Source organism: Cydia splendana, chromosome 27, assembly GCF_910591565.1.
Source record: "Cydia splendana chromosome 27, ilCydSple1.2, whole genome shotgun sequence".
NCBI classification, from domain to species: domain Eukaryota; kingdom Metazoa; phylum Arthropoda; class Insecta; order Lepidoptera; family Tortricidae; genus Cydia; species Cydia splendana.
This window is the reverse complement of record NC_085986.1, coordinates 1,913,199-2,023,137: the sequence shown is the minus strand read 5'-3', so window position 1 is coordinate 2,023,137 and position 109,939 is coordinate 1,913,199. Positions and strand designations below refer to the sequence as shown.

Genomic DNA, 109,939 nt, shown 5'->3' with positions numbered 1-109,939 from the left:
GTAGTTTCCGTCCATGCTCTAGTTTTAGACTACTTGACGGATTAGCAAATAATATATTTCATTTTTAATTTACTACTTGCGAAATATAATTTTGATATCATCATCATCATCATCTTCAGCCTACTCTCGTCCACTGCTGGACATAGGCCTCTCCTATTGCACGCCATTGAGCACTATTTGCGGCAACTCTGAACCAGCTCTTGCCAGCCGCCTTGCGAAGGTCATCGCTCCATATAGTCTGAGGGCGTCCTACGCTACGTTTGCCGATGCGCGGTCTCCACTCGAGAACTCGTCTCCCCAACGGTTATCGGTTCTACGGCTAATATGACCGGCCCACTGCCACTTCAGCTTGCTAATCCGGTGGGCTATGTCGACGACTTTAGTTCTCTGACGGATAACTTCATTTCGAATACGACCCCTCAGAGAGACTCCGAGCATAGCCCTTTCCATAGCTCGCTGAGCGACTTTGAATTTATGGACCAGTCCTGGTTTGGTCCATAATTTTGATATGTAGACAGATATATATATATTGTTTCGACATTAAGGATTGAAATCAGTCCAAATTTGTGCAGCAATGTAGGTTTATATTCAAATTTCGTCAAGTGGACGAAAACTAGCGCAATGACCCTGATAGCTAATGGGGTGGACTGTATGATGAATCGAAGATATAATGCAAACACGCAGATATTAAACAAATATTATAAATAATTTATTTAAAACAGAGCACAAGATCTTAATAGTTAGGCGGTGACAGGCAGACTGATTGACAAGCAATCATTCAAAAAGTATACAAATTAAAAGTATAAAATAGGTCGCATGCCAGCCAGTCGCCAACATACCGGACCCCCAGTGGAACACTAACCACTGGTGGCTACTGGCTGAGGTGCGGCCTCCATCAGAATTAGTTTCCGGGCCGGTCTGCGCAGCACGCCTCCTCTGGTGTGGACGTCTGCCACGCGGACCGCTCCGTCGGGTCCTAAGTAAACCTTTGCTATCCTTCCTAGTGGCCACAAACCACGAGGAAGGGTAGGATCGGCGATCAACACCACATCACCCTCGCTAAGATTTAACGCGTTGTTGTTGGGTCCCCTCGTTCGAAGCGTCGGTAAGTACTCGCGTAGCCATCGTGCCCAGAACTGATCTGCTAGGCGGAGGGTTCTCCGCCAGTCACATCGTCGGGATAGGTCTGCGTCTGTCAGCGACGTGGTCCATGGAACGACTGATGAGGAGCCGAGGATAAAATGGAATGGTGTTAGCGCCTCTGGTGCATCTGGGGAAGACGGGACGTATGTGAGTGGCCTGGAATTCACTATCGATTCAGCCTCGAGTAGGAGTGTTGACAAGACTTCTTCCTTCAGTGGTTGATTTGTTAGGCAAGATCTGAGGGCTGCTTTCACTGTCCGCACAAGCCGCTCCCAGGCACCGCCCATGAACGGGGATGCCGGTGGTATGAAGCGCCAGTCGATTTTGTGGTTAGTGGCATACTCTACGACCGAGTTGTCATGTAGGGAGCGCAGTTCGCGGGAAGAGCCAACAAAGTTAGTCCCGTTATCGGAAAATATGGTGGTGGGCGATCCTCGGCGAGCAATGAAGCGTCTGAGGCTCATTATAGCACTATCTGCAGTGAGTGAGTTTACGATTTCGAGGTGAAGCGCTCTGGTTGTGAGACACGTATATAAGGCGATGTATCGTTTCTCGCTCCGTCGATATAGCGTTACTAGGATCGGGCCAAAGTAATCGAGGCCTACGTGGGTGAATGGTCTTTTGTGGTGATCAAGACGTTCTGGTGGTAAGTTACCGGTCTGAGGTTGGATAGGTTTCGTGTTCCATCTTTTACACTTCAAGCAGGCGCTTGCTACGCTACGGATGGTTCCTCTGGCTCTTAAGATCGAATATCTTTGCCGAAGTTCATTCAAAACGAGCTCATTAAATTGGTGCGCGGCTTTGACATGTTCGTGGAGGATCAAGAGTCGTGAGATATAGTGGCGGCCGTCGAGAATCATGGGTGATTTCATCTCGTCGTTCACTTCCGGTGCGGAACTTATGCGCGTGTCTTGTCGCATGAGGCCTTCTCCATCCAGTGTAGGCGCCAATTTCTTAATCCGACTATTCTTGGGCACTGGCTTCGAAGATCGTAAGTTCGATAATTCCTCAGGGAAACTCTCTGTTTGTGCTTGACAGACCAACATCTTCTCCGCTTCTATCATGTCTGACGCTTTAGATTTAGCTTTAGACGATTTAGATTTTATTCTAGAAATTCTAGACTAGTATTTTTTTATACAATCTTTTTAATGTTTGACGATCCTTTTGTGAAATTCTTAGTGTTAAATTTGATATGTATAATAATCCAATTTTATTATGGAATAATATTAACATCAATAAATTGCTCTGATAATTAGATTAAGATTAATTACGATTCATAAGAGCTTGTTGCTAGGCCTACATGAATAAAGTATATTTTTGATTTTGATTTTTTGATTTTTGATTTTGCGTGAAGCTGGTGGGGAGACGTGGTGTTATGAATGTAGAGTTTGGAATTTGGATCTATTGGCCGAGACAGCTTAAGCCGGAATAGACGTGCGCCCTGGAGAAAACGGGCGGTGGCACGTAGTAAACGTAGCCAGGAGCTGAAACGCGTTGGATCGGGTAACGAATTCGAGAGTGGGGTGTCGAGGAGCAGAACCATCAGATTCGATTTTAACTCGGGGTCTGATGAGGTCTCTCCCTCGTCGGTGACGCGCTCGGTCGGCCAAGTGCAAGACTGTTCAACAAGGAACTGTGGACCGGTGAACCACCGATGAGTTGCGGTAAAGTCGGTTCGTTTTGGTTTTGTCGCATCGTCAGCGACGTTGAGAGAGGTAGGGATCCACCTCCAATCGGATGGATTGGTGGTTTCCAATATCTCTCCCAACCTGTGTGCCACGAAAGGTTTAAACGCACGAGCGTCACTCCGGATCCACTTTAGGACTGTGGTTGAGTCAGTCCAGAAAATAGTTGCGGAGGGCTCAAAACGGTGAGCTTGCAGAATTGTTTGCGCAAAACGCGACGCGATAAGCGCGGCTTGTAATTCTAATCTTGGGATGGAAACCGGTTTCAGGGGACAGACTCGGGCCTTACTACCGATGAGGGCTGTCGATACAGAGTCATCACTGTAAGTGAAACGCCAATAGGCGACGCAGGCGTAGGCTTGTTCGCCACCGTCGGCGATTACGTGCAGCTGGACATCGGACACGTTTGACCTGACCATGTACCAGCGAGGGATTTTTATATTGGCTGCAATCTGCAGCTGTGCAAACCAGTCTTTAGATTCGCTTACGTACATTTCAGGTAAGTCTGTGTCCCAGCCAACGCCTGCCCGCCATAATCTTTGAATCAAAATACGACCCCAGATGACGACCGGCATCAAAAAACCAAGAGGGTCATAAACTTTCATGACGTTCGATAAAAGAATGCGTTTTGTCATAGTGCCGGTCGGTATCTGGGGTACGGCACGAAACCCTAAGAAGTCTTGACGTGGGTTCCATTTAACACCCAAGACGCCGACGTCACTACTGGGAGGCAGGTAAACGTCAGAAGTTGCGTCGCTACGAAGTTCCTTCGGGACAAGAGAGAGTGCCTCTGGATGGTTAGACGTCCACGCTCGCATCTCGAAACCACAATTCTTGTGCACTGTGACAACGTCGGCGGCAAGTTGAGCTGCGTCAGCAACGTTTGTGTGGCTCCCAAGGTAGTCGTCCATATAGTGGTCCCAAAATGATAGCTAATGGGGTGGACTGTATGATGAATCGAAGATATAATGCAAACACGCAGATATTAAACAAATATTATAAATAATTTATTTAAAACAGAGCACAAGATCTTAATAGTTAGGCGGTGACAGGCAGACTGATTGACAAGCAATCATTCAAAAAGTATACAAATTAAAAGTATAAAATAGGTCGCATGCCAGCCAGTCGCCAACAGACCCTATAAGTTTTTAGGAAAGGATATTCGTTAAACAAACTAAATGATTAAACAAAAAAAATTGAAAGGTATTTTGTATTTGAAATACATTATTTTAAACACTGTAATTTGTATTTTGTATTTCAAATACCCGTCACCAAAGTAATTTGTATTTGGTATTTCAAATACTTTTAAAAATGTATTTTGTAATTTGTATTTGAAATACGTGGAAGCCAGTATTTTGCCCAACCCTGCCACAGCGAAAGGCGAAAATCGAAATTTCGTTATCTGCCTCTCTGTCGATCGAATAGGCAATAGTGATAGAGAAGGCAGAAATCGGGTTTTCGATTTTCGTGTTTCGCGGTAGGCCCTGTAAGTATGCTAGTGACGCCCTCTACTTAGAGTTTTGCGTAATATTCCCTATTATTAAACAGTGTAATTATTAAACAGTAATTGTGTCACTTAACTTCAAACTCGGGTAAATTCGACCCTCTCAGCAAATATCTACCCTATTAACTTTTCTCAATACCAAAATTGCATAATCTGACAGCTGGATTTACCCGAGTTTGAAGTTAAGCGACTTAATTGACCATTTACCCTATGCGTTCAGAATAATTAAGATACATCTAATATGTCAAATCCGAACGATCACCAAATCTTCCGTCGCATTGAATTTCGATCGGTCGATTTCGTCACTTCTCGAAAATCGGTGGAAAACGGCTAAATGCTAATTTTGAAAATACGAGCGATAGAAATTGGGAATCTAGTGGTATTGACCACTTGTTTCCAATTCTATTAGTAGAATTTAAATGCCTAGTAGTGGAGATATTATTGAACGAAATGCACGTAATCTAGCGGTCGAAATTCAAAAATCGGCCCCAGACCGTCATATATTTCGTTCCTTTTCCTGGCTTTTCCAAACTACTGAACCAAAAATTGTTTAAAGATTCCTGTGAGGTTTTTAAATATAAGGCCCTTGATCGGTGATTTCATTGTCAGGACTATCGTCAGCTGTACGAGCAGTTCTTCATCGAACACTCTTATCTGAAGAAGCCAAGAGCTGAGCTGATGGATATTAATATGCGGAGAGCGGACGTTTATGAGAAACTGAGGAAGATAGCGGAGAAGGATCAGAAGGAAAATGAGAAAAAAGCAGAGGAGGATAGGAAAGAATAAGAGAATAAAGCAGAGAAGGATCAGAAAGAATAAGAGAAAGAAGTCAGAAGATAGTGGGTGTCCTTGTGGCATATAGTAAGTAATAAATCTGTAGTAGGTAATACACGATTATTGTCATGAGAAATTTCGATACCGTAACGCACAAATTTAGTCCACAACTTACAACTATGGTGATGGTCCAAATTTAAGTTCCAGTAAAATATGTAAGTATACTTACATAATAAAGTACACATCACAAGTCTTGTTGAGCTTACTGGGGGACTAGGTCGATCTGTGTAAAAAATTGTCCTATAATATATGTCGGGAATCGTGGGCGTATCATACTATCGGCAGCACATCAGAACCTTCAATCGTGGATGACGAGGGCCTTCAATGAAATACGATGTTCAACTCACAATCTTTACTGCACAAGACTCATTACGAATCACAGCGCGCGATACGTTTCTAATCTTAAGAAAACCAGTGGATTAAACCTAAGAACCGCCACAGACGTCTGCTTCTCCCGTTCGATCTCATCGTGCTCCCTTGAAGAATGATTGACAGCATAACTTCAATTGTTCTCGACTTCAATTGTTTTGACAGCGCACTCTATGCCGCTTTGGCGGAACTGCGTCGAATGCCACTCAGATGTACGTAACACCCTAGTTTGCTCTATTTGTCAAGGTTTGCCATTCTCCGACATATATATATATATATATATATATATGTCGGAGAATGGCAAACCGACATGTATAATATAATATATATAAAATAAATTATATATATATATATGTATATATATATAATTTATTTTCAAATTTTATAGAGTATTTATGTATTACTGTGTATATCTAATCTAAGCTCCAAAATAAAATAAAATCACGACGTTAAAAACTGTACCATATAGTTATATTCTTCTTCTTCTTCTTCGTATTCTTCATTACTGAAGGTCGTGCCTGTCTTGAAATGCCTTCACCGAGGCCTCGACGAGCTGCTTCCATTTCACCCTGTCTTCGGCTTGTCTAAGGGCAGTAGTGACAGTAAGTCCTGTAATGTTCCTTACTTGATCGGACCAACGGGTGGGTGACCCTCCTCTCGGCCTCTTGCCATCCACTTTTCCACAAACAACCAGTTTCTCCAGGTTATCTGGCTGCCTTCGAGCAATATGTCCAAAATAGCCCAGGACTCGTAACAGATTGTGGAGACAGAGTTATATTATAACCCTCTTATTCATTCTTAAACGTTTACTAAAGTTGACAAGTCGATAATAATCGTTTGTCCCTTTCCGACGTATTGGTATGATGGAAAGGGACAAACGATTATTATCGGTTTACTATAGTTACCTGAGTTTACGGTAATTCTAATGTTGGAAATGAGTACACATATGAATGGGGGGAACTATTTTAAAGCATCATAAAAATAACACCTTATATCTCTTTTAATTAATGTCTGACCGAAACTGGATTTTTGTCCGAACCGAAACCGAAAGTTCGGTTTTATTCTAGTTTCGGGCTAAGCCGAACCTTTGACCGAAACTGGTTTTCAAGTAGGTTACTTTTTAAATCAACTCCAAAAAAGATGCGATAGAAGCGAAAATTTCCACTGAGAAAAAAAATCGTTTAAAACAATTGATAAAGATAAGATAAAGATAAAAAATAGTTTATTCAAGTAGGCATATTACAATGCGCTTATGAACGTCAAATAAACCTTTACCGGCTCCAACCGTACACCTCTGCCCCGAGAAGATTTAAATCCCCCCTCAATTGGAGGAGGGTATCCCAATATGGGACCGGCAACAAACTCGGCGGGACACATCTTTTCAAAACATTATTACATCTTATAATTAACATGCATTACGAGTAATTAAGAAAAATACAATTTAAATTACTATAGAATTCATGCAATTATTATACTCAGTGAGTACATAAAGTTTTATAAAATACGTAGCTCTTTCAGAAAACATATCAAATTCTTACAAAAGGAAAAGAAAATAAAATCAATAATAGAAATGAGAATACATATTATATGAATCTGACTGATTGTTATGAAATGCTTTCATACAATTTGATGTGCTTTCTTATCTGAGCTGAGTCACCTATAACTCTACACATAATACAATGCTTTTAATTGCTACTTGTCGTTATTACAGTTTCTGGTTTGGACCATGCATGTTTGTCTGTCAAGTAGTCCTCGACTCTGTAATAAGCCTTGAACATCAATGACTTTTTTAAGTAATTCTTAAGAGCTGGAAAGGGTAATCTTAAAGCATCCTCAGGTAACTTGTTATAAAAATGATATTATAGTAATGGACATCAGAATTGAAATTGCATTAACGTTTAATCGTTCAATGCTTTAAAAGTTTAAACAGTTCCATATGAGCCTATTGAACCAAGCAGTAAACTTTACTGTTTGTACGTCACCAGGCGTGGCTCACTCCGCGATTTCGTCGCTTTGCTACAGGTAGCTAAAAGTACATCCGTTCCAAACCAATTTTGGTGGCTAGCCATAAGCCGCGCGTGGCGCTGTCGCCACCTAGCGGCCATATCTGTCCTGATCGTAACAGACGCGTTTTGTTAGAGAGTGAGTCTTCTGTACCTAGTACTATTATATATTCTGTGACGTTACGTACGAACGAACGTACATTAGTTATATTGTAATAGCAGTTAATCTTAATGAAATAATTTTAATGTGTGCTCGATAGCTTATATTTTTTTCAGTGTCTGCTTTACCCAGTGTCACTGCACGTTTGGACGTTTGCACACTCGCGATTGTCACGTAAAGACAATTTGAATAATGTTTTGATAATAAAATTCTTTGGCGCATTGTTGCGAGCACGTATATTATTATTACATACATACATACATACCTACATTCATACGTTTGAATGGTCGCACTGCATTCTCACGCTTCGCGAATGTGTGATTAGACGAGTGTTTTATTTGGTTTTGTGCGTTATTTTTAGTTTGTGACATTGTTAAAAAGTCCTTGTTGAAACGTATCCTCCTTTCGTATTTGTGTGGTGGTCGAAAACCGTGGATTCAAACCTCAGTTGTGCTATATTGCTATAGAGAGTAGAAAAAGGTAATTTATACATCTTTTTCGGTGATTTTGTCTAAAAATTCAGTCAGCGACCTTATCATACCCAAAACAAGAGACTAAGGTGGAGAACACACGTTGATAGTTTTGTGGCTAAAGGCCTGCGCAAACCGGCGGAGCGCAGCGCAGATAGGGTTGCCATACGTCCGGATTTGTCCGGACATGTCCGGATTTTTGACCCGTTGTCCGGATTGCGGCCGGACTTGGCATGTGTCCGGATTTTTCGGAATGACCTTATAAAAATAAAATGCGCGCCCGGGGAGGGGGCTACGGGATCGGGCGAAGGGAAAGGGAAAAGTAGATCCACGGATCAGTACACCGCAGAGAGCAGCCGAGCGCGCCGCCGGGGCGTCGTTCAAGCTACGCCAAATCTCTGCTACAAGAAATGTCCGGATTTTTAGAGTGGATTTTTATCAGGACATTTCATTCTTCCATATGGCAACCCTAAGCGCAGATCACTTTAAAATTATCAATGTATATATCCTTCCCTATTTCAATTACATTCAGGTATAAATTTAAATGCTTTGAGACCGACCTCGGAGCATCACGGAGGATTGTTACTCCGCGGCATCGAGGAGCACGTTACAGGATACCGCGGCGGTAGGCGCCGGCATGCCGCGGCATCCCCCGGTATGCGCCGAGGCCTCCCGAGTGCGCCGGAGTAGCACCGGGACGACGGAGGAGAACTCGTGCACACTAGTCACTAATCCCTTTTGATAGAGTACACGCGGCGGCATGCCGCGGCATCCCCCGGCCTGCGCCGCAGTGATCCCAGATGCGCCGGCCGCCAGCGCCAGGCTGTGCGGGCGCTCGCGGCATGTCGGGGGATTTTACCTCGCCGGTGTGCGCTGCGCGGCGTAAATGCTCCTCGGTGATCTGCGCTGCGCTCCGCCGGTTTGCGCTGGCCTTAAGCTTTCATATGTGAATGATACTAAAATTGTGGGCTTAATACTCTATATAACTAAGACTATTATAGAGTAAAAATCGCTCTTAAATAAGTTTTTGGCAAAAATTTCATTTTTGCTACAATTTTTTGTCGCTGACTGTACTTTTCTGTCCAAGACAGCTAATACTCATCAAGACAATTCTAAAAACCCCAAACACAAGGCTGATTTGTTTTATCACAGAGTTCCTATGGCCACCTCCTGTCTCCATCATCAGACCAGCCATTGTACCATAATATTGCATTATTGTCACCCGACTTACTTACAGTGTATTTTACAAGAGCGTGTGTTGTACCAGTGTACATGTATATTTTAGGGATGTGGCACAGAAAAAAAGTACTAGCTGAATAAAATGTTCTTTTGGCTACAATGCTTCGTAAAAAAGAATAATAGTCTTTTGACAGTTTCCCACCTAAAATTCAATAAAAAAAAAGAATGTCGTTTACGATTCACGTTATTATCAGGCAGTGTTCTTACCCGAAAGGGCCCAAAATGTCACGAAACCAAGCTGATTGCATAGATTTATAAGGCATAGACAGATAGTCCCCATACGGCTAACCTGCCAAAAGTGAAGCCAAAACACGATCGATGTGTGCGTGGAACGCTCGTGTTCTACGCTCAGCAAACACACACATATATACAAAATATGTTGCCAGTATTCATTTACTTCTCTCAAAGTAGCCTCGGACAGACAGACAGACAGACATGGCGAAACTATAAGGGTTTCTAGGTGACTACGAAACCCTAAAAAGTAGTAAATGTAGAAAAAAAGGAACTTTTATTACAACAATAGGTAACTTAAAAGGTTTAGCCCTTGCCTAAACACAAAACAACTTTTAACACAGTCATTAAATGCCAGCAACCCGCCAGTCGGGTTCTCTGTTTGTAGTCTCTTTTCGCTACAAAGCGGAAAATGCACGTTATATTTTGTTATATTTTACCTTGATTTTTCGTTTTTTGTTGATTTTCAATGTTATTCTAAAATTTATTTTGTTCTTATTACGGGAGAAGGGATTTAGAAAGTAAAAAAAAGTATGATAGATATTTTACCATTTTTGTTTAGTATTCCATAAAAAGGGAAGTACGAGAAAATTTTGTTACTTATTTTTTAATGAATATTTAATACCTTTAAAATTATATTTAATGTTACGTACGAGCTTTTTCAGGCCGCGCGCGTTTCCCGAAAATGAGGCGCGGAGGTCTGTGTTCAGCGTTGAATAAAAAGTATAAATATATATCTATCTCTATTCACTATCTCCATGATAGAGTTCCGCAAGTATAGACTTTTTTATAGGGAATAATCCTCCACTTTTATAATATTAATTTTATTTCTTAAATATGAATATTTTTGAGATATTGGGGAAATAAGAAATATCTACTTTTTCCCCCTTTTTTTATTTAATACCTTTTGATATTATTTGTGTGCTAATAAACGCATCTAATACATTTTTCTAGACAACATTACGAATCTAATGAGGTATCACACGTATTTTTAGGAGTATATAGTATCTCTATTTTTCACCGTTTTCAGTTTCTCGAGTAGACTAAATCTGTTGACACTGTTAACGTAAATTCGTAAAAAGTGAACGGACAAGTGTCAGCGCTTACATCGTTCTATCCACGTACGATTAGCCTAGCTAGTTAGACTAGTCGTGTTTATTGTTGGACTGTTGGTTGTTGCGAACGCAACCTTTATTTGTATAATACAGTAACTAAACGCAGCCGTCGGGCTCGGCTAGTATTTGGAAGCTTTTTCTAAAGCACCAATAGGAGCGCTCCACATATTATGTATCGCGGCCAATTAGAGGCACCCAAATCTTAACCACTATTTTCGGACATTCAAATTATGCAAATCACTCTTTCATCAGCCTCCATACGATTACCACACCACTTTTACATTTAACCGTTTAGTCAAGGAACCCTTGTAAAACCAGTACCTATTGAAATTATAATAGTTTACTTCAAATCGAAGCTTTTTATTTGAGTCGTCGAGATCCTGACCTGCACGGCGGCTACATAGGTATATGTATATTTACCAAGTCCAGCCCCCTACTAAGTAAATAGTTACTATAGTGTAAATAACATTATTTGCGGTATTTGACGTCTGTCACTCACAACAGCAATACTACGTAAAATGTTTTGCACATCGAAATCACAAAGGAAAACAACTGCACTGCGAACGTTTACGTTCTACGTCTTTTTTTTTTAATTTTAGGGTTGGCCGGACACCACCGTTATGAATCGGTAGTCGTCTAAGTAAATCGATATGAATTTTTCATTTTTCTTTTAATAAAAATAAGGAAAAGGTGGATAATTAACTGTAAATATGGATATATTTATCGTCACTTAACAGACAACAAATTTGACACAGAAATAACATAAATAAACTTTAAAATAGATCCCCAGTTAGTTTCAATTTTGACAATGGGTGCGACCTACTCGGTCGGTGTATTAAATACACCGACCGACCGGTAGCTTGCGGGAAAACCATATAATTCTAGCTTTATTTAAATCTCAAATAAAAATTCATTATACGTCACAATTCGATACCTCAGTCTACGTGCCATCCAATCGTAATCGCTTGCTGTTACATCTCTATATACGTCAGTGTGTCAAATACCGCAAATAATGTTATTTACACTATATGATCTTTAAAACCGGGACAATTTGCTTATTTGCCGGGACACCGGGACACCATGCTGCAAACCGGGACATGTCCCGGCGTACCGGGACGTATGGCAACCCTAAACTAGGGCCGCAAAAATATGTGACACGTTCTTATTTGGAGCGCAATAAGAGCGCGTCATATATTTTTGCGACCCTAGTTGTGTAAGATACTATTGCTGATGACTGTACTATTCAGCACTATAATATTTATAATTATTAAACACTATGGAGTATTACTGCAATGTTCTGCCGCCAGAGTGCACCCAGTAAACCATAGAGTAACTTATACATACTAGGCCTTAAACAGTTTGGCAAGTTTTCACTATGACATTGATGCATCAAGGCGGTTTGTTTACGGTGGCCTACAGCGAAAGGCGAAAATCGAAATTTCGTTATCTGCCTCTCTGTCGATCGAATAGGCAATAGTGATAGAGAAGGCAGAAATCGGGTTTTCGATTTTCGTGTTTCGCGGTAGGCCCTGTAAGTATGCTAGTGACGCCCTCTACTTAGAGTTTTGCGTAATATTCCCTATTATTAAACAGTGTAATTATTAAACAGTAATTGTGTCACTTAACTTCAAACTCGGGTAAATTCGACCCACTCAGCAAATATCTACCCTATTAACTTTTCTCAATACCAAAATTGCATAATCTGACAGCTGGATTTACCCGAGTTTGAAGTTAAGCGACTTAATTGACCATTTACCCTATGCGTTCAGAATAATTAAGATACATCTAATATGTCAAACCCGAACGATCACCAAATCTTCCGTCGCATTGAATTTCGATCGCTCGATTTCGTCACTTCTCGAAAATCGGTGGAAAACGGCTAAATGCTAATTTTGAAAATACGAGCGATAGAAATTGGGAATCTAGTGGTATTGACCACTTGTTTCCAATTCTATTAGTAGAATTTAAATGCCTAGTAGTGGAGATATTATTGAACGAAATGCACGTAATCTAGCGGTCGAAATTCAAAAATCGGCCCCAGACCGTCATATATTTCGTTCCTTTTCCTGGCTTTTCCAAACTACTGAACCAAAAATTGTTTAAAGATTCCTGTGAGGTTTTTAAATATAAGGCCCTTGATCGGTGATTTCATTGTCAGGACTATCGTCAGCTGTACGAGCAGTTCTTCATCGAACACTCTTATCTGAAGAAGCCAAGAGCTGAGCTGATGGATATTAATATGCGGAGAGCGGACGTTTATGAGAAACTGAGGAAGATAGCGGAGAAGGATCAGAAGGAAAATGAGAAAAAAGCAGAGGAGGATAGGAAAGAATAAGAGAATAAAGCAGAGAAGGATCAGAAAGAATAAGAGAAAGAAGTCAGAAGATAGTGGGTGTCCTTGTGGCATATAGTAAGTAATAAATCTGTAGTAGGTAATACACGATTATTGTCATGAGAAATTTCGATACCGTAACGCACAAATTTAGTCCACAACTTACAACTATGGTGATGGTCCAAATTTAAGTTCCAGTAAAATATGTAAGTATACTTACATAATAAAGTACACATCACAAGTCTTGTTGAGCTTACTGGGGGACTAGGTCGATCTGTGTAAAAAATTGTCCTATAATATATGTCGGGAATCGTGGGCGTATCATACTATCGGCAGCACATCAGAACCTTCAATCGTGGATGACGAGGGCCTTCAATGAAATACGATGTTCAACTCACAATCTTTACTGCACAAGACTCATTACGAATCACAGCGCGCGATACGTTTCTAATCTTAAGAAAACCAGTGGATTAAACCCAAGAACCGCCACAGACGTCTGCTTCTCCCGTTCGATCTCATCGTGCTCCCTTGAAGAATGATTGACAGCATAACTTCAATTGTTCTCGACTTCAATTGTTTTGACAGCGCACTCTATGACGCCTTGGCGGAACTGCGTCGAATGCCACTCAGATGTACGTAACACCCTAGTTTGCTCTATTTGTCAAGGTTTGCCATTCTCCGATATAAAATAAATTATATATATATATATATGTATATATATATAATTTATTTTCAAATTTTATAGAGTATTTATGTATTACTGTGTATATCTAATCTAAGCTCCAAAATAAAATAAAATCACGACGTTAAAAACTGTACCATATAGTTATATTCTTCTTCTTCTTCTTCGTATTCTTCATTACTGAAGGTCGTGCCTGTCTTGAAATGCCTTCACCGAGGCCTCGACGAGCTGCTTCCATTTCACCCTGTCTTCGGCTTGTCTAAGGGCAGTAGTGACAGTAAGTCCTGTAATGTTCCTTACTTGATCGGACCAACGGGTGGGTGACCCTCCTCTCGGCCTCTTGCCATCCACTTTTCCACAAACAACCAGTTTCTCCAGGTTATCTGGCTGCCTTCGAGCAATATGTCCAAAATAGCCCAGGACTCGTAACAGATTGTGGAGACAGAGTTATATTATAACCCCCTTATTCATTCTTAAACGTTTACTAAAGTTGACAAGTCGATAATAATCGTTTGTCCCTTTCCGACGTATTGGTATGATGGAAAGGGACAAACGATTATTATCGGTTTACTATAGTTACCTGAGTTTACGGTAATTCTAATGTTGGAAATGAGTACACATATGAATGGGGGGACATATTTTAAAGCATCATAAAAATAACACCTTATCTCTCTTTTAATTAATGTCTGACCGAAACTGGATTTTTGTCCGAACCGAAACCGAAAGTTCGGTTTTATTCTAGTTTCGGGCTAAGCCGAACCTTTGACCGAAACTGGTTTTCAAGTAGGTTACTTTTTAAATCAACTCCAAAAAAGATGCGATAGAAGCGAAAATTTCCACTGAGAAAAAAAATCGTTTAAAACAATTGATAAAGATAAGATAAAGATAAAAAATAGTTTATTCAAGTAGGCATATTACAATGCGCTTATGAACGTCAAATAAACCTTTACCGGCTCCAACCGTACACCTCTGCCCCGAGAAGATTTAAATCCCCCCTCAATTGGAGGAGGGTATCCCAATATGGGACCGGCAACAAACTCGGCGGGACACATCTTTTCAAAACATTATTACATCTTATAATTAACATGCATTACGAGTAATTAAGAAAAATACAATTTAAATTACTATAGAATTCATGCAATTATTATACTCAGTGAGTACATAAAGTTTTATACAAATACGTAGCTCTTTCAGAAAACATATCAAATTCTTACAAAAGGAAAAGAAAATAAAATCAATAATAGAAATGAGAATACATATTATATGAATCTGACTGATTGTTATGAAATGCTTTCATACAATTTGATGTGCTTTCTTACCTGAGCTGAGTCACCTTTAACTCTACACATAATACAATGCTTTTAATTGCTACTTGTCGTTATTACAGTTTCTGGTTTGGACCATGCATGTTTGTCTGTCAAGTAGTCCTCGACTCTGTAATAAGCCTTGAACATCAATGACTTTTTTAAGTAATTCTTAAGAGCTGGAAAGGGTAATCTTAAAGCATCCTCAGGTAACTTGTTATAAAAATGATATTATAGTAATGGACATCAGAATTGAAATTGCATTAACGTTTAATCGTTCAATGCTTTAAAAGTTTAAACAGTTCCATATGAGCCTATTGAACCAAGCAGTAAACTTTACTGTTTGTACGTCACCAGGCGTGGCTCACTCCGCGATTTCGTCGCTTTGCTACAGGTAGCTAAAAGTACATCCGTTCCAAACCAATTTTGGTGGCTAGCCATAAGCCGCGCGTGGCGCTGTCGCCACCTAGCGGCCATATCTGTCCTGATCGTAACAGACGCGTTTTGTTAGAGAGTGAGTCTTCTGTACCTAGTACTATTATATATTCTGTGACGTTACGTACGAACGAACGTACATTAGTTATATTGTAATAGCAGTTAATCTTAATGAAATAATTTTAATGTGTGCTCGATAGCTTATATTTTTTTCAGTGTCTGCTTTACCCAGTGTCACTGCACGTTTGGACGTTTGCACACTCGCGATTGTCACGTAAAGACAATTTGAATAATGTTTTGATAATAAAATTCTTTGGCGCATTGTTGCGAGCACGTATATTATTATTACATACATACATACATACCTACATTCATACGTTTGAATGGTCGCACTGCATTCTCACGCTTCGCGAATGTGTGATTAGACGAGTGTTTTATTTGGTTTTGTGCGTTATTTTTAGTTTGTGACATTGTTAAAAAGTCCTTGTTGAAACGTATCCTCCTTTCGTATTTGTGTGGTGGTCGAAAACCGTGGATTCAAACCTCAGTTGTGCTATATTGCTATAGAGAGTAGAAAAAGGTAATTTATACATCTTTTTCGGTGATTTTGTCTAAAAATTCAGTCAGCGACCTTATCATACCCAAAACAAGAGACTAAGGTGGAGAACACACGTTGATAGTTTTGTGGCTAAAGGCCTGCGCAAACCGGCGGAGCGCAGCGCAGATAGGGTTGCCATACGTCCGGATTTGTCCGGACATGTCCGGATTTTTGACCCGTTGTCCGGATTGCGGCCGGACTTGGCATGTGTCCGGATTTTTCGGAATGACCTTATAAAAATAAAATGCGCGCCCGGGGAGGGGGCTACGGGATCGGGCGAAGGGAAAGGGAAAAGTAGATCCACGGATCAGTACACCGCAGAGAGCAGCCGAGCGCGCCGCCGGGGCGTCGTTCAAGCTACGCCAAATCTCTGCTACAAGAAATGTCCGGATTTTTAGAGTGGATTTTTATCAGGACATTTCATTCTTCCATATGGCAACCCTAAGCGCAGATCACTTTAAAATTATCAATGTATATATCCTTCCCTATTTCAATTACATTCAGGTATAAATTTAAATGCTTTGAGACCGACCTCGGAGCATCACGGAGGATTGTTACTCCGCGGCATCGAGGAGCACGTTACAGGATACCGCGGCGGTAGGCGCCGGCATGCCGCGGCATCCCCCGGTATGCGCCGAGGCCTCCCGAGTGCGCCGGAGTAGCACCGGGACGACGGAGGAGAACTCGTGCACACTAGTCACTAATCCCTTTTGATAGAGTACACGCGGCGGCATGCCGCGGCATCCCCCGGCCTGCGCCGCAGTGATCCCAGATGCGCCGGCCGCCAGCGCCAGGCTGTGCGGGCGCTCGCGGCATGTCGGGGGATTTTACCTCGCCGGTGTGCGCTGCGCGGCGTAAATGCTCCTCGGTGATCTGCGCTGCGCTCCGCCGGTTTGCGCTGGCCTTAAGCTTTCATATGTGAATGATACTAAAATTGTGGGCTTAATACTCTATATAACTAAGACTATTATAGAGTAAAAATCGCTCTTAAATAAGTTTTTGGCAAAAATTTCATTTTTGCTACAATTTTTTGTCGCTGACTGTACTTTTCTGTCCAAGACAGCTAATACTCATCAAGACAATTCTAAAAACCCCAAACACAAGGCTGATTTGTTTTATCACAGAGTTCCTATGGCCACCTCCTGTCTCCATCATCAGACCAGCCATTGTACCATAATATTGCATTATTGTCACCCGACTTACTTACAGTGTGTTTTACAAGAGCGTGTGTTGTACCAGTGTACATGTATATTTTAGGGATGTGGCACAGAAAAAAAGTACTAGCTGAATAAAAAGTTCTTTTGGCTACAATGCTTCGTAAAAAAGAATAATAGTCTTTTGACAGTTTCCCACCTAAAATTCAATAAAAAAAAAGAATGTCGTTTACGATTCACGTTATTATCAGGCAGTGTTCTTACCCGAAAGGGCCCAAAATGTCACGAAACCAAGCTGATTGCATAGATTTATAAGGCATAGACAGATAGTCCCCATACGGCTAACCTGCCAAAAGTGAAGCCAAAACACGATCGATGTGTGCGTGGAACGCTCGTGTTCTACGCTCAGCAAACACACACATATATACAAAATATGTTGCCAGTATTCATTTACTTCTCTCAAAGTAGCCTCGGACAGACAGACAGACAGACATGGCGAAACTATAAGGGTTTCTAGGTGACTACGAAACCCTAAAAAGTAGTAAATGTAGAAAAAAAGGAACTTTTATTACAACAATAGGTAACTTAAAAGGTTTAGCCCTTGTCTAAACACAAAACAACTTTTAACACAGTCATTAAATGCCAGCAACCCGCCAGTCGGGTTCTCTGTTTGTAGTCTCTTTTCGCTACAAAGCGGAAAATGCACGTTATATTTTGTTATATTTTACCTTGATTTTTCGTTTTTTGTTGATTTTCAATGTTATTCTAAAATTTATTTTGTTCTTATTACGGGAGAAGGGATTTAGAAAGTAAAAAAAAGTATGATAGATATTTTACCATTTTTGTTTAGTATTCCATAAAGAGGGAAGTACGAGAAAATTTTGTTACTTATTTTTTAATGAATATTTAATACCTTTAAAATTATATTTAATGTTACGTACGAGCTTTTTCAGGCCGCGCGCGTTTCCCGAAAATGAGGCGCGGAGGTCTGTGTTCAGCGTTGAATAAAAAGTATAAATATATATCTATCTCTATTCACTATCTCCATGATAGAGTTCCGCAAGTATAGACTTTTTTATAGGGAATAATCCTCCACTTTTATAATATTAATTTTATTTCTTAAATATGAATATTTTTGAGATATTGGGGAAATAAGAAATATCTACTTTTTCCCCCTTTTTTAATTTAATACCTTTTGATATTATTTGTGTGCTAATAAACGCATCTAATACATTTTTCTAGACAACATTACGAATCTAATGAGGTATCACACGTATTTTTAGGAGTATATAGTATCTCTATTTTTCACCGTTTTCAGTTTCTCGAGTAGACTAAATCTGTTGACACTGTTAACGTAAATTCGTAAAAAGTGAACGGACAAGTGTCAGCGCTTACATCGTTCTATCCACGTACGATTAGCCTAGCTAGTTAGACTAGTCGTGTTTATTGTTGGACTGTTGGTTGTTGCGAACGCAACCTTTATTTGTATAATACAGTAACTAAACGCAGCCGTCGGGCTCGGCTAGTATTTGGAAGCTTTTTCTAAAGCACCAATAGGAGCGCTCCACATATTATGTATCGCGGCCAATTAGAGGCACCCAAATCTTAACCACTATTTTCGGACATTCAAATTATGCAAATCACTCTTTCATCAGCCTCCATACGATTACCACACCACTTTTACATTTAACCGTTTAGTCAAGGAACCCTTGTAAAACCAGTACGGTTACCATCAGTTTGTCACTGACATAAACGCCGTCGAGAACGTAATTTACTTTCTATACATCTCGCTCGCACTCGCATATTAGTGCAAACGGGATGTATAGAAAGTAAATTACGTTCTCGACGGCGTTTATGTCAGTGACAAACTGATGGTAACCGTACTGTACCTATTGAAATTATAATAGTTTACTTCAAATCGAAGCTTTTTATTTGAGTCGTCGAGATCCTGACCTGCACGGCGGCTACATAGGTATATGTATATTTACCAAGTCCAGCCCCCTACTAAGTAAATAGTTACTATAGTGTAAATATCATTATTTGCGGTATTTGACGTCTGTCACTCACAACAGCAATACTACGTAAAATGTTTTGCACATCGAAATCACAAAGGAAAACAACTGCACTGCCATGGTCTAATAAAACATGGTCTTCCATTCCCAGAGTGACACGCGATTACGTCACAATAACATTGCCACTTTATTTCAACATAACATGTTACATGGGTACATTATACCTATGGTTAATAAGTTAAAATATTTCTTTATAATTTTATAATTTTCATTTATATGTATTTTAGCTTAAATTTTACAATAACACGTCATTTTTAATTACTCGTTAGCAATATCTTCCGATTCACGAAAGAAATTTCAGACTTTCGGGTAATTCTGTTTATACTACTGGCAACACAGGATAGCGCTGGGCACATTTGACAATTCGGATCTAGATAACTTCATGCCCTGACCGTCATCCTTGTCGAACGCGTGTTAATTGTTATTTCCTTCTCGCTCAGTGTCAGCAGTCGCCGTGTTTTCCAAACTTTTCACGTCGTAAGCTTGGTAATTAATGTGTAACTGTGAATTAGTTTTTTAAACGTTTGTCTTGTATAGATAAATAAAGTTTAATTTAATACATTAGATTTGTTTTATTTTACTATGTTTCTACATGAATAACTTAAAATTAATGCCGTTAAAATAATTTTCACCGTTGGTTAAAATTCTCCCACATTTCAAAGTTTGAGAACCTGTAAACAGCATGATGACGTAGGCGCGTGTCAGTTAGGTCATACGCGAATCTCGGAATGGAGTACCAGGCGGAGTATATTATTATACCATGTGCACTGCGAACGTTTACGTTCTACGTCTTTTTTTTTTTAATTTTAGGGTTGGCCGGACACCACCGTTATGAATCGGTAGTCGTCTAAGTAAATCGATATGAATTTTTCATTTTTCTTTTAATAAAAATAAGGAAAAGGTGGATAATTAACTGTAAATATGGATATATTTATCGTCACTTAACAGACAACAAATTTGACACAGAAATAACATAAATAAACTTTAAAATAGATCCCCAGTTAGTTTCAATTTTGACAATGGGTGCGACCTACTCGGTCGGTGTATTAAATACACCGACCGACCGGTAGCTTGCGGGAAAACCATATAATTCTAGCTTTATTTAAATCTCAAATAAAAATTCATTATACGTCACAATTCGATACCTCAGTCTACGTGCCATCCAATCGTAATCGCTTGCTGTGACAATCGATTTGCTTTAGTTACATCTCTATATACGTCAGTGTGTCAAATACCGCAAATAATGTTATTTACACTATATGATCTTTAAAACCGGGACAATTTGCTTATTTGCCGGGACACCGGGACACCATGCTGCAAACCGGGACATGTCAATGATCTCGAGTCAGGTTTGAAACAGAATACTACGTGCCTTTTGTACGCAGACGACTTAAAGCTCATGCATGGTGTCAAACAAATGGCGGATTGTGATGCGATGCAAAGAGACATCAATGCGGTTTTGCAATGGAGTATTTCGAATAAACTGCAATTCAACGTATCCAAATGTTGTGCGATGTCCTTCACTCGCTCCCCAAAGCCTTTAATTGCACAGTATGTACTTGGATCAGAAGTCATAGCCCGCGTAACAACTGTCAAAGACCTGGGTGTTACCTTTGATGTCTCTCTTACCTTTCATGAACACATAAAAGGATTAGCTGCCGATTGTTATAAGCGACTTGGTTTCGTTATCAGAAATGCGCGCGAATTTAATGATCCTAGAGCTATCAAACTGCTCTACACGGCTCTTGTGAGAAGTAAGCTTGAAGCGGCAAGTATTGTTTGGAACCCAGCTGAAAGCACATACGCCCTTCTCGTAGAAAAAGTACAAAAAACATTCCTTAGGTTCTTATATAAAAAGTTGTACACTTATTATCCATTTTTATATCCGACCAAGTACTTATTAGGATCCCTAGGTTTTAACTCCTTAGCAGTAAGGCGGAATAACAATCTCCTAGTGACAGCATGCGGAATTTTACGTGGCGATACAGACTGTCCTGAGCTGATAGGAAGAGTTGTTAGACTCGCTGTTCCATTTGTGCCCAAAAATCTCCTTAGACCGCGAATTCACAACCTTTTGGCAGTACCAACTACACGCACTGTAGCTCATAAAAACTCACCAGCTGTGCGGGCTCTAAGGCTGTTGAACTCGCTTCTGTCATGGGCACCAGAATGTGATATGTTTGCAAGTCGATGGATGATTGTGTGTCAGATGTGTCTGCGGTACTGTGAGATGATGGACGAAAGTTGATTGTGATATTTGTGATCTGATTTTCCTAAATTGTGTAAATACATTATGTATTCTGTAATCTGATGTGTACAGTGATTTGGTCTCGACTGTAATGCTGTATATTATGTTTTCAAATAAATAAATAAATAAATAAATAAATGTCCCGGCGTACCGGGACGTATGGCAACCCTAAACTAGGGCCGAAAAATATGTGACACGTTCTTATTTGGAGCGCAATAAGAGCGCGTCATATATTTTTACGGCCCTAGTTGTGTAAGATACTATTGCTGATGACTACTATTCAGCACTATAATATTTATAATTATTAAACACTATGGAGTATTACTGCAATGTTCTGCCGCCAGAGTGCACCCAGTAAACCATAGAGTAACTTATACATACTAGGCCTTAAACAGTTTGGCAAGTTTTCACTATGACATTGATGCATCAAAGCGGTTTGTTTACAGGTGGCCTACAGCGAAAGGCGAAAATCGATATTTCGTTATCTGCCTCTCTATCGATCGAATAGGCAAGAGTGATAGAGAGGCAGAAACCAGATTTTCGATTTTCGTGTTTCGCGGTAGGCCCTGTGAGTATGCTAGTGACGCCCTCTACTCAGAGTTTTGCGTAATATTCCCTATTATTAAACAGTTATTGTGTCGCTTAACTTCAAACTCGGGTACATTCGACCCTCTCAGCAAATATCTACCCTATTACCTTTTCTCAATACCAAAATTGCATAATCTGACAGATGGATTTACCCGAGTTTGAAGTTAAGCGACTTAATTGACCATTTACCCTATGCGTTCAGAATAATTAAGATACACCTAATATGTCAAACCCGAACGATCACCAAATCTTCCGTCGCATTGAATTTCGATCGCTCGATTTCGTCACTTCCCGAAAATCGGTGGAAAATGGCTAAATGCTAATTTTAAAAATACGAGCGATAGAAATTGGGAATCTAGTGGTATTGACCACTCGTTTCCAATTCTATTAGTAGAATTTAAATGCCTAATAGTGGAGATATTATTGAACGAAATGCACGAAATCGAGCGGTCGAAATTCAAAAATCGGCCCCAGAGCGTCATATGAAATATATGACGAAATATATTCCTTTTCATGGCTTTTCCAAACTACTGAACCAAAAATTGTTTAAAGATTCCTGTGAGGTTTTTAAATATAAGGCCCTTGATCGGTGATTTCATTGTCAGGACTACCGTCAGCTGTACGAGCAGTTCTTCATCGAATACTCTTATCTGAAGAAGCCAAGAGCTGAGTTGATGGATATAAATATACGGAGAGCGGACGTTTATGAGAAACTGAGGAAAATAGCGGAGAAGGAAAAAGAGCAAAAAGCAGAGAAGGATCAGCCGGCCTAGCCAAGGTTACAATCGCTATCGCTTCGACAACGAAAAGCATTATGTCTCTCTATCACTCTTCCGTATTAGTGTGACAGTGACAGTTGCGTTTCGATCGCTACGGAGCGTAAACGATGTGCATCTTGGCTACGCGGCCAGAAATAATAAGAGAAATAAGTCAGAAGATATTGGGTTTCCTTTTGCACATATGGCTGGATCGTATCGCGTGATTCGCCATCTTCGTCGCACTTATGGCTGTGTACCTGATTGATTGACATTTCCCTCTACTCACTCTTGAACAATATAGTCTACAGATCCACTGAGCGAAGTGAGCGAAATGAGAGATATATATCACCGCGAGCGAAAGGTATGAATCAATCGTTTCAACTCATTATTGAAGCGTTTTGCGCTTCTCTAATAGCCAAAATTTACCGAATGACGTGTCAATTCGTCTTTATAGCCCAAGTAACATTAGCCAACATAGGTAACATTTTTAACCAAGTCCAAAAAAGATGCGCAAAAAATGAAAAGTTCTGCTTTACCCAGATGTTGAGATTTGACACTGATGCATAGAGAAAAAAATACATAGAGTGCTCACTCCATACATCAGTTTTGGTATCAAAACGACTATTATTTTCGTAGTCTACATCTAGCATCGAGTAGCGGAATTATCAGTACTGCTACTTGACAATAGATGTCGGCGACCGAAAAGTCTAATGCTCAACAATTTTCAGCTAATAAACGAATTAACCGTAACTCTATTTTCAACTCCTTCTGCTACTAATATCAGTCGTAAATTGTTGTTCAATACTATTTTCGTGAGTCGCCACACGAGAGACATCTAGTATCGAGTAGCGGTACTGATAACTCCGCTACTCGATGCTATATGTCGACTGCGAAAATAATAGTTGTTTTGGTACCAAAACTGATGTATGGAGTGAGCACTCTATTCATACTATAGTTCTCTATGACTCATGTGAGATATTTCAGATATTCCAATGTTTGCACACTCGCAATTGTCACGTAAAGACAATTTGAATAATGTTTTAATAACAAAATTCTTTGGCGCATTGTTTCGGTGTGCGCACGTACCTATATTATATTACATTCATACGTTTGAATGGTTGCACTGCGTTCTCACGCCTCGCGAATTAGTGATTAAACGAGTGTTTTATTTAGTTTTGTTATTTTTCGTTTGTGACATTGTTGAAAAGTATTGTTGAGACGTGTTAACCTTTCATATTTGTGTGGTGGTCGAAAGCCCTGGATTCAAACCTCAGTTGTGCTGTATTGTTACAGAGGGAGCAGAAAAAGGTCATTTTTTGCATCTTTTACGGTGATTCGTCTTAAAATTCAGTCAGCGTCTAAAAATTCTGTTATCATACCCAAGACAAGAGATTAAGGTGGAGAACATTAACAGTTTTGTGACTAATCAGAATCAGAATCAGAATGCATTTATTCGTTATAACATAGGTACCTACATTGTATTGGTCTTATAGTTAAAGCATAATTGCGAACGCTATTTTTTGCCGCTAGGCATACGAATTTGTTTACCTATACTATATATATATATATAGGTATACTAAGTTCAAACATGCATAAGTCCAAGGTATAGTGCGACATAAAATAGTAGAAATTAAATAAAATGGAACTAAAAAAATTGCATACTAAATTGCTGCCATGTTTAAGGATTTTACGTCAAAAAAATGTGACAATCACGTAGGAAGTGGCGCCCTCAATGAGCTATAGAGGTTTCTCACTTATCCAGTACGGTTACCATCAGTTTGTCACTGACATAAACGCCGTCGAGAACGTAATTTACTTTCTATACATCTCGCTCGCACTCGCATATTAGTGCAAACGGGATGTATAGAAAGTAAATTACGTTCTCGACGGCGTTTACTTTCTATACATCTCGCTCGCACTCGCATATTAGTGCAAACGGGATGTATAGAAAGTAAATTACGTTCTCGACGGCGTTTACGTCAGTGACAAACTGATGGTAACCGTACAGGTCCCACTTAACCAGGTTTCACTGTACTACAATTTTTTGTCGAGCTTTCATATGTGGGTGATACTAAAATTGTGGGCTTAATACTCTATATTATTATAACCAAGACTATATAGAGCGGCGGTCGGCAACCTGCGGCCCGCGGGCCGCATGCGGCTCGTGAAACTGTCACTTGCGGCCTGCGAGCCTCTCTGGCTATGTAATATTGAGAAACGACAATGTCTGATAAAGTCATAAATATTAACAAAGTGCGGCCCGCGTCAACGCTACTAAAACTACGCAAAAAAAGGTTGCCGACCGCTGATATAGAGTAATAAATCGTTCATAAATAAGTTTTTGGCAAAAATTTCAATTGGTACAAGTTTTTGTCGCTGACTGTACTTTTCTTTCCACAGACAACTAATACACATTAAGACAATTCTAAACCCCAAACACAATTAGGCTGCGTTATGCGCACAGAGTTCCTATGGCCACCTCCTGTCTCCATCATCAGATCAGCCATTGTACCATAATATTGCATTGTCACCCGACTTACATATGAATGCAAATTGTCATCTTCACTGGGAAGTGGGTCAAATTTAACTTACAAGATTTGACCCTTACAAATATACATACATAGTTAGGTACATTACAAATTAATAAAAAGCTTGTATATAATAAAGAGTATTGTATTGTAATTATCTTGAGGGTTAGGTTTATAGAAAACTCTTATTTGCGCACTTCAATGACTGAATGCATTACAAAAAAAAAAGACACAGCGAGGCGGCATTATTACCTATTTAAGTTTTATTGACATTCAAAATCTGATTTTACAAATTGCGGCTCTCATTTCTTCCTGGGCGATAACTTGTTAAATGGTTAACCTAAGGGAATGTATCATGGAGCTTCGTAAACGTCAGCTGCCGCTCCGTTGGTGGATTAAAAGAAGCCAGTCAAGCACGTAGAAATGACATTATTATTAGTAATTTAATTTGCCAGATGAAACTTTTATTAATAACACATAATCTAAACATAAAATTAATTAAAAACTAAACTGAAATATAGGTACATATAAATTAAATATGTATGAAATAAACTACCTGCTGAAACCCGTCCCGGGCTGCCCCCGACGCAAAGGTGCCCTGATGGGCGCTCGCTGCGTTGCCGCATTGGATTGCGATGGACAGCCTTTGCATCAGATTATATCGTTTCACTGACTAATTTAAATGTTTTCAACAGGTAAACTTATACAATGATGGTCGTAAGGAAGATAGGAATAATAAATGAAGCATTTGATATTCAAGAAGACGACATTACAAATATTAACAACTGTATAGACGAATGTCTGGATGAAAATAATGCTGCAATGGAGAATATAAATGATAATAACGGGAAAAATAATAAAAGTCCAGTTGAGGATCCGAGTTTTGTTCCCCAAGCAATGGGAAAAGGGATGGAAGAAAAAGAAGAGATAAATGATAATAATGATAAATTAGATGATAAAATCCTTGATGATGATGCACAGTTACAAATTGATGAAGACATTAAGAAAGAAATCATCAGTAACGATAGTCATGGTGATAGTTATAGCGCTGAAAGTAGTACTACAAATGCAGAAAATATAAAAAGTTTTAAGGGCAATGAGAATTATGATAATTGTTTTGAAATGAACGATGGTTATTTAAGAAAAGTGAAGAAGTTTTCCGGTGTTTTTATAAGTTTACGTAAGAAAACTAAGAAGAAAGTGTGGAACAGACGATCACTTCGCGAATACAACCTGGAAAACGAAAGCAAGTGAGTGTCTTTTTACGTTTTTTTTACTCAAACAGTGTAATTTTTATTTTATTAAACTGGAAATTATAGACTAAACATCGAAATAAAATAATCGAATATACGATAATCAACAGATTATAATAATTTTAACTTTAATATTATACAACATAAATATGATAATATAATATGACTGGAATTTAATATTCAGGGGGCCTACCGCGAAAACCGAAATTCGCAAATTGCGGGGATCTCTCTCTTTTACTCTGATTAAGACGTAATTAGAGTGACAGAGAAAAATGCCCGCAATAGGGAGTATTACTGCAATGTTCTGTCGCCAGAGTGCAGCACTAATTTGTTTAGTAAACCATAGAGTAACTTATACATACTAGGCCTTAAACAGTTTTTTGACAAGTTTTCACTATGACATTGATGCACCAAGGCGGTTTGTTTCAAGTGGCCTACCGCGAAACGCAAAATCGAAATTTCTTTATCTGCCTCTCTATCGATCGAATAAGCAAGAGCGATAGAGAGGCAGGAACCGAACTTTCGACGGTCGTGTTTCACGGCAGGCCATGTGATTGACCTAGTGACGCATGATGTGTCATTGATGATGTTTGAGGTTTGTTTACTGTATGTGCTAGTGGTGCCACCTACGCAGAGCTTTGCCTAACATTCCCCACTGACAACTTCGTTCGCGGTTCTAGCTCAGTTTCATATTTTAGTAAATAGTGAAAAATAGTAAAAAAAATATTTGTTAGGGCGAGCGAAGCGAGCCCTATCACTAATCGACGAACTATGCATTCTTGTGGTACACTTTACGGAAAAACTACTGCACTGTTAGGTTTGAAATTTAACATAGTAATTTAAATTCATGCCTAGATGTGTTATCAAACATAAAAATATCATTTTATAAACCTAAAAAAATAAAATAAATTAATAACACTTTGTATTACTACTAGCGACATCTGTTGGCAAAATGATGAATTAACATTCGTGCTGATGTTAATTATTTCTTTCTCTAACAGATGGCGTTAGTAATAAATAAATAAATAAATATTGGACATTCTTATACAAATTGACTACTTAAGAAGGCTTGTGTTGTGGGTATTCAGACAATACGATACCTATGTGGTGTTTTCAAGTTCAATAATGTCGATGGCGCTTACGTCATTAACAACGATGAATACCAAAGTGGGTACAATTTTGGATTCAACCCACCTCGCTTCACTTGGTTTGATTCCCATTTTAGCACTTAAGTTTTTGTGAATACCTACTAGAACAATCAATCTTGCTGTATATTTACTGCGGAGGTCAATTTACTCGTATGTTTTGTGACGCTGACGATGTGATGATCAGTCATGTTGTGTTAGCAAACTTAAATCGGGTATTTTCAGTTCGAGATACAGTTTTGGCGCCATTCATTTATTACGTAAGACGATTTTGGGGTGGAGGGGGGTCCAACATATCTTATTTTTTCTTACAAGGGGTGGGAGGGGGTTTTCATAGTTCTTAAGTAAGATCACAAAGATGCGATATTTTTTTTAATTTCTATGAAATTATGACGTTTAAAATAATACTTCCACACTCTATGCTATCAAACACGGTGCAGAGTTAGCTTAAACGAGCTCAAGTACCTTTGTACAGGTCCAATTAAACATTCATAAAAATATATTTTTGAAAATAAATTATATTGGTGGCTGGACGGGGTCAGCCTATTCTTATTATTTCTTACATAGGGAAGGGAGGGGGTCAAAAGCTGGCAAAAATTACGTAATTAATGAATGGCGCCTTTAGTGTTACTATTGCTTGGAACTGCTAAAATTATAAATAAAGATAAGCATAATTAATACAAACTTCAGTGACTTAGGGCCGATACAGACGGAATACAACCCGACTGCAACTTGTATGGGAACTGCACGCCAATCGAAACGTCGGCGTGCAGTTCAGCAAAATGACCCAGTACCCTGGCAGTACCTAGTGGAACTCAGGTTTGGTGTAACAAAGGCACATTATGGTTTGGTCATCCGACTCGTCTTGATGAGCACTTAGGAGAGTAGTACCCAAGATAGAGCCGATGCCGAACCCTGGCAGTACCTAGTGGAGCTCGGGTTTGATGCAACATACATAGACACACGCTGTTTTGGATATCCGACTCGTCATGATGATCACTGGGTAGATCAGTACTTTCAGTACCCAAGATAGCTGATGCTGAACCCTGACAGTGCCTAATGGAGCTCGGGTTTTATACAACATAGGCACACGCTGTTTTGGTCATGCAACTCGTCTTGATGAGAACTTAGGAAAGTAGTACCCAATATAGAGCTGATGCTGAACCCTGGCTGAACCTAGTGGAACTCGATCAGGTTTGATGCAACATAGACACACGCTATTTTGGAAATCCGACTCGTCATGATGAGCACTTGGGAGAACAGTACCCAAGATAGAACTCATGCTGAACCCTGGCAGTACCTAGTGGAACTCAGGTTTGTTGCAACATAGGCACACGCTGTTTTGGCCATCCGACTCATCTTGATGAGCACTTAGGAGATTAGTACCCAAGATAGAGCTGATGCTAAACCCTGGCTGTACCTAGTGGAACTCAGGTTTGGTGCAACATAGGCACACGCTGTTTTGGTCATCTGACACGTCTTAATGAGAACTTGGAAGAGCAGTACCCAAGATAGAGCTGATGCTGGACCCTGGCTGTACCTAGTGGAACTGTGTGTGTTAGTTTATGTGCGGAGCAGCGTGATTACCGCCAGTAGGTGTCCAGACGGGATAGTTTTTCGATCAATTGTGTGGAGTGGGCGCAAAAATAAATTTAAGAACATTGGCTCGCTGACCCAACATTATGTAGGAAAGCCAGTTGGGTTCCTTACAAAAAGTACTGGGCAACCGTGTAGGATGTAAAGCCCCCTCCAGACTATGCGCGTGAATCGCGGGCGAAGCCGCGAACGCGAGTGTGGAGTCTAGTTCGCTGATATGCGAAATCGGCTCCAGACTCGCGTTCGCGGCTTCGCGCCGCGATTCGCGCACGAGTGTGGAGCGGGCTTAATGCACTTATGAAATTGTATATTACGTGTGGATGATATTGGCAATTTGATTTTGTCGTCTGGACACGTTTTTAAAGGACAAAGTAAAAGCTGTAACAGACAGGCGTACCTACCGGACAGCAACCGGTTCGGTACGTTAAGGTAGAAAACCTCCGCGAGCCCTTACAAAGCTCTGCTTTTTGCTAGTATAGGTACTATTTGGCGGTACACATGCGTCAGATATATCGGAGCGGCCAAGGCGCTCACAAATATCTGAACACGCCTCTATTGTCAAGGCGTTAGAGTGCGTGTTCAGATATTTTTGAGCACCTCGGCCGCTCCGATATATCTGATGGCGACTGTACATATGTAAATCATTTTCTGTACAAAACAATCTGCCGATTTTTGCGGGGGACGGCACGTCAAGTGTATGGTTATTTCTACATGATTTGTACGTACCTAACGTACAAATGGCCATGTCAGATAAATGTCAGTCCATACAAAAGTTTGCACAAATTGTGCAAGGTTTTCGGCAGAGGGGTAAGCTCTTAAAGGCGATTCCGGTTATTAAATGCTCTATAGTCTGTATCTTTAGGTATTTAAATAAAAGTAAACAAAAAATTTGAACATTTTCGGGTAGTTATAACATTTATTGGTTTACCGACCAAACACAAAACCTGTACTCACTGAACGACCTGACTTTAACTCATGGTATAATAATACACTCCGCCTGGTACTCCATTCCCGTCTTTTCTAGGTCACCTAACTGACACAAGGCTACGTCATCATGCGACAGCGCTATATGATAATATGTGATAGCGCTATATATAGCGGCCATGTTATTGTGACGTAGGCCTGTGTCACTCTGGGAATAGAAGACCATGTTTTATTAGACCATGACTTTAACTTACATTATTTGATCGTGTAATGTTTTCATCTACCCTCAACTGGCTGAAGGAGCCATTTGAGGGTAGATTTTGTTTACTTTTATTTAAATACCGAAAGATACAGAGTATAAAATGGGTATCAATAAATAGGGAATATTACTGCAATGTTCTGCCGCCAGAGTGCAGCACTACCGACTCTAGTAAATTCATAGACACACATACTGTGCCTTAAACTGTTTTTTTGACAATTTTTCACAGACAATAAAATATGATATTGATGCATCAAGGCGGTTTGTTAACAATTAAGGGCCTACCGGTAAACGCGAAAATCGAAATTTTGTTATCTGCCTCTTTATCGCTCGAATATGCAAGGGTGATAGAGAAGCAGAAACCGAACTTTCGATTTTCGTGTTTCAGGGTGGGTCATGTTATTGACCTAGTGACGCATGATGTGTCAATGAGGTTTGTTTACTGTATGTGCTAGTGGTGCAACCTACGCAGAGCTTTGCCTAATATTCCCTATTGTGCAAGGTTTTCGGCAGAGGGGTAAGCTTTTAAAAGCGACTCCGGTTATTAAATGCTCTAAGATTGGTATCAATATCAATAAGGACTCAATACTCAAGGATACATACACTGTTTGTGTTTGTTTGTTAGTAAACGTCACACTTATCTCGCATATGTATTTGTAATTAAACCGTTTATGTCTTTTATGAGCTATAAACGTTTTTATGATAAGTAGCTACTCATAATAGAAACTACCATTGATTTTACGATATTTTTTTAATGTACAAAAAATAACGCTACCGTCAACGAACTAGAATAACTATAAAAGTCTGACTAGAGCCCAAAAATGATCCCACGTTGTATAGTGTCGCGAGCGCCTCAACTAGGGTTTGCACGACGGATCCGAAATGTATGGGAATATCCGCGGATCCGGATCCAGATCCGGATAATTTCATACATTTCGGATCCGGATTGCAAACCCTAGCCTCAACTGTAGGTACCTACTGAGCGCGGCTTGAACACGTTAAATATTATATTGTAATAACGCGCAAGAAGCTTTACGTACTTATATTTTTATTATAGCTAATCAGAGGTTTTAGTCACCAATCACAACTTTTTTTGTAGTGGGAATAGGGTAATAGCTGCGTTCGCAGTCTATTTAACAGATAACTTTTAGTGATAGGTGTCAGTAAAGTTATAGGGACCGATTTTCGAAGTCAGAAATGTATTGAGAGCTTCGTCTATATTCTGTCGCTTCCTCTTCTTCGTTACACTCTTTACAGAGTGGTCGTGGCCATTATGTAGATTTATGAGCGCTTCAAGCGAGAGCGCTTGAGACACGTCGCCATTCCTCCCGTAGAGCTACTTTCCGTGATTGCACTGCAGTCACTTACGGTGGACGACACACTGGCTTTGATTTGGTCGGTCCATCTCATTGGCGATCTTCCTCTAGCCCTGTCACCTCCCACTCTTCCTTACACAACCAGATGTTTTATGGATCCAGACGTTCTGAGCTTCAGAGATGTTCAGAGATCCCATACAGGGATAAGTTCGCCTTTGTTTGTTGTATTTAATTCACTCTGTAACTGTATTTCTCGTGTTTTTATATCTATGTACAATAAAGTATATACATACATACGTTCTATGTAGGGTTTGCAATCCGGATCCGAAATGTATGAAATTATCCGGATCTGGATCCGGATCCGCGGATATTCCCATACATTTCGGATCCGTCGTGCAAACCCTAGTTCTATGGCTATTCCGTCTCGCCGAGACATATTGTGTCCAAAGAAGTTGAGGATCCGAGTTTTGACCGTAGAAAGCAAACGCTCCGTAGCTGGGGTGAAGTAATTCCATTTGGGGCAGGGTGAAAAAGTCGGTTCGGTGAAGTTATTAGTTTTTACAGTTTACATAAATTGAACGTACAATAACATCATTTGGATGTCATTTTGATGTCAGTTTACGTTCGAACTGACCTGTTATTCTGTGATTACAGCAAACATTCTTCTAGTAAGTTTGCTCACAAGAAAATCGCAGGGTTTATTATAGTCCGTCTAAGCGCCACTTGCACCATCCCACTAACCCGGGATTTACCGGTTAAACCGTTAACTCAGTGTCAAATTGTACTGTTAACCATGGTAACTCCAGCTTAACCCCGGGTTAGTGAATGGTGCAATGGCTAACAAATTTTGAATTTCACGCCTTTTTCTTCTGACAAAATGGATTACCAGACTATAAATATGCCTATATCATTACGCCTTATAAAACAAAGTCCCCCGCCGCGTCTGTCTGTGTGTTTGTATGTTCGCGATAAACTCAAAAACTACTTAACGGATTTTCATGCGGTTTTCACCTATCGGTAGAGTGATTCTTGAGGAAGGTTTAGGTGTATAATTTGTTAAGGTTTTGTGTAACCCGTGCGAAGCCGGGGCCGGTCGCTAGTGTTAAATGTATTTTAGTGCGGCAGTTTTTGTTTAAAGACCTTACTCTTGACAATGAGCCGTAGAAATCGTTATCTATATTGATTTATGGATTATATGTTTGTTTATTCATCGCATTTGACCTACTTCAAACAGTAGTGATTCTTAAGGTTAGAACACATTGGGTGCGAGTGCACATGCTGGAACCACGCACGCGTCACGCAAGCGGTGTGCCATCTCTAATAATGATCTGTATATTACAACGCGCACGTGCACGTCGCTGCACGCGCATCCGGTATGCACTGGGCCTTTAGGTGTAGCTAGTTCTGCGTGTAGCGTGATTTTAAAGATGAATTTTGACCGCATTTAGTCCCACTTGCACCATTCCACTAACCCGGGGTTAACTGGTCAAACCTGGAGTTACCATGGTTACCAGTACAATTTGATACTGGGTTAACGGTTTAACCGCTTAACCCCGGGTTAGTGGGATGGTGCAAGTGGCCCTTAGAGACTAAACTAAAACCTTTAAGTTATGTGTCATACCTTAACTTAACCGAACCGATAAGGGCATTTATTTGTGTGATGACACAGATATTTGTTCCTGAGCCATGGTTGTTTTCTACGAGTATGTATTTGAGTATCTATTTATATATTATATAGGTATATCGTTGTCTGAGTACCCACAACACAAGCCTTCTTGCGCTTATCGTGGAGCTTATAGTCAATTTGTGTAAAAATGTCCTATAATACTTATTTATTTATTTTATTTATAATATATTATGATTTCCTCCAGTTGAGTTATGAAAATAGGTAGGTAACATACGTTTTTGTACCTAACTCAGACGAGGATTTTTAGATCATACGATGTAATTGCACTATACATAATAGGAAACTCCATTAAGGACTCCATTAGGACGCGTCCGTGCTAGTCCGAATGGCATTCTAAAGGTGATTGCGAGCAGATATAATTGTGATATACTGGCACATTGGCTAGATCAGGCCCCAATTTCACCACTGTGACAGGTGCGACAATTGTAAAATCACTGTTGCTGACGTCACAGGCATCCATGGGCTACGGTTACTACTTACCATCGGGCGGGCCGTATTCCTGTTTGCCACCATCATTGTTTTATTAAAAAAAACTTTATTATATCGGAAAAAAACAGATATTTCTCTTGCTAAGTTTATGACAATTGTCACAAGAAACACTACAATTGTCACGAAATTCCGACATATAACTCATTACCTGTCAAGAATTACCTACAATTCTTCTAAATCTTGACAATTGTCAGAAACTTCGCAAAAGAAATATCTGTTTTTTTCCGATATAATACAGTTTTTTTTAATAATACAATGATGGTGGCAAACAGGAATACGGCCCGCCCGATGGTAAGTGGTAACCGTAGCCCATGGATGCCTGTGACGTCAGCAACAGTGATTTTACAATTGTCGCACCTGTCACCGTGGTGAAATTGGGATCAGGTCAAGCCTTTAGCGACTTACGTCAAATAGGATGGCCTGTAGGTTTTAAGAATAATTTAATTTATTTTTACTAACATAGTATTTAAGTTGGCTTAAGATTTATTTGTTTTGTAACTAACACGATATGGATGCTTTATCTGAAATAAAGAATTTGAATTTGAATTAATCCATTATATACTACAAATTTGATCACATCTGACAAAAAAATAACTACAAAACATACATTTTGTAGCCTTTTAATACATTGGAAGTACATTGGATATGTTATTTTACGCTTTTTTTTAATGATATAGGAAGCAAACGAGCAAGTTAATCGATTGATGGTAAGCGGTTACCGAGACCCATGGACACCAGCAATATTTAGAAGTAAAGATAGAGTGGTAACTCCATACATCAGTTTTCTTACCAAAACGCGCGTTATTTCGTTGTCGACATCTAACATCAAGTAGTGGAACTATCAGTACCGCTACTTGACACCAGATGTCACAAGTGTCGCTGCTGAGGAAAAATGTACTACTAAAACAATTTACAACTAATATTAGAAGCAGAAGGAGTTGAAAATAGAGTTTCGTGTAATCCGGTTATAATATTAGCTGAAAATTGTTGAGCATTAGAGTTTTTGTTCGTCGCGACATGTATTATCGACTAGCAGTATTTATATATTCCGCTACTTGACGCTAGATGTCGACTACGAAATATTGCGTGTTTTGGTAAGCAAACTTATGTATGGAGTTACCACTTTTTCTTTACTAATATTACTCTATGCTTATATCACTTATATGGTTACCTCGCATTCTTCGTAAACGCTTCATAATGCGATGTCTGTGTAGTCTGTATCTTAAACATACCTAGATAACTCTTATCGCAGGGATTCATTACGATTGCTTTATATGTGTGTTCAGTTTTCACGCATATATATACTTATAGCGTGTTATTTCAATGCACTTACTACCAATAAGATGTACATATTAGGTCCTTACCTATGAAATTGGCGTTTTTGTTCATAGATATAAGTCTGATCCTAGTTTTTTTTTTTTTACAAAAGTACATACACAATTACAATAAAACTACAATATGATTTCGCCAAACTGCTTGACAGCAATTAATTGTTATTTTTTATTGTTAAGTGTTCAGAATTAAGCCTTGAAAATAGGTCTTTTCATGTGCTGTCGGTTCGAGTATTAAAATTACATATATTTTTCTAATGGTACCAATTTTCAAGAAATGGAGATATTGAAAACATACCTTAAAGGTGTCAAAAATTACTGGAAAAATTTTGTTTGGTTTGAATTAGCCATCAAAAAAATATCCGTAAAATTAATTGTATGGAAATTCGTGTTTCGTTGAAATTCTCCGAACAAAACGCCAATTTCATAGGTAATGACCTAATAATCAGTGACGTAGGTACACTGTACACTTCAAATATTTACACTCCGATATCGAATACTAATTGCTAGCACTTATTTTTCGTCATAGGAAGTAAATCGCTGCACATTTCATCTCGCGACCTATCCAATCATAATAACTGCATAACGAAACGCATGTACCCCATACGAATATTCCAAAACATATGTCGTTTTCGTTTTAACGTATAAACAGTTATTTTATGTTACACTTGATAACGTCAATGGCGATAAAAATAACAATAAAAACATGCCAGTATCAAGCGGCGCGCCAACGCGAACGCACGCGTTTTAAAAATAAATATTAAAAATAAAACCCGTATGTGACCGTTTCGCGCCAAAAGCAAAAATAGAAGTGTTGTGATTTCGTAGGTTATTAATTATTTGACGGAAATGTTGGCGGTTGCTAGATAATCCGATTACGAGTGTATTTTAGAAATGAGAATTATCATAATCTGTGCATTGAGTGATTATTTTACATCGTTTTTGAGTTAATGGAATGTCCCCAAATCTGTTTTTAGATAGTGTGTTTATGTCGTTATGAGGAAATGAGTGTTCTCATTAAAATACATCAGTACATCAATTCATGTCCTTTTCATGAATGAAGTAGTTCATTTGTTATCTTTATTGATTACGAATAAGTAAGTATTTATTTAATCAATTTCCTAACATACAGTCGCCATCAGATATATCGGGGCGGATAAGGCGCTCACAAATATGTGAACACGCCTCTATTGTCAAGGCGTTAGAGTGCGTGTTCAGATATTTTTGAGCATCTCGGCCGCTCCGATATATCTGATGGCGACTGTACTAGGGCGTGGTATATTTTGGTTTAAACAAAATTGGAAATTAATATACAAGTATAGGTATACCTACCTATTATTTAAAGAAGTTATTTTGGAACTAATCTTTAAAAAATAATACAAGGTTTATTTACAAATATGTTAGTTATGAAATAGTTTGAATGTTTCGAGAAATAATTAATTATGTATGGCGAACTTGGCGAAGTAAGATCGGCTACTTTTTACATGTTGATGTAAGAATGTATACACTTTTGTTTTTTCATATACATAATTGTTATACATCTCTTAATTAATGTTTATTTTTCGTTATTGTTTCTAAATTAAAATCTGATTTATGCTGTCGTAAGTCATAATAACATAAATTTTAAGTAATTAATGAATATATGTATATCGTGATCACTGCTCATGCACGGTTAGTGCTTGCAAAATCTAGGGTGACTAAAAATTTAATTAAAGTTAATCAAACCGTAAAATTAGCTTAATGTTTCATGATATTTATCATAGTTAGTTATTTACGATACAAGTGCGGAAAGTACTCGTGTCGATTTAAAACATTCCCTTCGGTCGTGTTTTAATTTATCGCCACTCGTTGCGAATTACCTATTCGCACGCGTATCGTACAACGATTTACAGTACATATGGCCTTTTAAACTTTCGACATAGGCTCGGAAAGTGCTCATTCCCGCACTACATAGTGCGGGAAAATAATACCATATGTAGGTACATACTGTAAAAATAAGTCGTTATTATGTTATAAAATCTTTGAAACTGTCGCGTTTCCTCGTAACAATTCCTGAAGTTTTGTCTTGTCTGAAAATGAATGAAAATTAGACATGTTTTCGTGGTTATCAATCTATAGAGCCAATTTAACTTTAACCTTTTAAGGTTGGGAATTGTTAAAACGTCTAAAAATTAAAAACATCATTTATTTACATACAAGATATATACAGTGGTACTAACGAAATTAATAACTAGCTTAAATCTAATAAAATAGGCCCTTGAGGCATTGTACCAAGGATGCTGGCGATGCTGAATTTTCATTTTGCCGAATGTAGAGTTAACTGGTTAGCTGGTCCGACTGAATCAACCGAATAATTTATGATTATTTATAAGAAAGCGTAGTTTTTAGATGGAGTTGAATTCTGTATTATTTACATGTCTTTGGTATTCTTACGGTACAGGCTACACAGACGTGCATTGACATCTCGGTCATCCGAGCGTCGCGAGGCTAAATATAGATCCAGATTTACGGCTTAGCCTAGATCTAGGTAGGTACTGTCAAGGAATTTGATTTCAATACCATTTGTCACAGATTTAGATCAGTTACGTAGTTCTACAGTAAAAGAAGATGGCGCTGTACGGCATCAAAGGTTTTGTGGTACTTAGGGCATACTCACAATTCCTGGCCACTTAGAAATAATAAGTAGTCTCATATATCAGAATCCAGAAACTTTCAGTATGGCCCACGTAAGTACAGTTACCACATATTGTAGTAATGCGTAGCGCCATCAACATTAGATGTCATTTCGAAACTACAATTTGTTTTAGACTTTACAATGCGAGTAATTCAGGCAAAATCTTGACTTCGAGTATTAATAATATCATAGAGAATAGATAGTGTAGAGGGGTCCTGTCATAGTAAATTTTGTAGTCACAGTAAATTTACTGCCATCTATCGACACACGACTAAAACTCAAAATGAAAACGTATAAAATTATCAAAAAAATGTATATACTTATATGAATAAATGATTTTATTATTTTTGTATCTTTTTGACCCATGTTCATTCACTGATATCTATGTGCTAAAATTGTTAAATATGAAACGGTGTCGTCACGCCATCTAGCCGAGCATAGACCAAAGGTGTGTGCGCCATCTATCCGAGAATGACTTTTCCTTGATATCCGAGGCACGTTTTTTCCTTAGACTATAAAGTCTAAAAAAATGTGTATATATGAATAAATGATTTTATTATTTTTATATCATTTTGACCCATGTTCATTCACTGATATCTATGTGCTAAAATTGTTAAATATGAAACGGTGTCGTCACGCCATCTAGCCGAGCATAGGCCAAAGGTGTGTGCGCCATCTATCCGAGAATGACTTTTCCTTGATATCCGAGGCACGTTTTTTCCTTAGACTTTATTCATCTTATACGAAGTTACATATGTCTTTGATAATATTATGCTGAACCATAGAGAAATATAGTAAGAATAGAGTGTTCACTCCATACATCAGTTTTGATACCAAAACGACTATTAAACGACTATGTTCTCTGCCACGACACATGGTTATGTCCTTTTTAGGGTTCCGTACCCGAAGGGTAAAACGGGACCCTATTACTAAAACTCCGCTGTCCGTCCGTCCGTCCGTCCGTCCGTCTGTCACCAGGCTGTGTCTCACGAACCGTGATAGCTAGACAGTTGAAATTTTCACAGATGATGTATTTCTGTTGCCGCTATAACAACAAATACTAAAAACAGAATAAAATAAAGATTTAAGTGGGGCTCCCATACAAATAACGTGATTTTTGACCGAAGTTAAGCAACGTCGGGCGGGGTCAGTACTTGGATGGGTGACCGTTTTTTGCATTAATGGTACGGAACCCTTCGGGCGCGAGTCCGTCTCGCACTTGCCCGGTTTTTTGTTCATATCGTGTAATTAAATTATAATAGTTTTTCTTTCAATTTAAGCTGCATGTGAATGTTTAATAAATCTCTCTTTGTAATTACCATAAATGTTGTGGAAATGAATAAAGTGTTTATCTACGAGGGGCGTTCAAAATATTCTCGGTATTGATATCTTACAACCTCTTCTAAAATTTCTTTCGTTACTGGCCGCTAAGGTTTATTCGTTGACATTAAAAAAAAGTATAATTCGAACCGAGATGTTCTTTTGTTTTTCTGCAATTGCTGAACAAACACGGACATCATGTGCGAATTGACAATGTTAACAAAATTAGAACATCGATGCGTCATAAAATTCTTGACAAAACAGGGTAAAAATCAAAAAACCATAAAAGAGGAAATGGATTGTGTTTACCGCGAGTCTGCTCCTTCTTTATCTACCATTCAAAAGTGGTCAAGCGAGTTTAAACGTGGAAGGGAGAGTATTGAAGATGACCCTAGACCTGGCCGGCCTGTAGTAGCTACTTCACAAGAAAATATAGATAAAGTGGAAAAACTTATATTAGAAGATGGTCGAGTGAAAGTAAAATCTATAGCTCAAGTAACCAATCTCTCTATTGGTACCGTACATGATATTATCCATGACCATCTTAATATGTCAAAAGTAAGTGCAAGATGGGTTCCGCGAATGCTGACTCGGCTTCAAAAAGACATGCGTGTTGCTTGTTGTTCCGATTTTATTGACCTGTGCGGTGAAAATCCTGATGAGGTGCTGCAAAGAATAGTTACTGGAGATGAAACCTGGGTTCATCATTATGACCCAGAGAGTAAACAAGAGTCCATGCAGTGGCACATTAAGGGTTCAGCTCATCCCAAGAAATTCAAGGTCATGCCTTCAGCTGGCAAGGTCATGGCCACGATATTTTGGGATTGTGAAGGAGTATTACTAATCGACTATAAAGAAAAAGGTGTCAGTATCACAGGACAGTACTACGCTAATATTCTACGTCAGTTAAAGGATGCAATCAAAGAAAAGAGGCGAGGAAAGTTAACCAAAGGTGTTCTGCTTCTGCATGATAACGCCCCCGTCCATACTGCTCATATTGCCAAGGCAGCTATTGTTGAATGTGGGTTTGAAACTGTTACTCACCCACCGTATAGCCCGGACTTAGCCCCCAGCGACTTCTTTTTGTTCCCCAATCTTAAAAAGGATCTGCGTGGAAATAAATTTTCTGACGATGAAGCATTGAAGGCGGCAGTGGAGGAGCATTTTTACACCAAAGATAAAAAATATTTTTATGAGGGATTAAAAAAAATAATTGATCGATCTCTTAAGTGTATGAACATAGGGGGGGAGTATATTGAAAAATAAAAATATCAAACTTTTCGTACTTGTTTGTTTTCATTCTCATACCGAGAATATTTTGAACACCCCTCGTATCTATCTATTATTTTCGCAGTCGACATCTAGCATCGAGTAGCGGAATTATCAGTACCGCTTGATACTAGAATTCTCTAGTGTCGCGACTCACGAAAATGGTATTGAACAACAATTTACAACTAATATCAAAAGCAGAGTGAGTTGAAAATAGATTTGCGGTTAATCCGGTTATAATATTAGCTGAAAAATGTTGAGCATTAGACTTTTCGGTCGTTGGAGCATCTATTGTCAAGTAGCAGTGCTGATAAGTAATTCCGCTACTCGATGCTAGATGTCGACTACGAAAATAATAGTCGTTTTGGTACTAAAACTGATGTATGGAGTGAGCACTCTATGTATTTTTTTCTCTGTGACTGAACGTAGGCAGAAAAATATTTCAAATCCATTGTTAACATGAATCATTTATTATTTTAAACGTACTGTTTAAAAACTTTAAAACAACAATAGACAAACTCTACAGGAATTAAAACAATTATTGGAATAAATGAAATAGAACCTATTGTTTGTCGAACTCAAGCTAGAGCGTCCGCTAGGAGCCGAGGCATAGCACGCACGCGGGTGCGATTGTATAACTCATTTAAGAAGTTTTGCCCATAGTAAGTAAGTAAATAAACTTTATTGCACCACAAAAGAAAAATTCAATAACAGATTTACTATGTAAATAAAGGTAGCAACAGGCAATATAGTTAAAATTCAAAAAAGTGTATAACCTCTTAGGGGTCATCCATTAATTACATCACACGTTTAGGGGGAGGGAGGGGGTCAAGAAAATGTGACATGTTGTGACAAGGGGGAGGGGGGAGTCATAAACTTTGTGACGTCACTTTAAATTCATCAGTAACCGAAAATGTATTTAAATTATTTTATACGCTAATTATCATTTAAATAACAAGGTTTTGAAACGATAATCGTTTTTATTCGTTTAATTTTATTTCTGAATCAGTTTTGGGTTATAAAATTACTAATATTTCTTTTGTCAAAAATATTTTGATAAAATATTAAATAAATATTTGCCGATTTCGTTGAAGAAATGTGACGTCACACCAGGGGGGAGGGGTTTGCCAAATGTGACCAAGTGTGACAAGAAGGGGGGGAGGGGTAAAAAAACCTAGAAATTCGTGTGACGTAATTAATGGATGACCCCTTATTTGCCCAACCTGTAGTTAAATCTGGTGTCCACGTCAGATAGCAACGCTCATACTATTTTTCATTAAGAGGATACATTGTTCCATATTATTTATTTATTTAAATCAGAGCATTAGGTCCAAGCTAAATAATTAAGTAGTTAGGTTACATAATAATCATTGAATCGATAGGCAAATCGCACTTCGATTAAACCCATTAATATCAATTATCTTGCTATAATAGCGCGCTTGTGATCTAGATTTAACGACCAGGGGCCGATTGCATAACAAACTACAACTAATATTACAAGCGGAACTCCTTTTCTAACTTCACTTATTAAATAAGGAGTTCCGCTTGTAATATTAGTTGTAGTTTGTTATGCAATCGGCCCCAGACAAGATAATTATCACTTAGGTCTTGTGTTTAGAGTTTAATTCTATATTATATCAAGGCATCCAGGGCCGTCTTAAACCATACTGGGCACATAAGAATTTGGGGCCCTTTTGAAAGAAAGCTAATTAAACTAAGATTTTTCTACTACGATCTTCTATTTATTATTGGTAATCAAATATACTGTTACTGTCTGTCCTTCGGGGCCCCCTGAGGACGGGGGCCCTGGGCACGGGCCCTGTGCCCTTATGGTAAAGACGGTACTGAAGGCATCATCTCAGTTAGAGAGAAATCACGTACATCTCATAACGCAAAGTCCCCCACCGCGCCTGTCTGTATGTTCGCGATAAACTCAAAAATTTCTGCACCGATTTTCAGGCCGTTTTCACCTATCAATAAAGTGATTCTTGAGGAAGATTTAGTTGTATAATTTGTTAAGATTTACCCGTGCGACGCCGGGGCGGGACGCTAGTAACAAATATATAAGAATACGGAGCTGGAGCATATTATTACGAAATTGTCGACTGTTGTCCCGTACAAACGTGAATTTTCAGAATATTTGCAGAATAAATTTAGGAAATATGTTATTTTTCATTTCCTTTTAGTTGTAGGTATGTCGATACTTGTCTGTCGACATTGAGGCTAAGCAACGGTTTGCGTGGTCATAGGTAATTGTATAGGTGACCATTTGGTCCCCCAATATAATATAAATAAAATTTGTAGACTTTTAAGCTTGTACAAATTTGTACAGCAGCCTTTTACCTATATGTACTTTAGGAACCCTCGGTGGGCGAGACCGACTCGCACTTGTCAGCTTGTTTTAAATAAATAATAGTTGCATGTTTTAGTCTTTCTATGATTTCACTATGTAGATTATATTTCTCTAAATCACTCATATTCTAGTGGCCTCTGCAACATTGTAGTGATTAGATAACACTTGAAGTGGTTACTTTGATGACTAGAGATAAATGTTGCAATTATACTGCACTGTCGTTATGCAGAAAATACAGTTTTTGAAGTGTTTCAGTAGGCTACGATTCCTACTTATATAGGCACTCTTCATCATCAATCTTCCTTGCCGTATCCAGCAATGGCGACTCCATCAACAATTTTTATAACTGTACTTTTCTTTCCACAGGCAACTAATACACTTCGAGACAATCCTAAAAGCCCCAAGCATAGTTGCGTTTGTTTTATCACAGCGTTTCTATGGCCACTGCCTGTCTCCATCATCAGATCAGCTCGATTGTACATACCATAATATCTATTGCATTGTCACCCGACTTACAAATTATGCAAAATTTCAGCTTCATCGGAAACCAGGAAGTGGGTCAAATTTAACTTGCAAGATTTAATTACAGACAATGGGACAGGTGAAAGTAAATAAAAGCTTATATATAATATAAATAAATATCCATGTAATGTACCTAATTACGGTCACAGACATAATTATTACATACATGCCCCCTACATGCATCCCATTCGTTTATAGGCCCCGTGCATGAACTATAGGAGCCGTCAGATATTTGGCGCGAGCCGTAAATGTGTCGTTTAGGCTTCCAATGTAGCCCACAAGATGGCAGAACCGACTATGCACAAGGAAACGTACCGATGAGAACGGTAGATGGTAATAGCACTTGCTTTGGCCATGTACATGTGCACATATGTTTCTGATTCAGGCCACTAGATGGCAGACCCTCCAACGCACACGGTCCCTTAGTCAGTTTAGAGTTGTTAAGAGCTATCATTTCTGTAAATCTGCCGTTTCATGGCATTACATTAGGGATATTTAACAGATTCTTATCATTTCTTTGCTTGGAGAACAAGCGGTTGTTAACTAATTATATTACTTATTCTCATATCTTATATAAGCGTGTATATACCATTATTTCCTTATTATATACAGTAGAAACTGGATAAGTGGAATCGCAAGGGACCGGCTGTTTAGTTCCCCTTATCCAGGTTTTTCATTTATCCAGTTTTCCACTTAACCAGGTTCAAATAAAACGTTTTCTCACTTACAGAGGCTCTCGCTAACAGAGGTCGTGGATGCTAGTAATGTCGCTTATAGAGGTCACGTATAGTATGGTCAAATAAAAGATCAAGACTTAAATAATCATCTTTTATTAAATATGTATGTAGATATGTATGTATTAACAAAAAATAGGTATGTAATCCTGACTTTAAAAAAGCAATACTGTAAATAATCCACAGTACTCGTATACAATTTTCAAAATTTCAAAAACAAGATCAATTAAACAAAATCACTCCTAATATTTATTTATGCAAGAGAAACCAGTATGGTTAAATATAAATACGTAGTTAAAACACGAACCATATTGTTAACAAAACAAACTACCCTCCTTGTGACGGTTTATTATAAATACAAATTCTATAACGCCGAGCTATTCCACTCATAGAGGTTTCAGAGACGGCTGCTTCCAGTTACAGAGGTAAAAATAAGAAATTTTCGAAAAAATGGATTCCGCTTATAGAGGTCCCAAAATTCCACTTATAGAGGTAATTCGTTGCCAAGGGACTGGAACCGAGAACTTGGGTCCACTTAAAGAGGTTTTCCACTAACCCAGGTTCCACTTATCCAGTTTCCACTGTAGATAGCTACCAACCGGAATGTAAACGAGCAATGGCGGCAGATAAACCGTACGCGGTTTTCGCTCGCTGTTCACGATGCTGTATATGTATATTTAAGTGTTTTTTGGATTTTACGCTTAGCAAAACGTAAGGATAGGGGACTGCAAAATACGAAAAATCGTAGGTAACTAAGAGATACGGTGTGAATATATTTTGGAATATAGGTACTGTTACAAAGGAAATCATTTACTCAACATGACATTTGATAAAATTATTTACATTGGAATGCGCGATTAGGTAAGCTATCTATGATTTGATAATGTACAAATGATAGGATTTACCGTTTTTCTATTAACATTAATTTTTGACATATACATATAGTATGATATTTATGACATACACGTACAGTCGCCATCAGATATATCGGAGCGGCCAAGGTGTTCACAATATCTGAACACGCGCTCTAACGCCCTGACAATAGAGGCGTGTTCCGATATTTGTGAGCACCTTGGCCGCTCCGATATATCTGATGGCGACTGTATATGTATTGTTTTGAAATATTTGACTATGTAGTAATTTCATTACTATTTGTAATATTTTTTATAGAACCTTTTCCCTTCAGGGTGAACAATCGTCGTGTCAAAACGAAATCAAAACCTTAAAAAATGTTAAAACAGAATAGGGAATATTACGCAAAACTCTGCCTAGAGGGCGACACTAGCACAATCACAAATCAAAAGTTCGTTTATGCCTCTCTATCACTCTTGCCCATCTCTTGCCTATTCGATCGATAGAGAGGCAGAACTAAACGATTATTTTCACGTTTCGCGGTAGGCCACCTGTAAACAAACCACAAAAGTCATAGTGAAAACTTGACAAACAACTGTTTAAGGCATAGTATATATGTATAGCGGATGGTGCTGGGCCTAAAATACGGCGTTGCGTGAACAAGAGATTTCCTTTGGCAGGATTGCCCTAGGACTCAAGGTTGGATTTAAGAAGTGGAGCCACCGAGATTTTTGATGTAAATTTTTAGGGGTGGGGGGGGGGGGCTCTCAACAGAATCTTGATATCTATATAATTTAAGCTACTAGGCCACGTTTGGTACCGTTTTCGTATAAATCGGGGATGCCGAATTCATTTCTGAAATCATAATGACACCATTCCGAAGTAAAAACACATAAAATATGAATAAAATACTTTTTTTTTAAATTCCTCTTCACGCTTAAACCGCTAAATCAATATAGTTAAAATTTGGTACCTACTGAGATAGTTTGAGTTCCAGGGAATAACATAGCCTACTTTAAATGTCAAAAATCATCCTTTAAGGGTGTGAAAAGGAAGGTGGAAATTTGTATGGGGATTCAATAACCGCTGAACCGATTTAGATAAAATTTGGTATAGAGATATTTTGAGTCCCGGGGAAGAACATAGAGGATAGTTTTTATTAAAAAAAAAATTAAAATTGTAAAGGTGAAAAGGAAGGTGTAAGATTGTATGGGGAATCAATAACGGCTGAACCAATTTAGATGAAATCTATGTCTACATCTTTGATTTAGTTGAAAATGATACTAAACTTGACATAGAACCTAAACTTAAACAATTATTATTAACATCAGACGTCGCCGACGCTTAAAACCCCCCCACCCCCCACCTGCATCAAAAATCTGGGTGGCTCCACTTCTTAAATCCATCCTTGGGTCCTTAGGACCAATCCTACCAAAGGAAATCTCTTGTTCATGCAACGTCGTGGTTGACCTTTTTGTGCTCTGAGCACACTCAACTAGTATAAGTTAAAGTTTATGGTTTACTATGTGCACTAGTGCTGTAATCTGGCGGCAGAACATTGCAGTAATACTCCCTATTGTGTAAAACCTAAATGTAAAATCATACGCTGAATGAAGGATTCAGTTATATCACTGAAATGGGGTAACATAGCGGCGTGTTGAGTCGTAATTAAGTTAATATAGAGGTGTGTAACAGTCAGGGGTGTGTAGTCTAGTCTCGAGCCAAGGTTGGCACGAACCCGGCGGTTTTAAATTGGATGTTTGGGTTTTTGTACCGTTTAGTGAAAAATATACTATTAAAAAACTATTTTTCTTTCAACAGGCAACTAATACTCGTCATGACAATTCTAACCAACCCAAACACAATAGGGTATTTGACTAGCAGTCAAATCAGTTTATTTTTTCGAACTGTCAAAACGATTTTACTACTATGGAATTTATATGAAACACTAGCATGTGACGTCACAATCAAATTACCTACTCTTTATAGTTTTATACGGTTTTTAAAATAGAAATTGTGTCTAAAAATAACTGCTGTCTATTACGTTTCTCTATTAATCTTCTGGTGCTTTATTTCTTGCATGGTGTAAAATAATTTATTTTATATACAGTCAAATACCCGGTTTATTCGGTTTTATCGCAGACTCCTCGTAGCCACCTTCTGTCTCCATCGTCAAATCAGGTCGATGGTACCATCATATTGCATTGTCTCTCAACTTAACATGCTAACATATTACAAGCAAATAAACATTGCTAGTTTAAAAATAAAAGCTTGAGAAACGTGCGAATTCCCAGTCTAATTTGAGGGGAGCTGACACTGCTCATGTAGTTTTATATTGATTTTTTGCGCGTTTTAATCAAGGCCATATTCCAACGAAAACAAGACAATATGTAACGTTATCTATGAAAAGGTACCTTATTGTTGATGGCGCTTACGCCATTATTAACGATGCTCCGTTATAAATACAATGCCGCATGACGCTATGCAAGGGCAGACTCGTACCAAACCTTAAAAAAGCTCGCCCGGTAGAAATAAATCACCAAAACATGTTAAAATTTATTTATTTTCAGTTACCCTGCATACCATAGCCGTATGATTTTAGTATAAAATAGCTATAATTAATGATATTATTGATATTGCCGACGGTTTTGACGACCAAAATTTTAAACGAATTAAATGTTGCACGTTTGACGCGGCGCGCCATCTTTTATTTCTTTCTAAATTCCTCGCTTTACGCTATTGTTTTCTTAGCATTTTTAGACCAAACAGAATAAATATAAACTAACATACTTATTTTAAGACTCTTAGTCATTTATAAAGGCATTATCCTCGAAGTAACACATAAACTTATGAATTTAAATGAGCTATTGTGTTTAATGCAATACAGAATTGCAACGTTGACATGTTTTGAATTATTTAACGTGTTTTAGAAATATCTCTATATACTTCATTCGCAAACGTTTGGAGAATATCAAACAATTTTCTTAGATTTTTCCTTTTAACAATTTTTTTAGGTTTAAGCGTGAAGAGATAATTAGACACAGAAAAATACAGACAGACAGACTTGCTTCCGAATTTATAATATTATTAGAGATTATTTAATATTTTCCTCTGTTTGACCAAAGCTAAAATGCCACAGTCAAATATATCCCCATACAGGGCTTGTATTAAAAACTCATTATTTTCGGATTTACAGTGTCATTTACACTATACGATTAAAATAAAACGCTTTACTAAAGAAAAAAAAACGCTTGTCAGGATGTCGTCGTCGACGAATACGTGTGGGAGGACATCATCATCACGATTAAATTATCTTTTTTTATCAAGAAAAGATTTCGGTCGTACTTACTTGTCCATAACTTGTCGACTTCTGGCCGAAAGGTGTCGTGTTTCGGAGGTTCCGGGGCAAACTGCCGAATCCGACTCAAGAGCAGCCGATGCAACGGAGCCACGCCGCGCCGTTTTGTCGACTAAATAGTGTTTAGTTTTAAGTTTATAAAATACATATGTATGTTTAGTCTGTAAGGTATTTTTAATATGGGCCTTGTTGCCTGAATTAAATTTCTAAATAAAAAAATAAAATAAGTACCTACATGTATTGGAGTAGGTGGGACGCAGTGTCCGATAACTAATATAATATTGATATGATTCAAATATCATTCTAATGTCAATGTAGGTAACTAATACTGTTAATAACTACCTTAAATATAACAGGAAACTTTATCAGTTAAATCTGGTAAATAGACAAACTAACTTTTAAATACATTGTTAGCATGTTATCTATATAATATTAGTACCTAATTAACCTGTTATTGACTTTAGATTACTAGTTCTATCCGGATACATTACTTTGTTAGTCTTACCAAAGAGAACTGATTGTATAGACAGGTAAAGTCTAAGAAAGAATGTGCGCCTTAGTTTGACGAAAGCGCTGGTGGCCTAGCGGTAAGAGCGTGCGACTTTCAATCCGGAGGTCGCGGGTTCAAACCCCGGCTCGTACCAATGAGTTCGGAACTTATGTACCTACGAAATATCATTTGATATTTACCGATCGGTGAAGGAAATCGTGAGGAAACCGGACTAATCCCAATAAGGCCTAGTTTCCCCTCTGGGTTGGAAGATCAGATGGCAGTCGCTTTCGTAAAAACTAGTGCCTACGTCAATTCTTGGGATTAGTTGTCAAGCGGACTCCAGGGTATGAGCCGTGGCAAAATGCCGGGACAAGCGAGTAAGTGCGTAGTTTGACATCCAAATCCACAGAACACCTAGTTTCAAAAGAAGAGCAATTTTTTCATGAAACCGACGCTGCCAAAAATACAAGGGAGCGGGGGGCGAGGTGAGCGAGTCCCGTGCCGTGATTGGTCCTTTCAAAGACTAATGGAGTAAAACTATTGTATTTGTGGCAGAGGGGGTAGCGCGACTAGGTATTAGGCAATGCTATGTCTGAAAATCCATCCAAATCCAATCGTGTCGTGGTCGCCACCGTGTCGTCCCGTGTAAACTGTAAACCCAACCTATAGAACTGTAAAGTCGTTAAGCTTACATTTGGGTGTCGGCGTATTATTTCGGCACCTCTGTTATTATTTGTGTGTGGCGCCTTATCTGATCCTTGTGAGTGGAGTTCTGTGTTAGGTGGTACAGTCGGGGAAAAAAATGTTTTGTGGTAAATTTTATGATAATTCAACTAATAAAATTTTCCACAAAATATTATGTTCGTTATTTTTGGGCATGGTCGCATAACCCTTCAAGTGGCGCCAGCGAAAATGCGAAAAGTAGTCAAGTAGCGCTGCGGATTTGCGCAAAAGCAGTCACGTGGCGGGGCCCCGATGGGTGGTCAGCTCAAATTAAGACAATTTTACAAAATCGTCGATTTAAGCTTTTCTGTGTTTGAAAGTATATTAAATCACATATCGTTATAATCAGCGTTAAATACGCTATTTGAATATTGCTTCAATAGCAATTAGATTATTAAATGTATTAAACATTGGGCCAGACCTAATCAAACCCCGGAAGAATGACAGTTTTCTAGTTTTCTTGTTAAAAATGAATACCACCATAAAACAAATTGATGATTGGAGGTAATTGCTAGTTAATTATCTAAGTAAGACTTTTATTTTTAAGATTAAATCATTAAAAGGGTAATACAACATACAATTTATTTAACAAAACAAGTAAAACAACCTCTTAAAAATCAACATTGAACTCGGACTAGGCGGTCGCTTCCGAATGAATGGTCCTTACCAACAAATTACCACCACTTACCAACGTATATATTTGACGTGCCCCTCCCCAGAAAAAATCGGCAGACTGTTTTGTACAGACAAGAGGCGTCTCCGTTTGGTTATATCCCCCAAGCATAAGACTAAGCTTAGCTCCTGTATGTAAAAAGTCTGGTAGCTTAGTTGTTTAACACACAAACACCGTGGTTCTATGTATATTAACCCTTTTCCAGGCCGCACCAATCTACAAGGTTTTCCCAAAAAATCCAAATACATTCCAATTAATCCAGGTTTGATGATTTACTTGAAGACAAGTCACTTTCCCTGAAAGTGTAATCTAATGTAAACCTTAAATCGGAATGCTAACGTTGAATTGTTATTATACCATTACTGAGTATTTCGATGACAATTTAACTAATTCTAACGACTTGATATTTAACCAATTTTTACTGTTTAATTATTATTATTACTCCAATAATTCGCTGGCAAACCCTCTGGAGTTTGGACCTCTGACGGCTCTGACCGTCAAAGACCAAGTTCGTGCTGAAAATGTATTAAGTGGTATCCAGACGGGACTGATCAAATCGATCGATTTGATCAGAAATGAAATTGGCGTCAATCTCCAATTTTAGATTTATGGTGATATTAGACCACTCTACATTGAAAAAATGCACCAGAACGAAAATACTGGCCTCACAAATTGATTCTTGCGTCCGCACCTCATTTTATCGGTAATATCGGTCATTATCGGCGGTTGGATTCGGCGAGCCAAATTGGAATTTGCATCTGCACCTCCTGATTCGATCGGGCAATTGAATAAGATTGGCGAAAAATAGACTAATCTGGATACGCCTTTAAACTTAAAAGTCTATTATTCCTGGCGATTTTCTTTCCCACTGTACTTGTAAAATTCAGTGTGAACAGCGGTGGCGACGGAACGCCCGCAACTCGCTTACCTACCGACTAATATGTCTAGATTTCTGGATTCTGTGGTTAGCCTGTGGTTTTACTGACACATTAACCATAATTTGTCTTACTGTACATAGTGCATAGTTGTAATAACGTACTCCCAATACTCCCATCTTAAAGGCCTGCAACGCATTTGCGACCCCTCTGGTGTTGCCCCATGGGCAACGGTCATCGCTTACCGTCGAGCGATTCGCCTGCACGTTGCTATATTATAAAAAAACCGGACAAGTGCGAGTCGGACTCGCCCACCGAGGGTTCCGTACTTATACTAAAGTATTTGTTGTTATAGCGGCAACAGAAATACATCATCTGTGAAAATTTCAACTGCCTAGCTAACACGGTTCATGAGATACAGTCTGGTGACAGACGGACGGACGGACGGACGGACAGCGGAGTCTTAGTAATAGGGTCCCGTTTTTACCCTTTGGGTACGGAACCCTAAAAATATTATTTGTTTATTTTGGTTGCTGGAATGTCGATTAAGTGATGATTTTAAATGATAAATATTTAATAGTGGTCATTGGGATTTGATTTGTAAGGTTTTAAAGTTTGTACAGTCACCTGCAATAATATGTTACACAACGAGGGCCGCAAAAATATAAAAAATTTACCTTCCAATAAAATTGATATTATGTTTCCTTCTACGTCAGAGATGTTCATTGAGAGAGTAACGCGATCGGTGACCGATAGATGCCGCTAGCGTCTATGTAGTCGCTCCGCCCCACGCCGTGACGTTGTTCCGCTTCCCCTCACTGCAATCCGTTGCTCGCTTCCCGCGACTCGCCGCCACCATGTCATTGTTGAGGAGAAGTACCGTCGGCATAAAAGTAGCCTAGTAGCCTGCCAGGAAGGCATTACTCACATCTCTGACGTAGAAGGAAACATAATATCAATTTTATTGGAAGGTAAAATTTTTATATTATGTGTTCCGTACTCTACGTCAGAGATGTTCATTGAGACCTGTTTATTATCTCCTGGTGGCGAGTCAGCGGGCGCGCAAGCGTTAGGGCTACACCAACTGTCATAGAACTCAGAGAAAGAATAAATATATACGCCTTATTGCAACCCATGAAATCACAGTGACTCGTTATAATGATGCATTACAGGAAATTGTGAATTTAAATTGTAATCCCAGGTTCGAATCTGACGTTAAACTGGTTTGAGAGATTTCTCATTCGAAATCGCATCCAATCCGCAGAATCTCGGCGATAGAATCGTTTAAAGAAGAGTCATGTTCCCAATTAACTTAAGCCAAAATATCGCTAATATTTCCAGCCAATTTAGTGATTAAGTACATCGTGGATCGAAAGCAATCTTAAGTGAGGCCGGCTTGGATGAGACTGTGGCTGAAAGCGCAGTGTCCCCTAACATTTTGTGTAATTCTCACAAGTTGACGTACCCAGACTACCTACTTACTGGGTCTATACTTTATTCCGGAGCTTCTAAGAGTCCAATCGGTAAGACACGTTATCTGGTTTAGAGCCGAATTTCGGACACAAAATAATAGCGTGAACGTTATCTATGTAATTGCCCGGGCTACAGTATAGTAGAGTAAGGTCATTGACCCTGCGGCCTGATGCTAACAGTAAAAATGCGGCAGCTCTTCTATATAGGTACGTTGTAGGGCTATTCAAATTAGGGCAAGTAGATTTCTCGCGTCCCAAGCTGGTGGTTTGGGAGGCGCTGGTCTCGCTATTAATGGCGTTGGAAGAAGGCATAGTGTCCGATAGTGGTTCACATACAGCGCTTGTTACAGGCTTATGAACAAGTCTCGTTCTGAAAGCTAACATGGGCAATAGAAATATATGTCTGAGATAGCTCGCTACTTCACTGGATATTAGAGGTACCTGGCAGTCGATCTTATTTTTGATGCACCATGAAGACCATTTCTACATTGTGGGCGTACAGGCGGCCTAGAGAGTTGCGTCTCGTTCGCTATGTAGCGTTAGCCCTTGGCATGTTGCATGCATGCGCCAGTCACGCCAGCTCGGTGTTGGAGCGTCCTATCTGACAGGAGGGCGGTCGGGCGGGCGGGAGGGCGGTCTGACGCTGTGTTCACTAGGACCGCCAGTAAATTGCAAGCTTACCACAGCTGCGTGAAAGCTCTCCTTATCACGCCGTCACAGGTAGCAGACTAGGCTGGGAGGTGGAGACATCCATACCAAGTCGTATCACCGGCAGCTGCCAGAAGAGACGTGGTAGCAGTTCAAAGAGTCTGTTAAGAAATACCGTGACACAGTGCGAAGGCTCTCGAAATCGGAGGCTGGCCAACAAGGCGCCTATCAGGCGCAGATAGTCTCGGCGGCTTCTGGGCGTAGCTGCCACTCGGGCGCGCAGTGAATTCTTGATAAACCGTCGCCCTCGGGGGTTGTACTGACCTGGTAAGTAGCAAGGAACCAGCGCGACCTGTAGACGATCTGCTGGCATCAGCAGTTTTTGCGACAGCCGTGGTAACGGAGGGGATGTAGTGTCGCCGTCGTTTTATGTATACTGTAGTGGTGCGGTTGTATGTTTACACTTCTGTCGTCAGCGCTGCAGATGTGGCCCGTTAACGGTTACTCTTCACTGTAAGGGCCTTACCTCGTACATTGTCTACCAATATTGGAGGTTGTAACGGACTGCTTGCATAAGATGAGGAAGAAAGTGGCGCGAGGCTTTCGGCAGCTTCGTGTTGCTGGGGATTGCGAAGGTGTCACCTTCCTCCATGAACTAAAGTTTGCGAGTTTGAGACTGAACAGGAGGCATTGAGTCTCATTTCTGCGAGAAACTCGGCAGCAAGGCAGGCCTGTATGTCGCGAAAAAGAAAACTTTCAATCGGGGTGTTGTGCCGCGTGTCCCACGTGATGTCTAGGAGCGTGATAGTTTAATTCGCTTTACCCGAAGAAACACCCTATATCGAGCTAGTATAGGGGTATGGTAGCATGCTTTTAAGGAAATCGAACTAATGAAATCAAGTCTAAAATCGATTTTAGCGCTTGCGTAACAAAACTGTTTCGATAAAGTCAAAGACAGACAGATGGAAACTGCTGGAGTCCTCCTGGCCCCTTTCTCTTAGCACCGGAAACTCAAGCTTGTTCAGGCGCAGCGGGTTTATTTGTCCCATTTTGTTTATTATGGGCTTGGCGCACGAGTTCGTCTTTGTAAGACGGAACTTAAGCTGGAGAGCGCGGGCAAGCAGAGATAATTATGTGAAGTCTGCAGACCTTTTCGATGCCTTTCACCTCGGTTTTGAGCGGTCGCACAGGGCCTTGTCGCTAGCTGTTCTTCGGTTGGATCACTCCATGGCCTCGAGAAGTCATAGGAACCTCGAAGCGGCACGGCCCTACGTCGATCAGCACCTTTATGAAACCCGGGAACACGACGTATTTTCCTCTGAGTATCGACATATCTTACCGCTTTCAACTCCGGGCAGTCGAGCCACGCTAGGACGAGGCTCTTTACGACCTTGTCTGCCGTCGCCGGAGGACTCCTTAACCGAAACCAAAAGCTTAGCGGTCTGTTCGTGCTATGGCACCATAGCTATAGGCGCCTGCGTACCTCAATGGGTCCATGTGGACAGGACAAAACTGATACTGTGGCGCCCAGCGCAGCTTGGTAGGCAGCATCGGCGGCAGGTAAGTTCGCGGTGGTATTCTTGCGAACAGAACATGGGCGCCATTGCAAGGGACGACATCGTCGTGGTTGCAGCATCGGTGGACAGGTTCGACGTGATTGTCGGTGCCATCATGGCAACCGCCGCCGCTCAGGAGGCGCCGGTGCGTGAAGCTAGAGGCGTCATCGTGGCGGCCGGCTCTAGAGGCGCTGTCGCGTAAGGTGGGCGGCTCCATCGTGGCTGCCGCCGCCACCGGCTCGGGAGGCGCCGGTGCGTGAGGCGAGATGCGCCATCGTGGCGGCCAGCTCGGGAGGCACCGGTGCGTGAGGCGGCCGCCGCCTGGCTCGGGAGGCACTGGTGTGAGGCGAGAGGCGCCATCGTGGCGGCCAGCTCGAAAAGCGCCAGTGCGCGAGGCGGTGGTGCCATCGTGGCGGGCGGCGCCGTTGTGGCGGCCGCCGCCGCCGGCTTGGAAGGCATCGGTGCGTGATGCGAGAGGCGTCATCGTGGCGGCCAGCTCGGTAGGCACTGGTGCGTCGTGAGGCGGGCGGTGCCATCGTGGCGGGCAGAGTCATCGAGCGGGCGGCGCCATCGTGGCGGCCACCGTCGCCAGGCTCAGGTGCGTGAGGCGAGAGGCGCCGTCGTGGCGGCCAGCTCGACAGGCGTCGGTGCGCGTGACGGACGTTACCCGCACGGGAGGCGCCAATGGCTGGCTCGTAATTGCACGCATCATCACGGTGACACTGCTGCCCTCGGCGGCGCCATCGTGGTGGCCCCCACCGGCGCGTAGGTAACCAGCGACGTCATGACGGACGGCAACCAACGCGGCGATCGTCGCTGTACTCGTAGCGTTTCCACTGCTTCCACGTAACTTACCTTCCTTCCATTCGAGCAGTCGGGACGCAGAAGCGGTCCGCCTTCACCTTGGCGCCAGGACGGGATCGAGAGGTCCGCGATCCACCCGCGCCGCGACCGCAGCAATAGGAGCGGGCGTGTGCCTCTCGGAGTCCCGCGGACTGGAAGCGCCCGCAGCCACAGAAGCGGGCGTGTGACGTCTCTCGGAGTCCCGCGGACTGGAAGCGCCCGCAGCCACAGGAGCGGGCGTGTGACGTCTCTCGGAGTCCCGCGGACTGGAAGCGCCCGCAGCCACAGGAGCGGGCGTGTGACGTCTCTCGGAGTCCCGCGGACTGGAAGCACCCGCAGCCACAGGAGCGGGCGTGTGACGTCTCTCGGAGTCCCGCGGACTGGAAGCGCCCGCAGCCACAGGAGCGGGCGTGAGACGTCTCTCGGAGTCCCGCGGACTGGAAGCGCCCGCAGCCACAGGAGCGGGCGTGAGACGTCTCTCGGAGTCCCGCGGACTGGAAGCGCCCGCAGCCACAGGAGCGGGCGTGAGACGTCTCTCGGAGTCCCGCGGACTGGAAGCGCCCGCAGCCACAGGAGCGGGCGTGTGACGTCTCTCGGAATCCCGCGGACTGGAAGCGTCCGCACCGCGACTGCAGCAACAGGAGCGGGCGCGGCCTGGAAGCGTCCGCACCGCGACTGCTCTCGCGGGCTGGAAGCGTCTGCACCGCGACTGCAGCAACAGGAACGGGCGCGGGACAGGAGCGGGCGCGTACTGAAAGCGCTCGCACCGCGACTGCTCTCGCGGACTGGAAGCGTCCGCATCGCGACTGCAGCAACAGTAGTGGGCGTCCCGCGGACCCCGCACCGCGACACCTCGGGCTCCGGCCCGCAGCGTCGCGGCGTCTCGGGGTCACCTTGGACGACAGCAGAAGAAAGTCGACGGCGCGCGGGGGCCGGGGCCCGGGCGGGACAGGGGAGCCCCGGTCGCGTCGCAGCTAACGACACGAGGTACTCCCAGGTTAATACGACCTGCCCGAGAACCGTCCTTTAGTGTCGAAGTAACTTCTGAACGCCAATAAAACTAGAATATCATTAAACTGGCTCACCGGATGGTTCGTGACAATCCAAACCTCCTTATCGGCGAAGCGCGGCACCCGGCAGCGGCGCGCGCAGGCTGCCCGCCTCCGCCCCCGCCGCCGCCGGCACGATGACCGCACGTTCCCACTCCGATGCGGAGCGACTTGCGTTACCACTTGTTAACGAAAACTACTGACGCACTTCCTACTTCGATCTCGAAAATGCGAGTTAACGGTAACGATTTTAGCAGCATGGAATGTGAAAATTAATTTAGCAAGAAAAAAGTGGGTAGAATCGAAAAGCACCGTTCGATGACTTCGATCGCGAGACCGCCAAAAGACTAATATGTAGTAGCGATCTCTGCTATATCTCACTATTTAATCGACCGAGCTTTGGATCGGAAATGTTAAAACACCATGCTGCAAAAATATACGCAAAAAAATATTTGCGGACCATCGGTCAGACGGTCGACGAAACAATGACATGGTGGCGGCGAGTCGCGGGAAGCGAGCAACGGATTGCAGTGAGGGGAAGCGGAACAACGTCAGGGCGTGGGGCGGAGCGACTACATAGACGCTAGCGGCATCTATCGGTCACCGATCGCGTTACTCTCTCAATGAACATCTCTGACGTAGAGTACGGAACACATAATATCTGACACGATCTTATTTGTAGAGCCATAAGAGCATGTCACATATTTTTGCGGCCTTCGTTGTGTAACATATTATTGCAGGTGACTGTACAGATGTAGTTCATAATTGTTTTCCATCGTATTTTCTCGGAAACGTTCGTATTTGTCATGCTACTTCAGTCAAGCTCAGTACTTTTTGTACCGAGACTGACTGACATAGCAAGACACGTTCGTACGGTACGTTTCCGTGAAAATCAATCAATCAATCCCCTGGCTTTTATCCCTATTCGGGGTCAGCCCAGTGCGCCCAGTGTGCCCAGTTCTTTACAAGGGCACACGGGGCCCGTGCCCAGGGCCCCCATCCTCAGGCGGCCCCGAAGGACAGACAGTTACAGTATATTTGATTACCCATAATAAATAGAAGATCATAGTAGAAAAATGTTAGTTTAATTCGCTTTCTTTACTTTCCAAAAGGGCCCCAAATTCTTATGTGCCCAAGGGCCCCGGCATAGTTTAAGACAGCCCTGGGTCAGCCCTCCTGATACTCTTCGCCAATCTTGGCGGTTTTGTGTCATTTCTGGCATTAAGCCCGTCGTCAGCAAATCTTTCTGGACTATCTGCATCCAGGTGGTTGGTGGGCGGCCAGTACCTCTTAATTTGCCTTCTTCTATGGCCAGTACTTATCGAGTCATGTGGTCTTCGTTTTAGAGCATTATGTGACCGAACCAGTGCAGGCGGTTCTCTTGCATTTTTTGCGGTATTTCGGCCACGTTGAAAGACGTTTCCGTGAAATCTTCCTCGCGTTATCCCGGCATTTTGCCACGGCTCATGGGAGCCTGTGGTCCACTTGACAACTAATCCCGTGATTAGACGTAGGCTAGTTTTTACGAAAGCGATTGTCATCTGACCTTCCAACCCAGAGGGGAAACTAGGCCTTGGGATTAGTCCAGTTTCCTCACGATGTTTTCCCTCACCGAAAAGGAACTGGTAAATATCAAATGATATTTCGTACATTACTTCCGAAAAACTCATTGGTACGAGCTGGGGTTTGGACCCGCGACCTCCGGATGGAAAGTCGCACGCTCTTACCGCTAGGCCACCGGGGCTCTCTGTGAAAATACGATGGAAAATAATTATGCACTAGGTACATCTGTAACACAGGTGTGACCCGTGTGGCATGTGTCTGTTTGTTTATTTGTTTATTCCACTCCGTCATCTGACTCATGCAGTGGAATGCGTCTGATAATGCACATTCAAATTTTTACAATTTCTAACCCTAAGTCTAGTGGATAAAGGTCAAAGTTGCCTGTTTTTGTGTGTGACTATGTTTGTTGATAAAACCGGTGTCTATTTCACTGTCGGTCACATACACGACACATGGCTATTCACAAGTAATTTCTGCGTTTTCGGGGTTGGTCCCATAGGAAAAGTTGCTCAGTATGACTTAAACATTAATGGGTCTCTTTATTTGCCTTTCGTTCTGATACATACTGTATAATTTAATAAGTGTTATGAAATGAAGAATATAAAACTAAAATTAACTACAATTAAAATAACTAAAGCTACAAAATTAAAAATACCTATCAAAATTTACCCATCACGCAGGCAGCGTTCCTGCGCTGGATTGCTATGGCCATGCGTGCGTGCGTGCGTGCGTGCGTGCGGTGCGTGCGGTGCGTGCGTGCGTGCGTGCGTGCGTGCGTGTGTGTGTGTGTGTATTGTACGTTTCAAGAGCAAATGCCTGGCGAAATTCACCGGCGTGTGATTGCGGAGCTCCAGTGCAGTCTATTAATCACATCATCTACGACTGCCCCAAGAGGAAATATACCGGAGTTTCCCTGGACCTGCTCTGCCCTGATGTGAACGCAGCCCAATGGGTGAAGAAACTAGATGTTAAACTATAGTACCTATTCAATAAGCAATTAATTACTAAGCGACCAGTTTGTAGCCATACGATTAAATAAATAAAAGAGCAAATGCCTATTATATTAGAGTAGAGACAATTGTTTACGAATGATACAGGAAGCAAGGAAGTCTTGCATTACAGCGTGCGACTTTGGCAACGTAAGACAAAACCCAGAGCAGGCGTGGCTCACTCCGCGATTTCGTCGCTTTGCTACAGGTAGCTAAAAGTACATCCGTTCCACACCAATATTGGTGGCTAGCCATAAGCCGCGCGTGGCGCTGTCGCCGCCTAGCGGCCATATCTGTCCTGATCGTAACAGACGCGTTTTGTTAGAGTGTGAGTCTTCTGTACCTATAGTACTATTATTTATTCTGTGCTCAGAGTCTAATCATAATGTCTAATTTTGAATAACTTGTTATGGTTTTGGTACTTCTTCTCCGTTGTGACGACTTTGGAGTCAATAGGGAATATTAGGCAAAGCTCTGCGTAGGTGGCACCACTAGCATATACAGTAAACAAACCTCATTGAAATCATCAATGACACATCATGCGTCACTAGGTCAATCACATGGCCTATCGTGAAACACGACAATCGAAAGTTCGGTTTCTGCCTCTCTATCACTCTTGCTTATTCGATCGATAGAGAGGCAGATAAAGAAATTTCGATTTTTGCGTTTCTCGGTAGGCCGTAGACCACCTGTAAACAAACCGCCTTGGTGCATCAATGTCATAGTGAAAACTTGTCAAAAAACTGTTTAAGGCCTAGTATGTTTAAGTTACTCTATGGTTTACTAAACAAATCAGTGCTGCACTCTGGCGGAACATTGCAGTAATACTCCCTATTGGACACTCTCGAAGCCGCACCTGTGCTCTCCAAGCTGTTCTATCTTGGGCCCGGTGCATGCTAGCCTATAATGTGGCTTTTATCTCTAACGTTACGCTGGTCGTCCAACCCCGTGGCCATACGTCAATACGATTACTTCACAAGTGATCATGGGCCAGTGATCATGGGCCAGTGATCATGGGCCAGTGATCTTCAAACTATCTGGTCCTGGTATATTTTGATCTCTATTTGAATTATTGCCAAGATTCGAAAGATATACTAGACAGCTATGTTTTTTTACTTCAAAGATGATTCCTAGCTGCACACAGCACACTGTACTTCTTTTTAGATCTTTCGTGTTATCACGACTATCACGAGCTCTTTCTATCCGCATTCATAAAATAGAGACACAAATACATAAAAGTGTCCCAAAATTTCCATAAATTTTTCGTTTCTTGCATTCCGTTAGGTACTGTTGTCAACCAAATGTATGAAAAATAACGAACGGCATCGTTTTTTTTCTCCTTCTAGCTCGTGATTTTGAGTATAACATTAAATTATCCATATAAAAATTGTATGTCCTCCATCGAAACTCCAACTTTTCCAATAGCGATGAGCCCCGGCTTCGCACGGGTTAGGTACATAAAACCTTAACAAATGATACACCTAAACCTTCCTCAAGAATCACTCTATTGATAAGTGAAAACCGGATGAAAATCCGTTCAGTAGTTTTTGAGTTTTTCGCGAACATACATACACACAAACAGACAGACGCGGCGGGGGCTTTGTTTTATATGGTGTAGTGGTCATTGCCAAAATTGTTTTCTAAAAACGGCGGTTGAGATCTTTTATTACAAACAAAAAAGCGTCTGCACGCGAAAAAAAAAGCGTCTGCATGCCAAGAATAAATCGGCAGTATCTTGTATTTATATTTTTATTTATCTTAACCTATCTAATATAACTTGATCCCTCACTCTGTGACAACTGTACGTAATCATCGTTCAAGTTTATATTGGTTATTTGGTAAGAATAGTTCTGCACGTACATTTTTAGAGTGAACGACCTAAAGAATCCGGAATTGTTACATAACTTAATGTTTGTAAACATATTATTTATGTCTCTACGGAAATGTTACTAACCGACCGACTGTATCGAATTAACAAGATTTTTCTAGGTTTTTGTATATACCTAAGGTGCATTCAATAAGTATTATAACATTTCACGATAACGCGTATATAGAACCGGCACAGATAACCAGTATTTTGCGCCATGAGTTGTTGTTTTGACATCAAGCCATAGAAGCGGAGCGTGAATCTTGCGATCTAAAACGCGTAAGCGCCATGAATTTTACGGCGCTTACGACATTTTGGCGCGTGGCCAGGCGCGGCTCATTCCGCGCATTTCGTCGCTTTGCTACAGGTAGCTAAAAGTACATCCGTACCACACCAATTTTGGTGGCTAGCCATAAGCCGCGCGTGGCGCTGTCGTCACCTAGCGGCCATATCTGTCCTGATCGTAACAGACAGTTTGTTAGAGAGTGAGTCTTCTGTACCTAGTACTATTATTTATTCTGTGCTGGCACAGAGATACAGAGAACCAGTATTTGGCGCCATGAGTTGTTGTTGTTTTGACATCAAACCATTGAAGCGGAGCGTGAATCTTGCAACCTAAACGCGTAAGCGCCATGAATTTTACGGCGCTTACGACATTTTGGGCGCTTGGTAGGTTGTGATTGCGACAATTTCTATTGTATGGCTTCTCTATAGTAGGCACAAACAAAACATCCTCCAGACTTAGCATAGTCGCGCTACCCTCTCTGCCACGCATACGGTAATTTTACTCCATGTTCGAGTCGAAAGTGTCTTTGTGTGACGTCCGTGTATTTGAACGGACCAATCGCGGCACGGGATTTCGCTCACCTCGTCCCGCGCACCCCCGCATTTTTGGCATCATCGGTTGCATGAAATAATTGCTCTAAACTCGGTCTAGAGGATTCCTAGTCTATGATAGTAGGTAATAAAAACTCAATGGGTGCATTCAGGGGCGTATTTTGAAATTTGGCGCCCCGGGCCAATACGTTTTGCCGCCCCAGAAGTCAAGGGAGAAAAACAAAATGCAATCCGGCATGCCGCCCCTGGGGGTTGGCATATGCCGCCCCTGGAGGTTGGCGCCCCGGGCCATGGCCCGGATGGCCCTAGGGTAAATACGCCCCTGGGTGCATTGGAGTAACTTGGAAAGCGGGATAATTTAGTTTGCAAATATTAACCTTTTGGACGCCAATGACCGATATATCCGCACCGTAGGTCCAACGCCATAGACCGATTAATCCTTCACAGACCACATAAGCAACACAGACCTACGTGCATATGCATAAAGTTCATTTTCAGTTTTGACACTTCGGTGACGTGGCGTCCGAGTGACAGCTTTTGTGTTTGACACGGCGTCGAAAAGGTATCTACTATGAAACTAGAAGCACTTTATACTTTAGAAACACTTATCGAAGCTACTACAAGGGCTTACCAAGCCATCTTGCTTATACTGTCGCTACAGTAGAAAGTGCTTCTAGTTTAGGTAATAGATAGAGTTAGACCAAGATAAGTCTGCAACGATTTTGATAGCACACGTAGTGCAAATGTTATTTAAATACAATTTTTTAATGGCTGCTATTTAACTGATCACCAGATTTAATAAAATTTAATACCAAAAAAATCTATTTTACCACCCTAAAATCATGAATGATCACCAAAATTATAACACCATTTTAATGTGAAATGATTACCAATTTTATTACATTTTACTATCCTTTTAAAGGAAATGACACCAAAATAATCATTATTAACCCAAAAATAGTCAATGATTACCAAATTTCAATCCCCATTTTAATGTGAAATGATAACCAAATTTTTACATCTTGCTATCCTATTAAAGAAAATGACACCAAAATAATCATTGTAAACCCAAAAATAGTAACCACATTTTAATTAAAAATGTGCAATCATTTAATATATCGTTATCCTATTAAATTAATTAATCCACTTCGTCACCTTTTTCTAGTAGCATTTTATTTCTGTAACAGTCGCAGTTCTAACCTAACCTAACCCACTTTTCTAGTAGCATTTTGTTTCTGTAAGGGTCGCAGTTCAAACCTAACCTAACCCACTTTTCTAGTAGCATTTCTTTTCTGCAAGGGTCGCAGTTCAAACCTAACCTAACCCACTTTTCTAGTAGCATTTCGTTTCTGTATGGGTCGCAGTTCAAACCTAACCTAACCCACTTTTCTAGTAGCATTTCTTTTCTGTAAGGGTCGCAGTTCAAACCTAACCTAACCCACTTTTCTAGTAGCGTTTCGTATCTGTATGGGTAGCAGTTGAAATTTAACCTAACCTACTTTTCTAGTACCATTTCGTTTCTGTAAGGGTCGCAGTGCTAACCTAACCTAACCCACTTAACTGATAGCAGTTTAACTTACTTTTCTAGTAGCATAACGAAATGCTACTAGAAAAGTAGATTAGGTTAGGTAGGTATGCGGTGCGGGCTACGGGGGGTTGAGCGGGAGGGGCTAGTAATTTTGGCATCAGTTTACTTTATTTGGTAATATGTATAAATTTTTTGGTAATCATAGTGGTTTATTTAGGTGAAAATATCGCATTAATTTGGTCTTCAAGATTTGGTGATCATTAATGATTTTTGGTGATCATTCAATATATTTGGTATTTGAATACAATTTGAAGTGCAGTCGTAATTAAAGTGGTGGTACTTTTGTATTTTTAGGCCTTATTTTTTTGGTGTTCAGTAATTTTTTTTGGTAAGCATGATTTTTTTATTTAGGGTACCAAAGTATTTTTTGGTGGTCATTATATTTGTAGCCTTTTTTAATTCATAATTTCATAGAAGTTTGACGTTTAAAATAACACTTGCACTGCGTGTGCTATCAAAATCGTTGCAGATTTTTCTTGGTCTAACTCTTAGTCATTTTCAAAATTACCCCGCATTAGTTAGGTACGTTTTTAGGGTAAAGACGGGACCCTATACTAAGACTCCGCTGTCCGTCTGTCCGTCCGTCGGTCCGTCTGTCTGTCATCAGGCTGTATCTCATGAATCGTGATAGCTAGACAGTTAAAATGTTCACAGATGATGTATTTCTGTTGCCGCTATAACAACAAATACTAAAAACAGAATATAATATATATTTAAGTGGGGCTCCCATACAACAAACGTAATGGTACGGAACCCTTCGTGCGCGAATCCGACCCGCACTTGGACGGTTTTTTAAGTTATGTTACCTAATACAGTACCTATAGATTTATTTATTCGTATGTGTTAAAGAAACCACAGGCTAAAATAACAGAAAGGAAAAGTCTAGAATCTGCCAGTGTACGATAATATCAAGATACCAAATCTTTTGATCTAAGATGGGTGAGGACATAGAACTAGACAGCATTGGCACCGTCACAAGCATATCTTCGTACGTATTTAACACTTTCAGTGCCTGTATTCTGTATCTATAGGTATTTAAATAAAAGTAAACAAAATCTACCCTCAAATGGCTCCTTAAGCCACTTGAGGGTAGGTAGATGAAAACATTACACGATCAAATAATGTAGGTTAAAGTCAGGTCGTTCAGTGACAGATCCAGGCGGTTTTGTATTTAGTTGGTTAATCAATAAATGTTATAACTACCCGAAAATGTACAAATAATTTGTTTACTTGAATTTAAATACCTAAAGGTACAGAGTATAGCGTCCCATTTCCAATATAAAATGAACCCAACTTGCAGGTTGTTGGAAGTGAAAGAGACTCTCGAGCCTAGCCGCCGCCATAGAATCGAGGTTACACTCTCCTTTATGAAGTTACATGAAATTTTACATGAACATTCAAGTCACATACACAGATGTAGTGCATACTTGTTTTCCATCGTATTGTCTCGGAAATGTTCGTATTTGTCATGCTCCTAAAGTTCAGTCAACCTCAGTACTTTTTGTACCGAGACACTGATTGAAATAGCAAGACACGTTCGTACGTTTTCGTGAAAATACGATGGAAAATAATTATGCACTACATCGTACCTCACCTGTCTGGTACTCATTGTCGTTTCTAAAAAATATTACCTATACAAAATAGAAACATTTCTTTACAGTACATAATATATGGTGCTACTTTTTGGGAAATGTGGTGGAAGTTTGTTCAGCTTCGTATACTCTGCCAGCATACAAATTTTTATAGAAATCTAAGATAGAGTATGTGCGGAAAGAGAAGAGTCGTGGAATGTATTGGGCCATACATTCCACGGAAAGAGAAGAGTCTCTTTCCGCACAGACTCTATGATCGAAATGTACAAACTTTTTGAGAATTGCTCAACTATGCAAAAATGTTTCTATACTCTTTGGTATTTGTACTATCCACAGACCGTACTATCACTATCATAAAAAGGTTTTAACTGAAGGACTTTCCATAGATTAAGTATCGTGCGAATCCTTGACTTTCGTATGACGTCCATTGTAATAATTGTGTCAAAACATGTTAAATTTTTGTATCATTTCTTTTTATAATCTTTTAATTTTAACATTTCAGATGTAGGCATATTTTGTACTATTTACACAAGTACCATTACATCAAATAGACATGTATTAGTGATACAAAATTATACACAAACGCTATGATATGAGTACAAAGCAGCGCAATAACTAGTGTTCTATATTTCTACAATGTAGTAATAATTAAACTAAATTCTAGTGCCAAAAAGACACTTAAAGTTTAGGGAAAGTGCTTAAAAGCAAAAAAATTGAGTGACCGATAATTAGATGTAGGTACCTGCAGAATGTGTGTCTCCAGTGCCATGTCGGTTTTGAAGCGAGTAATAGTGTGGGGCTCCAGAGAGCGTGAACCCGAGATGACAAGACGCCAGTAGGTACACGCTTGTGTCTCTCAATATCTCAAGGCAAGAGCGTTATCCTCCGATTTATATTATATTCCGAACAACTGACCGGCCGATATCGTCCGGCGGACTGTTAGTCAGTGGTCGGCTTTAGTCCCTGTGTACAATTTTTTGTACATATTCCAAAATCTATTTTGAAGTTTTATTGTGTAACTAAAGGTTCCAATTTCAAAAACAAAACAATTGCTTCTGGGTCTGAGGTGGTTAAGCGGGCTGTACACACTCGTCGAGAAACCCCGAGACAAGCCGAGAATAAGTTTAGTGTGTACATGCTGCTCCCTTCTCGTTTCGCTCTTCTTTGTCTCATCTCGCACTGCTCCGTGTTGGAGGGTCTGCCATCTTGTGGCCTGAATCGGATACATAATAAAATATGTGCATATGTACGTTACCAAAGCAAGTGCTACCATCTACCGTTCTCGTCGGTACGTTACCTTGTGCATAGTAGGTTCTGCCATCTTGCGGGCTACATAGAAAGCATTATCGACACATTTACACATGCCAAGACTCTCGGAGAGACTGGAGAGAGGCTCTCGATGAGTGTGTACAGCCGGCAGTATGTCAACAAATATTCATAGAGAGCATACCGTTAACATTTTTAAGACTTTTACTATCATAGGTATTTATTAATGTTAAAAATTTCATTTTATAGCAAAATATTATGGCTATTAAATTTATGTAAGATATTGAACGAATAGACACTCGAAAAAGCGTTTCAAATTCTTCAATTTACTAATATTAAAACTAAATTCTAGTGCCAAAAAAAAAAACAGTAAACAGTCTCTAAAGTTCAGTCGCCATCAGATATACCGGAGCGGGCAAGGTCCTCACAAATATCTGAACACGCCTCTATTGTGAAGGCGTTACAGTGCGTGTTCAGATATTTTTGAGCACCTCAGCCGCTACACTATATATGTGATGGCGTCTGTACAAGAGCCAAGTGACTATAACAAATAAGTAACGAAAATATACATACTCGTTGAAATCACTATTATAATATATTTGTGTCGTTACATATATTATTTTAACTTTTGTCGTCTAATTTTAGTGGATTTGAATTGTTTTTATCTTCGAGCAACACCGGCATCCGATACGTGTTTTTATACATAGATTATCTAGAAAACCGTTGACATTTTTTACCTATTATATTTGGTACTGTTTATATATTATTTTATTTCAACTTTAATCTAATTTTAGAATTTTTGATATAAAAAGTAAGAATTTCTCACATTTACTGCAAATGCTTCCTAAAAATGTTGTAAAATAAAAAATCTAGTGCCAAAAAGACATTTGTGTAGAAATCCCAAAATATCAGTGACGATAAAATTATAAACGCATTATGTTATTGCAATGTCGTTCTTGAAGTGAGTAAAAGTGCGGGGTTCCAGAGAGTGCGAACCCCAGCTGACGCGGAGCCAGTACTCTCTCGTGTCTCAGGACCTGTAATTATTCATAAACAGCATAGATTATCTATCAAACCGTTGACAATTATACTAGTTTAATGTTGTATTTGAGTAAAAATATACTGTTTGTAATGAACAAGTAAGAATATTACAAAGTTACAAAAAAATGAAGTATGAATACAGAGTGCAACATAGTTCTAAAGTAATACAATTGTGGTGCCAAAAAACAGTTAAAAAAGTCCCTAGACTGCAAAAAAATCGAGTGACCACTGACCAATCATAACTAGATGTACATAATGCCAGTGAGATGTCGTTCTTGAAGCGAGTAAAAGTGCGGGGTTCCAGAGAGCGAGAACCCGAGCTGGCGCGGAGCCAGTACTCGCTGGTGTCTCAGGACCTGTAATTATTCATACAGAGCATAGATTATCTAGCAAACCGTTGACATTTATACTTGTTTAATGTTGTATTTGAGTCAAAATATACTGTTTGTAATGATTTAATGAACAAGTAAGAATATTACAAAGTTACAAAAAAACTTTTAAATTAAGTATGAATACAGAGTGCAACATAGTTCTAAACTAATAAAATTGTAGTGCCAAAAAACAGTTAAAAAAGTCCCTAGAGTGCAAAAAAATCGAGTGACCACTGACCAATCATAACTAGATGTACATAATGCGAGCGAGATGTCGTTCTTGAAGCGAGTAAAAGTGCGGGGTTCCAGGGAGCGAGAACCCGAGCTGACGCGGAGCCAGTACTCGCTCGTGTCTCAGGACCTGACCGCGGGCGCGCTGCAGCTGTGGCTCGGGTTGCCCGAGGAGGTGAAGTACGACCCGGCGCTAGCGGCCTTCAGGCAGTTCTACGAGAAGGAGACGGGTGAGTTGTTTTTCTAAGTTTTTTTACTTTTTTTAAACTTAAAATATGTAAACAGTCGCTATAAGGTAAGGCCAAGTTGTTTAGGAACATCTGAAAAAAATAAAAATTCATTCATTCATTCATTCATTAATTCATTCATTTTTTTTAACTTTAAATATGTAAACAGTCGCTATAAGGTAAGGCCAAGGTGTTTAGGAACATCAGAAAAAAATAAAAATTCATTTATTCATTCATTCATTCATTCACTTCGTCACTCACTCACTCACTCACTCACTCACTCACTCACCCACTCACCCACTCACTCACTCATTCATTCATTCATTCAATCAATCATTCATTCATTCAGTCATTCATTCAATCATTCATTCATTCATTGAACAAAGCCTCCAAATATATCGGAGCGGCCAAGGTGTACATTAATATTTCAACACCATTATCTAGCATCTTGATAATAGAGGCGTGTTCAGATATTAGTGAGCACCTCGGCCGTGTCGATGTATCTGACGGCGACAGTAGACGGGAGCCCGAGCTGACGCGGAGCCAGTGGCTCGCACTGATCCCAATCATACCTCAAACTGTTACTGGCCCCAGGAGTGGCCAAACAGTGTAAATCATATTTATAAAAAAAAAACGGGCTGATTCGAACTTTAACATACGTCAATTAATAGATCTAGAAACGATATGGATTAGATATGTCAGTGTCAAATGTGACGTTTCTTTAAACAAACACGTCACTTTTGACACTGACGCATCTAATCCATATCGTTCCTAGATCTATTAATTGACGTATCTTAAAGTTCGAATCGGGCAGAAAATCGCATTCGCGTAGAGTTAGACCAAGAAAAGTCTGCAGAGATTTTGATAGCCCACGCAGTGCAAGTGTTATTTTAAACATCAAACTTCTATGAAATTATGACGCAGATGTTGCTAAGCGGGCGAGGTGTTCAAAATGATCTTGACGCTACTTTATTGTTAAGAGAATAAGAGCGTGTCAAGGTAATTTTGAACACCTCGCCCGCTCAGCAACTTCTACTGCTGGCTGTATATCCTCTGTATCTTTTTCTTCCTTGCGTTGTCCCGGCATTTTGCCACAGCTCATGGGCACCTGGGGTCCGCTTGGCAACTAATCCCAAGAATTGGCATAGGTACTAGTTTTTACGAAAGCGACTGCCATCTGATCTTCCAACCCAGAGGGTAAACTAGGCCTTATTGGGATTAGTCCGGTTTCCTCACGATGTTTTCCTTCACCGAAAAGCGACTAGTAAATATCAAATGACATTTCGTACATAAATTCCGAAAAACTCATTGGTACGAGCCGGGGTTTGAACCCGTGACCTCCGGATTGAAAGTCGCACGCTCTTCCGCTAGGCCACCAGCGCTTTTATCATGTATATCCTAAACCTACACACTGCTCATATCCTGTAATCTGTTATCCTCTGTAAACACCTATAGATATATATACAGGGTGAAATCGGGGTCGTGTAGCAAGAAAGAAAAATAAGACTTGCCACTTAATTAGGAATACAACACTGTAGATTTGAGTGCATTAATTTGTATCTTTTTCGCACATACAAAAAATAAATACAAAATCATTTCTTATTTAGAGTCATGGTCACCCTGTACAGACTTGACAAGACAAACATCTAGTAAAGAAAGTAGTGGTAACTTACGATAATTATCTGATAACACTTATCTTCGGTTTTACATTCAGTGTAAAAGCAATTAAAAAGTATAAAAATAATTTAAAGACTTTATTAAAATAATATTACAATCACTGGGACGGAGACTCCACAAGCTTTTAACAAATACGATCACAACTTAAACATTCTTCAGGAGCTGTTCAAAGTGTGATCCGTTTTGCTGTCGCAGTGTCGACACAATTCGGCTCGTCGCCTTATGTTATCTTTTAATCTGCCGAGAGCAAAGTGATTCATTTTCACACTTTCAAATGCTCCAATAACTCGCTGACGAAGCTATCGAACTATTGAAGGATAGTGTTGGACTCTTGTTCGTACACCAATCTTTTGATTTCGCCCCGGAGAAAAAGATCCAAGGGCGTCAGGTCGGGATTACGAGGAGGCCATGCCACGGGTCCGCCGCGGCCAATTCAACGTCCCGGGAACTGTTCATCGAGGTAATTGCGTACTCGGTGTTCAAAATGAGCCGGAGCACCATCGTGTTGATAGTGTAAGTTATGCAAGTAATGTTCCGGCACTTCTCGCAGTAAATAAATAAATAAATCCCGAGCAGTGGTAGCACGACGTGCTTGGTAATAAAAAATTACCATGTCAGACCGCTCAACATTTGAAAACGGATATGTCGCGGGCATTTTTCTGCTTAATTATCTATAAAATTGCCAGAATTCATAAACTCAATGTACAATCCTTGAATGATTTTATTTATTTTAAAGTTTTGACTTTGTCATAACAGTGACGGTTGACATTTCTTATTCATCTAATCAGTTGTTTATTAAATAGGTTTTAACATTAATTGTAAGGTAACCATAATTTGTGTTTTTAACTGGGATACTTAAATTGCTGATTAATTAAGTAATAGCTGCAATTAGTTAAAAATTAACTTTATATCCCTAACATCGCATTAATTTACCGAGTTAAGTACAATAGGTTTGAGTCACGACCCCGATTTCGCCCTGTATATATTGTTTTTCGCATCCCAGATTTTTTGCGGACGTTCAGCCGTCTAGAAACTCGAACTCGAAAGCAATAACCTCATTATAGCTCTCAGCTTTGAGAAGGTAATAAACCCGGCCGGTTCGCAGCTCTACCACAGACTATACAAATCACGTAGATATGCCAGACATGTGCCAGACACACAGAAAAAAATATTGTTATGTACAAAACAAGGCATTTCCTATAGTTGGTCAAACCAAATATGTCAGTAAATAAGAACAAAAAAACTATAATCTTACTCTTCTTTTGGGTGCTAATACTAGTGTAAGACAAAGATAGTATGATTCTCTCTGTCTATGTTTGAAATGAGACATTCCTTTGACAAACTATACCTTAATATATATCCATACGACCTTTAGCCGACCACACGTCAAAATTTGCCAAGATAAATGCAATTTAAACATGTCAAAATTAAAATTCACAATAGAATTCTTCAATGAAAGATCGTACTCCCATCTTAAATGCCGGCAACGCATTTGCAACTCCTCTGTTGCAGATGTCCTTGTGCGACGGTAATTGCTTACCATCAGGCAATTTGTCTTCTCGTTTGCCTCTTAAATCATTAAAAAACCGGACAAGTTCGAGTCGGACTCGCCTACCGAGGGTTCCGTACTTTTTAGTATTTGTTGTTATAGCCGCAACTGAAATTCATCATCTGTGAAATTTTCAACAGTCTAAGGTCACTTTCAACTATCACGGTTCATGAGATATAGCCTGGTGACAGACGGACAGTGGAGTCTTAGTAATAGGGTCCCGTTTTTACCCTTTGGGTACGGAACCAGGTCTACCTTAAACTATGCTGGGGCCCCTGGGCACATAATAATTTGGGGCCCTTTTGGAAAGTAAAGAAAGCAAATTAAACTAAAAAATTTCTACTATGATCTTCTATTCATTATGAATAATCAAATATACTGTTACTGTCTGTCCTTCGGGGCCCCCTGAGGATGGGGGCCCTGGGCACGGGCCCCGTGTGCTCTTATGGTAAAAACGGTACTGTACGGAACCCTAAAAAGCCCACGTTTAAGTGACGTATCTACTTATTCAGTCTGTAGCCCGTCTGTCTGTACGTATGCATGTTCGTATACATCTCAAACCAGATATAACCGGTTTAAAATAGCTCGCCTGCAGACTTGGAGCGATGACAAAAAGAATGCGTCGTTATATTGCGTTTAATTATATATTTTTAATGATGAAATGCAGTATTAAAACTGTTTATGGGTTCCAGATGTAGTAAAGAATATCTGGGTGACCGAGCTTTGTTCGGAAAAAACTCAAAAACAACAATAAACATAAAAACTCAGAAATTCCCAGAGATAAAAGCTTCGATCGATCTTTCGCCCCCGAAAACACCCATATAGTAAATTTCATCGAAATAGTTAGAGCAGTTTCCAAGATCCCTGAAATATATGAATATAAAGGTAACATATTAAAATTCACTCTATGGAACTTGCTAACTATGTAAACAAACCATATTGAAATAGTCTCTGAATAATGAATTTACTAGTGACTTTTGTTTACATAGTTAGCAAGTTCCATAGAATGACACTTTACAAGAATTGCTCGTTTATGGGTTCCAGATGTAAAGATAATTAAACATGTCAAACTCATAAATTAAACATTTTTACTGTCCAATTTCAAATCAAAATCATCAATTAGCAAGCAAACAACCGTTAAACGATATTCGGTGCTTTTTACTCAATATTTACTATCTTCTTCCTCGCGTTATCCTGGCATTTTGCCACGGCTCACGGCATCAGCCTGGGGTCCGCTTGGCAACTAATCCCGAGAATTGGCGTATAGGCACTTAGTTTTTATGAAAGCGACTGCCATCTGACCTTCCAACACAGAGGGTATATTATTGGGATAAGTTTCCTTCACCGAAGAGCGACTGGTAAATATCAAATGATACTTACATATAAATGATAAATGGTACTTTATAGTGCTTAATTATAACTACTGAATTCGGTTAAAATATAGCCTGTTTATGTTAGGTACACTGGTGTGCCTTAGGAAAGTTTCCAAACATGAGAAATTTCCACGTGGAAATATCTCAAAAACTTCTCATATTGCTATAATCGTCTGTAATAAAATCTTGCAAGTATGATCCACTTCCCGGTTTCCGATGAAGCTGAAAATGTGCATAATACATATGTTAGTCGAGTGACAATGCAATATTATGGTACTATCGAGCTGATCTGATGATGGAGACAGGAGGTGGCCATAGGAACTCTGTGATAAAACAACGCAAACGATTTGTATTTGGGTTTGTTAGAATTGTCGCGATGATTAGTTGCATGTAGAAAGAAAATTACCTAAAGTCAGTGATAAAAGATTGTACCAAAAATGTTTCTTTAGTAGGTATTTAGGTATACAATACAATACCATTTATTTCTCTCATATAAGCTTACAGTAGTTTACCAATTCGCTTACACGGTAAAGTAGAAGATAAGACACATTAACAATCATACAATAAAAGAAGTAAAACACAAATAGGGCATCTAATTCAGTTTATAATACTTACCTCATTTTTCATAGTAATTGTTAGTAAGCTAACCACAATTATGTCATGATAATGTCATCATACTTAGTATCAATTGCTTAAATAAACAGACCTTGAAAAACCCACGGACTCCTTTTGTTTAGCTTCTTGTAATCGTTACTTTGTATCAATACAAATATTTGAAGGGTCCATGACAAAAACGTATCTATTTCGCACCTTACGTCATTGTGATAAAGCGCAAAATGGCATAAACTTTTCATTTACATTCGCCGTCAGATGTATCGGAGCAGGCAAGATGTCCAAAAATATGTGAAGCCTCTATTGTCAAGGCGTCAGAGTGCGTGCGCAGATATTTTTAGCACCTCGGCCGCTCCGTTATATATGATGACAATTGTACAGAGTCCCTGCGCCTACTTATAAAGATGTGTGTAATGCCAGGCGTGGCTCACTACGCGATTTCGTCGCTTTGCAACAGGTAGCTACAAGTACATCCGTTCCACACCAATTTTGGTGGCTAGCCATAAGGCGCGCGTGGCGCTGTCGCCACCTAGCGGCCATATCTGTCCTGATCGTAACAGACGCGTTTTGTTAGAGAGTGAGTCTTCTGTACCTAGTACTATTATTTCTTCTTCTTCTTCTTCTTCCTCGCGTTATCCCGGCATTTTGCCACGGCTCTTGGGAGCCTGGGGTCCGCTTGACAACTAATCCCAAGAATTGACGTAGGCACTAGTTTTTACGAAAGCGACTGCCATCTGACCTTCCAACCCAGAGGGGAAACTAGACCTTATTGGGATTAGTCCGGTTTCCTCACGATGTTTTCCTTCGCCGAAAAGCGACTGATAAATATCAAATGATATTTCGTACATAAGTTCCGAAAAACTCATTGGTACGAGCCGGGGTTTGAACCCGCGACCTCCAGATTGCAAGTCGCACGCTCTTACCGCTAGGCCACCAGCGCTTACCAGTACCTAGTACTATTATTTATTCTGTGGTAATGCGACGTTGTGTCATCGTCGAAACTGTTATCTGATGATATAATTATAAGCCTTATTGTAAACACATAAGAACTACTTATGGTTAAGGAAGATTGTTGCTGTTTGTATGTATGTATGTTGTTGTGTAGGTGGAAAGGTAATGAGCAAAGCAAATACGTGAATTTTATGGAGATGCAAAAATCGGTATCTGTCTAGGGATCTTGTGTTCTTAAATCATGCTAACTTTTGTGTTGTATCTAACTTATTGTTTAACGTTATAAAAATAATATATCAGCCTAAAGCTGCGTTTCCACCAGAGGTATGCGAGGATGCGTAGCGAGGGATGTGTTTGTTAAGAACCAATAGAATCATTTAATTTACCTATCGCTCAGCGCAGCTCTAGTGGACAATATTTTCTTGGTTCTTAATAAACATATCTTAACTACGCACACTCTTGTGAAAAATTGGAAACATTGGTTCTTTATTTTTAATTTTTTCCTGTTGTTCATTTCCAACTTATATAAAAACCAGTAATACTTTTAACTTGACCACAATAAAGATGACATTACTTTGATGACTGGATCGTAAGATGTAAGATCATAACTATTATACTATAATTACGAAGGTCGCGGTTCCATTCAAGATGGTTACTCTAATTGTCATGCCCTTTTACGTTACATGCGCCATTCACAAAAACATCAACAAAAAAAATGTACTATTGAGATGTTTTCAAGATTAATAGGTAAGTTTTTATAATATATAAAAAGCTGAAATCGTAAATCGTAGCGTGACTAAGTTGAAAATTAAAATATTGTACAAAAACTTGTTAGTGTGGTATCATCATCATCATCATCATATCAGCCAGAGGACGTCCACTGCTGGACATATAGGCCTCTCCCAAAGAGTGCCACAATGACCGGCCTTGCGCCATCCGCATCCAGCGGACTCCCGCGACCTTTACCAGGTCATCAGTCCACCTTGTGGGGGGTCTACCCACGCTGCGCCTTCCGGTACGTGGACGCCACTCGAGAACCTTTCCGCCCCAATGGCCATCGGTTCTATGGGCAATTCTAGTGTGGTGTTATGCAACAGAAATAAAAAATAAAGGTACACGGTGTGTGTACACCGGTTATTAGCTTAACAGCACGTGTAGCATTGTATCTATAGAGACAAATAGATATTTTTAGGGTTCCGTACCCAAAGGGTAAAAACGGGACCCTATACTAAGACTCCGCTGTCCGCCTGTCCGTCTTTCTGTCTATCACAAGGCTGTATCTCAATGAACCGTGATACCTAGACAGTTGAAATTTTCACAGATTAGGTATGTATTACTATTGCCCCTAATACGGCTGTATAATATAACAACAAATACTAAAAAGTACGGAACCATCGGTGGGCGCGTCAGACTCGCATTTGTCCGTTTTTTTATGTGTCTGTCTATGTTATAATAGCTCCCAAAGGCATGAACCGCCTTAAGTGCGATTTTCGGTAAAGGATTTGTGTTTAACCTATCACCCGATATGGACGTTATAAACTTATAATTTGCTCGTGGGTTTTTCAACACCTATGTACCTACAGAGGGGGAAGTTTGCTGGCCTGCTCTTCTGTCAACCACCGATGAACAGCTGCCAGAAGTCAAATTTAGCTTCCAAGATCGGAGCGGCCAAGGTGCTCACAAATATCGGAACACGCCTCTATTGTCAGGGCGTTAGAGCGCGTGTTCAGATATTGTGAACACCTTGGCCGCTCCGATATATCTGATGGCGACTGTACAAACTGGGCAAGCTAAATAAAAGCTTGTAAAAATAGGCTAGAAAACCAACTAGAGGGATTTCATAATACTTATTAAATAAGTGTTCCGTGAACAAAGTTTTGTACGGAACACTAAAAATTTGGCTGTTCTGTTGTGACATTTTGGCTGGTCTATTTTCTATGGGAGGGTAAATTTCTTTTTCGCGATTTCGGGGTTGGTCCCATAGTAAAAGTTGCTCAGTATAATCCCAAAACCTCCCTGGCAACGGGAATGCAGTTATTTGGCCACCCTGTATATGTACCTACGGGGCTCTCGGTCTATTTGACCTTGAGTGTCACATTCACATTGTAAGATGTGTTTGTTTATTCTTTGCCGTAAAAGGAAAAGTGTTAAACCATGACAAACATGACATAAAAAATAAATTACTTATTTAAATCAAGCGAGCTGCGAAGCCGGTCAAGGTTTTGCCAAGGCCATATTTTAATTAGAACATCGTTTTTTTTAAGTCGGTTAAAAGGTAGTCACTATTATTTTTTCAATGTCATCATCTCATCATCTTCCTCGCGTTGTCCCGGCATTTAGCCACGGCTCATGGGAGCCTTGGGGTCCGCTTGACAACTAATCCCAAGAATTGGCGTAGGCACTAGTTTTTACGAAAGCGACTGCCATTTGACCTTCCAACCCACAGGGTAAACTAGGCCTTATTGGGATTAGTCCGGTTTCCTCACGATGTTTTCCTTCACCGAACTCATTGGTACGAGTCGGGGGTTTGAACCCGCGATCTCCAGATTGAAAAGTCGCACGCTCTTACCGCTAGGCCACCAGCGCTCTTCATTCTTTTTTCAATATAATTATTATAATTATGTCGTTCCCATCACGGAACAATGGTGTTCCGGACCTTTGGGAGGCGTGCGCGGAGCCGAAGCCAACACGTAGAGACCCTTTTGACACTTTAATGAAATGTAAGGGCCGAGCGGATGCTGCCCTTGCCCGTGTCATGGGACGCACGCAGAGGCAGCACCCGCCAGTGTGTAAGGACTATTGAGAGTTGATGGAATCTAAAATGAACTAGGTTATTGGGTGAAAACGATGGATAAGTTACTGAGCTATATGGATTAGGTATTAATTATTCTTATTATATTTACTGTAGGTATTTTTATCATTTATTTATTATTATTCTTCATTAATTACAAAATTTATAGAATAAACACTACAATTTACTGAACAGCTTTTAAAATACCTAAGCCTTTCTTTACCAAATAGCTTAGTTAGATTTCATCAAATCTCAATAGTCCAGCTTGCACCCTGCACCGCCTCCGCGCACGCCTCCCAAATGTCCGGAAAATACTGGAAATTCAAAGGTAATAGTTAGGGAGGCGAGGTAGCTAAATGGCGTAATTCAACGGCGCCGTCGAGACCTATCAAAATCGAAAGATAAAATAATTTCGAAAAGAAAGGCTCGTATGGCAAAAACCATTTTAGCGGTGGGTTAGGCGTGTACGGTTTTTCAAAAATGTTAAAAAAAACAGTTACTTGGGCATTCTCGAGCGCGTCAGATATTCATACTACGTATGCCCCGAGTGCCTCTGATAACAACGGTATACTAATCTGCCGGTTTGCGTGGTGGGGGTAGGCATATAAAGTAGTCAAAAATGCAAAAAAAAAAATTACTCGAGCGCGTCAGATTTTCGGAAGGGGTGTTAAGTAGGCCCCAAGGAAGCTTCCTTTAAAAAAACTGACGATTTCGGCGTGACGATAAGTTACGATGAATTTTTGAAAATGCAAAAAAAAAAAGTTTTTTTGAAATACTCGAGCGCGTCAGATTTTCATAGGGGAGGTTTATCTCGGTATCCTGAAAGCATATTTTTTTAATCTGACAAAAATGTTGGTGGGTTCTCTTAATCTGACCGAAAAAGGTTTTTTGGTTTCTTTTTTTTCCTTTCTTTCTCCTTGATAAAACGGGGAATTTAAGAATGACAATAAAATTACCTTTTTTGTTTATTTAAACTTTTTTTTTGTAAAATGTATCGTTCGCGACTTATATGCCGCAACGCGTTCTTAGGAAGACGAAATGGCTCCTCCACACTTCCGGTCATGCGGAAACCGGCAGATTTTGTATTTTTAGTAAGTTTTAGATTATATTCTTCAAAATAAAAAATAAAAAAATCGCGCTCGAGAATGCCGGATTAACGTTTTTTTTTTACAAGTTCGCGACCCTATAACTCGGCGGCGTCAAGGACTTATCGTCAGATTAGTTAAATTTAGTCTTTAAACACTAAAATCAACCCCCAATATCTTAATCTGAGGCGCTCGAGTATTTCAGACTATCCATTTTTTTTTACTAATCTGATCGTCTATCCTAGGCGCGCGTCACTACATATAGAGCTAAATACTTTACAAGGTTGTTCTATTAGGTCTAAGGTATCTCTCATATCTTAAACTGCCACGCTCGAGTATTGCCGAAAATTCCCCTATTCGCCTCCCTAACTATAAAAACAGTAGAAAACGGTTCAATCCCAAAGGGCTTATCTTTAAGACAACCTTTAGGTAATGGGAGAAGGTTAATAATTTTAATAAGTAGACAAATTACAATTGAATATCAGAATTAGGCTCATTCAATGCGTTTAAAACTAAATTATCGCAATATATTTTAAACCACTACCCACCTTAAATAGTTATTTGTACAACAAGAGATCAAAGTTTGATATTTCTTCGAGTGCTTATTTTGAGTCCCGTGCAAGCGAAAGATTCTATAATAGATTCATGAGCGTAGCGAGTGAATCTAATTTAGAATCTTGAGCGTAGTAAGGGATTCAAAAGCGCACGAGATGTAAATAACTTTGATCTCATGTAGTACACACAATTTTTCACCCTAAGCAGTGAGAACATACCTAGAGGGACAGAGATAATAGAACCCAAGTATATCGAACTTGTATTAGACCCCGCATGTTGAAATGACATTTGACTATAAAGGTCACTTGAATGTCATTTTGTCTCACTCAGTGAGCAAAATCGCATTTTGTTCACTGTTTTTAAGAAGCAAAGTACCCTTGTTCGCGCTGCTGAGGTGAAAAAAAAATAGTTGCGTGAGCGTGTACCTCTCGAGTGACTTTTGTATGCTACCGTAGATAAGATTACTTTTACTTTGTAACTCTGTTCTCGTGTAAGTGACTTGTATGTCTTTTATGAGAATAAATATCTTTAAACCTAATTAAGTTAGAAACAAACAAAAAAGTCACAAAATGTTTTATTAAATAGTAGCTTATCTAAACATTGTTAAACAAAAAAATGTCCTGAAAACCTACACAACATTTTGTGATCATCATCATCATTGTCATCAATTGGACGCAAGCTCCAGATCATGGTCTAATAAAACATGGTCTTCTATTCCCAGAGTGACACAGGCCTACGTCACAATAACATGGCCGCTATATATAGCGCTATCGCATATTATCATATAGCGCTGTCGCATGATGACGTAGGCTTGTGTCAGTTAGGTGACCTAGAAAAGACGGGAATAGAGTACCAGGCGGAGTATATTATTATACCATGCTCCAGATGACACTCTTCGGAGCTACAATGAAAAACTATGACATCGGATCGGGTCTATTTGTATAGAAATACTCAGTGTACCATTTGCACATTAACATTCGAGTCAAATCCAGTGCAATTGAGATCTAAAAACTTGTTATAAGTATTCCTATGGTTTTTAAAGCAGCTCTCAGCGTATAATACCTATAATTATGTTAGAAACACTAGTATTTTACAGACAGCCTAGACATAGATGTGTAATACTTAATGCCACTTATAGGTTATTGCTCTTCGCAGACGGTAAAGATATACAGGATGTTCTGTAAATAATGGACAACCTTCTAACCGCTGACAGGGCTCTTTAGGCGAGAAAAAGGACTTATAAGAGGCTTATTACAAGTTCCGTGGTTTTAGAGATAATCTAACTTTTATTTTTTAATTGCTAGCTCCTTACTTCACTTTAATGACTAGCGGCTCGATGCGGAAAATGAATTAGATTTCTACTAGACTTCAACAAGTTACGTTACGATACGGATAATTTAAAGATATTTGTAAGATAGATATGTGAAATTTGACGTTTCCGCGATTCTGGAGGTCCTCTTGAACGATTTCGACAAGTTATGACTTAGATATCCAAGTCACATCTAGTCGATATCTAGTTGATCTCTAAATCGTCTCAAGATCTTGTGATTATCTCGAAATCCGAATAGGCCTGTAGGTATCTAGACTATATCTTTATTTGTGAAGATGTAAATTATGTAGCATCTATTATACCATTTAAGAATCATGCAGTATTAGATGACCTACTTTTTAGAAAGGTGGCCACTAACCCTTCGAGTGGCATTGTCCTCCTCGAGGTCTCTACGGTAAGTGGCGGTGGCCGCGAGACGGACAGACATAACAAGCCGGTTGAGTGGCGCAGCCATTTTGGAAAAATATACGTCAAGTGGCGGGGCCTCAACGGGTGATCATCGCGAATTTGGCGGGTGTCATACATTTAACAGTCACCGCAAGCGATTAATCAGTTGAAAATTCTAAAGAAACATGTGATTTAAAAAATTGGCCTGGGGCCCGTTTCTCAAAAGCTTGTAAATTGTAATACAGACGGATGTCACTTTTTGACAGCTTTTGATAGAAAGGGACTATCCACTTGTATTGCAAGTTACAAAAGATAAAAAAGATAAAAGATAAAAAATAACAACAACAACACACAACAACAACAACAACAAACAAGTAACAACAACAAACAAGTAACAAGTAGTACAAGCTTTTGAGAAACGGGCCCTTGTCACCATAAAGCTCTAATACACGTTCGTTAACATCAATATTTAGCAACAACCAGGACGAGAAATCTCTTAATTTTGTGGCCTTTGGTCGGTCATTAAAGTAAGGTGCCAAAAAAAGATTGGTTGACTCGAAAACCACAAAACTATTAAGTCCATTATCCTGACCAGCTTAAGGTGCCTTGTCGGTGGTTAGAAGGTTGTCCATTATTTACTGAACAACCTGTATATTTGACTAGACCTCGCGCATAGAATAATGTCGGTAGACTAGCGGTAAGTCGTGACTTTCAAGTCGAAGGTCGCACTTTTGTACCCCGGTTCATACCAGTTTTTTGGAACTTTAATGCGGGGATCGGATACCGGTTTTTTTCATATGGGAACGAAAACGATATTTTTCCCTTCTTTGTTAATTTTGTGAAAAACCGGTTCCGATCCCTGAAGTTTCATATACGTAGTGTGACGCATTAAGTATCTAGTTTTTTTATAACAAAAAACCTTCCTTAAACTATGTTTACGTAATCATTGTCATCATTTTGAACTGACATTGATCCTAACGAGGCTGTAATTGACATATTGTCATTTGGTGTCGTTCGCGAAATGGAGATTGCGAACAACTATTATAATTATGATGATTATTCCAATTTTATGTTTATTTTGGGTGTAGTAAAAAATATACATCGTCGGTACTTCATATCTTAGAGTCCGTCAAGGTAACTCTGAACCGACTTTTACAGAACAAAGTGAGGAATGCCGTTATACCTGTGATATTTTTCTAGAAACTTGACGTTTATGGTGACAACTTCACACTTTGTCGCCGATGATGATGAGACATGACCATTATTTAATACAAATAATACTAGTTTATTTTCTCGTCTTACGACTGAAATAGTGCGACACTTTTCGCAGGCGTTAACGTTAAATAAACAAGGGGCCTAGCCAAATGAGAGTCGTTTATAGAAGACGGCCTCAACTTAAATGATCACGTCACCTTTTCGTTCATACCAATACATTCCCACTCTTACATTGGCATTTGTAGATATACCTAAAGTGTCATTCTATGGAACTTGCTAACTATGTAAACAAACCGCCATATTGACATTGTCTCTGAATGATAAATTTACTATTGACTTTTTTTTACATAGTCAGGCGTGGCTCACTCCGCGATTGCGTCGCTTTGCAACAGGTAGCTAAAAGTACATCCGTTCCACACCAATTTTGGTGGCTAGCCATAAGCCGCGCGTGGCGCTGTCGCCACCTAGCGGCCATATCTGTCCTGATCGTAACATACGCGTTTTGTTAGAGAGTGAGTCTTCTGTGCCTAGTACTATTATTTATTCTGTGACATAGTTAGCAAGTTCCATAGAATGACACTTTGTCATCTTGGCCCCTGTAATACACCTTGGCATCACAAAATACGCGGTACATTCATCGTCAGATACATTCGAGCGGTCAAGGCGCTCTTAAATATCTGACCATACACTTTATATAACGTCTTGATAGTAGATGCTTTGTTCAAATATTTGTGAACACTTTGGCCGCTCTGATGTATGTGATGGCGATTGTACAGCCTACTTTAAATATAACATGTCTCTTCCAGCTCAAGAATCCCTCCCCCTCCGCCCAAGAAGATCATCAGCGCCGAAGGTCAAACGGCTTCCAGCAGTCAACTCAGCTCCTCACCTCAACAATAATGAAAGAGTGTCAGAGGATCCACATGCGCAGAATGGATCCGTCTACTTTACGCAAGATTATAAACCTGTGGAAGCCACGGAGGCAAAGTAAGCTTTATTTATATAAGGTTAGAGTTGATAATCAAACTGCTACTGTGAGCTCAGCTCCTAAACTCAACAATAATGGAAGAGTAGCAGAGGATCCAAAGGCGCAGAATGGATTCGTGTATTCTACCCAAGAGTATAAACCTCCTGTGGACTCCAAGGACACAAAGTGCTATAATATATTACTTTCCGGTAAACACATAAGAGATTCAGTAAATCTTAAGTATCTGCAATTAGATTTACATTAGTTAGATTAGCATTTCAGATTAGTAATGTAATGACACCAAAGTGATATGGTGTGTGGTGTAGTACCTAATCCGTGTAATTTTCGGTCAATCCCTTTGTCATCCAGACCTTGGACATCCAGAAAGTTAAATAAGGAACTACATATTTTGTAATTTTATCTAATATTGACTGCTACCTATCGAAGAATTTAAAAAAATCTATTATATGCAAATTAATAATTTTAAATATTTTAACATATTAATGAATGATTATTTCTTTGTTTTTCAGCAATCACTTACTCCATGGACAGAAGAAACCTTCAAAAGTAAGTACTATCAGAACTAGAAGTAAATTAAACTATCTACCATGATTATCATGAAGTTTCTATATATCTTCTCATAATTATAATGATTAATTTGTTTTAGTGGGACAAAGCCCGGAGCTACACCAAGCTGTCTCTCCTGGTGGGTTGTTGGGTGTTCTTCACCGTCGTGTTCTGTCTCTTCAATGAGAAGGAGGTCACCGTCAGAAACTGTGTCCTTACACCAGGACAAGTCAAAGGTAAGAACTATAGTCTGTATATGTATTTAAAAAAAAGTTAACAAACAATTTGTACATTTTCGGGTAGTTATAACTACACATCGGTAACTCGTGGCACTTAGGTAGCACTTGACGGTTTCTAACAGACTAGTGATGTGACAATGTTCTTCCTATACGAGTCGAGAATAAGAAACCACTAAAAAAAGGAACTAATCTTTTAAGTGCTACCTAAATGCCACGAGTTACCGATGTGTGGTTATAACATTTATTGGTTAACCGACCAAATACAAAACCGCCTGGATTAGTCACTGAACGACCTGACTTTAACCTACGTTATTTGACCCTAATGTTTTCATCTACCCTCAACCTGGCTTAAGGAGCCATTTGAGGGTAGATTTTGTTTACTTTTATTTAAATACCTAAAGATACAGAGTATAGGCTTGGAATTATTAATGTTGCCAACTTGTCCAATCTTAGATAAAGATCTGGCTCCAATTTCACCACGGTGACAGGTGCGACAATTGTAAAACATCACTGTTGCTGACGTCACAGGCATTCATGGGCTACGGTTACCGCTTACCATCGGGCGGGCCGTATTCCTGTTTGCCACCATCATTGTTTTATTAAAAAAAACTTTATTATATCGGAAAACAACAGATATTTCTCTTGCTAAGTTTATGACAATTGTCACAAGAAACACTACAATTGTCACGAAATTCCAACATATAAATCATTACCTGTCAAGAATTACCTACAATTCTTCTAAATCTTGACAATTGTCAGAAACTTCGCAAAAGAAATATCTGTTTTTTTCCGATATAATAAAGTTTTTTTAAATAATACAACGATGGCGGCAAACAGGAATACGGCCCGCCCGATGGTAAGTGGTAACCGTAGCCCATGGATGCCTGTGACGTCAGCAACAGTGATTTTACAATTGTCGCACCTGTCACCGTGGTGAAATTGGGGCCTGGCAGGAACTTCGTGGTCCTAAGTATATAGACTTCGTCGCGTCCGGTCGCGGGCAGGACTCGGAACCGGTATTAAAATACCTGTTAATATCGTTCCAAAACCGTTTAATTATTTCGTTCATTAAAAACCGGTGAAGTGATTGAACGCGAACTAAAAAAAAATCATTCTCTCTCCTTACCGGTAAGAAGATGTACTTAACGAAATTTTATGGTTCGTCGCGGAGAACGATATAATACCGGTTAATCTCGGCTTTCGGACACGCTCAGTTAAAGTCGTCTTCATTCCTGATAGAAATAGCAATACATTCTCGTTCTGTCTTGCTTCGATATTTTCAATTTAACCGGTTGACTTCGGCCATAAAATAGAAAAATTGACGAATTTGGCTTAAACTCGTATCTCAATAGAACAGTTCTTCAACCGGTAACTCCAACGGAAACGAAATCCTTTTCGTTCCCGGGAACGAACGAAACCGGTTTGAAAAATAAAACCGTTTCCGAGCCATGGTCGCGGGAAACGGCGGCAACCTTCATCGGCACAGAAAACCTTACACATGCAAAGAGGTATAGGATTGCTCTTAATAATAATAATATCCTAGTTTTACTGTAGGTATTTATCTCAATTCTCAGGGCCCATAGTGGCTCAATAATAGTAATGATTATTTTATTGAATGCCATTTAACTCTCTGTGCTTTTTCTACTGATTTATCTAAATTTATAATTATAACTTCCAGATTACATCCTCGAGGTTCCAAAGAGTCACCTAACACTATTGGTGGACGTGTCAGGCCCGTTCCTGACTCAACAGGAGGAACAGAAACTGAACCATACGGTGAAGGACTCAAGGTCGAAAGTCGATGTGTGGGTGGAGAGATGGGCCGTAAGGGAAGATACAGGCGATATCAAAGAAATGGATATAGTGGAGAGAGAGGTTAGTTCAGTACAAACAGCAACACTGTTAACTGACAGTTCGTAAACATTATTACAATAAACTTAGAATCAATTTAAAAGTGGAAAAATTACTGTCTTGGGTGAGACTTGAACTCACGGCCTCTGGATCGATACTCCAGCGCTCTGCCATCTGAGCCACCAAGACCTCATCCATAGCCAGCAAATCTTTCCACCATATTATAGGTCAAGGGGAGGGTCGCGACATCTACCGCAAGAGTGTTGCATTTCTTAAACGGCTACCGGAGTTCCAAGTCATATTGGAAATTCACCAGTTACGATGTGCTACCCATACTAAAATTAATTTTAATTTTTAACAAGCAGAAACGTCTGCGAACGTATTAAGCTTAGAATAAATTACCTGTAATGTGTAATTGACCTGTAATATGGTGGAAAGATTTGCTGGCTATGGATGAGGTCTTGGTGGCTCAGATGGCAGAGCGCTGGAGTATCGATCCAGAGGCCGTGAGTTCAAGTCTCACCGAAGACAGTATTTTTTCCACTTTTAAATTTATTCTAAGCTTAATAGCATCGTTCGCAGACGTTTCTGCTTGTTAAAAATTAAAATTAAACTTATTACAATAGGCATAATTAAAGTCCACAGATGGACAGTGAAGAATGTTGCTGTTAGTACCATCAAAGACATGTAACTCCATTAAATAAAAAAAAATCATTGATTGTATAAGATGTGTAAAGTTTAAGACAAATTACAAAAATTTGATGTAGATGGCGCTGTACGGTTCGGTAAATTATGTGGTAACTCTAGCTATCAAAACTAGTTTGTCAGTTTAATGACCAAAAACGTGGAGCCGAGCCAGCGCCATCTATTTCAGTTGTCAAAACTGTACTAACAGAATGAAAGTAGGTACGCGGAAATAATATTATTCGTAGGTATTTTTCGCCTTTTCGATTAATAGGTATATTTTGACAAATTTATAACTGTAGTGTGTACCTAATATATAAATCAGCCATTCTCTAAGTGTGTTCCGCAGAACCCTAGGGTTCCGCAACACCCCTGCAGGGGTTCCGCAAGAATTTAGAACACTATGCTTTAGTCGCCTCGAAAAATTTTACTATGCAAAAAACGCACTTCTAAAAACTATTGTTTTATTGTGGGGTTCCATCAAGTATTTCGCTTTCCAAAAGGGTTCCGTCAAAAAAAAGATTGAGAACCGCTGATATAAATAATTTAAAAACTAAAGGTTGTCGGGAAGAGATCGCTCTTAACCGATAAGACCGCCTGTTGTTACCTCTGTTGTCTTTGTTTATGCTACTGTACATTTATTGTAAACTACGAGTATGTGAGGTGTGCAATAAAGAGTATTGTATTGTATAATTGGCAAAGAAACTTATATTAACTGAATAACTTTTCGTTTCTCAACAGAATTTCACTCAACCTCACTCATTCCTATTCCTGGACCCCAACGAGTTGGAATTCAGCGAGGCCACGCCGCGGTCGGCTAAGTTCGAACACCAGTCAAATTTGAATTCAACGGCCGTTTATGTCATCAGGTAATATTGACATAGGTATATCTCAAGCCTTACGGGCACTAAAAATGGTACTAGTTCAGCGGTGTCACTCACGACTTCGAGCCAATCGTGCAGTCTAACGCAACTAGTTGCGACCAATCGCGCGCGAGATGCGAACTCATCACCCAATCCCGTTGTAGCGGTGTCACACCGCTGTACTGGCCCCATTCATGCCCCATTCTTATTGCCCATAAGGCCAGTACTGAGACAACTTCAATGTCAGGTAAGAATTTCTGGCTCTGAAGTCCGTCTTCGACTTTACATTGAACTTTGATTGATGTATTGTGAGTTGGAGTTGTGAGACCATTTCCAATTTTTTGGCGACGTCAAGAATTAGTTTTCACATCAACAGTTTGAGCCAGCATACTTTGAGAAGAGTGGAAGAGATATCTTTTTACAAGCCTTTATTTAACTTGCCCTGTTAGTTAGCGTGGGTCAAATCTTGGAAGCTGTTTGACCCACTTCCCGATTTTCGTTTGAGCTGAAATTTTGCATACATATGTAAATCGGATGATAATGCAATATTATGATGACATGGAGCTGATCTGATGATGGAGACAGGAGGTGGGCATGGAAATTCTATGATAGAACAACACAAATTAATTGAATTGAATTTTTGAGAGTAACTTATTACTTATTAGTATAATTCATCTTCTAATCGAAGGATAACATAAGAGCCCTTCATCGACGCCATTAATACTAATTTCTGTTTCAGAATGTTGTCCGACTCGGCGGTGGCGACTCCCATATCGTTAAGTTACCAGGACGGCCCGATAGATGTCGCCGTCGGCGTCACTTACGCCTGTCTGCTTCTGGTTATGCTGTACGCGTTGATTATATTTGAGGTGAGAAAACTATTGTTAAGTATACATACAAATGCATAATATACGTTTTGTTTTTTATAGCAATAAAGATAGAAACAGGCCGGTCAATCTACGAAACTTTTTGAGATTTCAAAGCAGTAAATATTAAATTTATTGTTATTTTCTCAGATAATAAACCGCACACTAGCAGCGATACTGGTGTCGACATTATCACTGGCGGTGCTGTCATTGGCTGGAGAACGTCCTTCAGTAGAGCAGGTAACTTCTTTTAATACCACATCGGTGGCAAACAAGCATACGGCCCGTCTGACGGTAAGCAGTCATCGTAGCCTATGGACGCCTGCAACTCCAGAGGTGTTACATGCGCGTTGCCGACCTTTTAAAAACCTGTACACTCCTTTTTTGAAGAACCCCATACTGTAGACCCTGGGGACCACGGAAGGGAGCTCATTCCACAGCCGGAGCGTCCGCAGGAGGAAATTCCTCTTAAATCGCACAGTATGCGACCGTTTTGGTTTTAGGGTGTGAGGATGATCACCTTTTTTTGCACCCTATGCATTTTAAGTCTTGGTAGCTTAGTTGGTAGAGATTTTTTACAACTACATATTCCATTATTTTTATAACCTGGTCATTATGTTGGATCAGAAAACTGAAGCACGTTAATAAACTGTTAGCTTATTTACTGTAGGTTCATTTTGTTATGTCCTATGGCATTATGTTGTGGGACTTGTGGGGTAAATATAAGAGGTATGATATCAGTGGCAGAGCGTCTACAGAAATCGGTTTCCACCGGCTTGGGTAATTTGCAGCCTAAAAAAAAGAAAGGCGGATCATCCGCCTTCACTACGAATATAGTCTATGAGACGCTGACCCGGGTATGTCCTTAAACTACGTCCAAAAGATAGGTATGGGCACTGTGAATGTCATCTCGCTCTGTTTGGTAGGGTACAGCACAGCAGATTTCATTCCAGATCTAGAGCAGAGCCCGACTGGGGAAGTACGGTCGAAAGTATTAATTTACGACCGATTTCGTACCTTGTCACTGTGACAAGGTACAAAATGGGTCATAAATTAAAACTTTCGACTATACCTCCACCTTACAGAAAACCGCAGCCAAATAACACTAGACCCTAGCTCATAGTGTTGCTTCCTGCCGGTGAGTAAGGTCGCCAGAGCTCAACGAGGGCGCGGGCTGTTAGGTACGCGCATGTAACACTTTGGAGTTGCAGGCGTCCATAGGCTACGGTGACCGCTTACCATCAGGCGGGCCGTGTGCTTGCTTGCCACCGACGTAGTATATATATATATATATATATATATATATATATATAACAAAACACTGATGTGTAGTTTTAGTATTTGTAGAATTTTCATAAAGTGACCCATTATAGGGTATTAGACTACTAGTCAAATCAGTTCCTTTTTTCGAACTGTCAAAACGGTTTTGCTACTATGGAATTTATATGAAACAGTAGCATGTGACGTCACAATCAAATTACCTACTCTTTATAGTTTTATACGGGTTTAAAAAAAATTGTATCTTTAACTGTTGCCTACGTTTCTCTATTAATCTTCTGGTGCTTTATTTCATGCATGGTGTAAAATAATTTATTTTAAATACACTCAAATACCCCATTATGTTACAGCTGGTGTCATGGCTGGATGTGGAAACCCTGCTGCTGCTGCTGAGTATGATGCTTCTGGTCGCCATTATGGCGGAGACGGGCATGTTCGACTTTCTGGCCGTCTTCACTTTCCAGGTATTTACATCAAGGCTCGGAACCGGTTTTGTCTTCTTACAAAAAATATGGTTGTCTGTAAAGTCGGTTTACGGACGATAATTTTGCGTGATAACGTCATAAGAAAACATTACCATTACATTACGTAACGTTACCATGGAGATCTGTCCACAACGTTACCATGGAGTACTGTCCACAACGTGACACTTTTTCGTGCATGCTACCGGTGTTCATCGATTTATAAGACACGATTTATCACTTCAAAAATACCGGTATTATTAAGTTCTTTTTCGTTTTTTGGCTATTAATTAAATTTTTACTGGGACAATCTAATAAATCGAAGTGTTAACTAAATACATGATTCAGTAGTAAAGAGCATAAAATAATTAAAAGTATTTGTCTATTTCAGGTTTTAGAAAAAAACCGGTGCCGAGCCCTGATTTTCATACGTCGATTGATCAAATAATTATTTCTGTGTAGTTACGCTCTCTCGGAAGGGTTTCCACGAAAGACGAGCGTCGAGATCCTTGGGTGGTATCCTGACCAGGGATCGGATACCGGTATTTTTTGTATGGGAACGAAACTGGTATTTTTTCGTTCTTTGTTAATTATTACATTTCTAATTGGGCAATCTAAATATTACGAAGTCTTTACCTAAAAACACAACTGAGTCCTATAGGTATATGGAGTATGAAAGAATTCGAAATATATTGTTATTTCGAAGTTTTTGCAAAAAACCGGTTCCGTTCCCTGAATTCTTGTCGTTTAGCTGAGAGGAGACCTTTTCAGTGACGCTTAACAATAAATTCGTTCTGTTATCTTAACATACTATACCTAAATTTAAGCGTTTTCTGAATAAATTTCTTCTATTTTATTCTCTACCTATCCAACTGCTGGGTAAGGGCTTCTCCCTCTTTTTACACTCGTTCAACTACTGTGATTTATTAGTGAGTTTCTCAAAAAAGTAATTTAAGGCCTAATTTCTTATAGGCAAGATCGAGCCTTCGACTCCTTAAAAAATTATGATAAAATACGAGATACTACCTAAACAACGCATCTCAATGGTTACATTTTATAGTGTATTGAAAATACATCCTTGTTTTCGATCAGTTTTGAGCCAACAATGATGATTTTCCTCCAGGTAACGAAGGGCAAGATGTGGCCTCTAATCAACGTGCTCTGCGCCATCACGGCCGTGCTCTCCACATTCCTGGACAACGTCACCACCGTGCTGCTCATAACGCCCGTCACCATCAAGTGAGTGAGATTATATCTGTAGGTGACGAAGGGCAGGATGTGGCCTCTAATCAACGAGCTCTGCGCTATCACGGCCGTGCTCTCCACTTTCCTGGACAACGTCACCACCGTGATGCTCATAACACCCGTCACCATCAAGTGAGTAAGATAAATCCAGGGAACGAAGGGCAAGATGTGGCCTCTAATCAATGAGCTCTGCGCTATCACAGCCGTGGTATCCACTTTCCTGGACAACGGCACCACCGTGATGCTCATAACGCCTGTCACCATCAAGTGATTGAGATAAATCCAGGGAACGAAGGGCAAGATGTGGCCTCCAATCAACATGCCCTGAGCCACCATGGCCGTGCTGCTCATAACGCCCGTCACCATCAAGTTAGTCATCCACCTCGCGTTATTCCAGTATTTTTTCCGCAGGAACTTAGGCAACTCGTAGAGAATGCTCCTGGGACTGAATGTTTATGGCAAGAACCGAGAATTTGTGGTTCTGGGACTGAGTTTGTATCGGGGATCGGATACGGGTACTTTTTGTATGGGAACGAAAACTGTATTTTTTCGTTCTTTGCTAATTATTTCATTTCTAATTGGGCAATCTAATACTTCAGTCGTTACCCAAAAACACAAGTAAGTTTCGAGCTCGAGCATTTCGAGTAATAAATAATTCCAAAAATAATGGTTATTTCGAAGTTTTTGTAAAAAACCGGTTTCCGATCCCTGGTTTGTATATTTTTTATTTTTTTTTACTACGGAACTACTTAAATCTTTTGGCTTAAGGTTTAACTATATCGTTATCGTGGCTGAATTCGTGCTTCTATGCGAATTCATTAATACACTAGTTTCTGATTCTTGGTATCAGCTTTTAATGAATGTGCTGATATTAACAATATTAACTGCAGACTTCTTTGGAAGAAACTTAAATTTTTTAAATTTGATGTACCAAATATCGCATTTTCCAGGTTGTGCGAGGTTATGGAGATGCATCCGATCCCTGTGCTGACAGCTATGGTGCTATACAGTAACATCGGCGGAACAGCCACGCCAGTTGGAGACCCGCCCAACGTGATCATAGCTTCCAACCAGATCGTCATACAATCGGTGAGTTTTACATGATATTGAGTACTGATAAGATTGAGGCACTGATGAGAAGTACACACCTGGAGGCGCAGTGTAGAGAACGAGCTGCGAGCCGTAGGACTGAGCTGGACCGAGACCAAGACGGTTGCTCAAGACAGGAAGGCGTGGAAGGATCTTGTGGAGGCCCTATGACATCGGTTACACGCTAATTCTGGCGTCAGTTCAGTCCTACAGTCTGGTCAGACTGACGGGAGAATTATCGCGTAACACGCGGACTGATGGACTGATGGTCTGGACTGATGAAAATTTAAATTTTTAGATAATATTCGTCAGTCCATCTTGAATGACAGAAAACTGATAGGAGACTGATCGTGTAACCTGTTTGTGTCATTCTCGCGTCAGTCACCATATTAGACAAGACTAAATGACTGTGTTACGTTCTGTGTCCAAACGGCGACTGTGTCGTAATTTTATCAGTCTGTTGTCAGTCTGGACTGATCGTCTAACCGTGTCCATTTTCCATCATTCTGGCATCAGTCAAAACTCGAATGGACTGATGGACTGAACTGACGCCAGAATTAGCGTGTAACCGATATCTATGCACATCCGGGGTGCCCTAGGACAGACAACAACAACAACAACTGATGAGAAGTGATGGCAAAGCGTGAGGAGTAATGTCGTAACAGTGAAGCGAATTGCTTGTTTGATGCTAGTGGATTAAATGAAAAAATGTAATGATTCCGATGCTGACATTAGGTGAGTGTGGGGAACCTCAACCTGACCTCAACCGTGTTGTCAGCTATGATGCTTTACATCAACATCGGCGGAACAGGGCGCGTAGACAATCCAAATGCCAATCGCCAACGCTCTCAAAGTGAGTCTAAACCGTAATTTATATTTTAATGTTAGTATGTCACGACAGGTTAAATTCGACCGTGACACATTGTATCAAATTACCGTTGGGAGTAACTTCCTTTATCGACATAATTTGCTTTCAGGGCATCAACTTCGCGAACTTCACGCTGCACATGACACTAGGCATCATACTGGTGTGTGTACAGACATACTTACAACTGCGGTTCATGTATCGAGACGTGAGCAAGCTGCGGCCGAGCGAGCCGCGGGACATACAAGGTCAGTAGATAAACACCCGGGGGCCTACCGCGAACCACGTTCGACGTGTTGCCTCTCTGTCGCACTTGTAGACTCGTACGTAACTTCACGCTGCACATGACACTAGGCATCATACTGGTGTGTGTACAGACATACATACAACTACGGTTCATGTATCGAGACGTGAGCAAGCTGCGCCCGAGCGAGCCGCGGGAGATACAAGGTCAGTATATAAATGTCCGATACCGGAATGGAGGAGTAATATGAACATTGTATAATGGGATGTAGCCATAAAATCACAAATTATTGGTATTGTAAGCACCTGCGAGGATATTAGGGATTACCTTTTAGTTTCAGAGAAAATATCATTATTCCCATACGCTCCATAAAAGAATCTCATACTTAATAAATTATAATTAATTATTATCCCAATCAAATTCACTATTGTGTATTCAAACTGGGATCTAATCACTAACACGGAACACAACTCAGGAGCACACTGCTTGAATACAACTGCTGGTTTGCCATTTGGCCCGCACGACTTATGAACGTTCAAGCATAGCAACTCCCGCCGAATATCCCTCTGCGTGATATAAATTTCTTGTATAGAGTACTTATTCGCACCGCGAGATGGTGGGCGGTAGGGTGCTACCGTCGTCTTTCATGGTCGAATTCGAGGCAAAAAGAGTACCAAAAAGATTGACTTTCTCTTTTGCGCTGTGAGCCAGATTACCATAAGCTTTTCACAGTGGTGGTAAATGCGACTGGCATAAATTTCCCTGCTGCCTTTCGCAAGCCGGAGGGGTAGCCTTTTGGCCACCTCTGCCTTTCCCCCCTCCCTAGTTACGCCACTGGGATGTAAGAAGGCCACTGGTAGTTAACACGATCCTTACTTGGGTTGGTATTCCACCTGTCCAAATCTCCCTCTCTCACTAAGCAAAATGTGGGCCCTTTACCCTTTTCGGGTCGAAAACTTTTCTAGTATGAGTTAGGGTACTGTACACATAATTCTGTAGGCCTATAAAGCGTAATGTTTATATTGGACTCATATGGACCATATGATGTCTAACTGCACGTACTGCATGGTGTTTCAGATCTGAGGAGACAACTGAACGTTTGGCGACGAGCAGCAGACTCGCTTCCCCACATGAGCAAGGATGAGTTAGTCGTCAAGGTATGTATCACATTTTTATCTCTTGTCAGCCGTTTTCGAATCGCTGGTATAGTCAAATATCTTCTATTAGACCTGTTATCCCCTTACAAAATAAAATGTATGAAAGGTTATTTTGACTTCTCTAAGATCATGTTATCCTGACGAGATGGCAATAGGACTAACTGTGAAGTGAAACCTTTAAAACAACCATAATATTTAAAACTTTCGCGTTTTGAACACATATTAACTCACATTTATAGACGAGTCTATTGCGAACTTATTTTATTACTTTTATTTACCGACGTTTTTTAACACAGGTTTAGGTTAAGTCGTGGCTAACTGAGCCCTGAGTTAGCCGCGACCACGACCAGTGAAACCTGTGTCGAAACGTCGGTAAATAAAGGCACCTAATAAAATAAATTCGCGATAGACCCGTCTATAAATGTGAACCATAGTATCTGCCCAACCGTCTTCTAGAAATTAGGGTTATCTTATTAGAGAAATAAAGTAAAAAGCTAACAAATATAACGAATGTTCCGTTTCCGACAAATTGATTTCTAGGAGCTTAAGATGTCTAAAATAATCTGCTTCGGTTCTCCAACAGAAAATATTTACAAGGTGGTTTCCTTACTTAAGGGAGGTTTATTCATATTCATATTCATTTATGTCTATCTGACCACTCAGTGGTCTATGTGACCACTTAGTCGTATTGGTCAGTACTTCTGCTTCTTTTCGAGTCGAGGTTCCTTCTCTTATACGATGGATGCCCAGTAGGCAGTACTTAATGCCTTTAAAATTTCAGGAGCGGTTAGAACGTAAGGTCCTAAAGATCACCTCGCAGTTAGCCATCGCGCTAAAAGAGAGTAACAAGCGCGCCTGCCCCAAAGACACTTTTCAGAGGACCCTCTCCGAGCTCAAGGAAAAGGTATCTAGACACCTACTACTCAATAGGTCTGTTTTAAGGGGTCCTGCATTATCCTGCATTATTTCATCCTAAGTCGGCTTAAACTAGGTACGTGTACCATCGGAAAGTTTCTAAATGAATTATTTGTAAGACCAGTCGGGCGACCAATCCTGCGCTACAAAGATTGTGTCAAGCGTGATATGGTTGCCTTTAATATCCCATGCAACCAATGGTAGAAACTGGCCGAAGATCGACCCATGTGGCGATGTGTTGTTCACGTTGGCCAATCCAAGCACGACGATGCCTGGTTTACCTCTTTAAAAGAAAAACATTTGAGGCGCCACGAGCAGGCCTCGAACCCCCGCCCACCTGTGGAGCACACACCTGCCGCGTGTGTGGACGAGGGATCCTCTCCCGCATAGGGCTATACAGCCACGAACGCAAGTGTCGTTACCGGGATGCTGCTTAAAACATCTGACACAGATGAAAAAGGCCTATTATTATTAGAAAGTAAGACTAATTTTATCTACATTTCCAGTACAAGATCCGGGACAAAAAGCTGCTGATAAAATCCTGTGTCGCCATCGGATTTGTGGTCGTCATGTTCTTCCTCCACGCTTTCCCTGAATTCAGTGAGTAAAATTAACCTTTTGGACGCCAATGACCGATATATCCGCACCGCAGGTTCAACGCCAAAGACCGATTAATCGGTCACAGACCACAGACCAACATAGACCTACGTGCATATGCATAAAGTTCAATTTCAGTTATGACACTTGGGTGACGTGGCGTCCGAGTGACAGCTTTTGTGTTTGACACGGCGTCGAAAAGGTTAAAAGTAAACTTTTTTTATAGATTTTCTACCGCCATCGTTTCATAACGGTAATTTATTTTGTTTGAGACAGTAGTGAAAGTCCAACTTGCACAACAAATATTGAATTCCCACCAGACTCGATTAACAGTCCGCCGGATGGTATCTGCCTGTCAGTTGTTCGGAACTGTCGACTTTTTGTTCTAACTGACAGGCCGATTCCGTCCGGCGGACTGTTAATCAGTGGGCCCCTTTACGGTAGATGTCGCTAGGGTCCCCTTAACCCGTATGGTGAAAAGATTAGCTGGCTATGGATGAGGTCTTGGTGTCTCAGTTGGCAGAGCACTGGAGTATCGATCCAGAGGCCGTGAGTTCAAGTCTCACACAAGGCAGTCATTTTTCCACTTTTAAATTTATTCTAAGCTTAACACCAATGAGAATAGATTGTATAGAGAGTTACTGCCAAAGTAAATTATGTAGTCACAGTGAATTTACTGCCATCTTTCGACAGATTTTTAAAACTTTTGGAACGCCATTTGACTATGATCTTTATTCTTTCACAGCGATGACATATTAGCGGTATCACAAATAAAAAATTAATGCAAACTTAATACCTAAAATTCCATTTTCAACCTCATTTGTTTTTGAGATACCGCTATTTGGCTTAGGAGGGCAGAATTGTGTTAAATATCAAAAAGGTATCGCCATCTATTCGAGACTAGGCGGAAGGCATGGTTTCATCTTTTCGAGCGATGGCGCCATACCTTTGGCCTGGTTTCTGTTTGTTAAAAATTAATTTTTAAATATTTGAATTTTGTACAATTTTATACCATTTGGAGTTGAAACTCTAGGTCCATGGGGTCCGAGCGCGCATAAGTTGTTTGCAGAAATCACGAAGCGTCTGGTTGATTTAACTGGTGACCGAAGGGCTGGCGGCTATCTCGCACAACGTATCATTGTACATTGCGATACAGCGAGGAAATGCCGCCAGCATCCTAGGTATAATGCCTCAAGCAAGGGCCTATTTTAGATTTAAGCTAGTTATTAAGGCGACGGTAGCGGTGGGTAAAATATCAGATTCTGTCAATTTACCCCATTTCACACACAAGCGCACTTCACGCACACTACCTCACTTTACTGGGACAGGTCAGTGACCCATCATGTTTTTTTAAGATTGGACTTTTAGTTTAGTATTGACCACTAGCCTCCTTTGAGGGTAAAAGCATTCCATTTAAAGATGAAAGAGAAACAATGCATTTAATCTTGCTTTCCTTGTCTGTTCATGTCACACGTGACGTACCTATTTAATTCATTTGATTGTTGACTGTTTTACTACCTACTATTGCTTTGTCGAGATACGCGTTTTGTACAATTAAAGCGAATAAAACAAGATGTCATTAAGTCAGATGTAAAATGTAATTTACTACTCTATACGGTTTTTCATAAGGTGCAAAATCCATTCAATAGGAATTTAAATAAATAAAGTTTCAGCAGGGTGGCAATTCCATTTTGGCGGATAAAGCGAAACAGAATAGTTCTATCGAACCTGCTTACAAATTTTCACGAGAATCAGTTGAGAAATGTGATCTGCAAAGGAGAACATACAAAAGCATTTTTGCCCAAGCTGAAACGGAGACCTTTGCTAACGCTCGGCCAATGATGGTTTAGGTACACCTATAAAAAATGATTGTCCCTGCTGTAATTTTAATATCTTTATATTTCAACCGGTATAGTTTTACCTTCAAAAATAATCGGTATCGCTAAACAATAGCGGTACTTTACTACTTATACGTTCACGAAATCGGTATCTGCATAACTTGATTGTTAGTAAACTAACCTGGAAAATAATCTGAAAATCACCGAAACATTTATGTACAGTCACCTGCAATAATATGTTACGTCATTAGCGCCAACTTTGCCTCCAGGGAAACTTTGCCCAAAACGACAATTTTAAACAAATTCGTTAATGTAGAAAAATTGATAATAGTTATGGCCACCCTGCTGTTTTTAGTAGAAAATTGGTTATATTTCTGACATAGTATATGCCAAACTTGTGCATAACTTGACTTGGGAATTTTGAGTTTGAGCGAGTTGTCTAATATAGGGTATATTTCGGCGGGCAAAAAATTGATAAATAATGAATGCAAGTAGAAAAAATTGAGAACCCTTTGACAGATATTTCCGGGTTTCAGTTATAACACATGAAGCATAGATTATGTCTATTGAGATTTAAACTAATAAGGCCTAAATACACAAAAGTTTTAGCGGTGGGCAAAGTAATCCGGTAATTTGGCATCCATACCAACATTGCCCACCACCAAAAACGGATTAGGGTTGTCACTTTCATCTAATTTACCCAACTTCGCAAGTAAAAGAAGGTTATGTTTGTACACTAAAATAAGTTTATAAATATATACTGTATTTAATTTGTCTTATTATCCTTTATTTAGATGTTTTATCCCGTTAACGAATGAAAACACAACAAAAATCATATTTTTGGTCATTAAACTATTGTAACAGATTTTCTCAAAAGTGACAACCCTAGCCTTTGTAAAATGCTTAGGCGAGCCTTATTTGGAAATGGGCAAAAACGGGTAGGCAACATTGCCCAGCAAATTTATTTAAAAGATTTACACTTATCGCTAAGTTATTAACAGGGAATGGTAGGATTGCCCAAAACCTTTAAGTGATCCTTAGACATCATCATCATATATACGAGCTGTATTTGAATACCAAATTGACGTGGGCAATGTTGGCGAAAACCCCGGATATTTTTTTATTTGCCCGCCCTCTAAAACGCAAAAAAATGGGTAAAGACACGATAAAAAAATGTTTTCTTCACATAAACTGATGCGTTTGATCACAATGGACGTGCTGAGCAAAAAAAAGTCATATGATGTGATATTTTTTGAAAAATTCGTGTTTAAAAAAAAAAGCGGGCAAAGTTGATGATAATGAGTAATGACGGTACCTACTCTTCGAAGGTCGCAAAAATATGTGACATGCTCTTATGGTTCTACAAATAAGATCGTGTCAGATATTTTTGCGGCCTTCGTTCTGTAACATAAATTGCAGGTGACTGTACATTTGGAATAATTATTTTATTTAGTTTCAACGAAAGTTTCAAGTTTAGTACGAAAATACTTCAGATATGCAATATGCACAAAATGTAGACCTAATCGAAATAAAACATTGCTTTTTATAGTAAATTTATAAAACATTCGATACATAGGTATACATAACAATAACCAGGCCACAACGCTATTGGCCTGTAAGCTTCATCTCGGTCTCCAAAGCCGCAAAAACTTGCTAGTACTTAGTGCTGGTCTAGCCTTTATTGTTTCTTGAAGATTTTCAGAGAACAGCACGTACACGCATTATACATATAGACGGAACGAACGGCATAATCATAATAATTTATTCGTCGCAATCCTTGGTATTACAGATCTAGTTACAAGACTGTTAATAGGCAATATTTTAATATAAAAGTTCTATAATATAATACAAGATTACAGTTGTCATCAAAATTCATTGACATACAGAAGTCAAATACGTTTTTAAAATGACGCAAAATGATACCAGCATAATAAAAATTGATCCCAATCAGTAAAGATGAGTCTTTAAACTTTTTTCATTTTAAGCGAGTTTTGAAGGAAGATAATACTTAAATTCGACTGTAATCGTATTATTTTAAGATAGTTTACTGCGGTTTTCAACAATAATGACCCGTAAATAACAGCAAATGAAATTTAAATGAGACGCGAGCTGTAATTTATGTACCCTATTTTTTGAAATACATTTTATCTACTGGTATGCTTTCTCGTGTGCGTATATGATTTAATGTCAATATAATTGTCAAAAGCAAGAAAATCAAGCTGTCATTTTCATTTGAAGAAGTACACGTGTGCTCCGGTGTAGCCCCAACGGGCATCTGACTTGAAGAAGAATTTTGAGTGATGTCGTCAATGTATGGAAATTGTTCGAAAGTTTACATTTGAGATTGAATTTCTGTGTTGTCTTTGTGAGTAAAAATATAAATCGATAATAAATTGGTAGCTGAATTATCTAGCTTCCAAAATCATACAATAATTCAATTACTGTCAAAGACAAAATTGTTTTGCTTCTGTCTCAAACGGAACTCCATATTTTGATTTTTTGATACTTTTAGTGTCGATTTGTAGAGAATAACAGCAAATTAAAAATATAATGGCATAAAGAGTCGGTACACGGTTTCTTCGTGAATAAATTTACGTGTAATTTAATGCAATTATCAAACATTTATTGAACAAATTATGGTTACAAAGTGAGGTCTAAATCGTAAACGTCATATACCGGCCCCTTAATATCTTTTAGTAATACCACTGTAGGTGTATATATATATATCTTGTTTGTAAATAAAGGATTTTATTACATAAAAAAAAAAATTCCCACCAGATCGCGTGTCGCTCGGTTGGACAGCTTTACTGGGCGCCATCTTGCTCCTGATCCTGGCTGACAGGGAGGATATAGAATCCATCCTGCACAGGGTGGAGTGGTCCACTTTACTCTTCTTCGCGGCTCTCTTCGTTCTTATGGAGGTATACTAGTTTTTAACCCTTGGAGCGCCCTAGTATCACACGTGCGATGTTAACTCAATTTGGGTCGTAGCGACTTAGTATCAGACGTGTGTTGCTACAGATCAATATGGGTCAAATTGCTTTGCATCAATTTGTTGTATGGTGGACGTTCGAGATACTTTGCAATTTTTCTCCTCATTTTACGCCTTTTGGGATATCTCGAAAGGAAAGGATCACCCATTGGGCATTGGGCATTGGAGAGACGAAGTGCAGAAAGACCTTAGCGAACTCGACGCCGTCGACTGGAGAGAAACGGCTTTGGACAGAGTAGCATGGCGGTCTTTGGTGTCGGAGGCCTAGATCCACTTCGGGTCGTTGCGCCACAGCAGTAGTAGTATTGGGCTGCCTATGCTTGAGACATCTTGGTTTTACAATATTGAGGGGAATATAGGCGTTGTTGGATCAGGTTTCTACACGATATCCTCCTTCGCAGAAAAGAGACTAGTAAACATTATTTAAATAAATTTTACAATTTGTACTTAAAGAAAGGCTTTACGTTGTTTTATGTCCTATAGAGTCATTAACTCGTGGAGGGCCCTAGTATCACAGTAGTATGGAGTTAGTATCACACGTGGGATACTAGGGAACTCTGGGATATATAAACTCAAACTCCGGGGGGACGATTTTTATCTAAACCGCACACTGCTTCTGCCATCAGAAACTCCTGAAATTTACCTATATTGTCTTCATATAGTAAATCACATAAAATCTGCTCTTCCACAGGCATTGACCAAGCTAGGTCTGATCGACTACATCGGCGGGCTTACTGAAGCTCTCATCATGAGGGTTCATGAAACCCATCGTTTGGCGGTCGCCCTGCTCCTCATACTCTGGGTAAGGATAAAGGGGAGATCAGGGTATGTTGGGTCTGTATGATGGGAGGCCTGACTTCAACCTTCATCACGGGAGTCCACGAAACGCAGAATCAATTCTTGTAGTTTGACTTTTATCGGTGAAATCAAAAATGAAAATTACAGACCATTTTAATTTTTCAGTCACTGTCCGTTTCCTATCACTAACCATTCATCTCAGGCCTTTGCGTCTATTGCAGACGATTTATGCATTGCTGTTTAGACAACGGCTTTGGTGACTGTGGGGGCCGATGCGTGAGCGGCACGACCTCCCACATTTTTGGCAGAGAATGCTCATGCCACCTGAGGTTCCAGTCCCGGTTTGCTTTCTGTGACACCTTCTGCTATCTATCATTTTAGACACTAACCATTTTTTTAACGAGCCTATAAGGTGTCCCACTCCTGCGCGAAGGTCTCCCCCTAGACTTCCAATCCTCCCAATTAACTGCAGCATCCGTCCAGTTGCTGAGAACTGCATCCAGGTCGTCCCACCATCTCCTCTTAGGCCGACCCATCATCATCTTCCTCATGTTGTCCCGTGGGGTCCGCTTGACAACTAATCCCCAGAATTGGCGTAGGCACTAGTTTTTACGTAAGCGACTGCCATCTGACCTTCCAACCCGGAGGGTAAACTAGGCCTTATTGGGATTAGTCCGGCCGACCCTTATTCACCCAATATTATGGTAGCCGCAGGGCGCCATTTTGAGGTTTGATATAAATGGAATCTTCTGGTTAAGCACTGACAACAATTCTTTCTCCAGATATCAGGCGTGACGTCAGCGTTCGTGGACAATATCCCGCTGACGACGATGATGGTGCGGGTGGTGACGTCACTGGGCACCAACCCCGCACTGGGGCTACCTCTGCCGCCGCTCATATGGGCGCTGTCGTTCGGAGCCTGCCTGGGAGGTAAGGTGGCTGGATGGATAAAAGGCTGGGTAGCTACTAGATGGATGGATGGAAGGATAGACGGATGCGCACCAACCCCGCACTGGGGCTACCTCTGCCGCCGCTCATATGGGCGTTGTCGTTCGGAGCCTGCCTGGGAGGTAAGGTGGCTGGATGGATAAAAGGCTGGGTAGCTACTAGATGGATGGATGGAAGGATAGACGGATGCGCACCAACCCCGCACTGGGGCTACCTCTGCCGCCGCTCATATGGGCGTTGTCGTTCGGAGCCTGCCTGGGAGGTAAGGTGGCTGGATGGATAAAAGGCTGGGTAGCTACTAGACGGATGGATGGAAGGAATGATGAAGGGATAGATGGATGAGCAACAACGCCGCAGCCAAGCATCTAGGCATTGCCGGTGCCGTTCAGAGCCTGATGCTTGGGAGGTAATATGCATGGATGGATGAATTGGTGGCTGTGCCATAATAATCGTCATATGTTCACAAGTGCGATCAGAGGCAGAGGTCGCTCGCTCTATGCTTTAATATTTCAAAAAGTTAACTAACTTAATTAACAAAAAATTCTTGTTTCCAAAGGAAACAAGCCCTTTTGCTGATAAAAAATTCCTGTTCACAGGTAACGGCACATTAATCGGCGCGAGCGCAAACGTGGTGTGCGCGGGAGTGGCGGAGCAGCACGGATACAAGTTCACCTTCGTGCAGTTCTTCAAAGTTGGCTTCCCCATCATGATTGGACACTTGGTAGTAGCCAGCGGGTACCTGCTCGTATGCCACTGTCTTCTTACGTGGCACTGAGGTGTTAGGTCCAGCTTCGAAACTCAAAGCCCAGATCACGAATCAGGGAGGCGTTGAAGATCTACCTTTGAAGATTGGACACTTTTTTTTTATATGCGCGGCTGTGCCGGGATGACACGGCTAACACAATTTCACCTTCGTGCAGTTCTTCAAAGTCGGCTTCCCCATCATGATTGGACACTTGGTCGTAGCCAGCGGGTACCTGCTCGTATGCCATTGTCTTCTTACGTGGCACTGAGGCGTTAGGTCCAGCTTCGAAACTCAAAGCCACGAAACCTCCTCAACACTTTTTCTTTGAAGATTGGATACTTTTTTTGGTGTGCGTGAGAGTGGCGCGGCACCACTGCTACAATGGCACCTTCGTGCAGTTCTTTAAAAGTCGGTGTCCCCATCTGGTGGACTGGAAACTTGGGCCAGCGGGTATTTGATAATTTGTCACTGTTTTCTTACGTGGCACTAGTAACCAAGTCCTTCAACCGCCCTTGTAGTTTTGCCCCCAAAGACGTCAACTGACGCGCGCGGCTACAGCCCAATATCAGCCTTAGTGCATTCCGACAAGGTTCACAATGACGCGCCGCGCACGATAGGCGTTAAGGGGGATTCCACCAGTGTGCGGCGCGGCGCAAGCATTTTTGTACTAAACATGTTTGTGCCGCAGAGTGCCGCACACTCATGGAATCTCTTTGATTTTTAAGTTCCGGAGTCAGTTTAGCAGTTTTGTTTATGTTTTTTATTTATATAACACTTAATTTAATTTGAATTTGTTCTTTTAAAATGACATTGGGACTTAAGAGCTTGTACTTCATAATTCCTAATATGAAGTGTGATCAATATTACCCACCTTTTTATTTCGTTAAATGGGGCATCATCTATGAAAAGGGACCCTATTGTCGATGGGGCTTACGCCGCACATCAGCGTCGCGCGGTCGGAGCATCGTTAATAATGGTGTAAGCGCCATTGATAATAAGGTCCCTTTTCATAGATAACGTCACAAATATTATCATTTTGTACCTTTAACACGTACTTAATACGTTATATTGTTAATAATAGTGTGTGTGTCTTTGCTGTATTGAGGGAAAAGATTCCTTAGGATTCCTACAAAAATTTGGAAAACCATTCGGAAATTTCTGGAAATTTTCATTCCGAATTTTTTATTTTAGATATATATAATCTTGTTTCCACAAAAAAAAATGTAAGAATTTTTCAAAAATTTCGCTATATTGCTATGTGTTTATTTTTTGTATATTACAAATGTTATAAAACTTAATGTGATACATTTACGGAAATATACGGTCGGCCTTTAATTTCTCTAAACATATCAAAACTAAAACAAAATACAGAAATAATTATAAAAATCGAACATCTCTGTAAAAAGTTATGCGTGGTCATACATAAAAAAAAAAAAAATACGCGTCGACTTGAGAACCTCCTCCGTTTTTTTTTTTTGATCGGTTGAAAAATCACTTGGATCACCATTAGTCTAATGATCTAATCAACTGAGATTATTGTATTCACATATTTTTATAACTTTCTTTTTCTTTCAAATGGCTTACCTACATGTTAATTTTGATAATGATAAACTGCTGTGACTAAAACGAAAGAAAAAAAAACGCTTTTCATGCGTTATTGCGATGAATTTCTAAAGTGTTTATCGAATGGTTATAGTTCGTTTTTTTAGCATTAGAAAAAAGGTAAACAATCTTGAGGTGTATTTTTATTGAAAAACACTTTTGAAAACTAAGTCAGGCAAATATGTAACAATTATGAATCATATATACGATTATTTACATTCTATTGCTTTCATAAGTAATAGTTACTGATTTATAAAAACCGTTTTTCACTTTTAAAAGACACGCCAAGATCGCGTAGTCTTCTTGTAATGCTAAAAAAACGAACTAAGTATAGGCTAACTGTACTTTTCATAATTATAATATAATCTTTAAAGTTATAGATATCATTATAAAATAATATTATTTATTAACTATTGAAGTCACAAAGTTCGTTATTTATATAGTTCTTTCAATATTAGTGTAATGTCATATGTTCCGTCCTTTACAAATTATTTACATTAAAAGTGTTAGTATTACATTTTAATATAATACATATTATAATCAAATATTCGCTAAATTTTAAGCAAATTATAATTTATATTATAACGACATTTTAAAGCCATATATGATTTTCGACATTTTTTCGACACATGCCCTCTTGGCATAGTATAATATATGTTTAAAACAAGACAATCCTAAGTATGTAGCTGATGATATGTTAAACAACCAAATCATAGTCCAAAATTATCTTGAATAGGTACCTATATTTGTTCGAATGGAACCATTATTTGAAAAACGCAGTTATGAGGCAAAATATTTTCATAATGGGGAGAATTAATTCACACATAATAAAAAAAAACCAGCCAAGTGCGAGTCGGACTCGCGCACGAAGGGTTCCGTACCATTACGCGATAAACGGCAAAAACATCACGTATGTTGCATGGGAGCCCCACTTACATATTTATTTTATTTTGTTTTTAGTATTTGTTGTTATACAGCGGCAACAGAAATACATCATCTGTGAATATTTCAACTGTCTAGCTACCACGGTTCATGAGATACAGCCTGGTGACAGACAGACGGACAGACGGACAGTGGAGTCTTAGTAATAGGGTCCCATTTTTACCCTTTGGGTACGGAACCCTAAAAAGAACATTTTTGTTTGTATACTTAATTAAAGTACGCATTGAAATTGTGGACTTTAGTTGTACGTCGCCATCAGATATATTGGAGCTGTCAAGGTGCTCACAAATATCTGAACAGGCCTCTATTGCCAAGGCGCTAGAGTGCGTGTTTAGATTTTTTGGGCACCTCGGCCGCTCTGATATATCTGATGACGACTGTACTTTTACGGTACTTAATGCAATATTGTGTTAATAAAAAAAAGATATTACCAGTTGGTAATATAAAACGCCTAGTATTTAAGTACTTATTTAAAATATTAAAGTACCTTTAAAATACTATGAAGTATATATAGACCGACCGCTTAAATGAGAACTCGCCTGCGCGGTACGGGGGCGACGGGGTAGGACGACTAAGGGTGGCGGGGAAGGTGCGGGCGGCAGGCGTACCGCGCAGGCGAGGACTCATTTAATTTTAAGCGGTCGGTCTATAGTATATGTAACTTATGTAAGTATTCACTGTTTGTTTTAAAACATTCCATTTATTATATATGAATATTTGAAGTTAAGGTGCATGCAATTCTCAATTTTATATTTTATATAAATTATATAATCACATAAATTATAGCCATCGTCGTTGCGCTTACCAAATCTGATATGTGCGAGATTTTAATCAAATGAATTAATACCTTATATGTTTAGTTACTAGGTAACTATTTGTCAATCAAAAATCGAACACATATCAGCTTTGGAAAGAGCAACGACGCCATGTTGTTCGTTATTGAAAAAATAATTATGATCACAATAATAAATATTCTATTAGCAATAATTATTGTAAGAGTAGGTAGATTAATATTTAATAGTATTTAACAATATTGTGATTCAAAGTATTGTCCCTAGTTGTAATTTAATTATTATGTTTAATTATTATTTAGAAAAAAGCTGTAAATCACAAATGACGTAATTATATTAAGATATCAAATAAAATTTTATTGCAATAATGTTTTGTTTTATTATTTCATATTTGTAATTTATTTAGGTACTGTCTATTAAGGGCTAAATCATAATTAGATTCCAAAAAAAGTAAGACAATGTTGCCACTGCAATAATTTGTTTGTAAAATAGTAAATTCCTTTTTATAAATAAATACGCTAAGTTAATTTATTTATTGGTAATTTTACTCCTACGATTTAAAAAAGTACTTTTATTTACTTATTTTTACATAAATACAAGACGCGCTAGTAAAAAGTGGCAACATTGTCTTACTTTTTTTGGAATCTAATTATGATTTAGAGTATAGGTCAAATAATACATAAGCTACAAAATTAAAATGACAGAATAATTTGAAATAGAGCAATATTGTCAAAATAAATGATGTAGGTACCTAGTCAGTACATTTACTGCCATCTTTCGAGACAAATGATTAAAACTTTTAGAACGCCACTTGACTTTGATCCTTATTTTTTCACTGTTAAATTTGTTAGATGTCTAAAAGTATAGCTATCTACTCGAGGATAGGCCAAAGGTATGGTGCCATCTTTTCAGGCAATGTCACCACAATTACTGACTAGAGTCTGTTCGGAAAGAGATGAATCGTGGAATGTATTGGGCCCCATACATTCCACGACTCTTCTCTTTCCGAACAGACTCTAGGTAGGTACATAATTTACTATGACAATATTCCTCTAGTCTAAATTCTCTTTGATATTATTTATATTGATTTAACCTTTCATATATGAGTGTGATGGTCTAAAAATTGTAGTTCAAAGCTCGGTTGTGCTGTACCTATAGGCCCCGTGCATGAACTATAGGGGGCAGCATAGGAGCCGTCAAATTTTTGGCGCGAGGCGTAAATGTGTCGTTTATGCTTCCGATGTAGCCCACAAGATGGCAGAACCTACTAGAGTTAGACCAGGAAAAGTCTGCAGCGATTTTGATAGCCCACGCAGTGCAAGTGTTACATATACGTCATAATTTCATAGAAGTTTGACATTTAAAATAACATTTGCACTGCGTGGGCTATCAAAAACGCTGCAGACTTTTCTTGGTGCACAAGGAAACGTACCGACGAAAACGGTAGATGGTGCTTTGCACTTGTACATGTGCACATATGTTTCCGATTCAGGCCAGGAGATGGCAGACCCTCCAACGCGCACGGTCCCTATATAGCAAAAAAATAGTGACCGCAAAAAAAAAAGCTATAGGTACATAAATTTGGTCAGGATCCTTATCATCCTGTATGTGTATGAAATGAAAGGTGAATATTATCCTTTCATAATGCCGTCAAGAATATATGATCAAATTTGGTCGGTCATTGAGGCCCATCCTGAATTGTTAAATAATATTATTATATTTTCTTTTAATCCACGTTTTTTCTTCATAATCTTAGACTAAGAAAAGTCAGCAACGATTTTGATAGTACACGCAGTGCAAGAGTTATTTTAAACGTCAAACTTCTATGAAATTATGACGTATAAGTAACACTTGTACTGCGCTATCAAAATCGTTGCAGACTTATCTTGGTCTAACTCTAGCATTCGTTCCGCTACAAATACGCTAAACGCAAACTTGTTTGTATGAATGAGACAGACGGTGCTGTATGTCTGTGTGCGGAACAAGGACAGAATTATTTCACACTGCGTGACCTCAAGTGGAACGGATTTGGCTCATGATTGCAAATCGTTCGGATACTTTGTGTAAATGTGCGGTGTGTATAAATAGGGAATATTAGGCAAAGCTCTGCGTAGGTGTCACCTTTGTGGCACATACAGTAAACAAACCACATTAACACATCACACGTCACGTCAATCACATGGCCTACCGCGAAACAAGAAAATCGAAATTTCGTTATCTAATCTCTCTATCACTCTTGCATATTCGAGCGATAAAGAGGCAGATAACTACATTTCGTTTTTCGCGTTTACCGGTAGGCCTTTGTTAACAAACCGCCTTGATGCATCAATGTAATTTTATTGTCTGGGAAAACTTGTCAAAATACAGTTTAAGGCACAGTATGTATAAGTTAGCCTATGAATTTACTGAGTCGGTAGTGCTGCACTCTAGCGGCAGAACATTGCAGTAATATCGGGGGGCACGGCAGTGCCCCCGCCAAGTCGAGCGCGAAGCAAACACTGCCGTACCATCCTTTACTGGAACCATTTCGCCGCATTTTCAGGTCCCTATTTGAGAACCTCTGGATAAGACCAGAACGCAGAAATTTTCGTCATCCAGTAAGCTATAATCACATACTTAAAATCCAAAATTTCAAGTCTGTAGGTCTTTTAGTTCCGAAGTTAAGCGAAAGCAAAGTTTCGCATTTATGACACACACTCACTCACTTATGATCATCAGAATAGAACTAGTACTTCCCATAAACTCAGAGAGCTGAAATTTGGTACAGAGTTAGGGTTTAATGGCCACATAAAGGGAAAACTATAAAAACTAGGATAATCGAAGATCTGGAGTACCTGGTGACCCTGATTAGAAAACACAAGAGCCCAACCAAACTATTGGAGATCGACATACCGCCTTTACAAAAAATAATCAAATTGGTAGGCCGCTTCATTTGATGTCAACAATCGAAGGTCTGAAGTATCTGATGAAGAACCCTCAGTTGGTCTCAGCTGTATTAAGGCTCCGTCAGACATAGGCATTTTGCTTGGTGCAACATATGTACACACTGTTTTGGTCATCCGACACGCCTTGATGAGCCTTTGGGAAAGTAGTACCCAAGATGGAGCTGATGCTGAACCCTGGCTGTACCTAGTGGAACTCAGGCTTGGTGCAACATATGCACACACTGTTTTGGTCATCCGACACGCCTTGATGAGCCTTTGGGAGAGTAGTACCCAAGATGGAGCTGATGCTGAACCCTGGCTGTACCTAGTGGAACTCAGGTTTGGTGCAACATACGCCCATGCTATTTTGGTCATCCGTCACATCTTGATGAGCACTTGGGAGAGCAGTACCCAAGATAGAGCTGATGCTGAACCCTGGCTGTACCTAGTGGAACTCAGGTTTGGTGCAACATAGGCCCACGCTATTTTGGTCATCCGTTACATCTTG

The 109,939-nt window shown here is 40.0% G+C and overlaps 1 protein-coding gene and 1 long non-coding RNA gene across 3 annotated transcripts; one reads left to right on the top strand and one right to left on the bottom strand.

Annotated features, from left to right (window-relative positions):
• The first annotated feature begins 26,493 nt into the window (after positions 1 to 26,493).
• Positions 26,494 to 106,766, top strand: LOC134803708 (P protein-like). 2 transcript variants are annotated; one of them, XM_063776510.1, is made up of 20 exons: positions 26,494 to 26,702; positions 68,290 to 68,441; positions 82,770 to 82,950; positions 83,461 to 83,497; positions 83,598 to 83,733; positions 85,415 to 85,611; positions 87,013 to 87,140; positions 87,874 to 88,003; positions 88,151 to 88,240; positions 89,629 to 89,742; positions 90,863 to 90,978; positions 91,935 to 92,073; positions 93,051 to 93,186; positions 94,260 to 94,339; positions 95,121 to 95,243; positions 95,761 to 95,854; positions 100,468 to 100,610; positions 101,373 to 101,483; positions 102,262 to 102,409; positions 103,024 to 106,766. In XM_063776510.1, exons 1-20 carry the CDS (start codon positions 26,575 to 26,577, stop codon positions 103,200 to 103,202), a joined length of 2,562 nt encoding a protein of 853 aa, XP_063632580.1. In that variant the 5' UTR covers positions 26,494 to 26,574; the 3' UTR covers positions 103,203 to 106,766. The 2 variants fall into 2 exon arrangements, with proteins under 2 accessions (XP_063632580.1, XP_063632582.1); XM_063776512.1 differs by lacking the exon at positions 26,494 to 26,702 and adding an exon at positions 36,086 to 36,280 and having other exon boundaries at positions 68,128 to 68,441.
• LOC134803856 (uncharacterized) lies at positions 88,851 to 89,161 on the bottom strand. The gene is made up of 2 exons (XR_010146042.1): positions 89,061 to 89,161; positions 88,851 to 88,971 (listed from the first exon to the last, which is right to left on the bottom strand). It is a non-coding gene; the product is annotated as an uncharacterized LOC134803856 (long non-coding RNA).
• Positions 106,767 to 109,939: the final 3,173 nt, after the last annotated feature.

Bases quoted from the DNA above. Each gene is read 5' to 3' on its own strand.
- LOC134803708 (XM_063776510.1), top strand. From the start codon at position 26,575: ATGAACGATGGTTATTTAAGAAAAGTGAAGAAGTTTTCCGGTGTTTTT. The intron at 88,004-88,150 runs GTGAGAAAACTA...TTATTTTCTCAG, and splicing joins ACGCGTTGATTATATTTGAG to ATAATAAACCGCACACTAGC. The intron at 102,410-103,023 runs GTAAGGTGGCTG...TCCTGTTCACAG, and splicing joins GTTCGGAGCCTGCCTGGGAG to GTAACGGCACATTAATCGGC.